A 144,179-nucleotide genomic window follows, 5' to 3' on the forward strand; every position below is an offset into this window, starting at 1 on the left:
GTGAACTGTGAGCCAGCCAATAAGAACAGCTGGAGAGTGGTACCATTTCCAATTGCTTCAGTCTCTTGGCTCTATTTGGAGAGGTTGGGCAGGGGCAAAGCCAGCTCCACAGTTCCTTTTACAAAATTTAACACACTAGGTGGCTACGCCTCCCATTGCTGAAAACATGGAAAATTCTCTGTTGCAATTTCCTAAACCTCTAAATATATATTTCCCCTAAGAACTAAATGTGACTATTTCAACAAAGCCAATCAGTTAACATAAAGAACAACATTTGGAGGGAGAAATGTTTGGAGTGGGAAAGGGGATTTCTTACAAAGTTGAATGACTTCTTAAAAAAAAAAATTCAGTGACTTCTTTATAAACTTCTTTGCCATCTTTTTGATAGTGTAAGAGTCTAATTAAAAATACCACTATAGGGGCGCCTGCGTGGCTCAGTGGGTTAAAACCTCTGCCTTCGGCTCGGGTCATGATCTCAGGGTCCTGGGATTGAGAACCACATCAGACTCTCTGCTAAGCAGGGAACCTGCTTTCCTCCTCTCTCTCTGCCTACTTGTGATCTCTGTCTCTGTCAAATAAATAAATAAAATCTTTTAAAAAAAATACCACTATAAGCTATTGAAGATAAAACTGCAAGAAGTGTTAACTGCTGGGTATTTTAAAAGTATTTCATTCATTCATTCATTCATTCAAGAGAGAAAAAGAGCACAACAGGGGGACTGTAGAAGGACAGGGAGAAGTAGTCTCCCCCCTGAGCTGGGAGTCTGATTCTGGGCTCAATCCCAGGACCCTGGGATCATGACCTGAGCTGAAGGCAGGCACTTGACTGACTGAGCCACCCAGGTGCCCTGAGAACCACTGTTCAGACCATCTTCAACACTTGGTTCTTTCTCCTTTGCTTCTAATCTCTAAAAATATCACCAAAACCCAGGGCTTCTCACAACAAATCTCTATGTCTTCCCACTACTATGACTACCTCCAGGCTGCTCTGTCCCACCCCTGAACTGTGGAGTAACATCTCAAGTAGAGGTAAGAAAAATAGAGAGCCTTAAAGAGAGAACTGCCTCCTGAACTCTACGATTTTCTCCTTCCTGCTGGAGGAAATAAAACAAGCCTATGGCACAGATTTGGCCGTATAATTCTGAGTCAGTGCCAGTCTCATTGGTCAGGAAGCCATTTAACTTCACTTTGCTTCAAGCTTTCCATCTATAAAAGCAAAGCATATGACTTGCTGCCTACTCATTAACCAGGACTGTGCTGGGAAGACTTATGAACAAAGGTTTAGAGAGCTCCTGCAAGGAGTGGAGAAATCTCATCACCATGTACATTCAAGGAAAAAATGGAAACAGCCCTTGTCTGTGAAAATGAAAGAAGTTGCCTCTAAATCTGATGACAGTTGTGTGCAATGAGGTCAAGCATAGGAAAGATCCAATGAATGCCAATGGAAGTTACCAGAAGCAATGGAGATGAGAAGGGTGAAGCAGGCACCAGGATCCAGCAGCTGACCAGCTCTCTGGGGAAGTTGGGCACGCTGTCAAGAACAGTCAGAAATCCAGAAGACTTTTCCCACATAATCCCTGCATTGGACACGTTCTATATCTTGATCAGTTTGTTAGTGACATAGGTTATGGGCAGGTTTCAATATTCATCAAACTGTACCAAATGTGCGGTGCATGTAAATTTGATCTTAATTTAAAATCAGTCTATCTAATCCCACTCAAACAAATGAGTTCCCTACTGTGCCATGAACAGCTATACTCCAATTACCTATTTTTATAATAGTCTCAGATTTATATTTAACAAGATTAATGTATGCAAATATGGATATTCATGTATATCGTAATCATCAACACAGATTAAAATTGGCTACCTGCCATTCTCTAGGAACTTATCTCTGCACATATATAATGCAGTGATAACCTTTCAAATGTCAAATGCCTTTGGAATTATAAAAAATAAAATTAAACTGTGAACAGCAGACTTTTAGTGTTAAATATGTTTTACAATGTTCTAATTCATTAAAAATTCATAAAGCATGTGTGGAAATGTAACAACTCTATCAGAATATTGGTTTGCCCAGATGATCCTATACTCTTAGTAAGCCTAGTAATAGAGTTTCCAATATATATTATTTAGACTTGAAGAAAAAACAGGCAACAGCAGTCATAACTGAATTCATGAATTGATTGTTGTTTGGTTTGCTGTTCTAAAAAAGAAGATCAATCTTTCCTAGGTCACACTTACTGAGAACAATCAGTGTTTGAAAGCTGGGTCCTTACTAAAGAAATATCACACTTTTATAAATCATAATACTTGTGAAATTTGAGTTTGTGTATTTGTTTTCTAATAGGAACTTCAAATAAAGAAATAGCTTACTCAAGAATAAGTAAGAAATAAAACCCAGTAACTTAATTTGCCACCATTTTAATATTCTTCTCAATACCAGCACAGGTTTGATCTTTAAAGGCAGTGAGGTACAGTCATCACACCATCTTCCTCCTCATCATTATAGTTTGGGTTATCTAAGACTCTGAGATTTGCAGGCAGAAAATGTATCCAGGAGTGCTCCAGGGAGGAGTAGCTGTGAGAGAGCCCAGGTAATGGGCGTGGAAGATGCTGAACTGAGCCACATGCAGTGGCAACAAAGACCTCAGCTGATCTCAGGAGGAACTCTGACGATGGAAGGAGACTCTTCTGATGACCCTTTTGGGGAAGAGGGGATCAGACTTTGTATTCCCACATCAACCTGTCATTGAATGTGGGCTGCCACAGAAAAGGGTCATGACCTTGAGCAAGAAAGCTTTCTTTGGCCGAGGGCGCCTTCGGCAGCCAGGAGAATGAATGCTGCAGACGTGAAGGGGAATCTGCTGTGGCACCACGGCATCCATTACAATCTTCATGATAGAAGTCTCCTAAATGCCTGGCCATGTGCTAGGTTCTTTATGCACACTCTCTAATTCCCACTAAAGTCCTTTTAGGGGGAGAAATTTTACCACTTTTTAGAGCTGGGGAAAGCGAGGCTTAGGAAAGCTGAGTAATGTGCTCCAAGATCAATCACCCAGCTACTGCTTAGCAGTACAGTGTTCAGACACAAGCTACATGTATCTAAAGCCCTTGCTCTTGATCAAAACTGTGGATGTAGAGTCAGGAGGCTGGGTTCCCCTCCCACCAACCAGTTGTGCAGTCTTCACTAAGACACAGCTCTGAATCTCTTCTTAATCTTCAGATGGTAGACATTTTCCTGAAGCATTCAGAGACACTCTCAGAAACTGAGGAGGAAGGGGCAGCTGAGCCAGAGATAGAGGAATAACTTTTTTATGGATCTGCTTTCCAGGGCTGGTGGTATCCAACCATCAATTTGGAGGTGTCTATAAGGGGGGGTGAACTTGAGTGCCATTAAGGCCAGTGTCAATATCAAAGGAGCTTTGGGGCAGTAGTGGTGTCTGTAGTCAGATGAGTAACTATGGGTGTAGCTCTGGGTTGTCCATCCACCTGGAAGCAAGACCCCAGGGACAGGGAATTCATCAAGATGGGGAAGATGTTAAGGGTCCCAGCTGACAGGTGCCCATAGGGAGGTCTCCAGTCTGGCTGGACTAATAAAACTTTATTCTAGTTTACAAGGCCAAGGTGATCTTTACCTGCAGATATACTTCTCTCACCGCATCTATTACTACTCCTACTTCCTGCTCTCCCCTCAACTATATTAAGGTACTTTCCTTTCTACAAAATATACTATGTGCTTTCTTATCTTCAGGTTTCTGCCTGGAAGACCATTCTCCCTGACTTCTTTTCTTTACCTGGCTAACTCCCACTGATCCCTCAGAACTCTTCCAGGAAGCCTTCCTTGACTTCCCAAGATGGGGTTAGGTGACCCTCCTATGGTAAGCCAGAGCACCATGTGTTAGGAAGATTGTATAATGACTGACACATAATAAGCACTCTAAAACTAGTGGCTGTTAATTACTATTATTCTTCCTTGATAGCGCCTATCCCTCTGAATTGGAGACTATGCATGCCTTGCCTGGGCCTAGGCCTTTTCTCTGTCTCTAGCATCTGCCATATTGCATAGAATACAATAAATGCTTGATAAACATTAGTTAAAACAGTAAAAACCTCATTCACACAACTGGGTAAATATGGACAGGACAGTATGCAAGAAGGAGCAGAGAAGGGGGTGGGGAAGGCTCTCTTGCAACCTCCCAGAGACTAACCCACAAAATCAATGCCAGTCTCTCCCTGGAGGTGGGCTTGAGCTTTTATATGTGTTGGCTGTTGTGCTCAAGATTGTGTAAGCATTTGGGAGAAATCAGGCCTCCTAGGTGAAGACCTTCAGAGCCTGAAAATGAGTGGGCAGACAGAGATGGTCATGTGGGCAGGACCACTGTTCACAATGGCATTTTCTCTCTCATTTTTTAAAAGAGATAGTGTAGCTTATGGAATAAACATGTGATTTGGGGTACCTGCTTTCAAATCCCTATTTATTATTATTATTATTATTATTATTCATAGAGTTATGGAATAACTTTAAGAGAAGAGCTTTTGGGACAAAGATTTGAATGCCAGCCGGATCTGAATCTTAGCTCCTTTACTTCCTTGCTATGTGACATTAGACATATATTGTACCCTCTCTGTGTCTTAGTATCCTCATCTGTAAGATGGACATAATTCTTCCTTCACAGATTATTATGAGGATGGAATTAATCATTGTAAAGTTCTTAGAACAAGGCTTGGCATATACTAAGTACTGTATAAGGGTTTACCTCATCATCCTAAGCCTCAACTTTCTCAGTGGAAAAATGGATATTATGTAGAACACTTAACACAGTGCCTGACATATGGCATGCTCTCTGTCATTATTATTACTATTACTATTACTATAAGTGGAAGATACTTTCTTAGGGTGAACTTCACTGAATAATAGAAACTTCTTTCCTGTGGATGTTTTTGGTCTCTACTGATGATTTTGGGAGAAAAGAAGCTATTTCTCTGTGGTTCTGAGCCAGTCACTTCCCTTGTGTCTTGCCTTTCTCACTAACCCTCTGAAAACCTCCTTCATGGGCCCAAACACTGCCATGCATACCTGTTTCTCTGCTACACAAGTAAAGGAGGAGTGTAGTGGTTTTCTTGGGCTGCCATAACAAAGTACCATAAACTCGATGGTTTAACACAACAGAAACTCATACTCTCACAGCTCTGGAGTCAGAAGCCTAAAATCAAAGCATCAGGAGGGCCATACTCCCTCTGAAGGCTGTATGGGAGAATCTTTCCTTGCCTCTTCCAGTTTCTTGTGGGTCCAAGCATTCCTGGGAGCCCAGTCTCTGTTTTTGTCTTCACATGACCTTCACATTTTGACTTCACATGACCTTCTTCCTATGTGTGTCCCTGTCCTAAATTTTCTTCTGCCTCTCTCTGTTAAGGACATCTGTCATCAGATTTAGGGCTCACCTTAAATCTTGAGATCCTTAATTATATCTGCAAAGACACATTTTTTCCAAATAGGTTTGCATTCACAGGTACCAGGGGTTAGTACATAGGTATACCATTTGGGGCCATCTATTCAACACAGTATGTGGGGTAGCAGGGCCCTAATTAGGTCTAAATAGAATCTAACCCTCTTTCTTTTTCCTGTACACTTGTTCCAGTCTCATCCACACCTCTTTAATGGAATGGTCACAGCCCAGGGGGAGAAGCAATATATCCCAACCAAACAATCTCCTCCTTCCTGGGCTCTACTCTGGCCCATGTCTGAACCTGTTTCCTGCCTTGGGATTCACTGTGAGGAGCACATGGACACTTGAGGCTTATGTGCCTATGAAGGCTCATTCTGCTTGGCCCACCCAGTTGCCTCGCAGACAGGCAGGAGAATCAGATGTCACTCTGGAACCTTGCATTGCCAGCTTGCCCCACCTGGCCCTTCACCAGGGTCATCTCAGTCACACATCAGGTTTCATAGATGAGGCCAAAACAGGAGACCCTGGTGAGCTGGAACGAGTAGAGGCAGTGGATCTGGGTCAGATCAGGATTCTATTTGCACTTGGATCAGGCAAATAGACTCAGAGAAAGAATCTGGGTCAAAAGCTTGGCAGACTGGCAGGAAACACAAGACCTGATATACAAATTAAAATGGAGACTAGCTTTTCATCCACACAGGCCAGTTCTTAGTCTCCAAAGTCCTATTGAGGTGAGTCTGTGACATGTGGTATATCCTATATTATAAGGATATACATATATATACATTTAGCATATATTCATTGAGCATTTGCCATATGCCAGGATCTAGGGATACAGAGAGAGAGAAGACAATCCTTGTGTCTTCAAGTTCATTAAAGAATATCAGGGGACACATAAAGAACCACTTTTAATAAAATGTGAGAACTCTATGTATACAATGTTATAAGAGGTCCAAGGAGAGAGTAACTCATTCTGCTTTGAGTTAGGGAATGGGCCATGATGGAAGCACAGATGAGGTAACATTTGAGTGGGATCTTAAAGAATTCTATGAAGAAATGTGGGAAGAGCAGAAGGTATACTGTCCATCTGATCAAGTGGGTGCCTCTTCTTCCCCTCCCTCTATTTGTTTATCTCATCCAAAAACTGGCTCTTGCATGAAAAGAACTACCTTCATGTGAGAACTTTTCTTCCCCCAGATTTTGTTTACTTATATATTTTATAGAGAGAGAGGTGGGGGAGGGGCAGAGGGAGACCAAGAGAGAATCTCAAGTAAACTCTGTGCTGAGCATGGAGTCAGACACGGGGCTCAATCCCACGATTCTGAAATCATGACCTGAGCTAAAATCAGAAGTTGGGACGCTTAATCTACTGGGCCACTGTCTATCTTTTTTTATTAGAAATCTAGAGACAGGTATGAAACCTGTCCTGTAGGTAGGCTATAGCCCAGGGAAACAACCAACCAGAAAGCCTCCATTGTGAGGAAGTGGTTTGGTTGGTACTGGCTGAAACAGTAGAGGCCCCTTAGCACTCCCACTGCTATCCAGACAGTTGTAAACTTCAGGACCTCAGCACGTTTGTTTGTTTGTTTGTTTGTTTTTAAAAACTTTATTTACTTACTTGAGAGAAGGAGAGAGAGAATGAGACCAGGGGTGGGAAGAGGCAAAAGGGGAAGCAGACCCCTCGCTGAGCAGGGAGCCCCCATGATTCAACCAACTGAGGCACACAGGCACCCCTGGACCTCAGTGTGTTTTAATGATGTATCACTATTGAGATGATTTTGTGACCTCTTCGGATATTTTTTCCTTCTTAAAAATGTTTTCCAGGGGTGCCTGGGTGGCTCAGTGGGTTAAAGCCTCTGCCTTCGGCTCAGGTCTTGATCCTGGGGTCCTGGGATCGAGCCCCGCATCAGGATCTCCGCTCAGCGGGGAGTCTACTTCCCCTCTCTCTGCCTGCCTTTCTGCCTACTTGTGATCTCTCTTTCTGTCAAATAAGTAAATAAAATCTTTTAAAAAATGTTTTACATTTATTTTATGTATACTGTTGTTGTCTCTAAAATCCCAAGAAGGCATTTATGATCTCAGTCTCTGGTAAAAGGTAAAAAGGTAAGAAGGCTCATTACTTGTTACTCCCTATTCCATATTTTTCCAGTATTTAATGAGTATCTCTGAACTTTTCTGGACATGCCTTGCAACCAACATCTTTGTAATTAGTAGTAATATTTTTAAATTAGTAAATGGGGCACCTTCATGGAGTATTAATTTTATCTAATTATTATTATGTCACGCTTAAGTAACCTAACTGGATAAGTAGGTTCAAATGTATTGCAATACTAAAACAAACATGGATATATTATTCAGCATCTTTTATATATATATATATATATATATATACACACATATAATATACATATAAATATCTATATCATTGAATAATATATATATTTTATATACGTATATATATCATATATATCAGCATTGTATATAAAATTCAAATAAATTCTAGAATCAAAACAATAGACTTCCAAAAACATGAAAGAAGCCAGACATAAAAGGCTACATATCACATGAATCCATTTATATGACAAAAATTCTGAAAAAGGCAAAATTATAGGGATAAAATTCGTATCAGTGGTTTCCAGGGGTTGGGAGAAAAGGAAAGAAATTAAAGAGGAGCACGAGGAAATTTGGGATGACGGAAATGTTCTATATCTTGATTGTGATGGTGGTTACATGATTACATATACTTGTAAAAATTTAACCAACTATACAATTTAAAAGGGTAATTTTATTTTATGTAAATTATATCTCAATAAACCTGACTTTAAAAAGAGCCAGGTTACTTTGGGCTCCCTTTCGAGGCTAATTCACTACTGCATCCATTCTTTCTTATCTGCTTTTAGAAATACCTGAAGAGTTTGAGAATTATACAATTAGTGTCTCTTCTCTAAAAGAGGGGGTCTGAGTGTGATTTGAGTGAGATGGACCACAAGATCTTGAACAATTTAAACTTGAGCAAGCATTTCAGGAGTAGGAGACAGACAGATAGATAGATAGTTGGGGGCCTTTAAATACATATAAAATACCAACATGCCAACACACAATAATTTAGAGATACATAATTATTTATCCAAGCTTTCCTAAACTTCTTTATTTGTGAAATATTCACTTGGCGCTAAATACCAGTAAGGCATTTGTATGTTTCTTTTGGTACAAAATACTACAGACTGGGTGGTTAAAACAACAGAAATTTATTTTCTCACAGTTCTAGAGGCTAAAAGTCCAAGATGGAGGTATCAGCAGAGTTGGTTTCCTTGAGGCCTCTCTCTCCTCTTGGCATGTAGATGGCTGTTTCCTTCTTGTGTCTTCTAATTGTCTTCCTTCTGTGTGTGTCTGTCTTCACCTCCTCTTTTATAAGGGCACCAGTCACGTTACATTGAGGCCCATCTAAATGACATCATTTTGACATTATTACCTCTTTAAAGACCCTCTACCCAAATCCAGTCACCTTCTTGGGGTTAGAACTTCAACATATGAATTTAGGAGATACAATTCAGCCCGTAGTAGCACATTTCCCCCTCTTTCCCCACTTCACCATGTGCTCTTCTACTATTCTAGCCATCCCTCCAGCCATGCTATTTCTCCCAAGATGTAATTTCCTCTCTTTTTTTGTGTGTGTGTGGTTACTGCCATGCTCTGGTCAAACATTTGCAAGATGGAAGGCAACTCAAACGCCAAAATACACTAAGGATGCCATGACACAGTCTGCAGGCCCAGACGGAAACGTGTATCATTTAGTATTTTCGTTTGTTTGGGTATAGTCCTACAAATCTTTCCTCAAAAGGGGATGTGGAGCTGCTTTGAACTCTCGAACTATGTCGGGAATGTATGGGACATGGCAAATAGGAGCTGAAGTACTTCCCACCGTGCACATAACCACGGAGTTGCTGCTGCCACACAGGCCAACGCTGAGAAATGGGTGAAGATCACATCAGCTGCAAGGAAACAACAGTCCTGGGTTTAACCCCAGCTTCTACACTAGCATGGATCGTTAATGGTCACACGAAGATCAGATCCGGAAGTAAATGATCTCTAAGCAGTGTAATCATTTCAAGCTGAAACTCTCTCTCTTCCCACTGAAAGGCAGGGAGACTTCCTGAATTTCTGGCAAAGGAGCATCTGTTGGCTTGGCTTCCTCTACCACAAGACCGTATTCCCATGCAGCTCTTGGAGAATTGGAAGCCAGTCTCTCCTTCGGTATTTGCTCGGTCTCACAGAGCAGCAAATGGAAATATAAATAACTGAGACTGTATGTATCAAAGCAGTCGATGCAATCTCTATACTTTTAAGTTCAACTTTTGAGCAAAATCCTGAGAATGCTTTAAAATTACTATTAGGTCTAAGAAGCAAGGAGACAGGTAAGGTTTCATGGGAGCTATGCATGGGGATCAGTGCATGATATAAATCAGGATGGTCAAAGCCAAGGGGACCCGGATAGGAAGGAGGGCAGAGACATTGTGATTGCAACACCAACGCCATAAGGAAGGGAACCGAGTAATAACCACGGTACTGGCTACCCTTTACTGAGCATGACCTATACTTGACTCTCTACATATCACAGGCACAATCCACGAGCAGCATAGCCATTTGCTTCTTATGACCCCTAGTTCTCAGATGAGGGCCAGGAAGCCGTGTAATATGTAGTACTCCACAGAGGTAGAACCCAGGTACCAAGGTTTCTTGTTTTATGCTTATGGTTCTCTGCTGTCTATGATAATGGCCATGTCCTGATTTGTAGTTTATTGTAGTGAACAAATGGAATAAACTTCAAGGAAACCAAACAGTTTATCCCTAAGTGTGGTTTTAATTCTGCTCAAGTGACTTTTTTCAATTGTCTGCAAAGTTCAAGGAAGCCATATCACATCAGATTGTGCTAAGAGGCTGATGCTTCAAACAAGGGAATGCTGTTGATTTCTGTGTTCCAAGGTTCTGATGTCCAGAGTGCACCAACTTCAGTAAAGAGTGTAGCCCCTTATTGAAAAGGGTGGGATTCACTGCCCAACCCCCGGCTCTGTTCAGTTCACAGCAGTTCAGAAGGTGTGGTCTCTCCAGGGTTGAGATTACTGTTTAATGGGAGACAGGAAAGACTGGGTTTCTGAACAAGAAGTGCACAGATACATTTGATCCCTATTTTCCCAGAGTGAGTAGGGGATTGCTATAATGGTTGGTACAAATTAGAAAGGTTGGTGGGGATAATTGGGAAGAGGTCAGGAAGGATATAAATTGTGGAAGGAAGTGAATAAAAGAATAGAAGGAGGACTGAGTGATAGCACTTGTGGCTCAGACACTTAACAGAGCATCTCAACATGGATGGGTAGAGTAACAAAGCTTTTGATCCCTGGGTTGGACTCTGAAACTTCAAGCTAGACCTGCCCTAACTCTGGTGCCTTGGCTTGTGAATTCCCACAGGCTGTGACTAAGGTCTTTTCTTGGGTGGGGAAGGGGTAGGGCAAAATACTAGATCAGAAGGAAAAAGAAAGATGACTGGCTACCATTATACCTGCAACTCTGAAGGAGTCCCTGCCTTCCACTCTGACTCATGCTGTTGCTATGATAGTGTCTTTAGTTCACCCAACCTAGAAACCCAAGAATCAACTTTGACACCACCAATTCCCTTAGGCATTATATCTGGTCTCCAACACCAAAGGGTTTTATCCCAGGTTATTGTTCGAACATTTCCCTGTTCCATCCCACTGCCAGTGTTTTGGGCCAGGCCCTCAATCCTCCCTCCCTTTGGATCTAGTGCCTCCAAACTGGTATTCCTGCCTCCAGTCTACCCATTATAGTCCATTCTTTGAAACTATGTGATCTTTCATAAGATCATATAAACCACCTATGTGATCTTTCTGAGAAAGAAACCAATCCTGTCAGTCTCCTACTTCCTGTTGCCCAGAGTAGTGGTTCTCAAGTAGATGCTACCCTGAACTCCTAAAAACTCCAGGAGCAAAGTTGCACATTTATTCTATGTGACAGTCAGTTAATGATGAACAAATATTCTGCATGCATCCTCATGTGTTCTACCATTTTCTGAGGTTAGGTTGGTTCATGTGAGTAGTTTTCTCCAATGGATTGTGAGCAAAAGTGATAGTATGACTTCCAGGTTGAGATGGGGTGCCTTCTCCATGCTCTGTCTTCCCCTGATCCAGGAACCTTGGAAGAAGTGTTCTCAGTGGCTTTGCTGCAACATGGAGGGGGTGCTTCCCAATCCAGAGTGGACCTCACTTGAGCAAGAATAAACCTTTATGTGTTAAACTACTGAGATTGTCGGGGGTGGAGGGGCTGTCTGATACAGCAGCTAAAGTTCTATATCTGAACAATATACCCCATGATATGGGTCACTGAATAGGAGAGCTCCTTTTCTCCTGAATGATGTTTTATCAACTTGGTTTGGTAACATGCTGTGTCTCATATTTATCCATGGTTCTGAATGGAAGTCATGGAAGTTGGATGACCTTTTTAAAAAGTGGGAAACAATTAGTTCCTTCTTAATAATTATGGTATTTGGGAAGATTAAAAAGAAATCTATGAAAACATGATTGATTGGGAAGACAGTATAAAAATGGAGTCCTTAAGAGTGAATATTGGGGACCGTGGCCCGCAGGATAAAGTCCAAAATTGAAGTTCATGTCAAAGCAGAGGAGACACAAAAACCTTCCTGGCTTTGTTAGTATTGGCTTCTTGTCACCCTGTGTTTCACTCAACTTGGACCTCAACTCCCACATCACCCATTGCCTTTTATCTGACCTTGCCCTTGTAAACACTAATCCTTCATTTTCAGCCTGTCCAACTCATCCTCACCCTTCAAGACCCAGCTTAAATGTTATCTTCTCCACTGAGTTCCCACATCCCTCAGCCATGACCTCAGTCATAGCACCTCTTTCCTAATATTGGAGTTTTCTCTATCAGGTCTGACTCTTCACTAAAATGTGGACTTCTAAACAGGTAGTGATGTCGTTATTCATTTTTTAATCTCTGTGTCCCTAGAACCCTAGAATAATGCCTGGCATACAGATGTTCACAAGATGCTTTGGGGTACCCTTCTAGGCACCCCAAATGGGTTAGCCTCACATGGCAATGGATAAACTATTTATGTTAAGTGACCCCCCTGCTTTTCCTCAAGCATGCCTAGCCTATTTTCCCCTCAGAACCTTCACATTTGCACCCACCTCTGCCTGGAATCTCTTTTTCCAGACCTCACAGAGCTCTCTCCCTCTCATCAGTCAGGATAGACACCTCTTTCTTAGAAAGAGGCTTTCCCTGGTTGCTTTCCCCCTCTCTCTCCTTACTCTGCTTTATTTCTTTTTTTTTTTTTTAGATTTATTTATTTATTTATTTGACAGACAGAGATCACAGTAGGCAGAAAGGCAGGCAGAGAGAGAGAGGGAAGCAGGCTCCCTGCTGAGCAGAAAGCCTGATGCGGGACTCGATCCCAGGACCCCGAGATCATGACAAGCTGAAGGCAGCGGCTCAACCCACTGAGCCACCCAGGCGCCCTGCTTTATGTCTTCATAGCACTCATCATCTGGCACATTATATTATATTATATTATATTATATTATATTATATTATATTTACTGTTTGTTTGCTGTTTGTCGTCCCCAGTAGACTATAAGCTCTATGAGGCCACGAACTTTGTCTTGTTTACTGTACAAGACTAGTTCCCGACACGCCATGGGTACTCAAAACTCTCTCTGAATAATAAATAATAAAATAACCATACTTTCAGAAATCAAATCTGAAACCCAGTCCTAACTTCTCAACTGTTCTCTTCCTGAAGCCGTAACACTTGAGAGTGGGAAAGGAATCTAGAAGGTTCGCTTTGACCCAATATTTCCATTCACCTGAAGTGGAAAGAGAGGTCTCAGCGTAGTGACTCATGGAGCAGAAACTAGATCCTTGTCTAACTTTTGGTTTTGACTTCTAGCACAGTGCCTTGCATGTGGTGAATATTCAGTTAATCAATGAGAGTTAAATTGAACTAAAAATAGGAAAATCTGAACAGAGTTTGCTATCTATATACACCTTTCTGCCTCAAAATAAATTGAGCTCAAAGGACATGGATCTCTAGAGAATGTTGCTTGAGAAGGCAGAATTGTAGCATTTGGGGATCCAGGCTCTCACCCAGAACACATGGACCTTGTTGGGTAGAATTAAACCAGTCAACCACAGAACTATCTGACCTTACAGACTGGAAATTCCCCAAATCTGCAGACATGGATGGCGTTTTGCTGGTCACCAAAAGTTATTAAGGGTCGATAGAGAAAAGAATCTCTCTTTGACCTAAACACAACCAGGTGGCTGCCAGAAACAAGAAATACAGTGTCAGTTCAGTTTGGTAGTAGTGATGGAGATGCCCAGAAACTAAAGCTCACTCTCTCTTCAACTACTGTGCATACTAGGGCACTGCCTGCAATTGTCAAGGACTTCACTCGTAAGATAAATCCTATAGTTAGGAATAATCAGCATCTCATCACCAAGCACATACTCAGGGACTATAAGATTTAAATTATATGTGCTAGTGATGCAAATTGCCAACCAAACAATGCCTTCCACAATGGACAAACAAACAACAAAACTGTAGTTTGGTAGAATCTAACAAAACTGTATTATTTCTTCCGTCTTTCCTTTAGAAAATCATCACCTTTTCTGTATGTTCTATGTACCTTTCAGCTTCTACCCTTAGTGAGAAATACAAAAAGCTTTTTGGCTAAACACCCACTATTAAACAAATTAGGAGATTTCATAGCCTGTCTTATGGGTCTCTAATATGCATCCAAACACAACTAATCCCCTCACCTATAGCCATTGCAGACAACCTCAGTGACCACAGTGTGCCAGCTCTGAGCCTGGAGGCCACCTCACAATCCCACACCAGCCAAAGAGCTTCTGCTAGTCAAATGGAGCTGGCATTTAAAATAAAATGATTCTGCCTATGTTCTCCTCTAGGATTTTGAAGGATTCCTGTCTCACATTTTGGTCTTTCATCCGCAGCAGCTTCTTGCTAGACATGTCTCCAAAGGCAAGGGAAACAAAACAAAAATGAACGGTTGGGACTTCATCAAGATAAATCTTTTGCACAGCAAGGGAAACAGTCAACGAAACCAAAAGACAACTGACAGAATGGGAAAAGATATTTGCAAATATCTTATCAGATAAAGGGTTAGTCTGTAAAGAACTTACAAACTCAACACCCAAAAAACAAATAATCCAGTCAAGAAATGGGCAGAAGACATGAACAGACATTTCTCCAAAGAAGACATAAAGATGGCCAACAGACACATGAAAAAAATCTTAAGGTCACTCAATATCAGGGACATCCAAATCAAAACCACAATGAGATACCACTTCACACCAGTCATAAAGGCTAAAGTTAACAAGTTAGGAAACAACAAATTATTGATGAGGATGTGGAAAAAGGGGAATCCTCTTACACTGTTGATGGGAATGCAAGTTGGTACAGCCACTCTGGAAAACAGTATGGAGTTTCATCAAGAAGTTAAAAATAGATCTACTCTGTGACCCAGCAATTACACTGCTATGTATTTACCCAAACGATACAAAAGTTGTGATCCAGAGGGGCCCGTATACCCCAGTGTTTATAGCAGAAATGTTCACGATAACCAAACTATGGAAAGTGACCAGATGTCCATCAACAGATCAATGGATAAAGAAAATGTGATATGTATATACAATGGAATATTATTCAGCCATCAAAAAGGATGAAATCTTATCATTTACAATGATGTGGATGGAACTGGAGGGTATTATCCTAAGCGAAATAAGTTAATCAGAGAAAGACAATTATCATATGGTTTCACCCATATGTAGAATTTAAGAAACAAAACAGAGGATCATAGGGGAAGGAAGGGAAAAGTAAAATAAGACAAAATCAGAGAGGGAGACAAACCACAGCAGACTCTTAACTATAGGAAACAATCTGAGGGTTGCTGGAGGGGGGGGTGGGTGGGGGAATGGGGTAACTGGATGATGGACATTAAGGAGGGCACATGATATAATGAGCACTGGGTGTTATATGCAATGGATGAATAACTGAACCTTACATCTGAAACTAATTGATACACGATAATTGGATTTAAATACGTTTTTAAAAAATGGAATGATCCACCACCCTAGCTTTTAGTTGTATAAAGCCAGGACCTAAATGCATAAACTATCCTAAATCTTGCATCTATCTCTGTGTCATGTATTTCTGAATGAAAGATAGTAAACTGTCTTGCAGGATTTGTGCCCTTCCTTCCTTCCTTCCTCTCTCTTTCTTTCTTTCTTTGTATTTTTCTCTCCTAAACACATAAGGAATTTTTTCTCAGTGAACTGAACATTAAACTATAAATTTTCAAGTCCCACATGATCTGCCGTCTCTCTCACTCTCTCTTTTTCCTGTTAAACAAAGCCATCTATGTGTGGCACGGTCCCCTTAACCTGTGTCCTCAGTCTACATGGTGGTGGAAGATGCAATGTTTTGGTGAGTCACTAGGTGGCATGTAATAGAGGCATTTGGAGAGCTATTCCAGAAAGTGCATTTTTAGAGCACTCCACAGTTCTCCATGTTGGCTGCCATTGTCTGGTGGGCGTGTTGGAGTTAATCCATTGCCATCTGTCTTTATTTTGCTAACTTACTCAGTCGGACGCCACACAATTGAGTTCTGCAAATGTCGGCTCTCCAGTACAGCAATTACCAAGTCTCTTTCTAAACAATATCACCGCACGGCATTCTTCCTGCCTTGCATAGAGCTTGAAGCATTTAGGCTCATTTTGAGTTGCTTTGCTTATAGGGCTCTTCATCTTCAAAGATTAAGAAAAATTGGTCTGAACTCAAAGCCACAACAAGGCATGGCTTCTCTCTCCAAACTGAGAACATGCCAATCGACATGTTCCTATTATACAAAAACCCCATGAGGCATAGCGGAGGACGTGGGTTGTGCTGATCCAGCCTTCACTGGCACCACCACCTCCTCCAGGATGCAGACACTCAGAATGCATTTTGTGGTTGTTGAGGATGTTGTTATTTTAATATTTGAGGGGCTGGTGGGAGGGGTAAGGAGTGAAGCATGTGGCGGTAAGAGGAGAAGCAGAAAGAAAAAAGGAAAGAGAAGGGGAGGGGAGAATGAGCTGATATTTGAATGACATCCTGCCATTGCTATTCCAAAAGACGGGTGAAGTAATAATTTCCACAGCCTAGAAATGGTATTTGTTCTTCCATTGCTTGCTTATTCATTTCTTCATATACAGAAGACCCACTGTCTGTGTGAGACACTATATGTGACACTGCAGATATGGGTGGGATCAGTCACCCAGAGTCATGCCCTCTTGGAGCTTACATCTTGTAGGCAGATAGAAAGTAATCAAACACAACAAGGGTGATGGCTGTTGTGAATGAGACACCTGGGGTGTTTCACAAGCCCAGAACGGGGGCCCTGATCTCATGTGGGGGTCAGAGGATAGTGAAGATAGTGAAGAGGAAGGGTGTTTAGAGGATCATCCTTTCTGTGCTCCCATATAATCGGTATTCTGCATTGCAATTAGCAGATGCTAGATTAGAACCAGTCTATTGGGTGACCAAGTAGCAAGTTTTATTGGGCATGGAAAGAGCAAGACCCAGCAGCATGGGAACCACAGTGACAACACAGCCCGGTCCCTGATGAAGAGGCAAGAATTTCTCTTACACAGCACAGATTCCCATCCTCACTACTCTGTTTGCCAGTTTCTTAGCTGTGGCTCCCCTACCTCCCCCAACCTATTTCTTCCTTAACTACTTGCTTTTGGCCTTATTTCTCCACCAAAATTATATGAAGACCCCCTTTCATCTTTTATCTTTAAGTCCATTTTGCTCCGAGTTTTAAAGTACTGATAAACCAAAAGCGAATTAAACATTAGCATAGGAGTTTACCCTACTTTTTTGGAGTAAGTTCTTTAGATTTGATTCACTAAGGTTTAGAAAATATGACGCAAAGAAGAAACATGAAAAAAGGAAACCTCCGATCTTGTTTTTTTGTCTATCCATTGTATTTCTGTGCTCTCCAGAGTAACTTCCATTTTATTCTGTTTTACTTTTGGCTATAAATAAAGCAAAAGGAGCCCATATTCTAATGTATTGGCATACAATTCAAGTAAAGGAAGACCTACGGATCTGTAGTTTTTAGGAACTATAAGCTCCTTTGTTATAGGTGTTGGTATACATGGACATTTTTGTAGTTTAATATGGTCTCATTACTTATCAGTGCCTTTGTAAATGACCCAGTCTCATAGGACTTTATCTTGACAACCCTATTTGTTTATCATTAAATATTTGAGGTCTGCGTCCTTTAAGGTCATCTCCTGGGAGAATTGTACCAATAGGTAATTTGAAGACCAATCCCAGCAACAATAACATGGGAAGGCTTTGTTTTACTTTATTTCAGTTACCAAGTTCCTCGGTGGGGGGTGGGGGACATTCTTCTGCATGGACGCGGTAACCATGAGAAGTTCATGCGGGCGGGATCTCCTGGAACAATGGCTTGTTCTGTGGGGTGGTTTTGGGTAGAGCAGTGTGCCATTTTGTTCCCCCCACTCTAGGATCTGCCTATACCATGAACCTGGGGAGGGAAGAAAGTGCAGAGGACAGTGGGGATGCCAGGGGAAGAAGAAACGTTTCTGGAGCTGAGTAGACACTGGAGAGATGGCCCCTAAGAGTGGCTGCAGCAGTTACCATGGCAACCACTGACAAGGATGCTGGAGGCCACTAGAAGCAGTTCTGAGAAATGTTCTTCCATTTTTGATCTCTGATTACATGTGACATAACTGACCAGACTCATTCTCAAGACTCTTCTTTCCTAGGCTTATAGGACACGAGCCCTCTTGCTTCTGCTCTTTACCCTGAGTGACCTTTGTCAGTCTCTTTTGCAAGCACTTGCTTTGCTCCCTCTTCACTCACTCATTAACCAGGGTCATAAAATCCTTGGTCTTAGAGCCCCTGCCTTCTTTCTCCTCTCTTTTCTTCTCTCTCTCTCTCTCCTTTCTTGGTTTGAGCTATGAGTTGTCCAGAGAAGATACAGCTGAGACTCAGCAAAGGCAGGGAGGAAGCTGGTGTTTGCTGATTTGTTGAGTGCTTACTGTGCACTTTGCCCATCCTTGTGCAGTGCACCTGTCGTGCTTCAGTTCAGCTCTACAATAGCACTGCAAGGAAGGTGTGTCACCATTCTTTGTCCTTTTGTACACTTGTACCTTTGGTCTGAAATTCTTTTTCTTCCTCCCTCCTCTCATCTTCCAAATTTCTATTCCTTTTCAAAAACCAGTTCTGTGATCATTTCCTTTATGGCATCTCTCTTAACTCCCCAGGCCCTGTTAATCTCCTCATGTGAGTTCCATGGCATTAATATCATCCTTCTAATAGATCATTTACCAGATTCTATTACTCAGCACAGTTTGCAAATTTCCCCATCCACCCAAATTGTCTTTAGGGTACTAGGGGACAAGATGGGATCTTCCCTGCCTTTGTGTTGGTATCCTAATATCACAGCACTTGCTAGCACATGGAGAGGTACGTAAAACCTCTGCATTTATTATATGCTCACAAGCCTTGGTTTGCTCTGTGTATTATCTCAAGCAATTCTCACAATAACTCTGTGAGCTAGGTCATCATCCCCATGTTGCAGATGAGGAGAGTGAAGTTGAGAGAAGTTAGAGAAATTGCCAAAAAGCACACAGGCAGAACTTGAACATGAACCAGTGGAGACTGAAACTTGAGTCTACACTGTGTTGCATGGTCACACTCTGGCTGGGGTGTGTGCCGCCATTGTCATCTGACAGTCAACAGAGAACAACACTTGGCAAGGGCCCTGGCACAACCCAAAGCTGAAGAAAACATACATGAATTCATGACAAAGGAGTCAATGAATGAATCCACATCTGTAAGTCTTTCATGCAGTCCAGCCTGGTTCCTGCTCATTCAACACCCCCTTAGGCTCCCTTCTTTTATTTCCATAAATGCTCCTTTAGTTCCTACTTCTCTCGTCCTGTGTTGACTTCTTATGACACCTTCTTGGTGAATCCCTCGGGAGCCTCCTTCCTGCTGTCCCTGCACCCAGCCATTCTAAACACACCTTCTGAAAATTAATTTTCAAACTCTGTTGTTGGGTTTACACTAAAGGATTTATTCTGGCTTCTGACTCACAATTAAGTAAAATCCAGGTACTCAAATCTAACCATCAAGGTGTCACCCTGCCTTATGAGAGTCGTTTCCCTACACATCTGAATCATTTTGAACCAAGCAATTTTTTTTTAAAGATTTTAATTATTTATTTAACAGACAGAGATCACAAGTAGGCAGAGAGGCAGGCGGGGGGTGGGGGAGGGGGGCAGAGAGTAGGCTCCCAGCGGGGCAGAGAGCCCGATGTGGGGCTCGATCCCAGGATCCTGGGATCATGACCTGAGTGGTCCCTTTAACCCACTGAGCCACCCAGGTGCCCCAAACCAAGCAATTTTGTTTACCGCCCCTGGCTCACAATTTGCCTATTTCACCTCCAGACCTTTGCCCGAACCATTTTTCTGTAGTTTGAACACCTATTATACATCAGGAACTGAGTTGGTTTCTGGGAATACAGAGATTAAAACTTCACTCTCTGAAGCTCAGAGATTAGTGGAGAGACATCCAAAAGAGCAAGTTACAAGGCACTGTAATTGTGGTAGGCAAGCCACAGGGAAGCCCGGGTTGCTATGGAAGCACATACGATGTCCTCTTCCCACATCTCCAGTAACCTCATCTCTCAGCACTCTCCTGGCTCTGTTCTGCTTTCCCAGGTCAGTCTCCAGGCCTGCCCCTTATTTACTCCCTCGGGCCCTTCTTCTCATGGATGCCATCAGATTGCTCTGCACTAACTTGTATGTTTTGATTCATTCATCACAAAAACATCTTTCTATGAACTTGACCTTTTCAATGGTGAACTGTCATAGGGGAGGAGAAGATAAAAGAAGGGAAACTTGAAGAAAGAGTGGTGTGCCTACTCGGGGAGAATGCATACAAGAAAAGAACAGTTAAGTGAAAGACATGAGTGGCTTCTGTTGGATTCTACCCTCATTATCCCCTACAGTGTGCCTGGAAGAGAAAGGGTCATGTGTAACTCAAACCTGACCTACTAAACTTGGTGGGGAATCCCTTAAAGAGTAGCTCACAGAAGACAGGGGACTGTTTCCATGCAGCTGGACTCACCATGAAACGTATATGACACATCCTCAAGGGTGCCTGAGTGACTCAGTTGATGGAGCATCTGAGTCTTGATTTTGGCTCAGGTCATGATCTTGGGGTCATGAAATCAAGCCCCACATTGGGTTCTGCACTCAGGGGGCAGTCTGCTGCAGATTCTCTCTCTCTCTCTCTCAAATAAATAAATTTATCTTTTAAAAAAAAAGACACATCCTCAGAACTCCAAGAAATACTAGGGGGCCAGGACTATGAAAAGAAAGACCAACATCCCATGGAGGATGCGGTTGAGCAAACTAAATTTGTCCTAAGGGTTGACAGTCTCATTTGTGTGCAAAGCTATTGAAGCCTGGGGAACACTCACACGTAGACCACTTGTGACTCTATAATGATCTACCAATTGACTGACGGGAAGCAGGCCCTATAAGAAATGATCCCAGGGAAAACAGAACAGGTAGCAAGACTCACCATGGCCTGGCTAGTCCCACAAACTTCCCCACCATCCTGCCAGAAGAACCCTGTCATTCTAGTACCTGCATCCCAGGCACTTGGTTGATATGAAAATGTATCAGCCACATCTGTGGTTTAGCCTTCTTGCCCTCAGGTCCAGCATGTTTCTCTCTGGCTCTAAGCCCCTTTTACTCTAGCCTTCCAACATTGCATTTTTCCATGACAGTCATCTGTCAGCAAGCTGGGGATATCTCTGCTTTCCTTACAGTCCTGAGGTATGGATCCTGGGCGCTGGGCTATGGAATGTTCTCCTTGCCTTGCGCAGTCATTTGAGGGGCTCAATGGGGGAGAATCTCCTGCTGGCTGAAACTTCCTTGCCATGACAGGTTTCATTTTATATCAGTAGATCATAGCCGGAGAGGGTGGTACAGAGAAGAGGAACGTGGAAAGAAGAGAAGATGCCACACATCACTAAATTCAGCATAGCTTTGGGGCAGAGATGCGGAGATTTGGTAAAGGTCCAGAAATCCAAATCCTGGGTTGTACTTACTAGGCTGGCCTGCGTATTGAGCTAAGCAAACAGATCTGTCTCCTTGACAACCAGAATACAAATATGTTTTACCTATATTATCTACCCTCTTTGCTGAAGTCAGTGCATAATTAGTGGAGAAAAAAACCGTAGGTGCCAGGCAAAAGAGCCCATGTCTCTTAAACAACATCTAGCTCCTAATCCTCTCTGGGCCAGGGGCTACCTCTTCTACTTCATTAACATCTCATTTGTCAAATTTATCAGCCGTGCCTTTTACTTGCTGGTGGAAAGCTAATACAGCTTTGCCTCTCCCTGTCAGTCAACACTGTTGAGGGACCTGATAAGAAAATTTGCTTAGAAGGTTTATCTGGAAAGTTCTGTTTATAGAGGCACACCTCGGTAGCCCTAGACACTAACTATAAAGAACCTCCTTCGTGTGGGAGGGATATGGCCACGTGGTCACCATCTTGAACTAGAAGGAGAGGGTTTTCCTCCTCTTGATGGAACCCATACTTGTGTTTGCTGTCTTGACGTATAAGACAAGCCACGTTAGTTACAAAGGGTTTGAAATGAACCGAACCCAGCGATTTGCCCAATAAGTAGGACCATCTCAAGGATGTGGGAGGCAGCAGCCTCTAAATACTTAGGGATCCCAAGGGCACAGTCTCCTGAGATAAGCAGCAACTAAAATAAAGAAGCCAGTCCTGGGAGGATGGAATCTCACCCTCAACTCTGGAATGCCCTTTCCCTGTGACTGTTCTCGCCACCAGAGACACAAGCCAGTGGAGAGGATGGTCAGTATGAGAGGACAACATCCTGACTTCCTCCTGACTGGACTCAAAGGGCCTACGAGGCTATGTTTACAGTGAGTCATTGTCATCTTGAGCTCACTGCACACTAACACACCTGGGCTTATCCCCACAGTTGGAGTCTCCCCAGGGTGGAGGAGCACAGGATGGAAGCCAAGTGGGGAGAGAGAAAGAATGAATGAGTGTAGAGGCCCTGGTTCTTCAAAACACAATTATAAAACAAACATCATGAGAAGAGTCAAGTGAGTTGCTTCCCCTCCCTTTTCTCCTACTGCCAGGTCTTTTCAAGGTAAGTTTGGAAACTATGTGGAAAATAGGAGGAGCTTGTAAACACATGTTGCACACAGGGTGTGTACACCCACCAACATGCATAGTTCTGTGTGGGTGTGCTGGTGCCTCTGGGTGTGTGTGTGGAAACCCACGTGGTGCTGCAAAACAGAACAAGCACCACGCATGGAAGCCTAACCACAAACCAATTGCCAAATCCAACTCTGATGGGAGAAGTATTATTTTCCAAGTCATCAAGTGCCCTGTTCCCATCCCAGCTGCCCCTCTGGGAATTACCTAGCGAGGCTGTGGGGGAAAGAGCAGGGTAAAGTCATGAGATAGAATGGAACAAAGGAGAATGTCTCCCAATTGTCTTAATCGACATCCTGATGGGGAGGTCACTTAGGGTGGATAAAAAACAGGACTAGGGGCACCTGGATGGCTCAGTTGGTTAAGCCTCTGCCTTCAGCTCAGGTCATCATCTCAGGGTCCTGGGATCAAGCCCTGCATGGGATTCCCTGCTCAGTGGGGAGCCTGCTTCTCCCTCTCCCTCTTCACTTACCCCCACTCATGCTCTCTCTCTCTCTTTCAAATAAGTAAATAAAATCTTTAAAAGGAAGAAAGAAAGGATGGAAGGAAGGGAAGAAGGAAGGGAGGGAGGGAGAGAGGGAGGGAGGGAAAGAGGGAGGGAAAGAGGGAGGGAGAAAAGGACTAATTAGGAATGAGTTGGGGCTAGATCTCAGGCAACCTTCTCTGACAGCGTCCTGCTGGCTTTTGCCGAGAAGCAGGAATGGGAGATGGAGGGGCTGGCTGTGTGGACTGCCTCCAACCGGCCAGGGGTCGCTTAGTAAGAGGTGTGGGTGGGTTCACTGACAGGGGTACATTCGGAACCAAGAGTTGACTTGTGGCAACTGATCACACGATGATAGCTGGCCTGACCAGAACGCTTGTGCAATTAGCAGGACCCTGTACTACTACTACTAATTTACACCACAAACATTTCATACCTACTTAATGAGGGAAGTTTTATTCCAAATCCAACCCTCGTAGTCACTAAGTGTATCTGCTTCCTATGTTTACTTCTGTGTGAAGCACTGTACTCGGCATTTGAACAAGGCTAACAGAAATGGCATGGTCTCTACTTTAAAGGTGTTTCTGTCCCGGTGGAGAGACAGACAGCATTGTGAAAGACTTCTGAAAGACTGACTTCAGCAGATTTGGTCATTCTGCAAACATCAGGGTTTTTGGGTAACTATTGGTAGGCTCTTGAGGTCAGAAGTCCGTGGGGAACTATAAATCCCCTCTCCTACAACCTCAAAAGTGTCAGACTGAACCCCACCAGACATAGAGACATGAATTGGCCAGGAAGCACAAGACAACCATTCCATTCATTAAGTAATTTGGGGAGGCCCCCAGCTGTCCAGTGAGCATGGTGCACGAAAGGCTGGCTTGAGGACAGACACAGGGCAATTCCGGGTTGGACAAGGCAGCAGGGTCCTCTGTGAAGGGAAGGACAAAATCCAAGGGGCTGGTGGCAGGCATAGATCTGCCACATTCTTACATCTTATGAAGGAGGGCAGAGCCTCCAGAACATACCTAAACCAGTCACCGGTCTTGACCTTCCTTATCCATTGTACTGAAGAGCTGATTTCACTGAAGATGTAGGGAGTGCTCGGTAGCCCCCTCTGAAGAAGCTGATTGACAGTCGGGCCCCTCCTGTGCTGGTTAACCATCTGGAATGCCGCTTCCTGATTCGGCACTCAGGCCTCCTGTTTCCCGGATTCCATCAAATGACCTTTATGCGTCCCAAACCAGCATTCATTGAGTCATTTTGGTCTAGTGTGTTTCCCAAATGGTATGTTGTCTTTTGCATATAAAATAACTGAGAGAACATCCCACAGTATAAAAAACATTGTAAGAACCTGAATGTAAGGCAAAACTCTCTACATCAAGGAGGTAATTTGGAGGGAAATATGTGTATTTGTGTATTTACTATTACATAAAATCACCTTGTTTGTGTATGGCACATAACAGGTAAACTCAATACATTTGAGTTTCCTTCCCTACATCACTATCTCATTTAATTTTCATTAAAAATTTTTTTGTTTTGTTTCATATTAAAAATCATTTTTATTTTATAAAAATTTATAAAAAATTTTTTTATAAAATGATTTTATGTCTTTAAAACAGAAGTTTAGGGGCACCTGGGTGGCTCAGCAGGTTAAGCCTCTGCCTTTGGCTCAGGTCATGATCTCAGGGTCCTGGGATCGAGCCCCACATCGGGCTCTCTGCTCAGCAGGGAGCCTGCTTCCCCCTCTCTCTATGCCTGCCTCTCTGCCTATTTGTGATCTCTCTCCAAATAAATAAATAATATCTTTACAAAATAAAAATTTAAAAAAAAATAAAACAGAAATTTAGGGGTTTCTGGGGGCTCAGTTGTTAAGTGGCTGCCTTCGGCTCAGGTCATGATCCCAGGGTCCTGGGATCAAAACCTGAATTGGGCTTCCTGCTCGGCAGGAAGCCTGCTTCTCCCTCTCCCCTTCCCCCTGCTTGTGTTCCCTCTCTCGCTGTGTCTCTCTCTGTCAAATAAATAAAAATCTTTGGGGGAAAAAAACAAAACAAAACAGAAGTTTAAAGAAACTTGACAAGTTCATGTGAATGCAGGTGGTCATTCTGGGTTCACACCAGAATGCCTCGCCTCTCCGGTGTCGACACAGCCTCTCTAACAGACATAACTGGGCCTTGCACAAATTGCATTTACAAAGCACTTTCACATACCCCATTTCATCAGATCCTCCACAAGCTCCTGTAACATGAAGATTACTATTTTCTTCATGTCCAAGGAGGGGACACAGCAAGAGGAATTAGAGCAATCTACTCAGGTTTTCTGAAATGATGAATGGGTCTTTCAGAATATAATCCCATGCGCTGCGATGTCCAAGCCTTGGCTCTGGGCACAATACCACGTGACATCTCTGCACGGAGCCCGAGGACAGCCAAAGGGCTGAGTGTGCACCGCACTCCAGAGAACCCCATTCACAAGCAAGGAGGATCCCGTTGGCTCTTTGGTGTGCCAGAGCTGCCCTTAAATCCCAGCTCAGCAGCATGGAGAGGCCACTTGCAATGAGAGTGAGAACCAACACTTAGTTTCTAAAGTACCTGTCTCATACGTTCTGATTTTGAGTACAGCCACTGCATTCAATGCTGCATTAAAAAACAGAACAGCAGGGGCGCCTGGGTGGCTCAGTGGGTTAAAGCCTCTGCCTTCGGCTCAGGTCATGATCCCAGAGTCCTGGGATCGAGCCCCACATCGGGCTCTCTGCTCTGCAGGGAGTCTGCTTCCTCCTCTCTCTCTCTCTCTCTCTGCCTGCCTCTCTGCCTACTTGTGATCTCTGTCTGTCAAATAAATAAATAAAATCTTTAAAAAAAAAACAGAACTGCAAGGTGGCTCTATTTTTCAGGCTGACTAGGCACAGCCTTGACTGTGTTCTTAGGTGCTGGAATCAATCTCCACATCCTGTAGAGGCCACTTTCCAAAATGACACTGCATTTTTCTTGCCTCACTTAATCTCCTTGAGGCTACCTTGATCTTCTAGTTATAATTTTCTCAGGACCCTTTTAAAATAGATTTGCTGTATTTTGATTATAACGATAGTATATGTCTTTTGAAAATAATTTAGGAAACACAAGTAATATACGTAAGAAAATAAGCATTAGCAAATTACTCATTTGCCAAGACATGCTAATACCTTGCTATACACAGGTAACATTCATCACATGGACAGGCGTGTCGGTGCCATTACTTAAGTATTAATGAAGATCTGCTATTTGGATCATTTCCAACATATATACATTTTAGTGAAAAATCCTTGAACATAAATCTTTGTATACTTGTCTAATTTTCTAGAAATGGAATTTCAGTTCGTGAGAATATACTTTTTAAAAGTTTTTAACAAGATTGATCAGTTACTCTCCAGAAAACTTGATTCAATTTGTACTCTCACCAACAAAACATAAGATACACCTTTTCCACACCTTTGTCAACAGTGAGAATTAACAGACTTTTATTCGTTAGCAAGTTGATAGGAGAAAGCAACAACTTGTCACATTTCTCTCACTACTTATGAAGGTAGACATCTTTTCATTGGTTTGTTGTCCAGTCTGGAGTGTGTTAAAAGTGAAACAGGGCACTAACCAAAAGGAAAGCAAATGAAATTCATGGTCATACTACTTCCTGGCCATTTGCATTTCTTAGTTTGAGGGTTACTCTTTGGCAGCTTTTAATTTTCTCTCTACTTATCTATTCTTAATGATTACAGAAAGACCATGTTACAATAATAATATTAAGCTGTTGTGACTTACGTTAAATATATTTCCCCCTAGGTTGTTTATTTTTACTTTTAACTTCAAAAGTAATATGAAAATATAGGTTTTTCTTTGTTTCAGGTTTATCGATTAAACTTTTTGAGGCAGTTTTTTGATTTACATGCAATTTTAAAAAATAATATAGGAAGGTCCGCTTTACATTTTACCCAGTTTCCTCAAATGCTAACATCTTGGAACACTGTAGTGCAGTATCACAAGGAGGATACTGACATGGGTGCAGTTAAGAGGCAGGATGTTGCCATTGTCGCAAGGATCCTTCATGTTGTCCTTTTATAGCCATGCCCACCTCCATCCCACCCACCTGTTGTCCTTTTATAGCCATGCCCACCTCCATCCCACCCACCTCTTAACCCCTGGCCATCGTTATTCTATTCTCCATCTCTATATTTTCTCATTTCAAGAATGTTATGTAAATGCAGTCATAAAGTCTATAACCTTTTGGGATTGGCTTTTCTCATTCAGCACAACTCTCTGGAGATCTCCTCCAGGTCATTGAGTGTACTGATATATTTTTTTTTTTCTTTTTATTGCTAAGTAGTATCCCAAGATATGGAGGCATCGCCCTTTGTTTCACCGTTCATGTAATACAGGACATCTGGGTTGCACCCAGTAGTTATAGTTTGGCTACTTAAAGTAAAGCTGCTATAAGCATTCGTGTACAGGGTTTTGTGTGCACAGTCTTCGTTTCTCTCGGATAAATGCCCGGGGGTATAATTGCTGCATTATATGGAACTTACATGTTTGACTTTTTCAAAAGATGTGAACTGCTTTCCAGAATGGCTGTACCATTTTGCATTATCACCAGCAATCTAAGAGTCATCCAGTTTCTTGGCATCCTCACCATCATTTGGTTTTGTCACGGTTTTTTATTTTAGTCATTCTGATAGATGTGTAGTAATATCTTATTGTGGTTACAATTTTCATTTCCCTTCTGGCTAATGATGTTGAGCATTTTTTTTTTTCTTAGAGTGAGCAGTAGTGGGAGTGGGGGACAGAGAGAGAAGGAGAGAGGGAATCTTAGGCAGGCTCCATGATGAGCACAAAGCCTGACTCATGTGGGGCTCGATCTCACAGCCCTGAGGTCATGACCTGAGCTGAAATCAAGAGTCAAACACTTAACTGACTGAGCTACCCAGGTGCCCCTAATGATGTTGAGCCTTTTTTCATGTGTTTATTGCTATTTGTATATTCTTGGTGAAATGTCTCTTCATGTCTTTAGTCCATTTTATAACTGGATTTTTTTTTTTTTTTTTTTTTTTACTATTCAGTTTTGAGTGATCCTTGTATATGCTAGGTACTAGTCCTTTGTCAGGTACGTGGTTTGTAAATATTTTCTCCCAATACATAGCTTGTTTTTTCTTTCTCTTAACAAGGTCTCTTAACAGAGCAAATTTTTTGAGGTTTCTGATTTATGAATTTTTGCTTTTATGTATGCACTATACTTTTGGTATCCAGTATAATACCTTTTTTCCCTATTTTCCAATTTTCTTCTAGTAGTTTTATAGTTGTACATTTTACAGTTAAATTCATGATCCATATTGAGTTAATTTTGTGAAGAATGTGAGATTTAGGCTGAGCTTCGTATATTTGCCTATGGATGTCTAATATCTCCAGAACGATCTCTTCCTTTTTCTTTTTTTTTTTTTCACTGTTTGTCAGAAACCAGTAGGGCATATTTGTGAGTCTATTTCTAGGTTCTCTGTTGTGTTCTATTGATCCATCTTGTCTTTCCCTCTACCAATATCACACAATCTTGATTACTGCAGCAATATAATAAATCTTGAAATCCAGTAGATTGATCCTTTTCATTGCATTCTTCTTTTTCAAAATTGTTTCAGCTATTTTAAATTCTTTGCCTTTCCATATAGATTGTAGGGTAATCTTGTCTATGTCTACAAATATCTTGCTGAGATTTTGATAGACGTGAGCTAAACCTTTTAATGAGTTAGGTAGTGGTCCCCCAAAAGATAGACCCATGTCCTGATCATTGGAATGAATCAATGTGACCTTATAAGGCAAAAGGGTCTTTGCAGATGTCATGAAGTCAAGGATCCTCAGATGAGGAGATCATTCTGAATTATCCAGGTGGGAACTAAATTCAATGACACGTGTCTTTATAAGAGATACACAGAGGAGACAGATAGAAAAGGAGGGTACATTGTAACTCTCTGTAATGGAGGCAGAGATGGGAGTAAAGTGGCCACAAGACACTGGAAGAGGCAAAGAACAGATTATCCCCTAAAGCCTCCAGAGGGAGGGAAAACTGCCTTGCCAGCACCTTTATTTCAGACTTCTGGCCTTCAGAAATGTGAGAGAATAACTTTTTATTGTGTTAAGGCACCCAGTTGTGGTCATTTGTTGTAGCAGCCACAGGAAATCAAAGGAAAACTGTATATCGAAATAGGAGACTCTGGGGGAGAAAAAGGATCTGGATCTGATTGAAACTTCTATTTTTAAGTGGCTTTTTCTGATACTGTTCTTGCAGGAAGTGGCAGGGTTGTAGGGAATGGAGAACCACCTTGCTATTGCCAGGGGGAGGTTCCCCATGAGGTCTCTGTTGAAACTTGTAGGAAGGGGTTCCTTGTTACTGCTAGATGAGAATGGGAGTTTCAGCTCCCGTGTAATCTCCATCAATCCTGCGAGATGACTGTGGGGAAATGCTTTTACAGGCCAGTAGGGATGAAAGGCCTGGCCCTCTACTTGGCCTTCTCTGCCTATCCCCCAGTGCAGGAATTGGGAGCACCTCAACACAGACTTACAAGTGTTAGAAATATTGGCTCTTCACATGGTCTTCACTGGCCTGGGTAGGAAGGAGACCATAATTCTTTCTATGGTGCTTTGTCCTCTGCCTTCCACTCCCCCTGCTTGTGCTCTCTCTCTCTCTCTCTCTCTGTCAAATAAATAAATAAACAAATAAATAAAATCTTTTATGAATGAATAAATAAATAAATACAACCCAATCTCAGAAGTTATATGTCATCACTTCTTTAGTATTATATTGATCACATTGACCAACTTTTGCACCGTGTGAGAGAGGAGAATGCAAAGGTGTTCATATTATGAGGCAAGGATCACTGGGGGCCATCTTGGAGACTGGCAGCCACGGTCAGAGACATAATTTATAAGTAAAACAATAAATCACTGTTTTAGTATTTGGACAGTGTTTGTTGCCTCAATATAACCCATCAAAACCTAAACTGATACACTTATATGTCTTTATTTATTAGGTTTTAGTAGGTGTTATTATGTTTTATTTTGTTGTGTTTATTTCATGCTCTGAAAGATGAAGAATGAATACCTCTTACGCTCTCTTTGGCTTTCTTACCCTCCTGCTCATTTCTTGAGTATGGTTAGGTTTTGTTTTGTTTTATAATGAAGTCTTTTTTTAAAATTTCTTTATTTATTTGAGAGAGAGCATAAGCAGGAAGAAGGGCAGAAGAAGAGAGAGAAGTGGACTCCCCTCTGAGCAGGGAACCCCTAGGCTTGATCCTAGGACCCCGAGATCATGACCTGAGCCAAAGGCAGATGCTTAACCAACTGAACCACCCAGGCACTCTGAGTATGGTCAGATTTATTATTATTTTTAAGTGTTTCTACTGGTTATGTGTGTAACTCTAAATTATGTGCTGGGATCTTGGTCCATCAGCTTTTAACAGCACTGGCTTACTCCTTACTATATAAGATTAAGAAATCAGTGCTTTAAAGTTCTTCTAACATCATCTCCCTCTAAACTTCTGTCAGTGTTGCCATTTATTTTTATATTTTTAATGTTCTCTTTGCCTCCTCATATCCTTTCTTTTCTCAAACCATGTTGTTATCCAAAGAATTCACCAAGGGGTGTTGCCACGGAGTAGAGGATCAATGAAAGGTCCACAGCTGTGTCCATCAGGAAACACAAAAAGAGTGGGTGCTGAGGGGAGCAGTGGATTGGATGCTCTAAGACTTGACTCTGAGGCAGAAGACTGACTGGAATCAAGAGGAACTCCTGACCTGTGGTCACATGGACTTTCTGCCAGATCCTTATCGAGGGCAGACAGCATTTTCCCCCTGGGTCCGAAGTCCCACGGCTCCAGTGCAAGGGCGTCAGTCCCAGTGCTTATGCTGGGAGAGCCCCTGACTCAGACAGGAGAGTTGAGGAGAGGGCAGCTGACAGAATTGGTTTTGACAACATGGCATCCTTCGTATCCCTCCACCTTGCCCTTGCTGTGTTTCCTGAATCAATCCGACCTCCTTGGGTGTAGTTAATCCCTTTTAACTACATGTCAGAATGGGGTATCCTGTCGAGTTCTGCCCTTGGTCCCTTACAAGTTGAGGTGCTGGGGTAGGGTCTCCAAATGCTGTGCTGGACACTCAGCTTGATTTCAGTCTCAGATGAACAGTAGATTAAAAAAAAATACATATATATATATATATATATATATATATATATATATATATATCCCAAACACTGCATAGGACACACTAAACAATTATTCATTGTTTATTTGAAATTCTAATTTAACTGAGAATTCTGCATTTTTACTTGCTCCATCTTGCAACTCTAGAAGGGTGGGCTGAGCTCCCCTTATCGGCAGGGACAGAAGCAGAGCCAAAAGCCCCACACAGAAGCCCAGATCAATCCAAGACCATCATGAAGAACCCAAACAGCCTGCCTATGTTAAGAAATAGGTCTTGTAGAGAGGCATCCACATGGAAGTTTCTCAGAGTTTCCTTAGGTAGCTTTACCTGCCAGCCCACAAATTACCTCCTCATGCCCAAAGAATTCCATACCTATTTCTCAGCATAGACTATAGAAGCAGTTTGCATTCAATGTATTTGTACTTGTTTATAGTTTTGTTCATGCTGTCTCTTTTTCTAACAGATCCAGATCCAGTATTTACTGGATGCCAGCTGTGTGACAGCACATTATAGTAGATGCTTGGCCATATCCCCTCTCCTTATCTGCACAACAACCCCATAAAGGATGCATCATTTATTATTGTTGTTGTCCCTGTTTTCCAAATGTGGAAACTGAGATTCAAAGGGTCCCTGAGGGCCAAGGAACTCACCAAAAAAGTGTTGCCTAAGGCCCCACTACTAAGAAGTGACACAGCTAAGATTTAAAGTCCTTCCTAGAGATGAATTGCTTCCTGAATGTCCTGGAGGCCTCTCTGCTTTTCCATCTCCCCCCAAGACACCTATCACTCACTGCTCCCACCAGTAGCCAGGTACCATGTCCTCAACCCCACTGGAACCCTTAAACTGCAGCAGCTCAGGAGGTTCTGGGTGGCTAGGTCAGTTAAGTGTCCAACTCTTGGTTTTGGCTCAGGTCATTATCTGAGGGTTGTGAGATCGAGCCCTGCATCAGGCTCTACACTCAGCGGGGAGTCTCCTTGAGGACTCTCTTCTTCTTTGTCTGTACTTCCCCCTGCTCACATTTTCTTTCTCTCTCTCATAAATAAGTTAATAAATCTTAAAAAAAAAAAAAAAAGCAGAAGCTCAGTAAAGGAGAGAGGAGGGACATTGCCTCCAACAGGATAGGGATGTAGACCTTCTGTGATTTACTGTGAGGACCATGGGGGATCAATTCATTAGTCCATAGAAACAAAGTTGCCAAAGGTGGATAAATCCTACACTTGTATGAAGAAGCAAATGGGCTGTGGTTTGCCGGCTGGAGAACTTATTCAACCTGTAGGATCTCATTTACATTGGCACATACTGATCTAAATTCAAGCCACTGCTTTAGAAATGAACTTGCGTAATGCCCACCTTGGAGTCTGTGCCTATCTTCCGCAGGTACCTGCATGTGTGTGACTGTGGGCATGCTGTCTTTGCTCCCTATGGTAATTTCAGTGAGGGCAGGGATCAATCACTTCTTTGGTGACTCATTTTTTCCCTGCAGCCCTAGAGCACGGCTCTGGCCAGAACTGAGCTCCGCCCATGCTTTTCAGTGACGGAGAACTCGTAGGAACGTCACATACTTCTGTCTGCAGCGTTTGTGCAACTCAAGAGATTTGAAGTGCCTTGCCGTCATTATTAACTGCTAGCTAACATCAACCATTATTTTTCTTAAGGGTGTAAATGCCTATCAGCTTTTAGTTTTCCATGTCGAGAAAGCACGGAGGCTTACTTTACATCCTCCCAGCTTTCTGAAAGAACCCAGAGGAGTGTGAAGAAAGGAAAGCCATTTAGGGGATATCAGCCCAGGGGTTACAAAATAGCTGGGTCAGGTCCAACTTCAAAACTTAATTTTTGCTGTGAAATACGGAAATACATAGGTATTGTACCCCTCGGACTGAGGCAATATTCAGGTTCTATCTGTCGGTTAGGAAAGAGGAACGTCTTAGTCTGAAATCCTACCCGTGAAAAGACTGAAGAGAAGTTCCTCCAAAACAAAATAAAATATGTATTGTTTAGGCAAGTATAATGGTCAAATGGCATTTCGAATCGAGTCCGCTCTGCTTAATGCTCTCATTTCCTACTGTGAAGGACGAAATCAGCTCTCCCATCCCACGGGTTCAGAAGAAAAGCTCCCCCTTGCAGGCTGAGATGCCATTTTCGGCTTTGGAAGGGAAACAAATCCTGTTATTGTCAAGGCTGTTATTGAGAACATCGTGCTCTCAGCCCTACTGGCTTGGCCATAGTCAAGAGACTCAGACAAAGCTGTTTGCCATGAATTTCATCACTCTGACTTGCCCAGCTGGGACCTCCCCCATTCCTACCTAATTCCACTCCGATTTCGAACGCCCCAGAATTTGTTCCAGGAACAAGTTAAAATTCTGGCTACTTTCAGACCTGCAAACAATGCAAATCTTTTCTTTCCTTTCCCATCCTTGTTTTAAGAAAAGAAAATCTGCTTGCCAGACGATCCTGGGTAGCCAGCTCCAGAGTATAAAGCCCCTGAAGAGAAGCAGTGCATGGAGGCGATCAGTTTGCAGGGCTGGAGGATGGACACAAAGCATAGGCCACGGAGCAGATATCGAATTGCCTTCCAGGGCACAGAGGCCCGAGGGCCCTGTGCTTGGCTCTGACACCTGTCACCATTGCTGAGAGGATCCAAGAGAGTTTTTCCACTCTCTTGGCATTGGAGAGGTAGGCATTGGAGTCCTACCTGTTAATCTCCTGCCTTAGGGCCTGTACGGAGGTCCATTATCCATATGCTGTCAACTTCTCCACCTCTGAGGCAGAATAGGAATGCAGTGGTTGTCCTAAGGAATTGGGAAAATACAAAGAATAATGTGTTCCCCCAAACAATGTTATTTAAGAGTCCACTGGATGGGGGAGAAAATGCCTGGCAACCCTTCATTACTTTTGTTTTGAGCATTTGTGTATTTCAGTTGGGAAGGGGGGAGGGAGAGCCTTTTTTTTTCTATTTTGGAGTTTGTTTTGTTACTGAATTTTCTTTGCAAAATACGGTTGGCTAGAACCTTCATTCTCAAAACCTCCAGAATAAAACACAAGAATCAGCATAGGGTAAGAGAGACTATTTAAAAAATACCTTTGGAGATAGAAATTATAAGTTTTGAATTCCTGCTCAGACTCCGAGTCTGTGATTTGAGGCAAGTGGGTTCAGATCTCTGAGCCTTTCTCTCGGCCCCACCTCTGAGAGATGAGTGTGCTGTAATAAAGCCTACTTAACAGCGCAGTCATGAGCACAAAATAAAACAGAATAGATCAAGTGCACAGCACAGAAACTGACATGTAGTGGACGCTTAAGGGCAGTGAGAGCCAACATTTACTGAGATTCTCCCTATCAGCTATGATCATCTGGGCCTTACCTAAAAGATCTCATTTAAACCTCACCACTACTGCACGAGGGAGATGCTAAAATCATCCCCATTATATAGAAGGGAGAGGTTTAGAAGGGCCCACTGGTCAAGTGGCCGAGGCAGGATTTGAGCCTCGCCCTGACTCTCACACGTCGTGTCCTGTGCAGAGGACAGCTGAGTCCCATGAGCCAGATCTGGCCCAGGAAGTGCCTGTGACTCGCCTTACAGTATTCATTAAAAAAAAAAAAAAAAAAAGTAACTTTGCTGTCAACACTTAAAAATGGAGAAGGATTTCACAGTTGTGAATCTTTAGCTTCTCTTTTAAAATCTGGAGCTCGGGCCACTATGCCTTCGTGTTCCCACATAACCGTGTGCAGTAGAAGCTGTATCGTGCCTGTTGCCCGTGGACAGCCCAGAGCTTGTGACAGTCCCCACCTCCCCTCACCCTCCCACATTCTGGTGCCCAGAAGTATGGCAAGTTTTGTCCTCTCTCCCACCTCCTTTTGCATCCGTCCCCCTCACTCAACTCAGGAAATGATTACGTACAGCCTGATGTCTTATGTGTTTCCTCTGTGGAGAGAAATGGCTAATCCTGCCAGATGCAGCTCCCAGTACAATGTCAATGACACACTCACGTTCCCCAGTTCCTCCGAGGCTCCCTGGGGCTTCCTCCACTGTGAGAAATTTGGAGGGACCCTGAAACCTCCCTGACTATAAGCACATATAATTGCTTATTTCTTAGCTTTGCCTTTTTCCTCCCTTCACACTCTTATGGAACCACCGGAACCCAGATTCTTATCACCTCTGCCTTCCTGGTTTCTTGCTGTAACCTCTTACTTCATCTGCTTGAGGTACTCCCGACCCATTCAACCCATATCACACAATAACTTCATATCCATCTTCAGCAAATCTTTCATGGTGAGAGTTGACTTCATGAACATGAGATCTGACAATTACACCAGACCCCACATGTAAAGTCTCTATACTGGTTTAATGCTCTACTATAGTGCCATCTTGAAACTGTTTATGATTTTTGAACCAGAGGCCCACATTTTTATTTTGTGTTGGGGCTTGCAATTATGTAGCCATCCCTATTCATGTTTCAGTTTGGGAAACTTCAATGACTCCTTACCTCAGAAGTATTTCCTTGTCTTTTCTGAGCATAGCACACAGAGAACATAACACAGGTGTGCTCTAGTGAGCTGCTCTGAAGCCCCAGACCCTGGCCAGCTATGATGGGGGGAACAGATGTCGTGGGAAACTGTGACCCCTTCCCAGCACACAGATATGCTCAGCATACCTGCTAGGGAAGTTCTGGGAGGAGTAGGTCCTATTAGTCTATCCTGTGTGGATCAGATTCACAAATCTAATGATTATTGGTTGCTTAATCTGTACCAGGTCTTGAAAAAGTGTTGGGAATACAATTATAAACAAACCCATGCCTTATGAAACTTATTGCAAATTATGAAGGCAGGCAGTCAAACAAAGAGGCCACTTGGAAGCACTGTGAAAAGAGGTATCATGGAAGTAAGGGAAAGATGCATTTGTTCCTAGAGCTGCTGTAACAGATAACCACAAACCTGGTGGCTTATAGCAACAGAAATATGTTCTTGCTTCACTCTGGACTATAGAAGATTGAAATCAAGGGGTCAGTGGGACCTTCCTCTGAAGGGTCTAGAGAAGAATCTTTCCTTGCCTCTTCTAGTTTGTGGTAGTTCAAGGCATTCCTTGGCTTTTGTGTCACTCAATCTTTGTCTCCTTCTTCACATGTCCTCCTCTGTTTTTCTGTTTCTTATAATGACACTCGTCATTGTATTTAGGGCCCACCTGGACAATCTAGGGTGATCTCATCTGAAGATCTTTAATTACATCTTCAAAGAGCCTTTTCCCAATTAAAGTAATAGTCCCAGGTCTGGGAGTTTGGATGTGAACATTGGCAGAGGCATCATTAAACCCACTTCAAAGGGTCTATCATAGGGCAGCTAACGCCACACTGAGTTGGGGGATGTCTCTTTGAAAAAAAAAATAACACTGAAGCTGAATAAGCCAGAAAAAGATGGGAAAGAACGGGGACAGTGGTGGTAAAAGGTATTGCTGGAAATAGTGTGTGCAAAGATCTCAATGTAAAGTTCCTGGAAGGTGCATGCTGGGTTCCTGGGATGAAATGAAGCTAAGTGTTTTTACAGAATAATGTACATGGGAGAAAGATTAAGAGAAGCACCTGGAGAAGTAAGAGAACCAAATCAAGATGAGCTTTGTAACCATAGAGAGGCCTGTGGACCAATGTAACGGGGAGACAGTGAAGGCTCTTAAAGAGTGGAAGGAGATTATCAGATTTCAAAAGATTGCTCTGGCTGAGAGAGGAGCTTGATTTGGAGGGAGCCAAGACTGGACTGTGGAGATGGTTAGGAAATGGTTACATAATTCCAGGTTAGGAAATGGTTACATAATTCAGTGAGTAATAAACTAGGATAGTACAGAAGGGAAGGGAGACGAGCCAATAAATTCAAGAAGATATTTAGGAGGCAAAATCAACAGGACTTGAAGGCCAGTGGGATTTCAGTGTGGAAGTTAAGAATGGGGCCCAGGCTTCTTTCTCTGGTTTAGAGAACGTTGCCACTGTTGAAGTAGGAACTGAGAAGGAGGTACAGTCTGGGTACACACCAGAGGGATGAGTTTGAAGTACCTGTGGAAGAGCCAACTAGAGATGGCTAGTGGGCATCTGAATTTAGAAGTCCAAAGCACAGGAGAGAATGCTAGCGCTAGAAATACAGATTTGGGATCTGTCAGCATATGGATCATCTGTTAAGTCAGGGAGTGAATGGTGACACTCAGGGGAATGAACATAGTGAAAAGAGAATAGAGCCCAGGACAGGACTCTCAAGAGCACCGGGAGTTACTCAGTGGATAGAGTATTATCCATCTGAGCCCAAATTAGAATGGGGAGGGGACATTTCCCATCTCCTCTGATCCTTCACCAAAACCAACCATCTAACGTCACCATCAAATGAACATTCTAAAAATCTTACTTCACTTAGATTATGAAGTTTCTCTGCATTAAGAAGTATCTTTTTTTTTAGCTCCAGATATTCTCCCCCTCCCCTGACCCCTTTCCAGCTAGTTAAATCCTGTGTAAGAGCACTGCCCAATGGAACTTTCTACAATGATGGAAACATTCTGTATCTGTATTTTATAAGATGGTAGCCCCTTGCTGAAGGTGGCTATTGAGCATTGGAATGTATCTAGTGCACATGAAAAACTGAAATATTTTATTTAATTTTGATCCACTTAAGTTTAATTACTCACATGTGATGACCATATTGGACAGAACAACCATAGGGAGCTCAAAATTCACTTTCTTCAGGAGCATTCCCTGGATGCCCCTCCCAAAGCCAGGCCTATCTCCCCAGCTATCTGCCATCTAGAATGTTATACTTTCATAGGGCTAATGAGGATTATAATTTTGAATACTTTTCTGTATTTACAAGTCAAATACCTGTTTCCCCTGATAAGATTAGCTCGGCGGGGGGGGGGGGGGGCAGGAACGATGTCTGTCTTATTTATTACTATATTTCTAGCCCTGCACTAGGGGTATGGTACTTATTATATAATCGATAAATATTTATTGAAAGAATGAATGAATGATAAAATGATTCACTGAAACATTATGGGATTATGTCCCAAATATATGTTTATTAAAGAGTTAGCTATAGATTGCAACCATATGGTAGATAATTCTGGGAGGCTAATAGCTCTAATCTATAGAAATTGGGGCTGTCCAGAGAGGGACAAACTTGACATGCTCAGTTTTGGATACATAAAGTTTGAGGGGCCAGATCGTGTGTTTTGTATTCCCTTGATCTCATTGTCCACTAAAATCCCAAAGGCTCTTGCAGCCCATGATGGTATGCTGCATGTCCTCTCTCATGCACTGTGCAGTTAGTAGAAAAACCATTCACACTTCTCATTAACATTTCTCCCTGAACATTACATCACTGCTCAGCCTCTAGAAGTCACTTGAAATCCCGAGTTTGTCACAGTGTCCTGGTCTCCCCTGCCAACTTTGCATTCTCTCAGTGTTTATTTAACATCTTCTCAAAGCTCCTAATCCAATTAATTTTTAAATGGTGACTATGTCCGGGACTGTGGCACACCACCAAATACCTCCCTCCGGATACAAAAATGCACAAGTCAGCACTCTTTGGCAATGGTCTTTCGGAAGTTAGGAAGCCCCCACCTGGGCTGGATTTCCACCCAAGTCAGAAGCTCTGGCCTCCCTGGAGGATGTGAGAGCTCCCTTGCAAATCACCTTCAGCTCTGACTCTCTCTCTGCTCTATGGCTTCCATCTTCTCCTAACAAATGAGTGGAATCTGAAAGATTGTGCAAGCCCAGCTGAGTCCAGTTCCTGCACCCTGGGACGGCAGAGGGCCAGGGCCCTTTAGCCAAGTTTTACTGCAAGTCCGTGAAGGGCGGTGTTGTAGAGGCCCTCCGTGCCAGAGCCAAGGTAAACAGGCTGAGTCCCGCTTGGCTGGGCGGAGTGGAGATACTGGGGAAGCCAAAAAGAAGGGAGCTTGAAAGGGATGGTTGGGAGGGAAACTTGGGCAGTTCTCAATTCTGTGCTACCCTCATGGTGGCTTCTAGAAGCCTTGAGAGGGACTGTAAGGGCTGTGCTATGGTAAAGATGCACGCTAGGAAGCGGATGGGATTGATTCTGAATGGGCAAAAGAGCATTTGCCCTTAGTTCCAAGCCAGGGTCAGCTCCCAGGCACAGAGAGAAGCTGCATTCCCAGCTGCAGCGCCATCCCCAGCCCACCTGCCCGCACCCGAGCCTTGGCCAGAGGACCACCCATGTCTGCTCCTGCTCTTAGTAGAAGTGTCATTCAGACATGAGCATTCCTTGTTTTCCCTGCATGTTACCTCCCTGTTACCTTTTAACTTTTCTTCATGGGACACCCGGGTGGCTCAGTCGGTGAAGGGGCCAACTCTTGACTTCCGCTTAGGTTGTGATCTCAGGGTCATAAGATCGAGCCCCTCATTGGACTCTGAACTTAGGATTCTCCCTCTCCCTCTCTCTCTGCACCTCCCCCTGCTTGCTCTCTCTCTCTCTCTCTCTCTCAAAAAGCAAACAAAAACTTAAAATGTCTTCATAATCCTAAAAGCTACTAATGGAAGTGAAATGAACAGCTTCATGTTGGAAAATCCATAGGGGGTCATTGACTGTGGGCTGGAGTCACAAACAGGAGCATGTGGGCATCCCTTGAGGGGCTTGGTAGCAGATCAGGTGATTTGCTGAAGGGAGCCGAGCAGAGGGCAAGGGCAGCTGGAATGCAGTCAGTGGGTTCAGACTGGCTGGAGCTGAGAGGCAAGGGAGCCATTGAAATCAGGCATGGAGCCCTACACAGGTCCAAAAGCGCCCGTGGCCTGTACCGTCCTGCCATTACACTTGTACACAGTTCGTGGAGTCATTCAGCCCAGTCGTTGGCCAAGGAGCCGCCCGTGCTGTACCTCACAGCCCACTGGTTAGGTTTACTCTGCCCAGAATCACCTCAAAGAAAAACATTGATTTTACAGCTATCAAGCCTTGGGCCACAGAGAGAGCTCAGCAATCCTGTTCTGAGGTCTCTGGGAAGGTTCTGTGGTGCCAAACTGCCAAACCATCCCAGCTGCTGAGTTTCAGTAAACGGCCCTCTCATCAGTCACCTACCACATGCCAGGTGCAGTCCCGTAAACTGTTTCACTTAATTCTGTCTCCAAAATCTCTTTCCCTCCTTTCATTTCCACAGGCAACTGCTCTCATTCAAACCTCCTGGTTTTTAACTTCTATAGAGGACTCTGACCTGATTTCCCCCATTTGCACAAAAGCCTGAGTGAACTTGCGAATGTATGAATCTGATCAAGTCATTCTGTTTCTGAAAGACTTCTTGTGTCCCCATGCCTTTGGGGTAAGGTCTGCTGTTTGGCTTAGCGTTTAAGGCCCTCTGTTGCTGCACCAGCCCGCCTCATGCCCAGGGCCTCCCTATCTATACTCACCCAGAGTGGGCACACTGCCTCACATCCCTTCATGCCTTTCCGTGGGAACTTCCCCTCCATGTGCCTGCCAGGCAGTCCTGATTCGTCCTTGTGATCTCCAGCATCTCCCTTTTCTCCCTGGTCTTTCCAGACAATGCCCACCACCGTGGCTCCACCACTCTACCACCACCCACGGGCGGTGGAGTGACTCTACAGCTTGTATCACTTTTCTCCTCTTGCACTCACCACACTCCCCTGCAATCATTTCTCTCCTTCATTTTCAGGGAAGGAGATATCTCCCTCAAGGGGGAGAGAAGTAGTTCTTGGAGGAGGGGGCTGGGAAAATCTTACTTTTTTTATTATAAAGCACAGATCTGAATACAATTCATAAATATATACACAGAGTACCTGTGGCATTAAAATTTCATGGAGAGCAGGGGAAGATAAGGAAAAAATATCAAAAAAGATTCCTTAGAGCCCAATAATGAAAAATAGGTTGAGAAAAACAGAATTGATTTGTTCATACGTATTATTCACTAACTGGACTGTGAACCTTTTGTGAGTCTCCAGAGCTGATAAAATGTTTTGAATAAAGTTGAATGTTGAAAGCATGTGTACTTAAATGAATTCTCCCAGTAATCCCGTGGGGTAGCATTACTGTCCCTTGAGGGAAGTTAAGGAAACAGGTGCTAAGTGCCCCTCCCCCACCTGCACTACCAAAGTTCCAGAGTTAGTAAGGGCTAAAGTAGAAACATTTTAAATTCAGGACTTCTAGAGTCGAAATCCAATGTTCTCTTATACTTTAGTATAATTCATATAATTTACAAAAAAAAAAACAAAAAACGAAACAGAACAATATGTTTCCCAATTTACCTTCAACATTCAAAAATGCTCTGGCTGGGATAACCTAACCCAGTCTGAGTGCCTAAGAACAAACTTGGAAAATCAAGCCTGTGGTCTTGCAGACTCAAGCAAAGATGCCCCAGCACTTGGCTGGGTTTGGGTGAAGATGGTGGCCTTCTACCCAACTCAGGAGAATTCAGAGTATAACCAGGTATAGCCAACACCTCCCACTTCGTTCATTACCTTGAGCCTTGCAGTTAATCCAATCAAATTAAATTTTTTTAAAAATCCATCCTTAGAACCATCCTACACTGTTGGTGGGAATGCAAGCTGGTGCAACCACTCTAGAAAACAGCATGGAGTTTCCTCAAAAAGTTGGAAATAGAGCTACTCTATGACCCAGCAATTGCACTACTGGGTATTTACCCTGAAGATACAAACGTAGTGATCCAAAGGGGCACGTGCACCTGAATGTTTATAGCAGCAATGTCCACAATAGCCAAACTATGGAAAGAACCTAGATGTCCATCAACAGATGAATGGATAAAGAAGATGTGGTATATATATACAATGGAATACTGTGCAGTCATCAAAAGAAATGAAATCTTGCCATTTGCGACAACATGGATGGAACTAGCGGGTATTATGCTTAGTGAAATAAGTCAATTGGAGAAAGACAACTATCATATGATCTCCCTGATATGAGGAAGTGGAGATGCAATGTGGGGGGTTTGGTGGGTATGAAAAGAATAAATGAAACAAGATGGGATCAGGAGGGAGACAAACCATAAGTGACTCTTAATCTCACAAAACAAACTGAGGGTTGCTGGGGAGGGGGGTAGGGAGAGGGTGGTTGGGTTATGGACATTGGGGAAGGTATGTGCTATGGTGAGTGCTGTGAAGTGTGTAAACTTGGAGATTCACAGACCTGTACCCCTGGGGCTAATAATACATTATATGTTTATAAAAAAAAATTAAAAAAATAAAAAAAAATCCATCCTTAATCCTCTCCTATGTATTGAATTGAGCAGCATAGGGCTACTTTGCCCTTAGGAGATGAGGGTGGTAGAATAAGAAAAGAATACCTACAGTTGTAATGCAGAGTCAACAAGCTGACAATCATGAGAGAGATTTAGGTGACTCTAAGCTAGGAAATGAGCTACAATGGGAAAAAATGAGGACAGGAATGTTATTAATAAAGATGCTTTCCTCGTTGAAAGCAAAGCAAAGCAACGTCTATAAAAATGGTTTATGAGTAAATTTGCTGAAGCAGAAGGAGGTGAGTAGCTCAAACCAGTATTTTATTCTTTCCAAGGTCAAGATGAGGTTTGAAATTGGATTTATGGGTCTGTTTGTTCAATCAGACTCTTCACTTTCCACTTCTGAGCTTATGAGCAGTGAGTAAAAATCCCCACTGAATGACAGTTCATCTGCCTAGGATGAAACCTTTTGCTTTTAAACATAAATACTTCATACCAAAAAAGTGCACTGATCATAAGTGTGCAGTTAATGAATTTGCAAAAAAAAAAAAAAACCCTAAACCCTTGTAACAACCACCCAGATGAAGAAATAGAACATTATTGCATCCAGAAAATGGTCCTGGTTATACCATAGATTAGTTTTGCCCTTTTTGAACTTTAAAGAAGTGGAATCATACCATATATACTCTGCATGTCTGATTTCTTTTGTTCAATAATGTTATCTGTGACATTCATCCAGATTGTTGCAAGTAGCGATAATGTGCTCATTTGCATTGCTGAAAGCATTTCATTGGGTGGATTTACCACATTTATTTACCTCCTCTATTCTTGATGAACATTTGGATTGTTTCCACTTTCTGGTCATTATGTACAGTGCTACTATGAGTATTTTTCCTACATGTCTTTTGATGGGTAGATGTGCCCATATATACTTAGGAATAGAGGTACTAGTTCATCTGGTGTACATGTGTGCAGATTTAGTAGATTTTGCCAAAGACATTTGAAAAGTGGTTGTATTGACTGTATAACAATAGTGTGCAAGAGTTCAAATATTCCAAATCCTCCCCAGTACTTGGTATTGAATGTCTTTTTCATTTTAGCCATTCCAGTATCTGTTTTTGAAGCTCATGATTTCAATTTGCATTTTTCCTGATGACTAATGGAGTTAGACATATGTTTGCTGGCCATTTGGATTTTCTCTTTTGTAAACTACCTTTTCAAGTCTACTGCACATTTTTCTGTTTAGATATCTATCTTTTTCTTATGAATTTGTAGGAGACCTTTATATATTTTGGATACAGGTCTTTTGTCTTGTATATAACTTGCTAATATTTTCTTCCGATGCATGACTTCATTTTTCACTCTTTTAATGGTATCTTTTGATTAATAGGAGTTTTTCTTTTCTTTTCTTTTTTAAGATTTATTTGTTTAGAGAAAGAGGGGAGGGGCAAAGTGAGAAAAGGAGAGAGTCTCAAGCAGACTTCACTGAGCACAGAGTTCAGTGTGGGGCTCAATCTCACGACCCTGAGATCATGACCTGAGCTGAAACCAAGAGTTGGATGCTTAACTGACTGTACCACCCAGGCACACTGAAATTTTTCTTTTTTAATGCCCTGTAACATCACTTTTATGTTTAGTACATCATAAAAATTATAAATGCTATTAATGAAATCTTTACCTTTCCCCTGCTCATGAAAATAATCATCTGATTACATTACTGAGTCTTCCAATCCATGAGCATGATCTATACCTTCCTTTTTTCAGGTCTTCTTCAATTTATCTCAGTAATGTTCTGTATGTTATAGTCTAAAAATTTTGCTCTCTTTTGTTAGGTTTACATTCAACTTTGAGCAAACTCCAAGTACCTGTCTTTCCAGTTCAAGAGACATAAAAATGTAGTCTAAAATATGTGTCCTGAATTCAGAATGTTTTGGTGCAACTGCAGAAAGATAAAAGATGGAATATTAATGAAGTCGTAATTGTGTGATGTAGGCAATGAAAAAAGAGAGAGGCAAGCAACCAAAATGGGTTGAAATTGTTGGCAGAGATGCCTGTCACAGGATGTAAGAAGGTGTGAAATGGGCTTGCGGCATTGAATGGCATTTGCAGAGTGGTATGGAAGGAAGCATTTCAAGAGGGAAACTGGAATGAGTTGAATTCTAGAGGTTAGAATGAACATAGCATGTTAAGGGGCTAATAGGACACTGGTTGATGAAAGTGTTTACTCTGATTGATGAGTAGTGGGAAATTGAGCTGAGAGGCCCTATGAACAACAGAAGGAAGATTTTCCAGTCCATTTCGATGATGGAACTTGGCATCCTGGCCCCTGGAAGGCAGCTCAGCAAGTATTTACCCTTGCTTGACACTAATTGGCAGCCAATTAAGAATTTCCTAATAGTAACTCCCACACTCTCACCCTTGAACCAGACTACCTATCCAAGAAGGCCTCCAATCTAGAAAAGAACTATTTCTTATAGAAATATATTTCTTATAGAATGTATAATCCAGAGCTACTTTCATAGTAACCCAGAGCTCATGGCCCAGCCAGAAAGCTTAGAGTCAGCATCTATCACCAAATGCTTTTGAGAGAGCTAGAGATGTAAAACCCAGTAGTGATTACTAGTCAATGCACACATTCTGTAGCAACAGCTGGACTTCCCAGAAGAAATGGGGCTAGAAGTCAGGATTCAAGTCTTAGATCACTGGTTGGGTTTTTGATGGCCCATTTCCTTCCTAACTTAGGCAAAGTTAAAACCAGCCGACTTAGGGCAGCTCCAGAACACATGGAGGCAGGTCCTCAGGCCTCCTGGGAGCTACTGGAATGAGTAAGGCATGGAGTAACCAATAATGAGTTCAAATGATAAGATTCCTAAATGGGACAGGAGTATGCATTTTGCCAAGATTTATTCTAATTTTGGAACCAAATTGGAAACTTCTGAACGTCATGTTCTATTTGGCTCTGACAAAACACAGCTCTGCATTGCTTTGTGTTTATTTTATCCTTCAAGATCAGAGCATAATTTATTTGTAGTTAGATTTTTGTGTTTAGCACAAACCTCCATTTAGATAGAAAAACAAGCTGATATATTTTTTTTTCTTATATGTCCTTGGGGTGGTGGGGGGGGAGATGTACAATGGAGAAAGATTCCACTAGAAAAATATGCATACCCAATATAGAAAATTTACGCAAACAGAAGCACCCAGAGGAGAAATATTTTATCAAGCCTAAAGTATAATGAGTCCTCAAACTTGGCACAAAACAGTAGAGATTAGATCCAGAAAATCTTCAGGAGTCTCCTACATTTAGGCAGGACTGCATCTTCTCTAGCACCGCCTCCTTGTTAAAATTTCTTACCATATTTAAACAAATATTTTGAGAAGAAATATTATAACTTCCCTTGGAACTATCTTCCCTAACACTTCAACACTATGTCCCAAACATGAGGATGTTTCCCTATCAGTACCTTCAGTGTCCTCTTTATCTCACTTTTCATTTAATCTCAAAAGAATTTTTTGGTATTTATTGGTACAAAACCAAATTCTCCTATAGCTAAAATGCACTAGGGCCTACAATAAAACAAGCGTTGAGAAGAGTTGGGGATGAGATTATATTTATCAGGACTCAGAAGCTCAATATAAAATAAGACTCCCTCCCCTCCCTCCTCCCCAAAAGGAGACTTATTGGCTCAGGTGGCAAGAGCCTTCTCACTGCCTCCAGTTAGAAAGGCCTCAGAGAAGGACTCTGATTGGCTGAACTGAATCATGTGCCCAAGTTTGGACTAATCACTGTGGCTGGACCTGGGTGGTACACCCAAGTGGCATGGACTCGTGGAAAGTGGATTTATTTCCAGGAGAAAGAGGGTTTATAGATGATCCCTTAGGGACATTTATAAACTGACAAATTTGAAAGAGGCAAAAAGAAATGTTTTCACAGTGTATCAGATCTAGTACCTTCGGATTTTGGAGAAAGCATTATTTCTTAAAGATAGATGAGGGTGTTAACAAAAGAGCACTGATGAACCCTGAGACCTGCTCTAGCATGTATAGCTCCTTTCACTGCAGACATCTAATGGGCATCAAGAAGGCCGTATAACATAATGGCTAAGCATATGAATATGCTTAGTCAGATACTAACTGACTCAAATTCAAACCCTTGCAGTGCCAATGGCTAGTTTTGGTATTTGGACAAATTACTCATCCTCTTGAATGAGGAAAGATAAAATTTACCTCTTGGGTTATTGTGAGGATTAAATGAAAAAATACACATAAAATCCTTAGTATAGTGTCCATCATTTAGAGATGAGATCACTAAATATTTAGTCCAGCTATTATTGTTTTCATCATAAGTGATATAATTACTAAGTATTTATTATTATTATTATATACACTATATCATAATATAATATTTAATTATAATTATTATTAAATATTATTATTAATTAGAGTACCCAGGAATTTCAAGGCTGGAGAGGTCCAGGATGGGTAATAGTGATAGTGTTCCATTCTATCATCTTTCTGGAATAAGAAACATCTCTCTATACATCCTCTCCATTTATATCCAACCCCATCCTTTGCCTTAAAGTTATGTAAAATGTCTTTCTTCTACCTTCCATAATTTCTCTTTTTATCCACTGAGGCATGAAACACTAATGGACCTGAGTAGGAAAAGCAGGGTGATGGTGCCCTTGATACTTGTTTTAATCTTTCCAAGAGAGACTTCACAGGTAATTGAAGTCCAGGAAATTACAGTCTTAGGAAGTGTCTGTGCCGTGAGCAACAAAAGATAACTCCTCAGAGAGATATCAAAACAGTTGACCAACTTCTGGAACCAGTTGGCAAAGTTATGTGTAACCGCACAAGATTGCATTGCAAAGGAGAAGCTGTGAGGTCCTCTAGGAAAAATTGGAGTCTTCAAGGCTGCACTTCTACCTTCTCATTAACTCTGTTATATCTTACTTTTCATAAAACTTTCCATTGAAAGTTCCAGAAAGGGAGATGTCTCAAGAGAAGTCCTTTACTTCAGCTGCAGCTGTCAGGGATCCCTGTTGCCTGTAGACTTAGAATTTTTTAATCAGGGAAAAGAGTGTGAGACAGGAAAATATGTTACCATATGAATCTGACTTCCATGCTCTACTGAATGTCCATGGTAGCAGTTACTCGGGATTCAGTCTTTTTTTTTTTTTTTAAAGAAAACGTTTCATAATGTTTTTTCCTTTCTAATTATGAAAGGCAGATAGAATAACACCTTATATTTATATAGAACTGGTCCTTGGAAAGTGCTATAAATAATGTAATTCTTTCTTTCTCCAGAATTCCTTGTGGAAGCAACATATTTTCCTCACACCACTTTTATAGATTATATAGTCTGTCAGAAGCATTATGGGGGCCAGAACCTGGGTTTTCTTTGGACTTAAAATGAGGCATTAGGTTTCCTTTCTATTAGAAAAACAACATTTCTACGCAAAAGAAAGGGGGGAGCTTTTATGCATAGTGCTCAAGGTAATTGCCATGGGAAAGAGCTCAGTTTAAACTTCTTGCTTTTCAACATAATCAAATCATCATTTTCCCATTTTCTTACAAACTTTGTATAATCATAACATTAATAGTATAGATAGTATACAGATATACTATTAATATTAGAGTCTTGTGTTCATAGTAATGTTGTCTTGTTCTGTGAAACTCATGTGTGTCCAAGGTCACAATATATTTCTTCCTGTGGGTTGCAGTGGCTTTTAATTTTTTTCTAATTGAAATGTAATTGACATAAAACATTTTATTGGTTTCAGGTGTACAATATAATGATTCAATATTCGTATATGTTGAGAAATGATGGCCATGGTAAGTCTAGTTAACATCGGTCAACTTACATAGTAATAAAATTATTTTTTCTTGTACTGAGAACATTTAAGATCTACTTACTGTGTCTTAATACAGTAAACATTTATTTATCACTCATGTGACAGTACAGTGTGGGTTCTCCTATTCAGCCCATGATGACTATCCTCCATGTAGTGATTCAGGGACACAGAGCTCTTCCCATTTTGTGGCTTCGCTATCCTCTAGCTTAACGATTCTCAGCCAGTTCTAAGTAGAGGTCAGGAATATGCAACGCACAGGACAGATCCTGCAACAAAGGATTTTCTGGCCCAAAATGTCAGTAGTGCCAAGGCTGAGAAATACTGCCCAAGGGACACATTATCTTCTGTATCCAGCCAGCTAAACAGGGACGTGGAGGAACGGATTAAGATACAACCCCTTTGTAAATGCCTTGACCTAGAAACACTAGTCACATGATTCCCACCTAAATACAAGAGGGACTAAGAATTAGTTCTGGTGGACAGCTGCTTCCAACAACAGCTCTTTTTTGGGGGAGCAAGAATTTTTAGTGAAAAACAAGCTAACTTGTCATAAGGGTCAATGGCAAGATTTGAATTGCATATTTGCCTGGCTACTCACAACACTGTTGAAACATCGCATGAGCTAATAAAGCCAGTAATATATAAATGCAACCCCGAATTTCTCCTTGGGCTCCAGATTTTCTGTCTAATGTCTTGTTTAATATATTATTAGGTGTTACAAACAACACAAAGAGAATTTTTGGTCTTCCCACCAAAATTTTACTTCTCTCTCATCTTTCCTATCTCAGTGAATGATGACACCATGCTCCTCCCCTCCGTCCTACATCTACTTCAGTTGTTCTACAAGTCTTTGGACCTCTATCCCCAAGATCAGTGTCAGCAGGTGCTACCATGGACCACCATTTCTAGCCAGAACAACCACAATAACCTTCTAACTGGCCTCTCTGTAACCTCTCTTTTCCCACCACAGCCTGTTCATTCATATAACCAAAGTGTTCTTTATAAACTATAAAGATTATTTCATACACCTGGTGCCTGATTACTCTTTTGAGTGCCTTGGAACATGCCCCAGTGAGGATCACAGGAGACCCGTTTACTTCACTCCATTGTTCTTCTGGGGTCTACATACCCCCTCTTTACCCTCACAGTTCCCTGAATTTGATACTGGCATTGGTTTGGTGGTTTCTAGATTCACCATGGTCCCTTCTTTGTACCCTTCTAGGAACACAGCATAGTATTGTAAAATGGAGGGTCAACTTGTCAACCTGGGGAAGCTAATTTGTCCAAATCTATGAACCTCACCATAGCCCTCAAAACTCATCAGCATCTGGCCTGTGTCCCGCTCATCTCCTCTCCTGCTGTTCTCCACCTATTCATTTCACTGCAGACCCTCTAAGAGCAGCTCTTGGCCTCAGAGCCTTCATGTGCCCTTTCTCTTGGGAGCACACATGCCTAGATGCTTGCATACCCCCTCCTTCTCATCATTCCAGCCCCAGGTGTTATCTCTTCAAAAGTGAAACTCTGCTGAAATTGCTGTTACCACCCCTCCCCACCTCTCCAAACCCATATCCCACCTGCCTGTTTCAGTGTCTCCAGAACACTTACCACACAGTCTGGAGCTGATTCAAAGCACTCATGTGCTTATATACTATTTGTCTATCCCTGGCCCCAGAATGGCAGCTCCATGAGGACAAGGGCTTTGCCAGTCTTGTCCATCACTGTATCCCTAGTCCTAGAACAGTACCTGGCATGAGGAGGGATTAGTACATACACATAGTCATTGAATCTGCGAGCCAACAGGAGAATAATGGAGCCCTAGAAGAGCAGAAAGTGGCGAGTATCAGGTCTTGCTCCAGCTCTGCCATGGAGCTCGCAGGTTCGCAAATTAGTCTCACGCTCCTCTCCTGTAAACCTGTTGTCTTACCCAGGAAATGGGCTAACCACAAAGGCATCCTAGAAACACAGACTGGAGTATCCTCAGACTTAGCCAAGAATTCTCTCCAGGGTTCGCACACTGGCTGCCACTGGTGGGTCACTTTAGAAACCTTTGTGTACTTTCCCATTAGTGACTTCTTCTTCTTCTTTTTTTTAAGATCTTCTTTATCTATTTGACAGACAGAGATCACAAGTAGGCAGAGAGGCAGGCAGAGAGAGAGGGCGAAGCAGGCTCTCCACTGAGCAGAAAGCCCAGATATGGGGCTCGATCCCAGGACCCCGAGATCATGACCTGGGCTGAAGGCAGAGGCCTAACCCACTGAGCCACCCAGGCACCCCCCATTAGTGACTTCTGACCTGCTGTCCTTCCAGGCCACACACGGAATTGCCAATACTGGGGGAGTGTTGGAGGCCATTCAAGGAAAATCATTATAATTATTATTGTCCTTCCCTCTCCACACTTGACCTAACCTTTTTTAACTTCTTGTCTGGCATGTCTGGGCTGCCCTCTCACCTTCTCTAATGGCCAAGACTGTGCTGTGCTTTTGAAAAATGTCATGGTCCCTAAAACAGATCCTCAGCCTGATGCATCCTTGGAAGGTCCCCTGGGCTGGCCACCTGGCTGCTTCCTGGGGCCCACGTCAGGCTGAGACACTGCTTGGGGTGCACACATAGGTAGCAGCAATCTCCCCCTCGATGTCCTCTTTCATCCCTCTGCACTGTCCTTTACAGACTGACTTCCCCATTCTTTCAACTGACAGCTATTTACTGAGCACTGAACTGGGCTTTAAAATGGATACAAGGAGAGGCGCATTTACTGTGAAGTTGATAAGTCTTAAGCTTGCGAGACCTATGGTCACATGGGTTTTGCAAAATTGGCAGTAGTGAAATATTTTAACTGAAATCAGTTCACACTATCCTTCTGCTCTGACTTCCCCTTCACTCCACTAACCCCTGTGTAGGGTTGCCACAGCATTTTTGGAATTCTGCTGACGTGAAGGTGAGTCGGAGATACATTTGGTTTGGATTTAATGGGATATATTTTTATGGTTCACAGTCACGGCTGCATATAATAGTTACGTTACTGCTATTCAGCTCCATGTAGGATTGCTTTTAAGAAATACTCCGGGAACCCATGACGCCAACCCACCCAGTGTCATGATAGGAAGACACACAGCCAGATGTCCTACGGCGACATAAATGCGTTATGCGGAATCTGGGAATACCTGGGAAATGGAGGATCACCCACGTTTGAGATTACGAAGGCAGAACCTGGTCTGTGGGAATTCCTCCAGTCATTAGACATCTAAAATCGCATACAGGGATTTCAATTCTCACAGACATTTAGTAAAAAAGGAAGTTCTGTCTGTATGCGGGGCACCAACTCTGACAGAAGTAGTACTATAAACAGAAAATATGTCCTTGTGTGAGTTGTTTATACATCCCAACTATTACATTAAAAATTTTTTAAAATGGTTTTGATCAACCATGTTAGAGGAAAGACTTCATTATCCTTCTATTGTTTTTTCTATAAAATTATTGTCGTATAAAGAGGGGATCATATAAAGAGTATGGAGTCAAAAAGGTGTGGGGAAAACAGTATTATTGAGGTATGTCAAGCAGTTATTTCATAGAAACAGTAGGCTGTTGGGGGTTGGAGGGTTGTGATGTTTGTAGTGTTTGTCAGTATTTAAAATTTGTAAATTTATTTCTATTTCTATCCTTAATCTGAATAATATTTGATTTTCTTAAATGCTCCCACAGTTGTTAAGCTAGCTGGGTCGTCTCCTGGATACAGGACCAAAGGAGGTGCTTCTTATTCTTAAGGAGCTTCCAATAGACCTAAAAATAATTCCCAGTAAATTGGACTCCTAACAATCATATTTTTGAGGGAAACAAAGGGGCTAAATTGTGGTATGTGTTACAGGTCAAATTTGGCTACTCTCCTCTTTCCCTTTGGCCTTTGCCATCAAGAGGAAAGCCAGGAAGCATGACAGGGCTAAGCTTTACTTTTGACTCAAGTGTCCTAAGAAGGGAGCTCCTTGTCTTCTAGGGTCAGTCACTCTGAGGGCTGAGGCCAGCAAGTTGGTCCCTGGCAGTCTCCAAATGCAGTCACGTCATAGTGTCAATGAATATTCTCTCTGGAAGCCTGCATCTTTTCTTCCTTCCGTGTTTAGACCACAATGATTATTCAACTGATTTCCAATCCTTCAGTGAATGTTTGACTTGGGGAGCCACTTACGGCAGAATTGGAACTACAAATTGGGTACGAGGCTGCCCAGCCCTACCCTTCAAGCCTACACAGAGCTATTTGCAAAAGATCCCTGCAATGAAGCCAGCTCACCAATCAACTGCCAACTGTGGTTACCATTTCATAAAAGAAAGCAAAGCACATCATGGCTTTCCTACAAAAATTAACCAGAAATGTAAAGGGATTAGAATCTGAACAGTATGTGAAGCAGCCAACAATTAATCATTTACTACAGGGTGGGTGACCTTTTCATTGAAGGTAACAGGTATAATTAAACAGCCTCTTGCTGAGTGGGTGTTGAAACTGAAATTCTCGAGGCCTGACTCATGGCTTTCTACCTGGTTCCTGGCTTCTTCCCTGGCTTCTTCAGACTTGGTTGGGAGGCAGGTTGCCTCCAATAACAAACTCTGGGAAATCCCAGCCTCGGGCCTGCCTCTGAAAACACTGCTGGCGTTTTCCTTTGTCATTTAAAGTTTGTTTGTGTGCTGGGCCAGGAGAAGCCAGCAAGCAGGTACTTGAACTGGGTGGAATGAAAGCCTAGGGATCCAATAGCGCCCTAGACCCATTGCCAAGGCCAAGGGAGGGACAGAGGTCTAATCACAGAAAGTGGCTGCAGCTGCACTCCAAAGCTGTCATTATTGTCTTGCTGGAACCCCTGAAACCTTGTTTATTTCCTGTTTCAAACTTCCAGAGATGTACCACGCAGGACAGTTAGGAAGGGCAGTAAAACCACAACCCAGGGAGGTGGGCTAGCCTTTTGTGTTTCATTTGGGTGGTGCCATATTCGAGATTAGAAAGTCCAAATCCAGCCTGGCCTGGCAACCTCCTTTTGATCCCTGCCTCCAGGACACCCTGCCCCCACATCTCCCCACTCCTGGCCTTCCCTCCCACCCCATGAAACCAGAAACTTAGAAATGATCAAACTGATGACGCTTAGTTCGGAGTCAATGTTTTTCTTAAGTCTGACATCCTCAGAATCTGATGGGGGAGGAGAAGGAAGTGAAACTGTATAGCCTAAATAATTTGTAGTTAAAGCTGAGATTTATGAGGGGAATTACTGCACAGAGCGTGGTTTTGCATGTCTTTGGACCTGGGAGCCAGATTCTCCCCTTTGACTGCCCAGATGTGTCTCTCGTGTCTCTGTGGCACGACCCTTCCAGGGTGAGGGAAAGCTACAAGTGTCCCACAGGCCGGGGGGCCTGGGTCCTGAGAGCCCAAGGAGAATAGCCACGCTGGTGTGTGCGGTAATTAGCAAGTGGCTCCTGAAGATGAAAAAGAAAGACTTTGTGGTGGCAGGGGAGGAAACAGAAGGAAGGAAAGAAGGAACCACAGACTGTGAGAAACACTCCCAGGGAGACAAGGCCTGGGGAATGCAGGATGCGACTTAGACCTTTGGATCTTGTCTGCCGCTGCCCCTTTGACCAAGAGGCAGGCATTCCAGTGGGAACATTTTCCGAGCCACAAGTTGGAGTCAGATTCTACTTAGGTCAGGCCCTGCTAAAATTCATTTTGAGTAGTTTGAAGACTAGAGCAGAAGAAAACTGAAATTCTAGCATCCTTACACACACACACACACACACTGCTTTATGAAGTTACAGGGCAAAGTGAATTAATATAACACACTTAAAACAGAACCTAACACACAGTAGATGCTCTAGAAACATTATTTGATTTGCTGCTTTAACTATGAACAACTATTATTACTATTACTGTGTTGTGACATTGCTTTCAAAGAACATGTAAGTAGGAAATCCCACCCATATTCTTGGTTTTCTCAGTAAGCACACACAAGCTGGCAAAGCAATGAGCTATAGGAGTTGGTGTACCCGGTGGAGGGTAGAGGGGCAGCTGTGGGAAGGGAGGTCAGTGGGAGGCACGCTGAACAGGGGACTAAGCCTAACAGACTGCTCACGTAAAGTGCCTAAGTCCCCACTGTAGGGGAAAGAGAGAGAGGTCAGGATCTGAACCTCACCTGTGAATCATCTAGCTGTGAAAATTACGGAGTACCTCTGGGCCACTGGTTCGTCTTTTACTAATGGATGGGATTAAACCACCATCCAGGGGAGGAGCAGAAGGTTAAGCCACTGCGTGGGGATCAGATGGCTTCTGCCTCTCGCAGTACTGAGAGGGTTATAGTACCTGAAGTTTGTAACAGAGCAAGAGTCATTAGGAAAGAAAGGCAAAATCCACACTGTGGAATGACAGCAAACCAATCTACTCAACACATACAATCGGTTACAATTCATATCCACACCAAATCAGAGGTAAATGATCCTTTGGGCTTTTCTGTCCTCTCTCTGTAAAGGATCTCAGGACTTTATCCAGGTGGGCCTAACCTAAAGGAACACCTGACCTGGTCCTGTCCTGACACCAGGTCAGGGATTAAATTTTTCCTTTTCCTGCCCAGATCCTTTTAGGACTTCCTCCTTGTGTATTCCTTGGCTAGTTGTGGTCTCTGGTCTGCCCCCAAGGGCCCCACCAGTATCCAGCCCATGTTGGTCTGCCTGGAGCCATCTCTTCCATCTAGGACGAGTTTCCAATTACAGCCAATTCTCACTGCTTTTAGTTCAAGATTTAAGAATCATCACCTTTATCATTATAACCATTGCAGGTCCCAAACTCATTTTTTCTCAGTAAAATGGGAATAATATCATAGAGTTGTTAAAAATGGCATTTTTTTATTCAGTTAGCACAATGTTTGCCACCTGTATGTAAAAATATTTTAATGTTATTTACAATCATCACCATCGTCATCTTCATAACTCAATCGTGCTACTCTTTAAATCAGCTCCCAGAGATGCCCTTCAAAATCACCTCTAACAGTTTCCCTTTACACCAGAAGTTGGTTTTATGAATCACCCTGATGTCTGGCAAGGATAAGACAACTTTCAAGTGGAGGGTTACAAAGAAAACAAAACGAAAACAAAAAACAAATTCCCCAATGATGCAAAACTCATTTACTTTACGACTACTTCCTCTGTTCCACTTGAAACCTACTCAAGCGTAGTCTCATTGTTGAATAATTTAAATGCCACTCAGGTAGGAGACTTTAGGGAGTTAACTTATCTCCCAGGGGCCAGCTAGCATATTTATCTTAAATTCGTGATGGAACTAACACAGTCTCATTGTAACATGTTACCATTCTAGTCCTCTTGAGAGCTATTTAAATGCCATGTTTAGGCAGCACGGAGAGGCCCAGATTCAGTTCAGGGGAGGAGGTGGATACTGGTAGAAATCAAGGGCCTTCTGTGGACTGGGTATCCTCAGAGCTAGTTTGTAGATAGGTTACTGCTGGGATCGTGACACCTGGGATTAAATCTCAGACCAGCACACAACAACGCAAAAAAAGGGACAAGCCATTCAGTTGTAATGTAACTGGCCTGGCATGAGGTGGCCTGGATGGCATCTTGCACCGGAGAGAGACCCTGTGCTCCCAGACGGGAGCACTCCTCCGTCTACGGGAAGAAGGGCATTAAGCCCAAGGAGGAGGATTTCCCGGATGTTGCACTGGTCTGCTCGACATCTCCCCTGAGATTAGGCAATTAGCTTTGTTTTGATTCTGCGATCACTGAGAAACCTTCTAATTCTTCCTTCAGTCACCCCAGACACCTTAATTCCCAAAAGGGATGCCCTGGATTATGGGAATGAATATTTCAGTTACTGGAATGGCAGCGGCCATCTTTGTGTAGGAATACATTTGTTTTGCAGCCTTAGACATCCATCGTCCATGAGTTTAGCCTGCTGCAGCCCCTCCAGAACTAGTCAGCTCCGGGCAGACTCGCAAAATAGAGATTCGGCATCAGAAAGCTAAGAATCGAACACTCAGTCAGTCAATGCTTCCTTAGGTTTTGTTGTGCCTCAGCGTCCTCCTCTGTAAAGCAGGGGAAAACAAGGGTGCCTGTTTTGTATGGTGGTTGTGAGGACTCGTGATTTAGTAGATGTAGATTATTTGTATGAATGTGTGTATATGAAATGATTTTACATGTGGAAGAACTCAGAATGGTGTCTGTTATTCATGGCGACCCCATGAGACACTCCCCACCCCGAATACCCTGTAAGAAGCAGCCACCTGATGTCACCCTGCCTTAGACTTTCTTACATGGCCCTCAGAGTACTTAACTCCTCCAGCTGCTGAAAACTAGAGACTTCAAATAAAAGCTACATACAACACGCCCTCATGGGCGTGTGACCTGTGCAGTCACCTGGGGCCTGCTCTTAGTTTAATGCTGGGCTCCTGCCATCTTGAAGTTCTTAGTAATTTTTCACAAAGGAGCCCCACATTTTTATTTTGCACCGGGCCCTCCAAATTATGTAGCTGATCCTATCTCCCTAGGACCAAGGTCTAGCCAAGCGGCCTTGGGAAGGCTATTCCCTTTCCAGATGGCAGTACTCTGGTTCTGTGGATGTTGTGGAGACAATGATGAGAGAAAGGGGATGAACCCAGCCACAGACCCAGGCTTGCCAGTGAGCAGAGTGAAGCCTTCTAGAATGTGTAGCCATGTGTCCTGGATGCTAGCAATAAATTCTTTCTCATGGGTCTCCATAGACTCAAAGAAAATCAAAGAAACTCTGGATGTGCTTCCCATCCCTCTCAGTTCCCCCAAATAACAAACATACTTGGTAATTCAGAGTGGAATGATTTGAATTACTCAGAGATAGCACAGAGAGTACCAGGAGGAGTAGTACCTGGTCACAGCTGAGAAACTGAGAGCACAGTCCTTTGGGCTGGAGCATCCCAGGGGAGACTGTTGCAGGGGAGGGGGGCAATAGGACCGCTTCAGACAAGCAGCCGAAGCCAGGCAACCTCCCAGGGGACATCCGTGTCAACCACAGGAGCGCTATCTGGCCTCCAGCAGTGTGCCCCCATGGGCTGGGACCCTGCACTGGCGTTCATGCAAGACATTGCCTACTCGGGTGGGATTCCCACTAAATTCAGGAATGGGAGTTAGAGGCAGAGGGGTTTGAAGCCACTGTTAGAAACTGTTCCCTCTTTGAGTTTCTAAGTCGAAGGGAGTGGCCCAAGGAGAAAGGATTCTACAAATTCTCAGTCTCACCATTCTGGTATGTATGTACTTTGTTCATTCGATAGTCTGACTTTGACACTGGAAGACGGGACTTGGTAGCCGTAAAATCACTTTTCCATGACCAGGTTCATTCCTACCATCTTCTCACTCTGCATCTGTGACCCTGAAGTGATGATGGAATTTACCAAGAGTCACCAGCAACACAGATGGATGGATGAGCTTTTTGAAATGCTGCCTCGGATCCCCTTTTAGAGAAATCCATCTAAATATCCCATTCCCAATAATTCCTTTCCTTTGAACACTTTGGTTCACTCTGTTCTGATTTTAGAATCTAGAAATGCAGCGCAAGATATTTCTAAGCTGGGAACTTGCCATCCTGTTGCAGGAGTGCAGCAGCAACCCCAGAGGGAAATTTTTCAAGGCTGCAGAGAAAACAAGGGCTGGAAAAATGTTTGTTTATTGCCAACTCTCCCCACAGCCACTTACATAAGAGCTCATGCTGAGACAGGCTGTCCTGCCCAGACCCCAGATCAAGAGTGACGCTCCTTGGGACCACGACAGAAACAATGTGGGAACCACACAGCCACGGCCCGAGACGCAGTCCAGGAAGGAAAACCAAGTGCTGTGTAGCGATTAGCCCTTTCACAATGGCGCGATGGTTTCCTGGGGTGTGTTCAAGCTTGCCTGTTGGGGCACGGTCTGCAGGAGGGGAAAGGCTCTGCGAGTGAGATATGGCTGAAGAATGGGTCCTCGCTTTCCCATTTGGGAGATAAAACAATGCACAAAACTGCGTGCGCTGGAGGGCAGAGTCAAAAGTTCAGCTATCTTCTGACCTCCCAGACCCATTCTGACTTCCAAGCTACATAAATAAACACTATATCCAAAGCTGGGAGCATTTCAAAAGCGTGGACAAAATTGTATAGATTTTGTTCAGCTGTTTACTGCACTATATGTATATTTTTTCTTCACAAAACAAACATGAAAAAGAATGAAGTCTGCCAGGAAAAAAAATGCAAAAGCCTTTTACGGCCTGCCTTCCCCTGTGCTGTTACTGAAAAGCAGATGTGAAGGGCAGGGACGTGGGCCTGTAATCAGTCTCGTGAGGCAGCCCTAAAGCAGTCTAAACTATTCTCGACAGCCTCCCTCTCTCCGAGACGCCATGGCCTCTTTGTGTAGACTGTTCCAGGCTTTCCGTGAATATCAAAAAAACATTTCCCATATGTTTTAACTTAACTTCTGGTTTAAACATGGGCCCATTCATCCTGTTCTTTCCTTAACAGCCTTCGTGAGTAATTGTCCGCTTACTTTGCTGCTTGCCGTTCATACCTGGGTGTACGTTTTTCCTACACCAGACACACCTAACTCAGCGTCTGTCGTCACGAGTAAGGCTGCTGCTTGTGGCATTGGAATGACGAGTGGAAATTAGCACAACCTCACACACGAAGGAGATATGCAGTCAGCATTTTGCTGATGGAGTCATCTCTCTCTTTCTCTCCTTACTTCTGCTACTTTTTCCGCTTCTCTCCCCTCCCCCCTTTTTCTTTTTTTTTCTTCTCTCTCTGCTGCCAAAACATTGTGCTTGCCAGCGAATCTGCTGAGTATTCTCTAAATCTCCGATTTACACCAAACAAGTAACACCATGTCCACAAAAAAGAAAAACACTCATTTTGAGACCCCAACTTTGGCCTGAAACTGTGTGAGTTTGGAGTCATAATTTATTTTAACCAAGCTGAGGTCCAAAAGGAGCAAAGGTAGCGGGACCCCATGCGACACCTGTGGATTCCATCCCACTGGACCTCACACAAAAGAATCTTTCTCACTTGCATGATTTCCTGTCCTTTCTTTCTCCTGACTCTTCCCCAAATCATCATGGACAGGCTGAACTCTGAAACTAATGGTTTCTGATTTGTAGTCCACTTTTCAGCATCTCTAGGAAAGAGCAAGGCTGAGAGAGGCCCTAAATTATTCAGGACTCATCGGCTACAAATGGAAGAAACACATCTTAAACCAACTTAAGCCTAAAAGGGAAATTTATTTGTTCATATAACCAAAACATTAAAAAAGAAAAAAAAGAGAGATGATTGGATTGAGGGATATCCTCAGGACTCTTATTCTCTCTCTTTTTTGCTCTTGCTTGATGCCATTTTCCCAGACTAGATCCTCTATGGAAGTGGCCATGGTCAAAGGTCACCTCCTCATAGACCATGACCTGAGCACATAGGAGTTTCCCCTGCTTCCCTCCCATGGGCTGGGAAAAAAAAATCCAAGATTAGATGTTGACTGGCCCATTCACCAAGGCTAAACACATAAGGTATGTGATCAGCTCTCCTAGGCATGTCTCCCACATGGCCAGGAAGACAGGCTACATCTGTTATCGAAAGCAGGGGGTGGAAATTTCTAGGTAGATTAAACAGCAGGTAAGATAGCATCTGAGGAAAAGAGAGCTCTGTGAAGCCTCCAGGTCTGAGGGCAGATGACTCTTCCCTATCCTTGCAGCCTCATATGTGAGAGTTAAATATGACATATGGTCTAGGGATTCTCGGACACTTTACATGAAGATATAACAACAGTCAACATCCTGCCATTCCAACAGTGAAAAGATGGGGACATTTTGTCTGATTTTCCTACCAACCCCAAGAAGTAATTAGAGATGAAATTTCAGATTCACAAAAAATTGTAGCCTCAGAGAACTGGAGAAGATCTAAGAGAATCTAGATGATTTCCCATCTCTGGCCAGAGCTTTACAAAGTAGGCTGATGATGGGTGGCAAAAGATCTTGTAGAGGGTCTTGCATTTGGTGGGAGGCTGGACAAAGAAACTCTTAAATGTCCTTTAGTCTGTGAGAGCTGTGAGTCTATGAAGCCATCCCAACTAGAAATTGGTTGATTTTTTCCTTAAATCCTTCAGGACATTTTCTCACACCCCCACTCTTACTGATTTGACTGATCAGCAAAGCTTATTGTAGGGAATTCCATCTTGATGTCTCATATAAATATCCACCCTGGAAAAGTAAACCCATAACCTTTAAGCCTGGGAATTTTCAGTTCCTTAGAAACTAGTAACTCTTGCCTTGGTCCTCATCCCATGTAGCCAACATTTATAAGCCTCCTTTTCTATAAATTTTGGCATTTTTAATTCCTTTTCTTTGTGTCTTGACTATATTAACCAGATCACAGCTGAGAAGAAATCCCTGAGGTTGAATACAGAGATCTAGAATATCTTCAAACTAGCTTTTTCTGGTTATAGAGAATTAGAGAAGTCAAGAAAGCAAGAAAAAGAGTTGATCTTTGTTCTCATTTTCCTATCCCCTTCCTGTGATAGGCAGAAAAATAACCCCCAAAGATATTCATGTCCTAATCCCTGGAAACAGTGAATATATTATGTTATGTGACAAAGAGAAGTTCTGGCTGCCTTTAAGCCTGCTTGAAGATAGGAAGATTACCCAGGGGAGCCCAGTGTAATTCCAAGGGTCCTTCGAAGTAGAAGAAGGAGGCAGGAGAGGAAGTGGGGTGAGGCAGTGTGACACATTGCTGGCTTGGAAGACAGGAGAAGGGAGCTATAAGCCAAGGAATTGAGGCAGCTTCTAGCAACTGTAAAGACAAGGAAGCAGATTCTTCTCTGGAAGCTCCAGACAGGAAGGAAGCCCTGCAAACATTTAGATTTTGGTCCCATTAGACCCCTGTTGGACTTCTGAACTGTAGAACAGCAAGATACTAAATTTGGGCTGTCTAAGCCACTAAATTTGGGCATGTTGTTACAGCCACAATAAGGAACTAACACATTTCCTATTTCTTTCACATGTGTCCTGAAGTGTTATGTTCTTTAGGATTCCAAGTGCCGGACTACAGCAAGGCAAGATAGTTCAGCAGAACATCTTTGTTCATATTCAAGGAGAGCAGGCTTGGCTATGACTTTACTTCTGACTTTGGGTAAATCAGTTTCTCTAGTCCTCAGTTTCCACATCTATAAAATAAGGTAGTTTTATTAAACAGCCTCAAGAGCCTCTCTCCCTTGAAGTTCAGAGATTCGATGTCCTTGACCTTTTCTTAATGGTGTCGAGTGTTCTGCAACCCCCTGCCCAACACTCCCCTCACCCTCCTTACCTCCCTCTCACCCTCATCACAGCTCACAGCAGAACATTTGATAAGAAGAGAAGGTCCATGGCTCTTTTGGGTCCTACCCCACAGTGGATGAATGCAGAAGTGGTCATAGTAGGCATAGCAGCTACCCAGTTTCCTACCTGTACTCGGGCAGAAAATATCTGGTGCCAATAACCACCGTGGGGGCTAATGTGCTAGATAATTCCTAAACCCAGCTGATGACAGAGGTCCACCTGAAGGAGGGAAAACTCTGTTAGCCTCCAAGGAGACGTGAGCTTTTGGTAAGGATGTTCAGTGCCTCAGTAGTGGAAAGAAGTAAGGCCTGGAGTGAGCTAGGCATGGTGAATAGACCAGGCTGATAGAAAAGAAGTTTTTGCAGTGGACCTAAAGTCAGAGTGACATATTAAAACCAGATGGTGGGGGACCTTGAGAAATTCTAGGACGAGGATGCGAAGACTGAGGGACCCCCTTAAGACTGCACTGCATTTTGTGCCCTGTCGTATCACAAAGCTCACTTAGTAGAGCCCCAGACATATAATAGATGCTGAACACAACAGGTGCTTAGTATCTGTTGAATGAATAAGTGAAGCATAAATATTTTTTTGAAGAGGACGTTGCCATAACCCGAGATGAATTTAAGGAAGGTAAGTGGGACCTCAGTGTGCAACATGGATCGGAGGGGTCAGGATGGACTGTCTGGATAGCAGTCAAGAGTCTGCCAAACTAAATGAGACGTAAGGGTCAAGCTGGGCCATTGGGCAGTGTGAACTGAAGGGAAGAGACCTGTGTGCCATTCAAACTTTCTCTAAACCAGTCCAGCTGGGAGGATGTCATTTTCATTCATGCAGATCTCCAAGGAAGGAGCCCCCCTCCACCAAACCTCATGAATAAGAACAATGCAATAGCCCAGACAGGCCATCACAAACCGAACAACTTCCTCAGGCAGCAACCTAAGCGTCTATATCCCGCATCTTATTTTTGGTGGAAATGACCACTAATCTCTGCAGAATTATTCTCCCTGTAATCGAAGCCGGCGCTTAGTTCACCCTTTCCTTCCCTTGACTCAGCCACTCTGATTCCCCTAACCACTTTCTAAGGCCCATTCACCGAGTCTTCTGGTTACTTGTGTTCTTCTCCTCTGACTCCTTTCCAATCTCCCTCTCCCTGAAGGCATTTACCTGAATCAGAAGACCAGTTTTGCTCCAGCCACATTCATCTCACAGGCCTGCTTTTTCTCTAAGCAGTTGGCAGGGAGCACAGCTCTGCTCCAGGAGGGGGACCTGGCCTCGTGGGAGCATTGCAGTTATGTCTCAAGCCCAGCCGGCCAAGGATGCAGACTTTCCTGGCCTAGGGGAGCCCCCCCCAGAAATCAACAAGAAGCCCACCTCCAGACAGCGTCTGGCCTCAGATCCCAGAGGAACTCACCGTCATCTTCCTCTTCATCATCCTCTTTAAGCTTTCCTATCTTTGTATCAGGCAAAGCCCATGCCGGCAAGGACAGAAGGGTAATTGATGGCCTTAAAGGGATATCAAAGTGCTATTGAGCAAAACCACAACTCAACAGCCTCGCAGGTGCTTCCTGCAACGGGGAGGGAAAAAAGTGTCTTTAGAAAGCCCTAAATAACTCTAGGCAGGGATGTCAACTTGACAAATGACTCTCAAGAAATAGCCCCGTTGTTCTCTGGTGTGTGATTCATCCCAGGCGGTGCTGGTGTGGGGGGCAAGGCCCAGCCGTGAGTCCCACAGTTGTCACTTGGGGCCGCTCTTCAGCTTGCTTCTCAGGGGAGCTAAGAAGGCACTGTATTGGGTCCCTGGGCCCAGGTCCTTCTGACCTTGTTCTCCAGCGGTTTTATTCCATGAATCCTGGATTTGTGCTGATTTGGAGCAAGCTGCTTTAAGTGGAGGGCAGGCACCACGGAGAGTCTCACTCTCTCTGAGCATTGCGAGGTTTCCCTCCCTTTGATGTTAGCTCCCAGTGCTTCTGGCAATCATAGCAACAAAGACAGGGGCCTCCTCAGGACAGAGACCCCCTTTCATCTCCATGTTCTCAGTTCCTCAAAGAATTGGCTTAAGTGCTTGTCAAATGGTGGACTGAACAAGTGAAAATATCCCAAGTCCAAGAGTCAGGATAGCTAGTTTCTGATCTTGATTCTGACAACAAGTAGCTGGGACTTTGGTCATGTGCTCAAGTTCTCTGTTCCTTCTTATCCTTGTATGTGAAATGAGATGGCAAGCTCTCAAATTCCCTCAAACTCAGACCAGGAGGTCAGAGAAGCCTGCAGGGGCTGGCTAGAGTTTATACTGGGCTTAGGGGAACAAAAAATTCTAATTCACCATTACAATTAACACCAGTTTTTCTGCATACCCAGCAGCAGTGGTAAACAAAAGCACATTGAAAACCCAGGAAAAAGGTGCATAATAATTTCAATTAGTAGGTAGGCCTGGAGGTCCTCTCCAGTGACACTAGATGTAGGTATTGTGAATAGCGAGTGGGCTAGCATGGAGCCACGGACCCACACCTGACATAAATACAGCCCTATCATTTGCCCCAAGTTTATTAGGTGCTCTTCACCGAGGTGTCCCAGCCACCAGACTATGATATGTGTATTCTTTGGCTTATAGTGTTTCTTCTGTGAAACAGCACAGCAAATACATTGCCCAAGGAGGCTATCCTACCAGCAGAGGCGATTTTGTATGTGAGTTACCAAGAGAAGGCTATACAAGATGGGATGTGTGGTTTGTAATGAATCATGGGTATGTTCTAAGGAGACTGGCCAATGTGTCCCAACAGGGGGCCCATTACTCAAAGTGATCATATGATTAATTTCCCCATGGTGGTGGATATGCTCTGGGTTTGAATGTCCTTGGTTTTCATCAATGGAAGCGTTGTTGGTGTCAACAGAAAGCAAGACAAATGTTTTTGAAATCAAGGTCTGGTGGGTGCCTGAGTATGTGCCCTCCTCTGAAGACGGTTGTAATCTTGAGACTGAAGAATTGAGTGAATTGTCTTTTTTATGGAAGGACATTTTAACAACTGTAATGAAGGGTCACAAAAGTTTTCCAAAGTTTTAACAACCCCAGTTTCCCCTCAGGGAATCATTGCAGGTTCTTTTCGACAGATCACTGATGCCCCGTGATCAACCGAGGTTCCTTATGCTGGAGAAGTCAGTTAGTGAGGATTCCAACTTGCCCTTTAACTTCCCGTGCCTTTGGGGAAAGCATCTAGTTACTTTCACACCTTGGCTTGTCTTGGCTTGGCTCGGCTTGGCTTGAGCAGGTGCTATGATCTGACTATGTACTCCACTCCCCCCGCAAATTCATATGTTGAAATCCTGACTTCCAAAGATGCTGGTATTAAAAGGTGGGGCCTTCGGGGCTGCTTTCGGGGCTGCTTAAGTCACGAAAGGGGAGCCTTCATGAATGGCATTAGTGTTCTTATGAAAGAAACCCAACACTCCTTAGCCCCTTCCACCAAGTGAGAATACAATGAGAAGTCTGTGACCCAGAAGAAGGCCTTCACTAGAACCTAACCATGCTGGCACCCTAATCTCAGACTCCAGACTCCAGAACTACGAGCAGTAAATGTTTGTTGTTTATAAGGCACCCAGTCTGTGGTATTTTTCATAGCAGCCTGAACAGACCAAAATAGTGGGTCTGACAGGAAGGGGTTTTATTTAAGCTGTGGATCTTTGCCAGAGTCTGGTATCCTCTGGAGGATGGACAGACCTTCCCACTGCAGAGTTAGACAAATAAAGGGAAAAAGAGATACTCTTGCTCCAAGACCTCAACACCTGCCCACATACAAACACAAAGACACACGCATGCACACGTGCGTGCCCATCACTTGTTAGCCTGTGAGCCCGCTTGAGTTCATTAACCTCCCTGAGCCTTGGTTTATTTGTTTATAAAATGAGGAAAAGAAAAGGACCAAATCATAGTTGTGTTTCAAGAATTAATGGGAAAAAGAGATACAGAAAGCACTTACTTAGCACAAAGCCTGGAATATTCTAAGTGCTCAATAGATGAGAGATGATTGTGATAATGACAACAATGAAATCCCCTCCTTCCTGACAGAGAACTTTCAGCTCCTTGGCACTCTACGGAAAGTCAGAGCTGACTCCACTTGGAGTTTCCGTGAGGTTCACCATGAGGCAGAGGTACAAGGTAAGTTATGGGCTTTTCTTATCTATTACTACAAATAAGAATTCCTGGAAGAGAGACCATCTGCAGTTGTCTGGGTTTGAGGGGATTTGCCTTCTCGCTTTATAAATGAGGATGCAAAGGCCCAGAGACCTGGAGAAAGTGGCCTGAGTTACTAAGACCAGAAATCAGCTATCATGACTCTTGGTCCTTGGATCTTTTCACTTACCCATTTGACATTTGATAAGTATTTAAACAAGCCAGTTCTTCGAGGAACTGGGAGAGGACTAGAGTCCCTGCCCTCAGAGGTCTTTGTTGCTAAGATAGCAAGAAACATTGGGAGCTAACATCACAGGGAGAGAGGCCTCTGGATGCTCAGAGAGCATGTCTCCCATGGTTCCCATCCTTGACTGAATGCAGCTCAAACCAACTCAGCACAAATCCAGAAATCCGTGTGCTGGGTGCATAGCACTGAGCCAAGACATCCGTGTTGAGGACTCTGCTTCGGGTCTTCAGTCCTTCTGAGTCCCCCTCTCTCTCTGGTTGAAACTTGAACAGTTTCGCTCCATCCAGTAGCCATAAAGACTTCATTTGCAAAGGACCAATAATTTCATAGTCTTAAAAAAGAGCCAGTGTTTACCAAACACCCTCTCACTCATGTCCATATGAGGTGAAACAAGAGAAAGGCTCCAATGTCTGTTATCTGAAACTCACAGCGTACAATCAATTTACTAAAACAAACACCCGCTGCAGAGACACAGCATCCACCACCACATGAGACGTGGGACTTTTCACATCCAGAGCCTCAGAAGGCATGAATGTCATGTTAAAGGTGGTATGTGCGGTTTGGGGGTCACCCCGGACTCAAACGTGAGCACTCGGAGCACAGGGATTTTCTTTGGGCTTGTTCACTGCTGCATCTCCAGAGTCTTGACTAGCACCCAGACATCATGGCCAATAAATGAATTAATAAATGAAGCAAGGATGAACAATGGAGTCAAAAAACCGTCTAGTGACTTTGGACAAATTACTTGCCTTCTCTGTCTGCACCCAGATTCCTCATCTGGAAAAGGATTATAATTGTCATGAGGATTATTGGTTTCATTGTATAAATCTCCTTAAAACAGTGTTGAACATGGGCGCCTAGGTGGTTCAGTCAGTTAAGCGTCTGCCTTCAGCCCAGGTCATGATCCCAGGGTCCTGAGATCGAGCCCTGCCTCAGGCTCCTTGCTTAGTGAAGAGTCTGTTGTCCTTCTCCCTCTGTCCCTCCCTGCATTTGTGCGCACACACTCACTCACTCTCTCTCTCAAATAAATAAATAAAAATCTTTAAAAAAACCAGTGCTGAATAATGTTAAATATTTTTGAGTATAGATCTTCCCATTGATTTTACTTTTTCTTTGTCCTCACAGGGGATTGGTACATAATCAGGAATTTAACAGATATATCTAAAATTTATTTTGGTCAAGTAACCATATTAGAAAAGTTCTGAAAGTTTTCTTGGCTGCTGTTATCTGTTTTTGTTTCGTTAGACTTCATTAGATTTCGTTAGATGTTCAGATGTTCAGATGTTGAAAAGGTCAGACGTTCATCAGTGCTTGGTTTTATTCCCATTATTTTATATAAAGTGTGACTTTTGCATACAGACTCTAGGTCTAGAGCCAAGTCACATTTCCATTCTTTTCTTGGGTTGACCCTCTTCCGACAAAACTGGGACAAGCAACCTGCTAGACATACTGACGGTTCCCTAGTAGTAAGCCCTTCATGGGAGGAAGGCCTTGAAGAGCTTTCCAGATGGTGAGTTGACCATGCCAATCTCCTCTGGCCACTCACTTAGATCCCTCCAAAAACTTCAGCTCAATTAATAACGAAGCGCATATGGTCTGACTTCCTTCAAAAAACAAAGAAAACAACTAGCAAAATGTGTGAATACCTACCAGCTAATGTATTATGAATAACTTGCAGACATGAATTCATCGAATCTTATGAAATAGGAGTAAAAGCAAGTGGCATCGTATTTATTAAAGTTTATTAAAGAGAAAAACAGAAAAAGTCCTTGAGAACCAGAAATGGAATCCAGCCCCCACCTCCTGGATCCACACTTAAATAACAGCACACCCACCCGAAGTTCTCTATAAAAAGCCAGTGCATTGAGTAAACAGTCGTTCCCATATCCAGCTGCTGAATGTTGATCTGGCCTAGAACATTGTATTAGTAATGGCAAATATTTGCACACAAAGAAATATAGCAGAAATAGTATGGATTTTGGACTCCAAAAGACTTGAACTTAAGTACCAACAGTGTGATCTTGAACAAAGTGCCTATCTGAACATCAGTGTGTCCTATACAAAATGGGGTCAAGGATGCACCCCGGCAGTGTTGCTATAGAAATGATGGATAATATCTGTAAGCTTCCAGAAGATTGCTTAGTGCATAACCCGTGCTTAATAAAGGATAATGATGACGATGATGACAACGATGATGACAACGATGATGTTGACGATGAGCTTCCCTATTCAGAAAACACACTTTCAGGTTAAGCAAACACTTTGCCTTTCCCCCAGAAATGTTAGTACTTATGAAAATGTGAGGCGCTAAGAATTTACAGCTTCTCGGAGCAGCTTTTGGGGAGGACCAATTCATCAGAACTACATTGGCTGTATTCATCTGACCATAACTTTCAATGGCCCAAGCCGACTCTTCCATCTAAAACAGTTTTCCTTTCCCATCAGCTTAAGACACACACAGACACACACACACACACTCAATTACCCCAGCAATTCATTTCTCATTTTGGTTTGGGATGGAGCCAGTTGGTAAAAGGGTTCAGAGTGTGTTTATTGCCTCTTTGTTCTCAAGAACTTTCTGGGGCCTCCTGGCAGCCCTTGGATCTTGCAGCAAGCAGCAAAGCCCTCCAGGGTTGCAAAACCCAGACAAATCCCAGGCTCTGACCATTGCCGAGGGCTGGCATAGAATGGCGGGAAGCTTCTCCCCCTCCCTCCCCAAACTCCTGCTCAGAACTCTGCGCAAACAGGGCAGAAGCCAAACATTTGGCCCCCTGGGGCTTGTTCTTACTGGTGTTGTTTTGGAGTCTGCCCAGCTGCGTCTTGCCAAGCCCCACATAGGAGCTTTCCCCTTGATACTGACTGTGAAAGACTCTGGAGTCTCTCTTGCTTGGTCTCAATAAGCAGTTATTTGGTGGAATGAGTGTCTGTGTGCGTGCATGTGTATGTATGTGTACATGTGTGTGTGTGTGCGTGTGTGTGTGTGAAGCCCATCATACCTGTCTTCATTAATGACATCATTGGTTGTAGATGCCACAGACACCCTGCTTCTGGGAGGCCCCATGGGTGCCTTTCCAAAGAAATTACCCAAATGGGACCAGTGCAAGCCCCCAGCCTGACCCCATGTAGAAGTCCTTTTCTAAGACTGGAGGGGAAAAAACTGTTCACCCCAGGCTGAGCCATCCCATTCTAGGGCCCTCCACCCCTGCCATCATTGGACTGCTTAAACACATGCTACGGTGGATGTGTTAAAAGATAATACAGCTCAGTAGTCAAGAGAACCACTGTTAACCTTCAGTCAACTAAGGTCCAAATCTGGCTTTGCCATTTTGGGGAGTTCCGTGACCTTGAGTCAAGTACATACTCTCTCTTTGCCCCAGTTTCCCCAAAGTAAAGTAAGCGTAAGGACAATAACACCTACTTTGTAGTGCCGCTGTCAAGATTAAATGAGATGGTGGGTGGAAAGGGCCTGACACATATTGATAGTAGAAAGTAGAATCAGAATGTGAATTGCTGGCAGGCTCAGTCCTCCTTAGTGTCTGGGCTTTGTTTCAGTGAGGTCCCAGCAACTCCCTCAAGAGGTTAAACATAATGAGCATGAATGAATATGGGTTTCTGTGGGAGTTGTTATGCCACTGGTACTTTTGCAGCCTTGAGAATGGTGGGATTGATCAAATAACTAATTTGAAAACATATTTTAGGTGTCAGGTGTGGTTAAGGTGTGAGTCTACAGAAATAAAAAGGCCCAGGTCACTGGCCTCAAGTTGTACCCACAGGATAGGGAGGGATGGAAGGACCTGTTCAGATATTGACAAGGGCCGGGGTGATGCGTAAGGGCAAGGGTGTTACAAAGTGGTGGAGGCATCAGTGGTTTCCTAGGAGGGGCAGCCACAGAGAAGGGTCTTGAAGAATGAATAGAGGCTTACTCAGAGGAGAAGATGAGCATGGGGATTCTGGACAGAGTGAATATGCAAGGGCACAAAAACAGCAAAGAAGATGCCATATTTGGAGAAGGGTCAGTAGTTCTCTGCAGTTGGAACGCAGCGGGAGGCAGGTATCTGACAAGATAGACTGTAGGTTAATATATTCTGCTGTAACGCTTTGGCTTAGGCCACTTGGTGAAATAAAACACTGATGGGATGTCAGCTGGCATGGCCCCCCTCAACCCTCACCGCAGAGGCAGGAAGACAGGAATGGGACCAAGAGTCAAGGCTTAACTTGATTTAAACGGTTCTTTCAGCTTTTTCTCTGCTGTGTAAACAAACATCTTCTCTAAGTGCAGTTTCTTCATCTGTAAAATGGAATCGGGGTGGGGTGACTCTTCTTCCGTTTAAAAGAACTTCATGCAAACGTCAGTTTCTCATGACCCACTGATGAAAATATTAGGGGCATTATTTGAATAGAGCGGCTGTTCAACATACCCTTCCAGAAGATCATACAAAGTGACTTTGCAGAAATCAACTTGACTCTTTGCACCTGGTAATAGACATCTTGAATGAATTTTCCCACTCTCCTCTTGGCCCTGTGTGATTTTTTCTATGTCACCCTCTGCTCCCACCTGCAAGATGATTAACTATCAAACCTAAACTATTGCTTCCACTTCTGATTCCTCTGAGAAGGGATCTCACATTACAGCTCAGAGGGAGGAAGCACTAGTCCAGCTGTAAGTACTTAACTTCCTCCAGCCAGCCATCCTTCCTTCCCATTCCACTAGGAAAAAAAAAGAAAAGAAAAGAGAAGAAAAAAGGCAGCTGAACTCTATCAGAGACTTAAGTGAAGAACCAATGGACCTATTAGGTCATCTGGCCCATCAATGAGAGTAGACTGACAGAGGAGGCTTCTTTTCCGTGCTGGTCCCGGAAAGACTTTTCTAGATTCTGTCAGCAGCAACATTCTCTCAGTGCCTAATCTGCTCTCTGCACCTTCCAAAACCACATTTTGACTTCCTGAAACCATGGCCAGCCCATGCTTCCTAAACACACTGCCTAAAAATCACCCGTCAGAACACCTTCAGGGCATTGTGGAATCCGGGTAATGACAATTCCACTCTTCACGTAAGGAGCCACAGCAAACACAAGGGTGTGTTTCATGCCCAAAAATGTTCCCCAATGGAAAAGAAAAATACATTCAGTGCCCTTATTTATGGCTGGAGATCCTGGAGCTCCTTTCTCCAAGGCAACCTCAGGAAGGCAGCCCATGTAGTCTGAAGAGTGGGAAGTGGAGGGACAGATAACCTAAGTTGCAAGCAAATACTTTAATAAATAAATAAATAAATTTATATTTTATATATGTGAATATACTTATAAATTTTGATTTTATGTATTATATAATATAGCTATAAACATAACTACAAATATATTATATATATTTATAAGTATATTTATACATATTTTATTTATCAGCAAATTCCCACTGACCCAATGGGAATTGACCAGTTTCATACTGTAACCTATTCCCTCTACCAAAAAAACAAAAAGAAAATATTTTCACACGAGAAAGTGAAAGATTCAAGAAGAACATGTTTTTTTAAACCCTTAGAGCTTGTTCTTCCTTCTTATTCCACACTTACGCAAAAACTCTTGGCTGTTTGAGTGGTTGCTTCCTGATTCATGGTTGTCCTTTCCTTTGACTCCACTAATTTATTAAATGCCCACTTTGCTCTGGGAACCCAGCATCATACAAACAATGGCATGGAGAGGTCTTTAAGAAAACAGACTCAGCCAGCCCAAAAGGGCAAAACACAATTAAAAGAATTCATTCTGACTAAGCGATTGGAGAAACAATGGTGCAATCAGTTTGTTTTCTTCCATTGACTTTTCCTTGTCTCTGATGTCAGCAGACCCAGCCCTAAACTCACTTCTTCGTAAAAGCACGTGCCCAGACCGGAGCCAGGGGAGTCGTGTGGAAAGAGAAGATGAGGCGGATGCCCTGGGTCAGTTGCACGAACCAGGAATAGCACCCACAGGCAGCAGTGGGGTCTTCAAGTGGAACAGAAGCTGCTGATGCAGAGCAGCGTGCCCATCGTGACAGTGAACCCATAAACCTCCTTCTTAAATGAAGACTTCCTGGACACCACCTTGGGAGTGCTAAGCAATGAACTCTCTGGGTCTTAGGAGGCTGAGCCATAGACTGGAGGCCATCCCCCTACTCCCTGAAGTGGGGTTGTGATCTCACTGTTGATCAACCCCCTATGCCATGTACCATCCCCTTCCCCTTTTCTACTTCCCACTACAGAGGCCACAGCTTAATGTTCTCTTTCTCTTGCAAATAGACCACAGCCAGATCATCCCACTTTGGCCACAGAAAGCAACTGGAAGATTCCTGGATGCTGCTTTCAGAATAAATTTTTCTGAGAAAAAGGAACAGTCTTGGCGAGTACAACGCTGCCATTCCCGCTTCGTGCTGCCGTGAATGTGCCACTCACGGGGACACAGCCACCTGACAACCGAGGTGGAATTCAAAGCTGGGGCTCAGCCACCATCAGAGCTGTTCTCCTCGCCACCATGTCCTACTGCCTCCTTTTAATCACTTCTTTGGTCCACAGAAGGAAACCAAAATGCCAGGCAGTGAGGGACAGAGAAAAATGCCCTGCGCGGGGCACCTGCAGAGAGATCTGAGCTCAAGCGCATGCTCTGTTCCGGCTGTGTGGCTTTAGGCTAGTCAGTTCACCTCTGTGAGTCTCTGTGATACTGTGATTTGTAATATGAAATACATTTGGGTTTTTGTCCCATTCCTAGTATACAGAGCACTGGAAAAATCTTGTAGTGATGGGAGACCTAAAGATATCTATTTTTATGTTAAGGAGATGACTTTAAGAAAGGTTCCAGATAATCTAAGGATGGGGGCTGGTTGCTAGGGAGCCAACCCCGTGATTAAAGGGTTAGAACTTTCAGTTCCCAGCCCCTGACCTCCAGGAGGGGAGACAGGCTAAAGATTGAGTGCAGTCACCAATGGCCAACAATTGATTAGCCAGTCATGCCTATGAATGAAGCTTCCATAAAAACTCAAAATTATGGGATTCAGAGAGCTTCTGGGTTGGTGAATGCGTGGAGGTGCAGGGAGAATGCCAGCCTGGAGAGGACAGGGGTGAAGCTTTACGCCCTTTCCCCATGCTCACCCTATGCACCTCTTCCGTCTGGCTGTTTCTGAATTACAACCTTTTATAATGAATCAGTAATCTCGTAAGTAAATGTTTTCCTGAGCTCTGCAAGCCACTCTAGCAAATTAATTGATGTTAGAAGGAAGTTACTGGAACCTCCAATTTATAGCTGTTGGTCAGAAGCACCGTTGACACAATCTAGACTTATGATTGGCAACTGAAGAACGGGGCAGTCTTGTAAGGCTGAGTCTTAAACTTACCTGTGGAATCTGATGCTATTTCCGGGGAGATAGTATTAGAATTGAATTGAATTGTAGGACACCCAGCTGGTTGGTGTGGGGAGGAAACCCATGCTGGAATTGGGTGCAGAATTAGGGTCTCATTTTTCTGATTTCTGAGAACAAACCTGGGAAACTTCTGATGTCTATTCCAGTGTTCAGTGTGGCTAAGATTCTAGAATATGGAAATACCCTCCACTTTTGCCCCCATTTCTCCTGATAAGCCACCATATTCTCAAAGTCCTGTTGAACCTACCTGCAATTCTGACCCTATGGAGGCAGCAAGATGATAACCCAAAACATTCATGGTTCCATTCGTGTTTTTGCTGGACACTAACTTACTGATGCATTGTGAATGTGAGTCCCAAGGGAGTTCTGGCGAGAACTCCAAGCACTAAGGGAAGGGCCTGAAGGCAGGTGGAATTTGTTTCCAAAGATGAGAAAGAAGTCAGAGTCCTTTCCCCACTACAAGTCAGCTGGCTGCTCTGAGCCTGGGTCTTCTTTGTAAAATCAGGACAGCACTAAAATCTCCCTTATCCTTGTTCCAGCCGTGGTTACTGTGAAATCATGCGACATAAGGCACTGGGAATTCACTTTCAAATGGATAAACCCGTCAAAAATAAATAAATAAATAAATAAATAAATAAATTTGTCATTATCTAGGGTTCAGCAATGATCAGATAGACCTAAGTAAGGAACTGATTCTATGCCTGGCATGTAAAAACTTCACCCATCTCATCACTGCAATACTGAGGCTCATTTCAAGGCAGGCGTACTCCTCAGGTCTATTGACTTTCTGGCCCATTATAGCAGGGGCTCATCCTTGACTCAAACCAACCACCAAATCCAAAGGCAACAAAACAACAACAAAGGGGCAGGGGAATGTGCAAAGGAATCTCTCTTTTCAGAGGACAGTCATTAAACACCTCCACATCACCATCCTACCGCCTTCCATCTGACTTCATGGACTGTGGTGGAATCCCATTAAAAAAAAAAAAATTCTCTGTCCTTATCAAACCACTTTTCCAGCATGGTTTGTGATTCACCTGTTTCTTTTAATAGAATGTATATTAATACAGGCACTGATGCTTGGCTCCATGGTTTCCTTACAGGGAAAAAAAAAAAAAAGTCACCATCCAAAAATCAAATTGAAATGACTTCAACTTAGGAGAGCCAGCAGAGCAGGGATTCAGTTTCTCATTCAGATCTTCTCTCTCCCTTGGTTCTCAGGGATCTCAGACCAAAATGTGCTTGAGCGTGGAGCTCCACGGGCACCTAAAGTTTTCATGCGACAGCCTACCTCCGTGGGTTGGCCTCGTTCAGTGAGACTGAGGAGGCTTTTCAGAAGCCAAAGGAAAGGTGGCTATTTTCCTCCAACAAACACTGCTCTGTATTATTTCCATTAGAAAAGCTGTGCCCAGGGAGAATATCAAAGTGATTTTGTGTTGCTGGCTTCCAATATATTTTTTTAGTTTTTTTGAAGATTTTATTTATTTATTTGAGGTAGAACAAGAGTGAGAGAGAGAGTGAGATAGACAGAGTATGAGTGGGTGGGGCAGGGGAACAGAGGAAAAGAGGGAGAAACAGGCTCCCTGCTGAGCAGGGAGCCCAATGCAGGGCTCGATTCCAGGACTCCCAGATCATGACCTGAGCCAAAGGCAGACGCTTAATTGACTGAGCCACTCAGGCGCCCTGATGGGTTCCAATATTGATCTTTTCACTCTCTCAATGGTTCCCATCCAAAAAATAATCTGACTGCTCAGAGTATGTTGTTTGGTGGAAGCCAGAGACTTCTAGTCCGGGCTCCTCTGAGGGCCATCTCCTTCCACAAGGAGGTCGGTGCTCTAAGTGCACAATGAGACTGGCTAAACTAACAATGGGGCAAGGAATCTGGCAGCTGGGTCCGGCCTGAGGTGTGGTGCTGACCATCACTCCCCCTCACAACCTCGTGTGACTCTGCTTCCCCGCCATGTGCCTCCTCAGACAGTACATAGTCTTGGAAGAGCCCACCATTCTCCATGGCCACACAGTGGTTATTCAAGCTGCCCACTGTCCTGTGTCCGCCACCTGGTAGGACGCTTCGGTCCTAGTGTGAACTCATTCTCAGAAGAGACCCGTAGCATGCGAGAGGAAATATACCCAGTGGTTAGTGCCCAGGTTCAAGACCAACTCTCTGGATTCAGTCTCTCTTCTGACTCTTACTCTCTCTGCAGTTATAGGCAAATTTGCTTTTCTCTCTCATTCCCTTCGCTATTCAAGGGCATAATGCTAGCACAGACTTCCCTGAGTTGCTGTGGGGGCCAAATGAGTTAATTGGCAGGAAGCACTAAGAACTATGCTGGGCAAAGACTCCTGGGTGGCTCAGTCAGTTAGGTGTCTGACTCAGTTTCAACTCAGGTCATGATCTCAGGTTCATGGGATCAAGTCCCACATTGGGCTCCACACTCAGCATGGAGTCTGCTTGAGATTCTCTCCCTCTGCCCCTTAACCTCCCTCCCCACCCACATAAGCAGTCTCTCTCTCTCAAATAAATAAATCTTTTAAAAAAAAAAAAAAGAAGAAGAAGAAGAACTATGCTGGGCATATAGTAAACACTTAGTAAGTGCTAGCCATTATTATTTTTTTTAATGTGGAGAAAAGAAAAAACTACCATTTATTGAGTATTGCTCCAGGCCAGGCCCAGTGCTAAGCCCTTTACGTTCATTATTTATTATTATTTAATGCTCACTCAATGATATACAAGTCACCATGGCCATTTTTACTGAATGAAGAGATTAGGCAACTTGCCCAAGGCTAGGATCCTGGGATAGGATCTGAACACAGGGATGTCTGATCTGAAATCCTATGTGGAGGCCTGTGTAGAAGAAGCAATATTATTTCAAGGAAAGTGTTGTTGGAAGAATTCTGGTGGTGACTAACAGCAAAGCAAATAGCAGAGGAGGGTATTCACGTGAGAGCGTCTGCTGGGGGAGTGCAGGACTCAGCTCAGTAACTGTAGTAAGACAAATATCCTTTTTCTCAAAGATACTAAAGGAAAGTGTGACAGATGCTGCAGGTTGACCAACCCAGCTGTCATCTCTAGGCCCATTCCCCCTTTCTCATAGAATCTCAATTTTAATGGAGTAACAATTCATCCCTTCCTGGGAAATGACTCATGGTCCTCTCGTTCCCCTCGCTAGCTGCTCACATTCCTGTCCTCCCTTACAGCTAGCCACCCAGGTCAGACCATGGGACATATAAGGAACATTTTCTTGAAGCCTTCAGAAAAAACTGGTTTCTTAAAAGCCAAAAATCTAGAGCCTAACAAAAAGAAGTTCTTTTGCCCTTGCCCCTTTCTTTAAGCTTGGGATGTGCATGTGATGTTTGGAACTGCAGCTGCCATCTTGAGATCACGAAGCATGAGAACGAAAAGACATTAACCCTGAGGATGGCAAAGAAGGATGGAAAAAGCATGGAAGGATCATCAAGTGACTGAACAAATTCTGAGACCACTTAGCTCCAGACTTCTTAAGTAAGTAATTAATGTAATTATGAGTTCATTCACTCAATACTTAGTCGAGTGTTCTCTTCCTGACTAACAGAAAGAAGTGAAGCTTAGCCTAGTCAGAACCAAACTCCTCCATCTGCATTCTCATGATCCATGGCTTATACTTCATCCTGCCCGATGTTTCCAAGGCTAGTTGTTTACACAACTTTCCCCTTCCCCTTTTTATAGCCCACTGTAACCCTCCAGCATCACCCCTGGCAAGCTATTTGAAGGAAGGAAGCTTGAATCAATTTTTAGCCACAGCCCCTACTCCCCAACCTCATCTGCCATAGTGACTTACTATACTCTTCCATCCTGAATCTCCCGTCCTTTGCAGACAGCCAGCACACACACACACACACACACACGTACACACATATGTGCACTCACATATACATACACAGAATAACATATGGTCATGGACCCGAAGCAGGAATCACGGGGCTACTGAACTCCTGTTCAAGGTCTCAACATGCTGGAAAGAAGAGGCAGGGATGAGCATAAGAAACTGAATTAAACAACAACAACAACAACAAAAACTAGGAAGCATGGGAAGAGAGAGAGAAAGAAAATAAACCAACACGGCAGCAGCTCAACGGCTTGACACCCGTGAGATTTACAGCACTAATATGCCAGGATGCCTGCTGTAATTAGTTTCTGTAAAAACCGTATCTCCTAGCTCAGATTCAATTAAATCATACAGTGTTTATTTGAGAGCTTTCTTGTTACATGATGGGAGGGCTGGCAGGGCCCCAAACTCAGCTAGCCCACCTGTCCCTTGCCTGGCACAATTTATGTGTCTGTCCCACTGTTTTCAGGTAGTTGCGCAGTGAGGAGATGAATGGGTGAGTGTGTGTCCCGACAGGGACACAGGGAGATGCCACGTGACAGCAGGCTGGCACCGACTGATGTCGTTTTCTTCAGAACTTGGAAAGGACACCCGCACTGGAAATAGTTAACCCGGCGTTCGATCCAGACTTTGGTTATCTTACCAGCCCTTTGTGTGGCGGAGGCAAAGCAGAGTGAATTATCCCCAAAGATCATCTAAGAACAAGCAAGAAGTTTGTTAGAGCTGATCCTGATGAGGTGGGAAAGAAAAGCATCTCATTCAGGAGATGCATCTGTCTGAGATTTCCTGGTCACCATACAGAAGTGCTTTTCACTGAACGTGCTTTCTATGCCAGCCTTCATTGCCTTAGAATGAATAAACAGCCCCTCGAAATGCCCTCAGTAGGAGACATGTGCATGTGGGGTGGGACGGGGAGGCGAGCAGAGCCCTGTGCAGAATGAGAAGACAGAGCTCACTGAACGACACCAGGCTTGGCTGTAAGGGCAGTTTCTTCCTCCTGAAACTGAAATCAATATTAAATTAAATCTGTGGGCTTCATTCCCCTGGGTAACTTCCCAGCCTTCTTTCGTGACCAGTCACAGTTCCTTTCACCCTCATCTACTCACTTGTATGGCGTGTGTGTGTGTGTGTGTGTGTGAGTGTGTGTGTCTGTTTGTTTCTACACCAGCCAAGTATATGTTCCCCTAGGAGAGAAACAGCATAATACATCAGCTGCTCCATGTTACTAAAGAGTTAGCAAGAAAATCATCTTGGAAAACTAAGATCTACAGGAAAGAAGAGTCAGAGATATTCTTTAATTCTGAGACTATCCATCTCCTGCTTTCCAGCCCTGTAACCCGGAGAAGGTCTGGTAAGAGGACACTGACCTTGGGCAGAATCTGTTCTGAAATGTTACTCTGAGTTTCTGAGGATGTTTCTATTTCCCTGTTGTTGTTCTGGTGAGTGATTATTTGCTGTTGTCTCGATCTTCTAATGCCCTCATTTACCTGTTCAAACTTTCTAGGAGACAGTGATTTCTTTGTTGAGGTTGTACTTGAGCACAGGACATAAAATAATAACTTTAAAAGCTTTCCAAGGCTTGAGACAATAGAATGAACCTCAATGCCATTTTCCCCAAGGATATTCTCTTTTCTTTTTAAATCATTATGATTCTTTTCTGCCAATGGGTGGTCCCCACTGTTCTGTGACTATCCTTAAACCCAGCTTTGCTTCTTCTCTGGCTTAACTTCTGCTCTTTACCCAGAAGCATGAAAGCATCTCAGTTCTAAAAAGGTTCATGGTCAAAGACAAACAACCCAGCAAAGAAATATAATATCAATTAAACTATAACAGAAGCATCATGTTTCTTTAAGTAAAAGCAATCTGCAGACTCTGAGGCTAAAAAAGCTAATATTACTGAGGCAGAGGCTGGACATTTTGAATAAATCCAGACAAGAACCTGCAATGCAGTTATTGTATTTTGTAGGTGAGGAAGCTGGAGTTTGGGAAGATGAAGTCATTTGCCCATTAATGCAATGACAAGCCAAGACTGAACTCTGAGCAGAACTCCCAAATCTGCCATCCTGCTTACATATCGGCAATAAAACATATTCCCGTCTACCCTCTCATGCCTTCTCTCCTCCAAGCCCTCATCCCCTCCTGTGGTGCTGAGAGCAGTGCGTGGGCCATCTGACCAGAAGCCACAGCTGATGATGAGGGCCCTGGGGGGAATGACATCAATCAATGTCCAGTGTAAACCTCAATGGTGCAGCTCATGTGCCTAGGCCGTAGGGCACCCAGCACGCTGAACATCCTTGGCGACTACTGAATACCGTCAAGAGGAAGGGGAGATCATCCACCCTAAAGAATAGACCAGCACTTACTATTTCATTTCAAAATGGTATCCTATTCCTTGTGGTTCTGTGCAACAGCTTTGCTAAGACCCCCTTAGGCTGTGATCCTAGAAAAGAGATCTTTGACCTCTATCCAACTAGAAAAGAGGAAGGGGATTATGACGAGAGTAAGGCTGCTGGCTTCATGACCTGGCATGGGAAGAAGCAGAGGACTCTAGTCAGCTTGGGAAACACGCATGTGCCGGTCAGACCTATAGCTTTTCACAAAATCAACTTCATAAGCTGGCCCCAGCCCTGACCAGTGGACAGACGGTGTACTCCAGCACACTCAGCCAGTGGGAGGAGTTCCTCCTGCCTCTCTCCTAACTGCCTTATTGTCCATTGCACCCCTGTGCTAATTAGGAGCACAGACCCCAAAGACAGACAACCTGGGTTCAGCTCCCCAGCTCTGCTGCTTACTGGCCATGTGACCTTGCATAGTCACGTAGTGTCTCTCACTCTTTCTACGGAATGCAGAATGGGAACAGGACCTTACCCTCGGTAGCTGTGCAGGTTAAATGAGACCATACATGTGAACTTCCTAGAACACCTCTGACTTGAGTCAAGGCTCTCTATATGACAGCTATTTCTAAAATAATTATTATATGACTCCTGATGACTTTTAGAAAAGGCACCTTCCAGAAATCCTCCCTGAAATCCACCCAGTTTTCAAAGGTAAGGAAGAGACTGAGGAGCCAGTGTCCTATGGCAGATGCTCCAAATGCGAAGCTGTGGGTGCCTGGGTGGCTCAGTCAGTTAAGTGTCTGCCTTCAGCTCAGGTCATGATCTCCAGATCCTGGGATGGAGTCCTGCATCGGGCTCCCTGCTCAGTGGGAAGTCTGCTTCTCCCTCTCCCTCTGCCTGCTGCTCCCTCTGCTTGTGCTTGCTCTGTCTCTCAAATAAATAAATTAATTAAAAAAAAAAAAAAACTCAAAGCCGTGTGGTAGAAGGCAAGGGGTCCTGAATTAGCCATCATCACCTGGAAGTAAGTCCCCCATCGTCCTGCATGAGTCACAGGACCTCTCACACATCACAAGATCTCCTTAGACCTCTTCATTTCCAACTGCTATGGATAGAATTGTGTCAAACCAAAATTTATATGCTGAATCCCCAGTGTGATAGCATCTGGAGATGGGGACTTTGGGACATAACTAGGGTTAGATGCAGTCATAAGAGTGGGGGCTCTCATGATAGGATCAGTGTCCTTTAAGAAGAGACACCAGAGAGCTCTCTGTCTCCCTCCTTTCTGTGTGAGGACACAGCCAGAAGGCAGTTGTCTACTAGCCAGGAAGACGACCATATCGGCACCTTGATCTTGGACTTCCAGCCTCCAGAGCTGTGAGCATATAACTGTCTGTTGTTTATGGCACACGGTTTGTGGCCTTTTGTTATGGCAGCCCAAGCCGACCAAGACACGACCGGCACCCGAAACCAGCCATCCTTACAGCTCCTTCCCCACGCACAAGCACAGAGAGGGGTTTGCGTGGAAAGGTGAGGCTCCTGCCTAAGATCCCGCTGCAGAAAGGATTTCAAGGCCTGTTGTTATTTAAGGACCACCGCAGTCCATGATTGCAAGGATCCCTCGTGTTCTCGCAGACCCTCTGCAGAATCCATGCAGCCGAATTCCTACTTCCACTGGCTGGGAACTCCTACTAGAAAGCAGTTCCAGGGGTGCCTGGGTGGCTTAGTCATTAAGCAGCTGCCTTCCACTCAGGTCATAATCCCAGGGTCCTGGGTTCAAGCTCCACCTTGGGCTCTCAGCTTGGTGGTGAGCCTCCTTCTCCCTCTCCCTCTTACCCCTCTTGTGTTGTCTCTCTCACTGTTTCTCTCTGTCAAATAGATGTTTTTTAAAAATAAATAAAAATTAAAGTAAGTAGTTCTGATGCACAGAATATACATAGTAGTGGCTCACATAACTTAAGTTCCCATAAAACTAATGTCTTCCTTTCTTATTTTGTCAGTTTGGTAGGAAATCTTACTGACATATAGTACATACTTTACCTCCTTTAAAAATATGCGTGTACTTGTGTGTACATATGCATACATATTCAGCTTTCCTTGATGACATATTGGTGTCATTCTGAACATGAGTAAAACAAGACCTTCAGTCACTTTTAGGTTATGCAATATTCTTCGTCTGCAGTACCATTTGGGGGTGCCACGTGACCCCCAACTCCCATCATATTCGACATTATCCTCTGCGTTGGATGTGACCCGTCGCCAGCACAGTTCTGAATGGCGATTACCTCACATAGTTTTCAGCGATGAGGTACTCACAGTGGCTTCATGTCACCTCCGTGGAATTAAATGCACCGTCCTTAGCGGGCAGCTGCTTCCCAATGGCTCTTAAATCTTTCCCCAGCCAGTCTTGCCCCCGGGGGTTCCCCTCCCTGCCACAACGCAGGGCGCTGGTCATTTGAGTGCCAGGCTGTGGACACCACTGCCGAGGGGACTGCTTTGAGGGGCCAAGGACGCATAGATCTCACAACAGACGCCACAGACAGTGAGTAAGAAGCTGTCCATCATTCACACTGTGAACAGCCAGTGCTGGAGATGCAGATGACCACTGCGGATTGTTATGGGCAACTCAGTGGCCAAATGCCGGAGCCAGATGCTGTGGGAGTGTCCTGATATTGGAGAAGTCAGAAACATTTCTGTTGAATGCACGCATTGACGGCCCTGATGAAGCGATTAAAAAAAAAAAAAATGCGTTCTGAGTACACAGAGAAATGGAGGGATGAACCGAGAACATTCCAGGAAGCCTGGCGACCTGTCGCCGCGGCTGCTGCTGGGCCGTGACTGGGTTCCCGACTGGGATCTTTCTGGGTCCCGTGCGCCCTCTTAACAAGGCCCTGCTCAGATGAATTGTCTAAATGGTCGTTTCCATGACAACGACTGATTCTCAGAGTGCCAGAAACAGGAGGCAACAACCATGCCGGAAACAGACCTGAAATTTGCTCCTGATGGAGCCAAAATGAGAGTGCTTGGGGCGGCGTGGAAAGCGAGAGGCGGGGGGCAATCCATCAGAGCAGCTCTGTCCCCCTGCCAGCGTTTTTCAGGGAAACCCTGTCACTGTATTCCCTCACACACCTCGCCGGAATGATCATGTTTCTCAGTCGGCTTTGGGAAATGGCTTACGTACACGGCGCCGACTTCATATTCCTCAGCCACCGTAAGCCTCGGGAAGGCTGTGCCGTCTCTCAATCAAGTTGAACCGTCATAAAATGTCCATTGTTTGACCACCTCTTTCTCAGCTTCTACCAAGAGATTATGTGTAGGGGATCTACCTCATTTCCTTTTCTTCTGGTTTTGATTCCATTCCTTCTATTGGGGAAAAGTCTTTGTTTCTTTTCAAATGACTTTCGGTCGGCACAGTGGTTCGCTTTGTGAGACTGTCTCGATTTCTCCCCGTCTCTCTCTAACGTGGCTCACTTTGTTGCCCCGGAGACAAGATAAAATTCACAGCTCTGTCCTTCTCTCTCTCTTTCTCTCTTTCTGTGGGCAAAACTGCACGAGATTTTTACGGCTTGAAACATTAGAGAAAAATGACCATTTCTTAATTCCAATATTTTGTCTTTCATCTGCGGTTTGTTCAGCTTAGCAGCTCAAGATCAGGTTAAAATTAAAGTCACATTAAATCGCTCTGCTTTGTTTTCCCAGTTCCAGGCACATCTTCGTAGTTGATCCTTCACCAGGACGGGATTCCACAACCGTTTACACACTTGGTACACAACCATTTACACACTCAGTACGCGTGTGAATCGTGTGCACAGAGTGTGCTCGATGAGCGAGAATATCTTTGCCCTTTAGGAACTCATCAAGCCCAAAGAGGGGATGGCAGGGAAAGCAATTCGAATACATAACACAGGAGTGTGTGGCGGGTTTTCCCGGGGGCAGAGAAGGGGAGGCCCTGAGTCAGGGCTAAGAGGAAAGGGGGAAAGAGAGGTAGAAGGGAGAGGGCGAAATGAGGGCAGTCCCCCAAGAGATGGACTCAATGCTGAGCAAAGACCTATAGGACAGTGGCACTTGGACCAGTTTGGAAGTCCCCAGAGAGGTGCCCAGCTAGTTCAGGGAATGTTTACTGAATAAGGAGCACAAGTGGAAGGTATTCGAGGAAAGAAGAAAATATGTAAAGGCGCCAAGGCAAAACAGAGCACGGGAGGTCTGAGTTCTCAGGCTGTAATGCTGAGAAACTGAGGAAGCGCTGCCTAGAAGGCACGGCTGGACCGCTCCCTCTAAGATGACAGAGAAGAGGCCCAGAATGTCAGACAGAGGGAACAGGCAGGGCCACGGCCTGGGCCAAGAATCGCCCTTGAAAAGCAATCTTTAAGCTTCCTACGTCTTGAGAGGGTGCTTGCGTTTGACACCAGTCCAAGTCCAGGGAGGGAACGTTGAAGGATGCCCCGAGAAGCTTCCGTAGTTCACTGGGCTGACAGATGGTGACGCCCTGGGGTTGCTGCTTCTGGACAGAGGGCCAAATTGCCCAGGGGGAGCGGGACAGAGATGATGTGGTGTGACAGCTGAGTCCAGCGCAGAGACCTCCCTCGCACACTGGCAGGCTTTCCCAGCTCAGGAGCTTTTGGTCAAGTTTCGATCTTCGAATGGCCACATCAATCAGAACCCAACACAAGGGGGAAAGCAGTTCCTCCGTGTCAGGTGATAGGGCACCATTCAGGGCAAGGTAGTAGAAGATGAAGCCACCTGAGGGCGGGGCCCACACAAGTTCCCATGTGTCCCAGGGTGCTTCCAACTACTGCCCACTATGTTTTCCCGGGGAATATTTGTTGCCCCTCCTCCACAGCCCATCTGCCATTAAAACTGGACCATGCTATTGAGACATATGGCCCCGAGAAAGGGAGCTACTAACTATTGGAAAAAACCCCATTGCTCATGCTGTGAATTCCAATTCTCACTCTAAAAGGCAGTAGACTTTGTAAAACTGTTAAGAGAAAGCATTTCATCAGGACTCTCAAAGCTTTGGTGGGGAGGGCGGGAAGAAGAGAAATCGAGATAGGACCGGAGCCTCCTTCTCTCCCCCAGGACCTCCCCTCCCCCTCCTTCCACTCCAGCCTTGTGGGCTTAGAATTGTGTCTGAAGGTGCCAGACAGGAACTGCCTACCATTCATCCTGGTACTACAATGAACTCCTATGGTGATGGGAAGGGCCTGGAAAATGACCCTGACAGTGGCCTCACAGTGCCTTGCATTCCCCTGCATGCTCCCGGAGAAAAGCAGCCACCAGGGACCCCCAGGTTCCCCGGGGAGAGCAGAATCATCTGGGGCACAGAGGAAGACCTGTCACAGAGAAGGCAGGTAATGGATAATACATGGAAAGCAAAATGAGTGGACAAATGGATGGCTGGATGGATAGATGGAGAGACAGACAGTTGGCTTTGCAGCAAGAAGTCAGAAACCCAAGTCCAAAGGAAAAGCTGGGTCAGAAATGGAAGGCCATAGCATGAGACTGAGGATGAAGGGCTGTCAGAGGACATCCACGGGATATCTTTCAATGATTTGCTCCTTGCCAAGACCTGTTGTTAGTGAGGCAGTACCCCCTGGGCAAAGACTGGAGAGAGGAGAAATGCGGCAGTCTTTGGCTTCTAGTCACTTGGCTGTTACTCTCTTAGGATAAAATTAAAAGCCACGAAGACTATAAGAGCAGTTATTTTTATATGACCCTTCTACCATATAACCATGGGTTGAAAGTACCGTGAGAAATGTCATCTTTAAATCCAGAAAGTAAGGTTACATGGAAAGTACTCAAACACAATATAAAATCCTTGTTTAACCAAAAAAAAAAAAAAAAAGCTATTGTTGCTATACCCTCTAAGCCCTCACCTATTACAACCTTTTGAGTATTGACCTATAAACAAATACTAAGCTCTGTTTACATACACACAGGAATTCCCCAAGGAGTAATAATGCTCCCGAAATCCCTACTCAAATTACATTTACATGGAATGGTCCAGATGAAACCATATACTCCATGTTTGGCTCCGACGCTCTGCCGGAATTCAGTGTTCTTGCCAGAAAGCAAATATACTGTTTTTGTAATTTCATCCCGAGATTCTTGTGCCACTTTTCATACTGCAATGTGAGACGAGCCACACAGACCGGATAGATTTGGTTTAGTTATAGACTGGCCCAGGAGGAATTTGCCCTCACCCACCTCACGACTGCCTCTGTTACTGAAAGTTCCTTGTTGTAGTAAAATCCAGATTACCCAAAATGTGCAAAGAAAAGAATTGTTTTGTATTTCCAAAGTGAACCAATCAAAGGTTACCCAGCAATCCCTTTTTGTTTCGGTGTTATGAAAATCTGTCCTAAAACACAGAAACACAAAAACAAAAATATTTTGCCTCCGAGTCACCATAAAGAATATGCACGTTTGACCTTTCCTTGATGATTTAGAGTCTTGCTTGGAATAGCTTCCTGGGAACCCATGACTACTGTCCAGTAACAACACCCCAGCCCATCCATTATAAGTCAGGAAGAGCTGGCAAGAGTATAGAGTTGCCAGGAGTGTGAACTCTGAAGCCAGATTGCTTGATTTACTCCTGGCTTTGTGCCTTAGTGGCTGTGTGATCTTGAGCATCTCTGGGCCTCAGTTTCTCTATCTGTAAAATAGGAGACTAATAACAGCACCCACCTCTCAAGGCTGTTATGGCACTGAAATAGTTGAATGTGTGTAATGTGCTTGCACCATACCAGGTCACCTTGTTGGCTGCTGCCACAACCTAGGGATTTCAGGGACTCCCAGTGGGAAGAGACATGAGAGGCCCTTCCTGGGCCTGGTTCAGGGGAAGCGTAGTCTCCTCCGCATCCCACTACCCTGAGTTCTGAAACTTGACTGTCAGTTCTTCTCTTGCTTCTCCCCCATGTATCCAAGCCCCAGTCGTCCTGAAGATGTAGATGCTAGAAATGGGAGGATATCAATTGACCTCAGAGAGGCTCCTGGAAATTGCATCTCTGAAATAAATACTGCTAACCAAGTGAGGGTAAGTTTGCTAACTTCAATTCAGCTTTCCAAGAAAGAGCACATTTATATATCTTTATTGACTCCAACTCTGCACAAGGATCCCAAAATTCAATCTTAGTACCTCTGGAGGCTTTCTGACCTACCAGAGTCATGCAAGTAGCCAACATGGTCTTTTGAAGTCCTAGTGCCTGGGATTTCTTAGCCCATGCCAGGAGCAGCAGAAGCCAATTATTACTGGGGCCAAGGTCCCCATTTTCTGGACGCAAGCACCCTGAGAACTCTCTACAACTATTTCTGCCCAAAGTCTCCCCGCTAACATGGGAGAGGAGGTGAGGATGCCGTGACTCAGCAGACCCGCCCATCTGCACCAGCTCCCCGGTCTGGGGATAGCTCCCCATCCCTCTCAGCTTTCACTTGCACACCCCAAAGAGCCTCATCTCTCTGCAGCCTCAGGAGTTCATAGTCAAGCGTCCCTAAATGACCTGTCTACTTTCTTAGAACGAGAGAACTGGGATAAAATTAGTGACGCACAACAGTGTCTTATTCAAGCGCATTCTTCTACCGCAGCACAAAGAAAGCCCAAATATTATCTTAATGCATTACCTTGACATACAAGCTCTGTGTGTTGTTTACTAATCGTTCTCATGAATACCAAATGCAGCAACATAATTCTGGTTTGAATGGAAGGTCCTGGTTCTTAAGGTCCTACCGAATCATACTTTGAAGTTCTTTATTTTCAGTGCACGACCAAGAACCCTAACTGCTTATATTATCCAGGAGGCAGAAGAAGCTCTCCTCGTTCATGAAAGAGTGACAAACATTACCGGCTTCTAACCTGAGGGCAGATAGATCAGAAATATATGTGTCTCTTTTTGCACCTGGCTACATCTCCCCAGAAGGTGGGATTTCGGCCGAAGCAGTTTCGGTGGTTCCTCCACGTCCTGTCCTCGTGGCCGACTGCCAAGAATCCCACCCATCAGTGCTATTGCCCAGCAAGGACGGGACCACAGCCGCCAGCTATGGGAGTTGAAAGGGCTCTTGCCCACCCCTGCACCACACTGAGTACACACACGTACATGCGTCCAGAACTAGGGGTGGGAAGACAGGGACAGGGAGGAGGCCAGCAGGGAACACCAGCTAGAGGCCTTGGCACGCTCACCTCGACTTATCCAACAATATCATGGCTCCGGTTCATAGACTTTGATCATCTCCACACTAGATGCATATGCATTCTGTGTTTCGATCCTCACAATGACCCAGGGAAACAAACCTGACAGCTTCCTTACCGAGCAAGCAAGCCTCCATGGCAGGCTGAGGGAGTTGCCTGCCCAAGATCACTCAGATTGACTGTGCGGGAACTACACAAAAATGTGGCTGTCCCAACTTGTAGGAGAGAAAGACGCTTCCTTTTTTTTTTTTTTTTTTTTTTTTTGAGAAAGTGTTTTCATATCTATTACATCATGACTCCTCTCCTCTAAATCCAGGAAAACAGGATTATCACTTCGCGGGTAATAAAATGTGAAATTGATGATTTGCCCAGGGTGACAGAAACAGCCAGGAAACAAAAGAAGGCTCTTCGGTCTTCAGATCCTTCGCTCCTTCCCCCACTTCCTAGCTGCCTTCCCATGAGCATTTTGCTCTATTCCTTTGTCAGTTGGCAGCCAGAAACATCATCCCCCAGAATCAGGATGAGTGCCTGGCGTCTGCACCAGACACCGTGCTCATTTGGAGAATGCAAGAACCAATGAGAGAGGATCCCTAACGGGGTTCCAGAACCAGCGGGGGAGACGGACCTGCGAACAGATAGTATGCTGTCAGCCATGAGTGCTTGAGTGCTGTTGTAGTGGTGAGCGCGGGGCGGGGGGAGGGGGTGGGGGCAGTGGAGTCGGGGGTGCTCTGCCTATTCGAGGTGGGGGAGATGCATTCTTCCGGCCCAGGAAGAGGGTGGAGGTGATCTGGAAGCTCCCCACAGCATTACCCAAACACAGGAATTAGCTTACATACAACCTAAAAGCTGGAAGGACAAACACTTAACCTCCAGCACTTTATTGAGACTCATGAAAATTACAGAGTAGAAGAGCGATCAGCTAGCCCACTGATCTTTTCTACTCCGAACACTTTAATTGAAATTGTCCTGAGTCATGCTTAATACCGCTGGATATTTCTTGGAGCCATAACAGGTACAAATCCTCAGCAGCCGAGTTGTTTATCTAAATTCATCCGGGAATGTGTTCCACGCTTGCCATTGTAGCCTCCGCAAAGAACATGAAAAGGCCAAATTTAGTAGCAGATGACAAGTGTCGGGTCCAGGCATTTCCGAGAAGCTTATGAAACCCTGTCCTGTTTACTGAAAGTCTAAATCTCCCTTCCCAAAACCTGTCCTTCTCACAAGGATGAAGGGAGTGCTCACACAGGGGCTGTTACTTCCTGCAGCTCTTGGATGAGGAAATCAGACCCACCTGCCTCTGGGGTGCCCGCAGGGGAGGCGGGGCAGCCCGGGGCCATGGGAGAGGCTGGCATCACCCGTGCCCTGAATGAGCCCTCCAAGCAATGATGAGAAGGAAGCCACAAGGGTGTAAGTGTTGTATGTTTACACAGCACCCTGGCCCTTGGTCTTCTTAAGCAGGTGGCTTTACAGGAAAAGACCAGAGACAGTGGCAGAAGAATGAGACAGCAGACCAGCCACTTCCTAAGGCCGGGCACCTTTACTTAATGGGACATTATATGCCTAGTGACAGCAGCCTAAGGACAAAGGCTGAATTCTTCCCAGCACAGGCAGCAAGAGTAGAAAGCTGCCTCCAGATTATTGCTGTGCAAACAAGCACAAGTGTTAATATTTTAAACAGTGGGGTCAGTGATCTTGGGACTCATCAATTAATAAAGTCTCTTTTTTTTCTTGTAGACACTCAAAAATCCTTTGCATTTGGATCTTTTTTAAAGTTGTGGCTTCATTCAGCCACATTATTTTGTAACATTTATGGAGCTCAGATGCAGGCCGCAACGTTTTCTCCGATACTCCCAAGTGGGGCTCGTTCCCTTCTCACCGTGTGGCTGGCGTCCCCAAGGCTACACCCAGGCAGGCCAGCCATCTCATTTCCATCTGGTCAACCCCCAGGAGCTATTTTGGGTTTGGCCTGCTTTTAATCCACTTTTCCTGCCAGTGCAGGCTCAGCCCCTCTACTCTCCTGGGACTCTTTCCTCTAAGGAAACCTTTGAAAAATAGTCTTCCCATAGGGCTGGCCTCCCCATCCTCTGCCCTCCCAGCTCCCCACTCCCTCCTCCACTCGGCTCCCAGCTCCCGCCTTTGGCTCCCTCCTGCAGTCTCTCCGTAGTGCACCCTGTACGTGTCTGACCTTGGCTCAGGTTTTATTTACTCTGTGCCTGGAGCACACACACATTTGTATAGCTGATTCCGGCCGATCCACCAGGCCTCTTCCGGTCTCCAAGGTGACTCAGGTGCTCCTCCCTCACACTCCTGTAGACTCCGCCCCAGCAGGGCTCTGACCCCAGCCTTGCACAGCTGGACCGTTTTTACCTGTCCGTCCTTGACCCCGCGTGCAAAATTACCAACTCCTTCTGGATAACCACTGTGCTTCGTTTACCCCCGCATGCTGCATGCCAGACACACGGTCCATGTCCCGTATGCCTTTGCTGAACTGAATTTAACAGAGCTAGGAAGTGTTGGCAGGACAAGATGAGAGACAGGAAGAAGACGGGACTGGAGGGAGAGAAAAGAAAAAGGAGCATTTGGTGCAAAGGGAGAAGGCCCCTCCGAACTCTGCCTCCACTCTCTTGCTTGACCTTGTATATGGACTAACGCCAAGCAGATGATGAATCAGACAGAAACAACAATACTTATCTCTCACCTCCACTGCCTCTAGAAAGGGTCCCCAAGTTCATTGTCTCCAGGGGCCAAGTTAGGTAAGACTGGTGTGAAGAAGTGGGCCAGATGTTAACCAGCAGGGGAATAGTGGAACCATAGAAGCACTATGGAGAGACCCTCACTGGCCCAGACACTACAAATCCCAACAGCGTGGGACAAGACGAGCCAGCCCGGGGACCCAGCGTGGGCTCAGATGACCAGAGCAAGAAGCTCTGCATTGCAAGGGACATGCCTGGAAACAGAACCTGTTTCCCTTATTTTTCTATATTTTATTGGTTTAAAATGCACTTGAAGGTGTTCTTCATAACACGATTCTATCTACTTGCAACTACCATTCAACATGCTGTTTCTATGGGGAAATGGAGTTCAAGTTCTAATTCTAAATGTGAAGGGTGTCCCAGCACTGCATCTTTGGTGACAACAGCATTCATTGTGCCAACCTCTGAGGGACAGAACTCCAATAGAGAGGGAATCACGAGCCCAGGAAGCTTGGGTTCTCTCCATAGCCCTGTATCTATCTCTATAGTTCCCTCATACGTGATGGGGCAGACATACCAGAATATCTACAGAAGACACATTATCCCCACCCCCTTGCCCACTGTGCATCATTCTATGCTCTCTTTCTCACCTTCACCTGGCTCTCTTCTTTTCATCCTTGGGGGTCTCTGCTTTCCTGGACCCTCCTCCAGCAAGGTTAACTGACTCCCCAGATGTGTCCAGAGCATTATGGACCTCCCCCAGCCGAGTGCTTGTCCACACTGGAGTGTAATTGTCATTTGTGGTTGGCATCTCCCCTACACTGGCCAAGGCAGGGCTTGTGTGTATCCCCAAACTTGGCCAGGGTCGCATACTCAGTGGTCAGCATCAAGGGAAGGAGCATATGAATCAAGGAAAGAGCAAATGAACAAAGTGGATAGAGCAAACTTTCCAGCTAAACCTCTGACCAGGTATTCTCAAACAGATCATATAACACACTGTCCTATCAAAGGACAGGAACAAATCTGGAGTCTGAAATTCCCCATACCTGCAAGGTTCAATGCTTATTCTGGCTTCACAATAACCTCCATGAGATAGGTATTCTCATTTGTCTTTTACAGAAAAAAAAAAAAAAAAGTAATTCAAAGATCAGAAATACCGAATAACTTGCCAAACATCACACAGCTAGTACCTGGCTGAGTCCCAAACTCCAGCCCAGATTTACTGACTATAAAAACCTGTGTTTTCCCAATACACAAGACGGGTCAGAGGTTGGGGAGATCATTAATATAGAGGATCATTATGCTGCTGCCACCACTCCAAGCCTTAATATTCTAAGTTGAATCTACTCTTAGGAGATGTCAACTCCCAGGTCAGGTTCTGGATCACAGCTATTTGGTCTTTCACTTCAGGTAGAAGCTTCACTTCACTGTCCTGGGGTTTCTGTGGACATTGAGCAACCGCTCCACCTGCCATCCCAGACCTGCCTCTCCCATTTCGTATTCTCATTTAGCACATTTTTAAAAACCATTAACGGACAGCCTCAAGCCACGTCCCCAAATATTCCTAATTAAAATGTTAGGGCAATATTTATCACCATATTTTGGTAAATATACAGATGAGTAAGAGAGAGGCAGGCAGAGAGAGAGAGAGAGAGAAACTGGAAGAACAAAGCAGTCATAAACAATGGGCTCTTAAAATAACACTCTTTGGTAGAGGTGTCATAATGACGCACATCACTAGAGAAGAGAACAAAATGGAGGAAGATCTCTGGCCAGTCTTTATACCTTATAAAATTACTGATTAAAACAATTCTTAAAGTCACGTAGTATTAAGTGGCAAGTAGTTTAACTACAATAGCATGAGTCAACTATTGCATATCCTGTTCTATTTTAGCATTGAATCCTAAGATGATTCAGGCTAACCGTGTTGTTTCCCGAACTGCTTTAAAATCAGATCTGCCTGCAGGAGAAGAGGTAGAATCACTGGCCTGCAACCCAAGGGGCAGCCAGTCGGCACAAATTCTAGCCCAGGGTCTATAAAACCCCAAGACAGCTGCATGGAAGGGACCCAGGGCTGTTCCCACTGGCTGTTGTGGTCTTTGAAAATGGGCCAGCAAGGCTGACAGAGAAAGAAAGCAGACCTTTTCAGAGCTCAGCAGCTCTGCATGGTGACGTAGGAAATGGACAAGGGCTGCCCTGTTGAATTTGCAAATGGGAATGTCACCACACTTATGAAAACAGTTCCGGGTACAGCCTATGCCACCTACCAGCTCATCAAGTTTGTTTAGGGTGAAAGGTAATGTTATGTCTACCCTCTATCAGGCAGAAGTCTCATAAAAAAGTAAATAGCATCAATGGCAAATCCAGTGGTGTTTTCAAGGGGAAAGTGGCAACACACATTTGACAGGGATTGTCTCTGCCAACCAGCATATGAAGACGAACTTAGGCCACAGCGCTCCGGATGAGCTACCATTGCTCAAAACAAGAGGTAGTCTTTTGTAACAGAAATATTTACAGCTGGAAAACCATAGTCCCAGAAAGAAAATGTCTTAAATGAAACTTTATGCCTTCGTAGCTTTGCACTTTCAGATCCTCAAATACTCCATCACTGTTTTCTTTATTCCTTTTTCTCTCTCATGAACTCACTGCCCTTCTGCAAGTTTTGGGAAATCGAATGGCTGCCCACTCTGCAGCTGCTAAAGAAAATATACCACGCTAACTGAAAGAAGCCAGATACAAGAGTTCGCACACTGTATGGTTCCATATATAGGAAATGTCCAGAGTAGGCAAATCCACAGGGCAGAAAGTAGATTACTGCTGTTTAGGGCTGAGGTGTGGTGGGGGGGTGGGAGGACTGGGGCATGATAGCTAAGGGTATGGGGTTTCTTAGTGAGATGGTGAAAATGTGCTAAATTAATTGTGGTGACGGTTATACAACTCTGTGAATATACTGAAAGAGTATATCTTTCAACTAGGTGAGGTATATGGTATGTGAATTATACAGCTGTTGAAAGAAAGAAAGAAAGAAAGAAAGAAAGAAAGAAAGAAAGAAAGAAAGAAAGAAAAAGGAGGGAAGGAGGGAAGGAAGAGGGAGGGAAGGAAGGAAGGAAGGAAGGAAACAAGGGAGGAAGGAAGGAAGACAGAGGGGAGGGAGGGAGGGAGAGAAGGGAGAGAGGAAGGAAGGAAGGAAGGGAGTGAGGGAAGAAGGAGAAAACACAGCAGCCCGAAGGCAGGAGAAGTGGTTTACGATCGCCTCAGCTCAGCCTGGATCTAAGTTCTCTGCTTCCTTCTAGTGTGAGTCGCCCCCACCTTCTCCCTCCCACTATACACACTTACACACATCATAACCTACACTCCAACCATCTCAAACAATTTATATTTCCACCCAAACTCCCTGCATTTCTATTCCTTTCAGTTTTTGCATAAGCTCCTCTCTACCTTGAATGCCTATCTACCCCGTTTCCCACCAAAGGAGCTCCCATTCATCCTTCAAGAGGGCTTCAAATGTCACGTCCTTCAGGATGTCTCTCCTGACCTCCCCTAGTAGTTAACAGGCTCCTCCTCATCACCCCTGGAGGACCACTCTACCCATGGCATCTGTATTACATGGTAGGGCATTTGCCTCAAGGCACTACAACTTTTTCAACGCACATGGCATCCCCAATGAGACCACAAGCTCGTGAAGGATAAATATGATATTTTATTCATCTTGGTATCAACAAAACTTGGAACCGGGGCTGTCACACAGAGGGCATCTAGTCAGTATTTACCAAATGACTCAACAGCATGGAAAGGTGATACCTCCATACACAGGTCCTAGAAAGATAACCAGAACTAGCTCCTAACTCCCACTGACAGTAGAAACATTAATGGTTTCTCAAAGAAAGTGTCTGGGTGCCCAAGTCCACCCCAAGTGGGAATCCCACCCACAGAGCTCCAGGGACCCTACTGATACTTGGGCTGGATCCACACCAGGAGGGAGAATGCAAGTGGAAGGCAGAACGTGTGGTTAGGGAGAGACAGAAAGAGCTATGAGCGCAAGATGAACCGCAAAGCAAGCCTTGCAAGCACAGTAACAAAGCAGTTTGCAGAATGTTTTCTAAGGAAACCAAACTCCATAGAGACTGCTTGATCAGAGCTATGTCTAAAATGAAATCTGAGCACTTGCTGATGTCAAGTCTAGAAGTTTCTGTACATAAAACAAGCACCCTGAGCAAAAGAAGCAGCCAAACTCACGCTGACAAGAAAGGACAAGAAGGGTGTGAAATAGAGAGGAGGTCAATGGAGCCTGAGAGAAGAGGCTAAGAAGTCAGAGAGCCACTTTCTCCATAAACAAAGCCAGAAGGCTATTAATTATATCTGTAGATTTTTTTTTTATGTACTTATGTGGATGGTAATGGGTAGACTTCCTTAATGTAAGTTCACTCATTCTCAAAGGTCATTATCTTGGCCTCATGGAGTCCTGAGATAAAGATGTCCCTCTAGGTCTGCTCAAATGGGAACAGGACTTGTCGACTCCTATGCAACACTAGGAGCTGTAGGAGCTTCTAAAGCAAAGACGGCATTCTAGACCCTACGTGTTAATTTGACCTTATTATAAATTAACCTCATTAAACTGCCATCTAAAAATAAACCAATAAAAATGTAGATATGAACTCTTCATGCTTGTAGCTCTAATACAATTTGAAGAGCAATACAAGTTTACAAATTAAATGGAAACAATACCTCAAAGGGCAATAAAATTCAAATTAACCACATTAAATTAATGGCACCAATAGCATTGCTTTATGGAGACTACTTCACAGCACAAATGCATGGCTGACATGGTTCCAATGCTGGCATCTTTGAGTGTGGCATGCCTGTGCCACCCTGTGCCATGGGATGACTCAGTTCTCCCACCACTTTCCTCAGTTTAACGCGACACTACACCTCCATTCACTCAAAGCTTCGAGATGGCATTTGCCCTACACTGGAGTATACGCAGTCATAGCTGGGGGCGTTCCAATCATACCAGAATGCCACTGGTAAGCTCATCATCCCTTTGCTCCAACTATTCCATTAAATGTATGATTGTAAATTATTTTTGTATTATAAAGGTTAGACTACTATAAATTATTTTTGCCTAGAGAACCTGTGGATTCCTCTTGAGAAACATTCTATTGGATGAACCACCCACCAGACTACATTCTCCTATTTGTCCAACTGGTCTGACCACTCTTTGTGCCCAGTGAAAGACAGGCCGCTCCGGTCACCAGAAATCTTGAAGAGACAGGAGTTCCCCCTAAGACAGGGTCAGTATTTAGAGTAAAACACGGAGATGAATACTTTCACAATGGGTTTTCCTCTGGAAGTTACCGATGGAAGGAAGAATTCCTACCGATGGAAGGACAAAGGGCAGAGGGGATGACCCACCTCCCTCCTCAACAGATCCTCCCCAGGGCAGCTTCTCTCCCAGCTGAGATCCCCTCCCTTGACCCCACACCCCACTAGCCACATGTGGCTGTGTCTCCCAGAAGTCTGAGCGACCAGCTAATGAAGCTCTGCTGATCCATTAGTTGTTTTACAACTGGCTTGTCCTGTCTTGTTTTTGTTTGTTCGTTGTTGTTGTTTAGCTGTGGTAAAATACATATCATATTTAATTGACCCTCTTAAATATTTTAAAGTATATAGTTAGGTGGTATTAAATATCTTTGGATTGTTGCGCAGTTACTTTCTAGAACTTTTCCATCTTGAAAAACAGACTTTATACTCATTAAACAATAACATCCAATTCACCTGTCCCCTTAAGTCATGGGCCCCCACCATTCTACTTTCTGTCTCTGTGGATTTGACCACTATAGGTACCTCATATAGTGGATTCAAACAATATTTGTCCTTCTGTGATGGGCTTATTTCACCTAACATAATATCCCCAAAGTTCATCCATGCTGTACGTAGACCTGAATTTCCTTCCTTTTTGTGTCTGAATAACCCATTATATGCATATCGTACATGTTGCTTATCAGTCCTTCCATCGATGGACTTTTAGCTTGCTTCCACCGTTTGGCCATTGTGAACAGTGCCACCATGAACATGGGTGTAACTTATTTTATTTTTGACTGAATTGGCTGATTATTTGGGTTCTATCATATTAACCTCTGAGTTTTCTAGATTTCTCAATCTCCTTTTAAACCTGAGAAGAGCTTGCCTCTGAGATTTGGTGCTTTTTTTTTTTCTTCAGTGTACGATTTCATGCACTTTCTGCCTCCAGGCATGGGCGCAAAGCTTCATGGGTGACAGGTTGCAACAGCTAGACTCCAGAACATCCCTCAGGAACCTGTAAATATGTGCGTAGACAATGATGCTTGAATCAGCTTCCCAGAGGAGGAGAACGAAGAGAGGTGTTGTTCTCAGCCATCAGCCACAGGATTTCCCCTCAGTGTGGTAGGATCCTGGTGTATCCTCAGAGGGACTCTGCCATGCAGCTCTGGGAAGCCTCCTCTCTCACCAGCCTTCCATTTCCAGGATTTCACAAATGCTTCAGTGGAAACTCCCTCTCTTGTAAGTGATGAAATCAACCCAAAGTGAGCTGAAATTGTAGGGGAAGGCTGTCATTCATCATGACGCCTTTCCTGTGAGTAACACGTGAGATGTGCCATGACTTGTGGAGGATCACTTAGAACGCCACCGTCTAACAGCTGCCCCCCCGACACGTGTGTAAACACACACACACACACACACAAACACACACACCCTACAGAAATTGGGCAGCTAATGTCTACAGCCTGCTGACCTGAAATCCATCCTCCCAAACCCAGAAACCATACAGAATACATACATTCTAACACAGATCTATTTTCTCCTGGTCTAAGAAAATAACTCCCACAGGGCATATTTGTTTCTGGTCTCACGAGAAGACATCTTCCCCCCGACCTATGAGAACCTGTGTTTTCACAAAAGGGGAGATCTCAGAGGTATCTTCCCTCTCTGCGCCCACACCTACACAAGGAGCCCCAGGCCATTCCCAATCACAAGCTAGTCTTCTCTCTGTGCACACCTGGTTCCAGGTGGAAGAAGAACTCCTAGGAGACGGAGGGGTAAAAAGTGGATTCTTAGATAGCACCCACCTGCTGAGAGGAGGAATCGAGGGGCAGAGGATTGAGCCCTGGGCTGAGAACCCTAACGGAAGTCTTGGATTCCAGGACACGCCACCTCCTCCTTTTGCCTATATTGTGAAGCTGATGTGAGGGCCACACATAATTTGCAACAATCTTTTGTAAAGGCTAATATGCTTTACAAATGGAAGGCACTTTCGCTTTATTAAGTAAATAAATAAATAAATAAATAAATAAATAAATAAAATTTAATACAGATAATTTCCTGCTTGGAAACATTTTGTTCACAATTTTAATGGCTGCAAGATAGGATTTGGTTTTAGGAATGAGCAAATGGCTATACAAACCACCAGCTACATTCCCCCAGGCCTGAATCGTGTCCAGGATCAAAGGGCTGCTTTGATCGCCTGGATCTGCCTCACCCTAGTGCCCCCAGAGGAGACCAGCTCTGCAAAACAGTAAATATTCCCTCCTCTTTGTTCCCCAGCAAGCTTCGTTTCCACCTTTTTTTTTTTTTCATCTACATGGCTTAGTTATTGTATAACTGGAGTTTTGTACCTCTTAATCCCCATTACCTATTTCACCCATCTCCTCACTTCCCTTCCTTCCAGTAACCACCAGTCTGTTCTCTATATTTATGAGTCTGTTTCTGCTATTTTATTTGTTTGTTCATTTTTTTTTGTCTTTTAGATTGCACATATAAATGAGATCATATGGTGTTTGTCTTTCTCTGTCAGACTTATTTTGCTTAGTATAATACCCTCTAGGTCCATCCATGTTGTATGCAAATGGCAAGAGCTTTTTTATGGCGGGTATGGTTTTACTGTATATATATACCACCTCTTCTTTATTCATTCATCTATTTGATGAACACTTGGGTTACTTCCACATCTTGGTTATTGTCAATGATGCTGCAATAAACAAGGGTGTATCTATCTTTTGCATTAGTGTTTTTGTTTTCTTTGGACAAATGCTCAGTATTAGAATTATTGGATCATATGATATTTCTATTTTTAATTTTTTGATGCATCACCATACTGTTTTCCACAGTGGTTACACCGATTTACATTCTCACCAACAGTACACAAGAGTCCCCTTTTCTCTACACCCTTGCCAACAGTTGGTATTTCTTGTCTTTTGATACTAGCCATTCTGATGGGTATAAGATAATATCTCACTGTGGTTTTGATTTACATTGTCCTGATGATTTGTGATGTGGAGCATCTTTTCATGTGTCTGTGGGATCTGTCTTCTTTGGCAGAAGGTCTGTTCAGGTCCTCTGCCTATTTTTAATTGGATTATCTATGGGTTTTTGGTGTTAAATTGTATACACTTTCTCTATATATTTGATATTAACCCCTTCTCTGATACATTATTTGCAAAATATCTTCTCCCATTCAGTAGGTTGCCACTTTGTTTGTATGGAGCCATAAAAGACTCTGAATAGCCACAATAACCTTGAAAAAGAACAAAGTTGGGGGTATCACAATCCCAGATTTCAGGACATCCTCCCAAGCTGTAGTAACCCAAATGGTACTGGCCCACAAACAGATACATAGATCAATGGAACAGGTTAGAAAGCCAAGAAATAAGCCCACACTAATATGGTATTAATGTACAATAAAGGAGGCAAGAATATACAATGGGGAAAAGAGAGTCTCTTTTTTAAATGGTGTTAGGAAAAACGGACAGCTACATGCAAAAGAATAAAACTGGACCAATTTCTTACACCATACACAAAAATTAACTCAAAATGAATTAAAGACCTAAATGTGAGACCCGAAACCATAAAACTTCTGAAAGACAACTTAAGTAGTAATCTTGGATATGGGCCTTAGCAACATATTTATGGATGTCTCCTTACGCAAGGGAAACAAAAGCAAAAATAAACTATTGAGACTGCACCAAAACAAAAAGCTTTTGCAAAATAAAGGAAACCATCAAAAACAATAGTTTCCACTTTTATCTCCTTCCATAGCCAGGAAGCAATGAAGGCTCACAGGGCTTGCTCAGGGCAAAGTCAGAAGGGAGCAGGGCCGAAAGATGACCAGACAGATGACCTAGACCTAGACAGATGACCTAGCCCACTCATTGGTGGGCGGAGAAGGAAGTGCTCTTTGCCTTATACAGATTTCTCAAAATGATCAATGGAAATATCAACGGAAATGATCAACGGAACAGGAAATATCACCATTGGAAGGAAATACAAGTGTGCCTTTCCTGTTTTATCTTGAACCTCTAATGATAAAAATTCTATTAAAAGTAAGTTTGCATAAGATCTCTGATTAGAATACATTCCCATCCCTTCTCTTTCACCCGCCATCACAACAGTCCCTACTTCTCTTAGAAAAGTGAAAATCTTAGTAATTTGTTCCAATTACTCATGATTCATTCCCCATCTGTCAAGCAGTAACTTTTCCTCCTCTCCAAACCATAAACCCCAACATTCACCTGACTATTGGAATTCTACCCCTCTAGATAATTAGGAAGAGTACCAACAATACAGAAACTTCCACCTTGAAGGACACCAGTCTCAAATATTTCTAGAACTGCAGGGGAGATGGGCTCACTTCAGGGCTGCTGCTGCTCTCAGGCTAGGCCGCTGCTGTCCTTCTAAGTTTCTTATAAGTCCCCGACAGCTGTTCCAAGCCGCCCTCCTTGTGTCTGCTTAGTGCCACTGACCCTGGTCACACCTGAGTGGCAATCACACAGAGGCCGCTTGGCCCTCAGTGTCCTTGAGCCAAGCTGAGAGGTGCCTGATCAGAACATACTCTCCTGCTTGGGCTGGGTTGCCAATCATATGGCTCTTCTGGTTCTGCCTCCAACCCTCTCTCAGGAGCTTAAAAACCAGTCTTATCCAAAGGTCGAAGCTGACTCTAACTATGAGGAAACAATCAGAAAAGATCCAAATGGAGGATTGGTAAAGCAACTGGTCTGGACCCTTCAAAAGCCTACATGTCATGGAAAACTACAGAAGATCAAGGGGTCTGTTCTCTAGACTAAAGGGGACCAACCACAGACGACAGCTTAAGATGATGGACGGCCTTGCATCACGTTCTGGAATTTGAAAAAAAAAAAAAATAAATATATATATATATATATTTTTTTTGAAAGACAGTGAAAGACCTTAATGGTGGAGGAAATTGAGGAAATTTGAATGGGAGCTGCGTATTAGATAACTGTCTTGTATAAATACATTACCAAATGTGAAGATAGTATTGCAGCGACGTTCTGCAGAATAGCACCTCTTTTCTTAGCATATAAATGATGAGAGATTTTGGGGGTGAAATCTCAGGATGCCTATAACCAGCTCTCAAGTGGTTCAGCAAAAATAAAACACCTGTGTATGCTGCACACACATAGAAAGAGAGAGAGAGGAAGCAAATGTTATAAAATATTAATGCTGAGGAAGCCAAGTAAAAGATATATGGTATTCTCTCCTTGAAATCTTTGGAAGATTTCAAATTTTTTTATACTAAAATATTGAGGCTCATAATACCAAGTAGAGGAGACAGACATTTTGCATTTCTCTACTACCCATATTTCTCTCCTCTCTCTCTGAGATGTTCAACACTAACCTTGGGGGAAAACAGAACAAAACAACTCACACGAAACAATTCATGGGGCAGATACGAGAGGTGGGGTTTTTGCTGGTCAATAATAGCCCACTTATCCTGCAGATAAACATACTCCGAATTCCAGTTTGAACATAACAAGACGCCACTGCCTTTGTAAATAATGGAATTCATTAATTGTATCCATTTAGGTTTATCTGTATTGGCTGACACAAGATGGGAAGTGAATGCTGGACAAATACCCAGAAGTCCAAAAAAGAACATGACCCCAAACACACGTCTTCTCTACAGTCTCCTAGCCATCTGTGCCTGCTGCGGGGCTCAATTTCTTTTTCACCAGGACCAACGACTTTTTTTTTTTTTTTAAGATTTTATTTACTTATTTGACATACAGAGATCACAGGTAGGTAGAGAGGCAGGCAGAGAGAGAGGAAGGGAAGCAGGCTCCCTGCTGAGCAGAGAGCCCGATGTGGGGCTCGATCCCAGGACCCTGGGATCACGACCCGAGCCGAAGGCAGAGGCTTTAACCCACTGAGCACCCAGGCGCCCCTCAACGACTTATTCTTAATGGCTCCAGGATGAGCCATTAACATTGAGTATTGAGTTCAATACTCAATGAACACAGCATTAAACATAGGTAAAAATTAAGTTTTCATGAGTCCACTTTGAAGGATTAACTCAAATTTCTCTTTCTCCATGAAGTTCTTGGTACTCTGCACTTCAAAAGCGCTTGTACGTGTACCTCTATTATATCCCAGCTGACTGTACAGCTATACAGTGTTCCTCTTCTTTCTATCTCCTGTGGTTCCCTCCATGAGTGATTCCAGCCACTGTCAGCTGCATTTCCCACCCACAGGCTAACCGGGCTTATGAGTCGCTTTGGCTATCTTAGGAGTTTCCGGTTATATGCCAAACTCCCTACTGAGCAAACCCTTTTTCAGGCCCTCCAAGTACTTCACAGCCAAGCCTTCCTCCACTTCCTCAAAATTCTGTTCTCCCTCTTATATTCCCAGTCTCAGCTCACCAAACCTCTGTGCACCGATTCAGCCCAGCCACAATCTAATTCTTGCTGCTTTTTCTCCTTTATCTTCTGTCCATTGGCCAATCCATCATGAAATCCAGTTGTTTCTTCATCTCCTAAATGGCCCTTAGACTCCTCTCCTTCTTCCTCCTCCACCCTCCTGCCCCTTTCTTAGCTCAGGCGCTCAGCTCTTACCTGGACTATTACACAAGACTTAGCCATGCCAGTCAGATTCATCTTCTATTCTGCAGTTAGATGACATTGAAGTGTGTCCCCCTCCACATAAAACCATTCCATGGCTTTCCAACATGACAGAACAGAGCTAAGCTCCTTGCTTGACCTACTGTCCTGCACAAACTAGCCTCTGTCCTTCTCATTTCCTCTTCTACCACTCCCTGCCTCACTCTTCATGCTCTCATCTTGCTAAAGCACTTGTACGCCCAACAAACATTCTGTGGTTTCAAGTTTCCTTGCTGTTGCTCCCACTCTTTCCTCAGCCTGGATCTTCTGTCCATCGTTTGTTGACACAGCTAGCTACCCTTTACTCACCTCTCAACATGCGGCTCAACCTCCATCACTTTTGAAGCCTTCCTGGAAGCTCCAGGTTAGGCTCAGTGCTCTCCTCCATATGCCTAACACATCCTCTGCCTACCTCTCCTTTGGCCATAGCCACATTATAAGTTATGTATAAGTCTGGTTCCCCAACAAAAACTGTAAGCTCTTGGGGTGCCTGGGTGGCTCAGTTGTTGGGCATCCACCTTTGGCTTGGGTCATGATCCCAGGGTCTTGGGATCAAGCCCCATGTCAGGGTCCCTGCTTGGTGGGAAGCCTGCTTTTCCCTCTCCCACTCCCCAGGCTTGTGTTCTCTCTCTCACTGTGTCTCTCTTTGTCAAATAAATAAAAGCAACAACAACAACAAAAACTGTAAGCTCTTAATGGGAGAAACTATGTCCTATTTTTATTTGCCTCCGAAGCAGGTAGCACAGCACTTGGAAAATAGTACATCATTGTTAAAAAGCACTAGTTACTGCCCTTGTGACTAGCATGGAACCATGTTGCACCAGGTGCCCAATGGATGTCTATAGAACTTGTTTCCCGGGATGGAAGGGAGGGAGGAACACAGTAGACTTTTCATCAGAATCCCACCTGAGGGGAGGGGTGTGGGGCTCCGTTGCTTTTCCTAAACACTTTCTCCAAGTATGGCATCTTTCCAACGATCGTGACATGATCGTTAAGCATGTGGTAAACAGCCATTAGAGGAAGCAGAGCAAAATACCTGGTCAAAACACCAAGGTCCTGGCTATGAGGTGTCATTGTCCTTGTTAAAGCAAGGACCCCTTTTCCTGTGCTCTGTGCCAAACCAGCCTTTTGACCCCAGCCTGTCACCTCTTCTTCTCTCAGTCCTCAGAGGTTAAAACCTGCCACACATCTATATTATTCGATTCTGCCATAGTGCCTGGAATCCCCATTTCATATTCCCTAAAACTCACTGCACAACACTACTACCCGTTTTGAAGTATCTTTGAAACCCTTTCTCATCATGCCTTTGTTAGAATGGTCATTCCCTTTTTTGTGTTTCATCATCTTAGAACCCCAAATCATTGCGCATTTGGTATATACCCACTGTTCACCTGTCTGTCTCCCCTGCTAAGACTATAAACTCCTTGAGGCCAAGATATATGTGCTTTTGAGTCACTAGGCCTAGCCCCGTGTCTGATGCTATACATGGTGCGTACAGCTGACTGACTGAACGTTCTCATATAAAGAAAGCACAGTCCTGAAAGAACAAGAATAATACACTTTGATGGTAGAAAAGGGAAAGTAATTGGGAGCCAAGTGGTTGGATCAAGTCTCCTGTTAGTTGATGTGATGTTGCCAGCAGCGAGATCAGGGCACTAGGGTCATTTGGGGGTGGAAGAGAGAATGGAGGAGAAAATTCCCAGTAAACTGAAAAATACTTTACCATGGTGGTACTTATGCCCCAGGCCCTTAACCTGCCAGTTCAGGAGTCTTCCTGGGAGTTCCAGAAAATTCCAGAATCTAGAGGAATTACATATGCAGTTATTGTATTTGTGTTTGGGCCTGTCAGTTTGGTCTCCCATTATAATGGAAATCTTACACCAACTAAGATCACAGTTTTTGTGTGATTTGAATTCTGGCAGACCCTACAGAATGCTTCCTTAGGTGCCCAGAGAATGTTTGATGACTTGTAGACCATGTTCTTTGATATTGAAATAGTCTGTAAACATGGGAATGACTTCAAATGAGTTTTGACAAGTCTTAGGAAAACAGTCTCAGTCAGATTGTATTCGTTTAGTTTTTCCTTTACGTTCCACCAGCTCTAAATGTCACAGCCTCTTTCTGGATATGGTTCTAGAAGTCAAGAGCACATTTACATGGGAAAGAGTACTAAGTGAATGAGGCTGAGCACCAGGCCAGCAAAAGCATCCCAGTGGTTCTTCCCAATGGGGGTCTTGTTTTCATGCTAGTATATTGTGCATTTTAAAGTCAACTCTCACACATACAACTATCACTTCCTATATCCTTAAATCAATTGGGATCAAACTAATACAACAGAACTGTAGTCTTCTCCTCTAAAACAAACACTCTAAATGAACCAAGGAAGCCACAGTAAGAGAGTCCAGACTCACCAGAGGAGCTCATATGCTCAACAATAAAAAGCAGAGGAAACTATAAGAGGTATAATGATGCAAAGATATTTTTATAACACACATAAAATGATAGCCAATGTCTCTTGAATATCTGTTAAGTGCCAGGCACTTTTTAGACATTATCTCACTCGACTACACAAAACCCTACAAGATGAACATTATTAATCCCATTTCACAAATAAGAAAATTGGACTCTCAAGGAAGCCAAATATTTTGGCCAAGATTTCTCAGTTGGAAAGTAAAGGAGCCAAGAAACAAACTCAAGTCTTACTGATTTCAGTTCGGTGCCCATTAGGCTGTACCAACCATTTCCCACACACATAGGAAATCAAGAAACCCACACAGAGTATCATCTCCACCGGGACACAGCAAGAAAACAGAAATTTTACTAGTATTTTGGCAGAGAGAATTTACTACAGAGAATTGTTTAGGGGCGCCTGGGTGGCTCAGTGGGTTAAAGCCTCTGCCTTCAGCTAAGGTCATGATCCCAGGGTTCTGGGATGGAGCCCCGAATTGAGCTCTCTGCTCAGCGGGGAGCCTGCTTCCTCCTCTCTCTCTGCCTGCCTCTCTGCCTACTTGTGATCTCCCTCTCTGTCAAGTAAATAAATAAAAATCTTAAAAAATAAATAAATAAACAGATATTGGGGGACTGAAAAGGCAAACCGGGAACCCTGAGGTCACAAAAGCTAGTAACTGCAGGAAGGAGACAACAAACATCTCCAGGGCTGTAGGAACACAGATAGGGCGCTGGGGGCAGCAGACCCTAGAAGCTTGGAGAGAGGCCTGGGTTGTAGGCCTGAGACTTCTGAGGAGGGGGCACTGCCTGGCTGGGGCTGGTTCCTTAAAGCACACAAGTACCATAGGGCTGCTTTGGGGAATTCTGACAGAGTCTGGAAACTGCAACTAACTAGAACCTGGCTGTTTCCAGAGTGAAAAGTCACTGATGGAGCCTGGGTGGCTCAGTTGGTTAAGGAACTGCCTTCAGCTCAGGTCATGATCCTGGAATCCTGGGATCAAGTCCTGCCTCCGGCTCCCTGTTCAACAAGGAGTCTACTTCTCCCTCTGACTCTCTCCTCTCTCATGCTCGCTCTCTCTCTCTCTCTCTCTCTCCATTAAAAAAAAAGAAAAGTCACTGATGGGAATGCTGACAGGAAAAGCAAGCAAACAGAAAGGGCAAGTAACATCTCCCCTCCTTGTGTCACTCTATCTCCCAGCCATGTCACTCATTGGCAAAGGAGACATGTCATTAACAAAGCCCCAGCCCCAGCCAATGGAACAGAGTATAGGAGGCAGGTCTGGAGCTTAGAGAATGGGCTGCTAACCAGCTCAAGTGGGTTGTGTGGCAGCACCAATGGAAGTGACTGGGGATAAGAGAGATGACAATCATCACTATAATAATGCTCGCTGCCATTATTGGGCATCTACTATGTGACAGTCACTCTGTTCCTTCCTTTCCACACATTGACTCCTTTGGTCCCTGCAACCAATGAAGGAGGTACCACCGTCTTATTACCAATTTCACTATGCAGAAACTAATATTTAGAGATGCTAAGGGCCTTGCAAAAGTTTAGGAAGCAGAGGGGCCACGATTCCAAACTAGGTCTATTTGGAAGCTAAAACCCTGCTCTAACCACCCATATTTGTTTGCTAAGGCTCCATAACAATTTCCACAAATGGGTGGCTTAAAACAAAATTCTCTCATAGTGGGAGGCCGGAAGTTCAAAGTTGAGGAGTTCACACTAGCTTCCAGTGGCCCCAGGTGCTCATGGGCTTGTGGGCCTCATAGCTCTGATTAATTTCTACCTCTGTCTTGACAAGGCTTTCTCTCCACTGTGTCCCTCTGTGTGTCTGTGTCTTCCCTTTTATCTCTTACAAGGACATTTGTCACTGGATTTGGAGCCTACCCAGGTAATCTAGGATAATCTCATCTAAAGATCTTTCATTTAATTCTATCTGTAAAGATGCTTTTTCCAAATAAGGTCACATTGGCAGGTTAGAATATAGACCTATCATTCTGGGGGCCACGATTCAACCACTACACCACCATACCATGTAAAATTACTCCTTTACTTTTGAAAATCATGTCTGCAAAAGCGTTGAAAGTGAAATCTGTATTCTTGTAGCATTTTCAGATTTTAAAACAATGTTTTGTGCTATATGTAGTACTTTTATTATTTAGTGTTCCTGTTCCTTTAAGTTTTTCTCTCTTCCTAAAGATAACTTCTGCAGTTCCCATCATCCAGAACAGCCACCCCGTATGTCTTCGCCTCATCAACTCTTGATCTCATTTCAAATCTCATCTGGAAGTTTCCTCCCTCCTCTCTTTTCCTTCCTTGACTGCTTTCTTTGACTTGACTTTTGTTCACACTGGCCTAGCCATCCCAGGATTCAGCGTACAGACCTGGTCAAAGAAATATTATTTTAGATAAGAGTAGTTCCTCAACCACAGGGTGGAACGTTCCTAAACTTCACCATTGGATCCAAAAGAAGCACCCTCCCTCTCCTTCCTCAGCCTCCACTCCACACCCCAGCCTTGGAAAGGGAAACTTCCCGTGCCAGTATCTCTCCTTGGTTGGAAGGACTGAGGGATCCATTTTGCAATTCACCTGGTTGAGGACATAGTTTAAAAATTTATGTACCTTGGAGATATGCTTCTTATGTGTGCGTGAAGGGCAAAGAGATTTCTCAAAGCAAGCAGATAGTAGGAAAGAAAGGTATATTATGACCTTTTGCTAAATAAAATATGAGCTGAGGCCCCTTATTGCATCAAAATTAATGAAATGTATTTCATATGCTTGGTTTAAAAGAATAAAAAGACAAGATGCCTTTCTGTCTCATGGAAATATGTCAGACCCACCTTTATTAAAGTCTGACATATTTGCTGGTGAATATTTCCAGCATACCGAGCCACTATATCTTTTAAGTTTAATTCTGAAGTTCATAAATTTTGCTCCCTAGAAGGAAAGAAGATGAATATTAGAAAGCAAAATCTTGAAACTCACCAAGAGTTTTTTCTTTAAGTGCCTCAATATCAAAATCATCACTATCTGTTTAAAATTCCATTTTCAAAAAGTATTTCCTGCCTCCACAGGCATGGATATCGATGTGACTGCACTGTTTCTTCCTCTTTCCCCACAACATTCTTGGAAATATTTCTTTTCCGGGTAGGATATGTTTTTGGCATTCACCAAGATAATTTCTTGCATTTCACTTATTTTCCTCAAGTTCTTCCTTTTCTGTGGGTTCATGTTTTACTTTTTTTCTTAAGGCAGTAGATGGAAAAAGCAAATGGATTACTTCAGACATGTCACCTCTCTCCTTTACCACCAGGAAAGGACCAAATTCTGCCTGTTCCCTTATTCTTCTTGGTATAATTGATGGAAAAGTCATTATGCATTTGATTCCTCTTCTCAAGTATTTGGGATAATAAGAGTAATCCTTACCAGGTTTGTCTGTCTCATGGTATTACCCTACAGCTGTGTCTATTTGGGGCTTTATGGGGGAAAGATACAAATATAAAAGACAGTCATGAAGAGGAGGCCTTCTTGGGAAACTCTTGCCCAACAGATGACCATGGCTCCAAATATTTTTCAGATTTACCACTCAAAGCTAGAACACCTCCCAAGCCCCATCAATATATTCACCTGAGATGTTAATTGATAGAGTAAGCCATGAAATGTATGGTTTGTTGAAAGTAGGGGCAGAACATTTCTCTAGTTCCATTTTCCAGAGAGCACGGACCACATGGACCTCTGGTTCCCTTACAAGGACCTCAGGTCCCATGGGAATTAGCAGTCGGCCAGTCTACAGCAAAATGAGAGCTCCCAACAATCAAGTTTGTATTTAGCCTTACTTCTTTCAGTGACTGGAGCTCTCAAAGATTTCATAGTCCTCATATAACTCCTCCATGAGGCAAAGGGGAAGGTGGAAATCAGTTCTTCTTTAGTGAACTGCCCAGTTTTCTGCTCACAGCCTGGCTACCCCTTCCATAGCAAGCATCTTGTCTATAGCTCCAGTCAAACCGACCTAAAGAACAAAGGTATGAATGGGTAGTTTGTGAATTCTGTGGCTTGTTGTAAGGTGAAAATGAGAAAGAGAGAGAGAGGGAAATATTCTCTCTTCCTCACTTAGGCCAAACTGTTAATTCTTATGGTTTGGCCACCTGAAATGCCTCCCTGTCTTCTCCACCTGGGGTATCTTACCATCATTCAAGGATGCTTGACAAATGTCTGTTGGCTGAATTAATGATAGTGAGATGGGCATGGCTTTAGTTTTTAAGGAACACCGCAGGCCTGTGAGAAAAGGCGGGAAGATGCTGGCATGTAACCGTTGGCAGGAAATCGGAACAGGATGTCATGGCCACAGGTTGTATTTAGGCTTTTGCTATGTTTGAGGGATTCCAGAGTTTCCTCTAGGCATCTCCAATCAGATACACAGAGGATAGAAGGCCATGTCAAGATGAACACAGAGGTTGGGGTGATGTGGCTACTGTGACAACGAGCGCCAGGAGCCACCAGAAGCTAAGAGAGAGTGTGGAACAAATTCTCCATCAGAGCCTTTGGGAAGAAGCAACCTGGCCCACACCTTAATTTCAGACTTTTAGCCTCCAGAACTGTGAGAGGATACATTTCTGTTGTTTTAAGCCACCAACACCGTGCTTATTTGTTATGACATCCCCAGCAAACAAATATAGACTCTTGCCTAGAGGGCGAGAAAGTGTCTGTTTAACGAGTACCAAGGGATGTGGATTTATTACGACTTCTAATGGATTTAATACAATTTCTTGAAAAAAATTTAATGATCACCAATTATGCGCCAGTCCCTGTTCTCTGCTTTTAGTCCAGTGGAAGCCATAAACTAATAATCATGCTAGTGAATGCCTAATTATAAAGGAGATGAGGGCTCTGGAGGAAAGGAGCAGGTTTTATGAGCGAACGCAACCGAGGAATCCAGGCTCAGCTGAGGAGCGCACGGAGCTCTGTGAGGACGTGACTGGGAACACACCGGACTCGGGCCTGGTAGGGCTGTGGCCCACTGCTTCCCAGTCGCTTTGAGTGGGCACTGAGTGCTTTTCTGGACAAGGTGAATGCACCTTTCCGTGCTTTAAATGACGTTTTGTGAGCTTCCATATACCTCAATGGCTTACTAAACATTCAAGCAAATTTTAGATGTTTATTAAACAACAACAACAACAAAGATTTTTTCTTTTTTTCTGCAAGGCTTCTTACAACTTTTCATATGGCAATTTACACTGCACAGCTCCCCTGAGTGACATGATAGGCCACATCCCCCAAATCTTTGGACTCAGAATCCTTTCATCACAGAGCAGCTCATGAGATTAGTGTTCCATGGAACCCATTTTGAGGAACACTGCCTCAGGGCAACTGTTGAGTTCCACAAATGATTGATTGCCACTTTCTTTCTCTCCTCTTTCTTCCAAAGTGCCTTTCAACAACCGCAGAAGATAGCTGAGCATCCCATCCCCCGGAGACCCTGTCCAGGACAGCTAGACCTCCAGGTTGGTCCTCACTGGAACACGAGGAGCTGTGGCCACAGCTGCAAATGAAGGACATCTTCTAGAAGTGGTAAATGTAAAAGGAAAAGCCTTTCTGACTGCTTGTTCCTCCACACACCCTTGACCATGAATTCTTGACGACTACACTTGTGAGTAGAGTGTCCACAAAGGTGTTAGTAGAAATATGGGTAACAAGTAGGATCCAGGGACTGGACATTCCCTTCTCATAAGACAAACCAGGCTCCAGGCAGGATGGTCTGCAACTGACACCTGTGTTCCGTGCAGTCTAAAATCTCCTAGCATTGTCCTGTTGTATCCTGGGAGATACAATTACAAGCACTGAAGTCAAAGAAGCAAAAAGCATTAAACAATTCCATAACCACAGCAGTAGATGCACACTATTATGTGTCCTGGATCCATTTCAGTTCCCCTGACAGCCTCTCACATGTCCTCATTTCCATGCACATGCCGTCAGTGACTCATCACTCTTTCACACTAACACGGCGCAGGACTTCCTTGTGCTACGGTCCCTCCATTTGCAACTGGGACAAACAGCAGCTTTATTGCTGTTGTGTGTTCAAGGCACCTGACCGTGAAGTGCTGTGGAACCCTCGTGGGTGTGTGTGTAGGTATTTAAATAGTGCTATGCACGAGCAGCCTAGTCTAATAACAATGGTAAACTACTAGGAGCATCGACCAATTAGGGGGTCCAGCCGAAGATGAGAGATCGTTGCAACTTCTTGCATTAAATTTGAGCAACACAGGCTTCCTCAGAGAGAATGTGTTGTTTGTTTAATGGTAGCTTGGCATTCACAGTAAAGATGGGGACTGTAGGTTTGAATCTTGGATGGGCAACTGATGGTTGCAAATAGCCAGGTGTCACTGGGCCACTCACTCGTCTGTAAAACAGAGATAAAGACACCTTCCTGGCAGGCTATTTGTCAAGAGTAAAGATGAACATGCAGAATCTTTGGAACATAACATTTTAATTATTTTAATTTTTTAAATTTAATTTAATTATTTTAATTATTTCAATTAATTTAAGGTAAATTTAAAGGTAAATAAGCCACATGTGACTACTGGCTACCATATTGGACAAGGCAGGTAGGGCTGTCATGCTAAGCCTGAGCTACACAGAGAAGGCTTCTGGGTCAGTCACCTTGTCTTTCCATGGGCACTGTCCCCCAGACCCATCCCTTCCCCATGCCAAGGCCCAGGCCCAAATGAACTCATTCAGGAATAATCATCAATTGTCCCCAGAACCTCCAAAGAGGGAACTGACCCTAGCGATGGTCAGAACCTACAGGCTACCCAAGGAGTTTGATAAAAACGGGGCCCAAAAGCCCACCCAATCATCACTAGCACCCTTCTTGGGGCCTTACTTTTCCCCATCAATCCAGGACCTCCAGGTCACAGCTTTGAAGTCAAAGGCAAATTCCTCACTATTCAGCCATTATCACAGCTGGAAATTAATTAGCTTACCAGCTGCCTCCCTGGGTGCTAACAGGAGCAGATCCCAGGAATGAGAGACAGGCTCTGAGAGAGAAAAAACAAGTGGCATTGCCTAGGACAGAAGCACAGATGAGAAGATTGGCACCTCGTCCAGGCTTATTTTCTTTGATCAATACCAACTGTTAGAAAAAATGTTGAAATTAACCAGACTTCCAATATTTAAACACAGTGAGATTTCAAATAAATACACGTTTTCCCACTCCTCCCGGAACCTTGGGCCCCCTTGTAATGCCCCGATTCACTAGCATCCGTCAGCCAGACCACGGGCAGCTGTCCTGCTAAAGTGGGCCAGAAGCTGTCCAGTCCTCTGCAGCCCCCACCGCTGGATCCCCACCTACCCCCTCGACTCTCCGGGCTGACCCAGCTGGGGTCTGCAGTCATTTGTGGTTGGGATCCCAAAGCAGGGCACAGGCCTGGGCAAGGTGCCTCTGTGAGGAGCTGGGAGAACACGACAGGACATCTTGGTATCTGGAGGCCCGGGGTGCTGTGGGGGAGAGGGTGGACAAAGGGCCCTCAGAGTGAGGGCAGGAGGGAACGAGGGAAGGGGGAAGGGAGCTGGAGCACACTTGATTGCAATGCCACCACCTCTACTCTCTGCCTCCCCCCTCACCTGCCATGATAGGTGCCAGACCCTTCTTAGTTTCTTTGGTTTCTTGGAATGGCTTGATCTCCAGCCCCCAAAGCTTTTTTCCTCTACTTTTTTATGGCACCTGGAACAATGCCAACCACACAGAAAGAACTCGAGAAACTTAAGTTGCTCCCAATAAAATGCACTCAATTCAGAATGCCTCCATCAGACCCCTGCTCCCTGCCGCCACCCCACAGTTGTTGCTCCCAACTGTCATTCTCCCCGCTGAGCACTTCTGTAGACTCGGTCCTGCTTAAGCTCACACTGAAGCTCTGCAGTCACTCCCCACCAAGCTGGGGTTCTTACCTCTGACCTCCACCTGCTGTGGCAGACCGACTCACAGACCAGCACAACACAGGGAGCCAGTCCCTCAGTGTGGTCTGGAAGTGGCACTGGAAATTCGTGTCCAAGCTGTGACCCACTCCATGATTCTTTTTTTTTTTTTTTGAAGGATTTATTCATTTATTTGACAGAGAGAAAGAAATCACAAGTAGGCAGAGAGGCAGGCGGAGGTCGGGGCGGTGGCGGTGGCGGGGGGCGGGGGGAAGCAAGCCCCCTGCTGAGCAGAGAGCCCGATGCGGGGCTCAATCCCGGGACCCTGAGATCATGACCTGAGCCGAAGGCAGAGGCTTTAACCCACTGAGCCACCCAGGCGCCCCCCACTCCATGATTCTAACGCTTTTCCTCGCCTTCCTTTTGTAGTTCACCTGTTCCTTGAGATTTTTCTCCAGATGGGAAGAGAGGAAGGAATCTGGGAAGGTCGCTGGACCTTAAGCTCTTTGGGAACAGGAACTATGCATCTCCTTTTGTGTGTCCCTTGCTTCAGCAGAGTCTCTGGCACAGGCTAGAGTTTCTCCAAGTAAAGCTCTGAGGGAGGAAAAGTGTGAGTAAAAGGAGGAAAACCCCGTAGACTGAAGAGAGGCTCAAGGATACAGGTTCAAACACTGCTATACCTTTCTCTACCTACGTTAGGTAATTCGCATAATCAGAGCTTCTACTTCCTGATCTGTGAAAAACAAACAATAATATATACTTTGTTGTTGATTGCTGCAATCCTTAGGTACTCGGAATGTCACCTGGCAGCAAAAAGCATATACGTTTTTGTTTTGTTTTGTTTTGTTTTTTTGTTTTTTTAAAGATTTTATTTATTTATTTGATAGAGATCATGAGTAGGCAGAGAGGCAGGCAGAGAGAGAGAGGAAGGGAAGCAGGCTCCCTGCTGAGCAGAGAGCCCGCCGATGCGGGGCTCGATTCCAGGACCCTGGGATCATGACCTGAGCCGAAGGCAGAGGCTTAACCCACTGAGCCACCCAGGCGCCCCAAGCATATACGTTTTTAAGAGAATTAGCTCAGTGATCCCAATCCTAGGACCTCATTTTAAGGAACTAATTCAGCAGAAACAACACTGTTCTATGCATCAAAAACTTCATTTGGAATCACAGTCAATAATGGAATATTTAATGTTATTTAGCTGTTCACAACAGGGGAGTAATTGCCCCTGTATGGCATTAAAGCATGAGAGAAATTTTTCACTAATAAAAATAGATATATATGAAGATGATCTCGATACACAGAATCGGTCAGCCTCAATGCTACTATTCTTTTAAAAACCAAATCTGTCCATATTGCTGTTCTACTTAAAATTATTCAATGGACAAAAATTCAGGAGGTTGCTTGCTGAGTTCATGTTTATGCAATATGAGAAACTGCCAAGCCGTTTCCCAAAGTGGATGCGCCTTCTGAGTTTCCCATCAGCAGGGTCTGAGAGTTCCAGTTTCTCTACCTCCTAGCCGTATTTATCATGTTCGGCCTCTTTAATTTTAGGAATGCCGATAGGTGTTCACTGGTATCTTATTGTGGTTTTAATTCACATTTCTTGATGACCAAAGATGCTAAACATCTTCTCATGTTTAGCTTCATAGTTATTTACCCAAGAGAAATAAAAACACGTGTTTACAGAAAGATGTATGTACATGAATGATCGTAACAACTTTGCAATAGTCCCAAACTGGAAACTTAGATATCCATCAATAGATAAATGAATACACAAATTGTGGTAGAGTCATACGGGGGACGACTACTCAGCAATAAAAAGGAATAACCTTCTGACCCACCCAGCAGCGTGGATGAACCACAGTGACATTACACTGAGTCAAAGAAGCCAGATGTGAAGGAAAACATACTATAAATGTGAAATTCTTACAGAGGCAGAATTAATCTATTGTGACTGCAAACAGATCCGTGGTTACCTGGTGCTGGGATTGGAGGGGGTTGTTGGCTGCAAAGAGGCACAAGGAAATTTGGGGAGTGACGAAAATGTTCTGTGTCTTAACTGGGGCAGTGGTTACACAAGTATGTCTGCCCAAACTCATCAAACCGCACACTTAAAATGGGTGCATTTTACTGTATTTAAAATACCTCAATAAAGATTTATTAAGAAAAGAAATATTCCATTGTTCCTCACTATGTCAGATTAAAGTAAAAAATGCTACTATTACACACAAGGTCCTTGATGATGAGTCTTGTCTTTCCCTCTGACTTTGCTTCCAGCTAGAATCCCAGGTGTCTTGCTCCAGTGCTGAACTACTGGCTGCTTCCCAGCTGCCATATTTTTTTTCATGTCTCTCTAGCTTTCTAAGTGCTGCCCTGACTTCCTCACCCCCTGCCTGCTTGTAAGTTGGCCCATTCCTACTCATCTTTCAACATCAACCCAAGCTTGCTTGAACTTCTCTCCAAGACAGTACATAGACCCTCTCTGATACCATCTCACAGCCTCCCCCACACACCTCTAGTCTCCTTATGGCACCATAGCTAATATTTTTTCTGTCTCCCTTACTGAGCTCCAAGTGTCTCAAAGCCGGGTTCTGTCTTATTACATTCTTAAGCCCTAGCACAGAGCTTGGCCCGTGTGGCTGGTGAATGTTGAATGATGAATGGGTGGATAAATGAATAAATGAGCAAGTGCCCCATCTGCCATCAGAAGGACCCCATAAGGATCAAATAAAATAACAGATGAATCTCTGCACTCTATTTTGGGGGCATTTGACTTGACCCCATCATCCAGTTGTGTGGCTAAGACCATACCCCCTGAGAACCTCCACCAGGGTATAACCAGTAAAGAGAACTTTGCCAGTTGCTATCTTGGGATCAGGGTGACAGATGTTGCCAGATGAGAGAAGCTCCCAAGGTCCTCCTAGCTTGACTCTAGGAACTTCTGGAGCTGACAGGTGGTGGCTGCATTCCCTCCATTGGGTAGCACCCCTCGAATACAGTTCTTCATTTCTATAACATTTTCCACTATTCTATACAATATTTGCTCACTGATATATGTAACCTAATTATACTGGCCCTGCTAAAGACATCTGTTTCAATTTAATGTACATGCTTTAATTCCAGAACATTCTGAGCAGACACAAGGCAGCATTGCCCTCCTTCAGAGAGACCCCCTTGGCTATTTCCTTGATGATGTAGCATTGGTGCAGCTTCTTCGCATGATTGGGATCCATTTTCTTTACCTTCACTGGAGCTCTAACAAAAAACACCTGGAATCCTGCCAAACCCTCCTCCCTCTCATCACCTTGCTGCTTCACCAACGTCCCCTCAGCACCCAGTTCCATTCTGTCAACACTACCTCCAGCTTAATGAAGACTGACAACCAACCTAGGTGTCGTTTTCTTGAATGAAGGGAACGGAGGCATTTTATACCCTGCCATCATTCCTTGACCTCCCACTTTTGTTTCACGGGTGCTTTCCTTTTGTTTTCCAGAATTCATCAGAGAGCCGTGTGGTCTCTCCTCTTGCACAACAGTCACTCATGGTCTTTTTTACCACCTGACCCTGAAGGTTAATCTGTCCAGGTAAAGGTCAGTGAAATCTCTCCACCAAGTCAGTGCTCAAAGGCAAGTAGGTGAACCTCTGAAAGGGAGAGTCCGGGAAGGCTGGTGAGAGGGGAGAAGAGTGTCAAATGCAGAGCTGGACCCCCCGATCCTTTTTTTCAAGTCACAAGGAAAGATTCCCTGGTTCATTTAGTTATTCATTCTTTCAACCTGGCTAGATGTCGCAGAAGTGGCCTCGTCTCTAATATGGGCCCAGAGCTCCGGCTCCATCAGGAATTCCAAAACTCCCCAATACAGCCCCAAGCTTGTCTGGAGAGGAATGTTCTGTGGACATTCGAATCCACCGAGAGCTTAAAGATGGTGCTTTTGGGAGCGGGCCAGGCGACAGAACGAACATTATCAACAATCTCTTCTCTGAAAAGATCTGAGCCATGGGAACAAACAACCTAAGTCTCTCATACCACAAGAGAAGGAAGGGGGGGGGGGTTGGAATGTTTGCTCGTATTTTCCTAAAAAATCCAGTGAACCGTGAACCTAAACTTTACACCTGAGGCAAAATGGGAATTGCTATTTTAACAAGGCACAGCTTAGAAAACAACCTGCACACGTTTTGTGTCTTGGGCCAGCCCCAGAGAGATTTCTGGCAGCGTTTTATGGGTGACTAATATTCAAGTTAAAGTCAACACGGGTTTTCCAAACACAGCATCTCTGGGGGCGAAGTGTGGACTTTTCAGCTGTCTGCCACAGCTCTGCTTTGCCCCATGGGATCTGAGAAGAAAGTTTTTTTGATGGAGGCATATGATGGAGCTTTGAAGCTGCTTGTGGGTGTGATAGTCTGATCTAGGCTCTCTCCTCTGGGTCTGTTGGTTCTCTGTAGTAGAGAAGGACTGGAGAGCGCATGTGCACCATGAGACCGGAAGTGCACTGGTTTATCCCGCAAACATCTGTGGATCTCCTCCCTCCCCGAGGGGCCACTGGGGAATACCAAGATGACTAAGCCACAGTTGCATTAGGGCAGATAGGAAAACAAATAATTAAAATAATGCAGCCAAGTGCTGAATAAGGTTTGTACCAAGGGCTATGGGAACACAAAGAGGGAAAAATTAATTCTGTCAGAGGGAGTCAAGGAAGGTTGTACAGAAGGTCACCTCTGAGCTGTTCCTTAACAGAGGAGTTGGAATGTTCAGGTGAGAAAGGAGAAGGCAGGCATTCCCCCCAGCAGAGGGGACAGAAGACATGAAGGCATGGAGACATGAAAGCCCCGTGACACGTGTGGTGTGTCTGAGGTCCAGGGCAGGTGGGGGTAAGGGCAAGGACATGGGGTTGATACACGGGTTGGGATCTGGTGTGTAGGCCCAGGTGCCGCACTAAAGGATCCAGACTGAATTCTTTGGGAGGCACAGAAGATTTTCAGCGTGAGTGTGATTTATCAGATTTGGAGCAAAGACATCTCAGGCAGCTGGTAAAGGGGCACATGGAGCAGGGAGGTCAGAGGCTTGTGCCGTAGGCCAGCTAAGAGGAAATAAAAGCTAAAATAAGTTCATTGTGGTAGAAATGGAGAGAGGAGCCAGTCATGTTGCCTTGGGAAAAATGAAGTCACGGCACTTGGTGGTAATGAGATTTGGAGGGTGAGGTGGGAAGGGCGTCAAGGGGAATTTGGAGGTTTCCAACTTGGCCAACCGAGTCCATGATTGGGAGGGGTGGTAACTGAGCTAGGAAACTGAACACAAGACCTGGAGAAATTAGTCCCTGCTCATCCAGATGTTTAGTGTATAATCATAAGATACGGACCATGCCAGGTAAAGGTGGTTGCTTTCACAGAGACGCAATTTTTAAATCAGTTGCTATAAAATCAACACTTTCCTTTTGTTGTGGGTGGTGTTAGACTCACGTTCTTCAGGGAGATGAGTGAATACAGTGTTGCTGTCAGGCCTCTCCCTGTCCTAGGCAGTGTTCCCCTGGGTGACAGGCAGTGAAGAACAGACCGGGCATTCTCTGTCTTCCTCACCACCGACATATTCGTTGAGTGCCTAGGGCATGGAGGTCACTGGGGAGAGTGCTGAGCAGAGGTCAGGCCCTGGCGGGACTGCGTGGGACACCTACGAGGAAATGGGGTGCCATTGGGTGTAGTATTTGCCCCGGGGCAGATGGTAAGGGCAGGGGTTGGGAGAGGCCCTGGGGGAGCAGCCATGGGACCTCAGAATGATCACTTCCTTCTCCCTCTGGTCGGAGCAGCTCCAGAAAATGGCGGCTGTGAGCCAGGAGGCTGATTGTCACTCAGCGTGATTAGCCACCCTGGCTGACCATGTGCCAGGCACAGCCTGGACAACAAGTACGGAGCAGTCCCTGTCACACAGGAGGCTTCAGTCTGACATGGGCAATGTAAATATCTATGCCCAATGAGCAGAACGCAGAAGGCTGAAAACAGAGATTAGGAGAGGCTAAGGAGAGGCCCATCAGTCAGAATCCTCCAGAAAAGACAGGCTTTCTGAAAGCTGCGAGATGCTTCCTGCATGAGGAGCAGGAAGGGCGGGTGTTCCAGGGGTGAAAAGGCCAGGCTGGTGCAGACCCGAGAGAGGGGCTGCCCACCTTCCCGTTGGAAGGTGATGCTGGAAGGATGTGGGGCAGGAAGGTCCCCGAGGGCCTGGAGCAGGAGGCAGAGTGGCTAATCCGCAGCCATTCAGGGTTTTTGAACAGAGGTTCTACTCTTGGGAATGATCATTTCAACAGTCGTGTGTGAACTGGGCGGGCTGGGGAGAAATGAGAGATGAGATCAGTTAGGAGACCGCGGGAATACGAAGTAGGAATCTCACTTTTACTAAGGCAAGTGCTGAGCTGAAACATTTTTACCTAATTGTATATGATCGGGATTATTGATCCCACTCTACGGTTTGGTGAAAGCGAAGCTCAAAGATTTAAGAACCAGGCCCTTGTAGGTGGCAAAGTCGATTCACAGCAGCGTTTTTGGACTTCTAAGCCTGTGTTCCCTCTGTCCTGTACTGGAGGCAGGTCCTGGCACGAATGGAAAGGACGGTGATTTTCAGCCCTGGCTGAAAATTAGAGTCACGTGGGGAGTTTTTCGAAATCATGGTGCCCAGGCTGCACCCCGGACCAATTAATCAGGTCCTCCAAGAGCGGACCCCAGACATCAGTATTTATGTGAAGCTCCCAGGTGATTCTGGCCCGCCCCTGACTTTGAGAACCACTGTTGCAACAGAGGTTGCAAAGGGAGTAATTGATCATGGTTGCTAGCAAGAGGAGAGAAAGAGGCAACGGTCAGATTTTTTACTTGGATAAAGTCTGAACGAGAGGCTAGTGGGGAAACAAGAAATTTATGTTTATAGTTCTTTACTTTTTACCCTTATAGCGTGCTGTCCAGTGGAAATGCCCAACCGATGCTTGCCTTCTGGGGTTTCCGAGGCGGGGCCAAATCAAACTCAACACATCAGCATGACAGTGTGTATGGCCGGCTCATCCCTGCCTGGGAGAGCCAACTGTAACCTTTCCCGACATTTTGCAAGCCAGTTATGAATGCGGCCACCATTAAAAATCAAATCATAAAACCTTATAATTAAATAATCTTAAAAACAAACGTAGAAGCTTCTCAAAACTCATCCCTTCCTAATGGCTTTACCACGCTTTACTTTTTTTTTTTTTTAATCTGTCTTCTTGGGGTTATTTACATTTATTTCATCCATGTGAAGAGAAAATCCTATAACAGTGTCTTAACGTGCATCTCTCCCCAGCTCCACATCGGTCATGGGGACAGCTTGAAATTGGCCATGAAGAGGAGTACTTACGTGGTGAAAATTGGCAAAAACTGTAAATGAGGACTGCCCCCCTCCCCGAAGAGCCAGTTGTTAAACATCTCCCAGCACATCACGACCTGAAACCATGTGATGGTCTCTGCAGAAAGGCCAATGTGTGAGCGCGCCCCAGGAGCCCCACGATGACGAAACAAAGAGAATAAGGTAGAAACTAAGACCCCACAGAGGAGGGGGAGAAATCAATGCCAGAAACACTTTCTAATGCTGACTGATATTTCCCCATACACAAGCTCTTTGCACTACTCAGGTCCTTTGGGATTGCTGCTATTCCAAATAAACCCATTTCATTTAGCTCCGTGAATAAGAAACTTCTAATCAGAGAAGATATATTTTATATGCACACATAAAAATACTCTGTTTATATAGCACTTTCCTTTTAAGGAGCTCAGAGCAATTACACATGTTCTCATTATTCCTAGGAACACCCTGGGGAAGTGGCTAGGTAGTGGAGGAAATCGGAAGGAATGGAAAAACTGTTAAATTAGAAATCAGGGCATTACCTAGCCTGAGTACTATAAGCAATCTTTCTTCTCCCACTGCAGGAAACCCTGACTTCAGATCTTGAAAGCATCCTGCTTAAGAAGATTCTAGAATAGGACTCGTATTACTGGCATTTTCCCAAGGGCATGGCTATGGAAACCTCCCCCTCTCTCCCTTCTCTCCTCCTCATTCTTCTGCTATTTTGGCCCTACCTCCTAACTTGGGCCAGACTGGAGTTTACAGTCCAAGCCTGCCGGCCCCGAATCCCAGGGAGTTCCCCAGGGCCAGCCGCAGGAAAAGCGATGAGCCCTGGATGGGAGCAGCAGCCACTGTATCAGGAGACCTTCCCGCATGACTCACTGTCTCTGTGATGCCTGTTCCTGGGCTCGGTGCCAGTGACACCACTGTCCCCCTCTGCACCAGCTGCTTTGTCCCACGGGGAATCCAAACGGCTCCCCTGTCTTTCCTCAGCACATCCCTGTGAGGCTCTGGATGATTCCAAATCAGTCCTTTGGAACACAAGTCCATGTAACTCTAGAGCCAGCATCTTCTCTGTCCACTCGGGATTGATCTGCCACAGAGCAGAGGTTACTGCTGATGAAAGCTGGAGGAAAGAATGAACCGACATGCATGGGTGCCCAACACAGAGACAAACCGAGAAAGGCGAAGAGAGAAAGGGAAATAGAGACAGAGAACGTAGAGGGGCAGAGACTTAGAGAGGAATTCCTAAACAGAGATATGATTATTCGTAGTTCTGTTTCGACTAAGAATTTCACTATTTGTTTGTAGCTGGTAGATCTTCCTGATGGGTAACCTTGGGCTCCCCCCAGGCCAGACCCACATGTGGCAGTGTCCCCTTCACAACTCCTCGGCAGACCATCCTGAAGGAGGAGCTATGGGCCAAGAGCACTGCCACTGGGAGCATTTGTCTTTGGCCAAATATCACTGGCTATTCAGATTGTAGAGACCCAGTCAAGTTGGAAGGAGACACCCCAGATTCCCAACAAAGACTTCGGAATGGCCACAAAAATGGCAGGAACTCTCCCACTGGTGCGCTCCCAGGATCTCCCTCGCACCAAGGTGTGAGGTGCTGAGGAGTTCCCCGAGATCCGAGGACCCTCAGCCCCAGCTGGAGTGGCCTTGGAAGCAGCCAGCGGTCCACACCAGCCACACCACACAAACAAGTCAGTGAAGTGGAAGCAGCACTAAGTCAGGAGACAGGGGACAGGCTTTCATCCGCCCAGCTCCTCAGGACTTCTGGGGAGCCCAGGCTGCTCATCGGTGAGATGCCAGGGTAAGAGTGGTCATTCATCGCACAGTCATGTTCTGAGCACCTCCTGGCTATCAAGCACTGCGCTGGGCTCTAGAATCAAAAAGCCAGACGGCCCACAGGGACCCTGGAGACACCAATGAGCCTGTAGCCCATGGACTCTGGAGGGCCCGTCTATCATATATTCTTTAAATAATTTCATAGTGGCAAAAGGGCTTCTCGAAATCTCCTGAACTGATGAATTCAGCTCCTCCAGGTAAGAGGAATCATGTTTTGTTTGTTTGTTTGTTTGTTTACATTCAAGTGCCCAACCTGAGCGACTTGACACTTGAGTGTGTGGTTATCTGAAATGTTAATCAGGCCTCCCCGCAGCCCCTAGAGACATAGGTGCTGCTCCATCTGCTGCCATCAGAAACATGCTGTAGGCTCCTGTCCCCTCGGAGCACCAGATGCACCACGTCAAAGAGGCACAGCCCAGCTGTCCAGAAGCTTCTAGAAACCCTGGACCTCACCCACATAAAGGACAAACAAACAAATGAGCAAACTTGGATAAAATGGTGCTGTCATACCCACAAAGGGAATGCAAACGAAGAACCCAGCCGGTGAAGAAGGAAGATGGGGGGTGGGGGGCAATGAGAAGGATGGATGAGTTTGCACAGGCCAGACAACGCGGCTGGGGGTGCAGGGTCACTCCTTCTGTCTCGCTGGTCCAGGGTTGCCAGAGTCTTTTGAATGGTGGACAAAAGAGGATAGAGAGAAATGCGGTGGGGACCCAGGAAAAAGGTCCCGCGGTGACACTGTGTCCCAAAGCCTTGGGGACATGGGTGCAAAGTCACAAATCCAGGACAAAACCTCTCCAGCACTTCACTCTGGCTCCTTCCACAATCCCCCCCTACACCCCCTGCCCCTCCCTCCCCCCCTAAACATCTTACACAAGAGCCTCCTATTGTGTTAATATCAGGGGGAAAGTGACTAAGGCTGGGGTATGACTAAGCAAAATAAAACTAGGAAGGGAGTCTCAAAAGCTCGCCCCCACCCCCAGGTTACTTGGCTCATTCCCTGATTCCGTCAGTTCACAGACTCCGACATAAAAGGCAGGAAGTTACATACGCTAAACAAAGGTCCTTAGATGTCAGGAAATTAACCTGGGAAATCGGAGCCAAGAGCGATTAAAGGCGCTGTACTCCGAGTTCAAAAACCACTATGGCGTTAGATCAAAAGCTGTTTGCTGGGCACCCCAGGCTCGGCTCTGCCCGACTGCACATCCCGGAAAACCTGGCCACAGGGCCCACACGCCTGTGTGCTGGGCATTTGCTTCTCAGATCTATGCCTTGTGACTCTTCTTGCCATAAGAGTTTGGACACCTGCCCTTGGAGCCTCAGCCCCAGAAGAGGCCCTGGCCCACCCTGCTTCTCCATGAGGGAAGATCACACTCCCCTCACCTCAAAGGGGGTCCAGCAAGTGATCCCCCCAGGAAACAAAGAAAGTCCTTAAAAGGGGGGGGATGGGAGGTAAACTGGGGAAACTGGCCCTCTCAGCTAAGAAAACAAAGGCCTCTTAGAGAGTGGAAAGGTCAGAGTAGAACAAACCGTGGAGTTGTAAGAATCATTATTTGTGTCCCTGGCAATAATAATATCCTTTTGAGTCTCAGCTTCCTAATCTTTGCCATTAAGGGGTTGGACTAGGTGTTATGATACCTTCTAGTTATCATACCCTGAAATTCTTTTTTTTTTTTTTTTTAATTTATTCATCTGAGAGACAGAGAATGAGAGAGAGCATGAGGTGGGGAGGGTCAAAAGGACCCAATATGGGACTCCATCCTGGGACTCCAGGATCATGAACTGAGCCAAAGGCAGTTGCTTAACTAACTGAGCCACCCAAGCACCCCATATCCTGAAATTCTTAAATAACTTTAGCATTTTACATCACAATGAAGTCGTCAAGGGATTTGCATACCATTCCATTTGTACCTCCAGCCCTGGGTATTAGCCTCATGTACAGAGAAGTAAACTGAGGCCCCAGAAGGCACAGCTGCTTGCCTGACGTCACCTAGCTGGCCGAGAGCAGAGCCCCTAATAGACCCTCATTCTAGTGGCTTCTGGTCCATTGCCCTAGAAGGGCCATGATGGAAAATGACACTGTCCCCCAAAAGACTGAAAGAACATTTGTAATCACAAGCTCAGCAAGAGTATGAAGGAAGTCCTTTTCTTATTTTTGTTTTTTATTGGAGTGTAGTTGACACACCATGTTAAATTTGTTCAGGGTGCACAACGGAGTGATTCAACAAGTACGTAAATTATGAAATGCTGGCCATGACAAGTGTGGTTACTCTCTGTCACCATACGATGTTGTTAATGTATTATTGACTCTATTCCCTATGGGGTGGGGGGTATTTACTGTGCCAGGCTCCTGGGACATGGAACACTCAGAACTGTCCCACCACATGGTGGCTTCATCATAGTGTAAAAACCTCCTTTTGAATCTACAGAGGTTAGGTTAGTTGGATTAGCTGGAGAGGAAGCAGTGAGAGAAGTGTAATTAACTGTTCCTTTAGGAAGCGGCCCTGTCCCCCCTCTGAATGTGGTGACTCTTTGGGTCACACCCACTGTCGTCCAGAGCTGGCTGGACCAGGGAGAGGAAGTCAGAGCTTCTTGCTCTGGACATGGACACCTAGAAGGCATGGACACCTAGAAGGGGTTCTTCAAGCATTTGTGAACCTGAAGCTATTCAATCACTGTAGTAATCCACTTTCTCCAAAGAAGCAGAAAAAATTGGATATATGTAGATCGAGAAAGAGATTTATTATAAGAAATTGGCTCATGCAGTTATGGACCCAGTAAGTCCCAAGATCTGCAGAGTGAGTAAGCAAGCTGGAGACCCAGAGGTGCTGATGGTTTAGTCCCAGGCCACAGACTGGCGGGCTCAAGACCCAGGAAGAGCTAATGTCCCAGTTTGAAGCCTGTCAGGAAGAAGGAATTCTGTTACTTAGGGGAGGGTCAGGGTTTTTTTGTTTGTTTGTTTGTTTGTTTGTTTTGGTCTATGCAGCCTTCAACTGATGCAATGAGGCCCACCCACATTGGAGGACACAATTTGCTATACAGAGTCTACCAATTTAAATCTTAATCTCCTCCAGAAACACCTTCACAGAAACACCCAGAATAATGTCTGACCAAATATCATGGTACTCCATGGCCCGGTCAAGTTGACACATAAACCTGACCATCATAATCATATAGAGAAGGGCCGGGTGGGCAGTGAGAAGCCAGGACCCAGGTGAGACCAAGAGAGGAAGCCCAGGGTTGTAGGAAAAGCTAGCTTAAGCTTCCTCTCTTTAAAGAGTGGAAAGTTGTCATTCTCCATGAGGGATAAGAGAAGGTACTGCCTGGAGGCCTTCCAGATCCCATGAGAGTCCCCTGTGTCCTTCTAGTCCCCCCTCCTCAACTGAACTGGTTTGAGTGGGTTTCTCTTTCTGACAACAAAACCACTTGTGATTAGAATGAGCACACTGTGGATGTCTTTGAATTTTACTAGGTCATCCCGTTCTCCCCAGCTTTAGACCAGCCATTAACCAAGTGAGAGACCATTCTGTGTGCCACATATTGCCGGGTTACACAAACTTGTACTCTTGGTTCGTGGTCAGTTTTGTAGTTTTGGTCGTGTACGAGCCCCCATATGCTGTTGAACATAGCATATGTTCAACATTTTATTTATTGAAATAAAATGTTTCCATGCAATTCGGGTTTGAACGAGGTTCTTTTGACCAATGATGCTGAGTACAAAGAGAGTTACTCAGCTCGAGAGAGATCTTATACAGCTGCTCAGTACCCAGTTAACAGTGCAGTGTCACTGTTCTCAACTCCCTTTTCTTCAAGAATTTTCTGAGGGAAATCATATATTAGAGGGTTTTCCTGAATTCAGTAATGTGTGGGGGCCCAGGCTGAGTCCCTTCCCAGTGCCATAGGTCATTGTCACGAACATCATTTTTTAGAAATCATTGTCAATTCTACTATTAACTCTTTGGAAGATGGGCCCCATGCCTGACACAACTTTGGGGCTCTTCTACTAGAATGCAGCACCTTGGACCTCATAAGTGCACAGTCCATTTTCAAGAGAACTCTCACTTGATTCTCACAGGATTGTGTTATTCTCAGTTTTATAAATCAGCCTCAGCTAAGTTATGCGGCAATAACAGACACCCCTCAAATCTCAGTGTTTACTGCAGCCGGGTTTCATGTCTCATTCACATTCTTCCTGCACTGGGGTCATGTGCAGCCCTTTCCTGCACCCTTCCTCCCGGCACCTAATGACAGAGAGAAACAGAGTGGCAGACCACACATTGTCTCCTCAGGTGTCTTGACGACAGTAGCACAGTTCCCTTTTGCCAGCCAAAGCAAATCTCATAGCCAAGCCTGGCGTCCACGGGGCAGGGATGGATGGCACTTCCATGGGCAGGCATGATGCCAAAAATCGCATGTGGGACCAGGAAGCATAATCCTTCCCCTGAAAGAGACAGCAAAATTATGAACACAGACGCCGCAGAACACACTGCTTTCCAGAGCAACGAATAAAAACTGAGATGAAGCAATTGCCTGATCAACCCTCTTATTAGTGGCCGACTGAGTATTGGAAGGAAATCTTAAGCCTCCAGATGGCATTTGCCTTCATTCCATCACAGCTGTGTTCCGGGTCCTTCTCTGGAGAGATGCATCGCCAGGGACCTGATCTGTATCTTGTGCCACTCTCCAGTGATGTTTGTATCCCGTCGTCCCACTGAAACATTTGGCCCTTTGGATATTTTGGATATTTGGATATCCATTTGGATTTATTTTTTGATACCCAATAAAACATTTGGATGTTTTATTCATAAGGATCCAGTGCCCAGGGGAATCCAAGGGAGCCAAGGCAGACAAAACCAGCAAGCCACCGTGGAGAATCAGCACTTGAATTCTCAATACATGGAGTCATTTAAAATTTTTCTTAGTTTAACCAGAGCAAAGATAGAAAGGAGGGGGTGGCACCTGAGAAGGACAAGATGTGGTCACCCTCTAGGGCACAAAAGAGAAGAAAGATGGAGCTGTCTGCTTGCAGTCACAGAGCCTGATGCTGGGGAAGAGCCGGGCACCAGTCATTCAGAAAGGGCCTGTTTGGCATTTCCAGACTTCATGATCCCCATCACCACTAGCAACATCCATCCCAAATGGGCACCCTGGTGGCTGGGCTTAGTGATCTCTCTGGCCAGCGAGTAGTCTTTCTCAAGGAAAAAAAAAGTCTGACACAGTTTCCCTCGTCTAGGAGACAAGTCAGAATTCATTGGCATTTTCTGGAATCGTTTCATTTCCTTTAAGTTGCCCAGGTGACATGTCTGGTCTTCTGATGGTACTGGTTACACCGAGCTCAGTGCTATAACACCAGCAACAGAACCTATACCGAGTACCAGTTCCCTTGTTCGGCCAGCATCTGTAGGAAGCTTGGGTTTGATTCCAATACACACGGTAGGTCATGAAGCTGACCTGCCCAGGACACATCAGGTGCACAGTGTTAAGGAACACCTACCATCCCTGGTGTTTTTCCAAAAAAACGTGCAGAGAAGGCTGCCCTTCTGTCAGACTAAAGCCTCCTTTCCAACCTGTGCCCCTCTCTGCCCTCAGTCCAAATACCCAGCAAGCTCAAGTGTGCAGGTGGCTGGGACAGGCTCCCGCACTGCCTTGGGACACCTCATGCCACCTCCCCCGGGTTCTTGTCTGGTGTGCTGCTAAGCGGGCTGCCCCAGAGGACTTGAAAGGACAAAGGTAAGAAGGCTCAGTGGGGCAGTCTCCACGGCAGCTTACAACTCTGCACAGCTGTTAAGCAAAGGGCAAGACTTCCTTTCGAGAAGGACGTCTCAAAATGCAATCCAGAAAGCAGGCTTGGAATTACGGCCTGGCTGCAGGCCACGCCTTGGCCGACATATGGTCTCACAGGCGTATCAGATACAACACTGCAAGAAGCAATTAATTCATAGCCCAACTTGCATCCGTGAACCTGGGCACAGGGTAACGCAGAAGGAAGCCCCCAAAAGCATCCTTTGAGACACCCAATGTTGCAATCCCAGGGTTACTATGACATCACTACTGTGCTGGGCATGCTGGTAACACACAGGCCGAAGGACATTAAAAAGATGAATGTTAATATAATGTTAATGTTAATGATTAATATTCTGTGTTCAAGGGGGCAAAAAAAGATAACAAAGGACTTTGCAGAGCTATGGCCTGATAATAAATCAAGAGCAGTTAGCAGCCAACACAGAAAGACGGATTAACAGCTGAAGGTCCCCACTCCCCACCCCTCGATCTCCCCACACTCAGCCTGCCTACGTTTATTGTGGCCACCGTGGACCAGTCAGTGTGCGCCATGCGCAGAGGGTAGAGCAGAAGGGGCCATGACACCTGTCCCCAGGAACCTGCCAGCCCAGTGAGAGAGGACCCACTCCCCCATGAGTGAAATGACACCCAGTAGGTGAAAAGTACCACAGAACTGGTACAAATGAAGCATTTGAGGATGTCCAAAGAAAGATGGCTCTCCCACAGTGGTGAGACCATGAGTCTATGGAGGAGAGGCATTTGAGCTAAATCTGAAAAGCAGTAAGGATGCAGCCTTATGGAGTTGGGGAGGAAGAAAATTCATCAGCTGCCGGCATGAACACAGGAGAGGTGCTGGGATCTCACTCAGAGCCCCTCCGCCTGTGGGTTCCCACTGCCTAGCTGCCGGGGCTTTGACTCCTCCTCCCAGCTGCTCCCAGCTGCTCCTTTCCCTGGAGGCTAGTCCCTGGCTAACCAGAGCACCTCATCAGAGAGATAACTACACCCTACCTCTGCGGGCAGCTGACAGCCAGTGAATGATGGAGACAGGATCCCAAAAGGCCAGGCCCCCTGCTTTAAGCAGAGATGTGGCAGGAGGTGGGGTGAGGGGATAGCTCTGCAATGTGTGAAGACACCACCCGGCCCCCAGTGACTCATACTAAAGCTAATCTCTTCGCTGGCTTCTCTTCCCACTCCTACCCTGCTTCCCTCACTCCCTGGTGTATTCTTCCTAAAAACACCTCTTCAATGAATCACATGGTACCCAATCCTTATCTCAGGCTCTGCTCTGGTTTTCCCTCCTGTGGCTACGCAGGTACACGAGCAGGGTCTTCCCAGGGTAGCCTGCCAGCTCCCCCACGAGCCACCTGCTGCACCCCCCACGCCCTGCTAACCACCTCCCCTCTGCCCACAACTGTCCCCTTGCTGCTTTCACACCTCAGACCTCACTTCTGTCCTGCCTCCCACTCTGGAAGTTGACTCTCCACGTAGCCATCGCTTTCGAGATCTAATGCAAGATTTACTTTCTTCCACCACCTGTATCTTTTCACGTGTATTTATTTGTAAGCACTTAAGACAGCTGCCAAGACATGTAGGTATTGTCCCGTGTTTGGGAAGGTTAGATCAGGACTTCATCATCCAAATAGATGTTGCCGCTCTCCCAGTATTCGTCTGAAGGGATTAATCACTTCCTCCAATTAGGCCCAGCCTAATTTAGGGACGCCACTCCCGGGTTTGCCTTCAGAATATCTATCAGACCCAAATAAACACAGTAGCCTACAGCAATTCTCTGTCCTTCGAATTTTTAGGGACTTGTTCAGAACCATGACCAGTGGTTGTGGGTTAGTGAGAGTATGCGTATATTTTGCAATTCCATGATTTACACATCCAGGGCTGTCCCTCGAAAAAGAAAATCCTTTCTCCCACAACACTGCCCTCCACCCAACCAGTCCCAGCAATGGCAAATATTTGCCCTGTGAAAGTGATTTTTCTTTCTTTTGTGAGACATTTGAATTCACACCTGATGAGTAAGGTAGGTATTGATTCCTTCATTCAGCAAATATTTATTAAGCATTTTCCACATGCAAGCACCGTGTGACAAGGCTGGCCAGTCAAACAGAGGATGGTTTTGACTCGAGTGAAGCTTAGAGTCTACTTGAGGAAAATTCAAGTAAATGGACAATATTTTGAAGGATGATGAGGAATTTACTAGACGCAGAAATCAGTGGGGGGATGAGGGAAGGAGCTAGTTATGGGAAAGGATAGAGAGAATTCTGGCTCCACAAGTTCCCTCCTGTGAAGGATGGATTGGAGAATGAGCACAGAGGTGAGAGGTACTTAAGTTGCTGAGCGGCCAACAAGGGCTTATCTTGAGAGAGATGGGGAGCTACTGAGGGTAAGGCTGTTATAAAAACCAACAATCAACAAAGCAAAACCATGTCACGTGACTCAAAATTCATGCAACAGTTGTAATGTGTGTGCTCAGTACTTCTTTCTGGGTGCTAGCCTGGTTAATCCCCTTAACTCTGCGAGAGACACATTCTTGAGCCTCCTCTGCAGATGAAGAAACCGAGACCAGGGAGGTTTGGTAACTTGTCCAAGGTCACACAGCTGCTAAGTGGCAGAATTGGGATTCAAACTCTGCCTCTCCACACCTCTCAAGTCCAAAGCCCAGAATGACCCCCTAAAAGAAATTCAGCAAAAAATATGAAGATACATCATTTCAAAGGAAACTTTGAATTCTGAATAAATGTACCATGTTCAACCTGGGTACAAATCAAAGCATGGGAAAGTTAGACAATAATCTCAAACTGCTTTATACCCATTTAACTAGCCAGAAACATTAATAATCATGCATGATGTCATCTAATTTGTGTAACTCAACTGTCATTAATATACTGATGGTCATATTGTAGATTTACATAAATCTTTTAGAAAGCAATATAATATTATATATCAAGTCATTAAAATGTCCATCTTGCAGGATGCCTGGGTGGTTCAGTTGGTTAAGTGTTTGCCTCTGGCTCAGGTCAAGATCTCAGGGTCTTGGGATGGAGCCCTACATTGGGATCCTGGCTCAGCAGGGAATCTGATTGTCTCTCTCTCTCCCTCTCCCTCTTCCTTTGAACTTCACCCCACTTGTGCTCTCTCTCTCTCTCTCAAATAAATAAATAAAGTCTTCTTTTAAAAATGTCCATCGTCCTTTACCACCTCAGGAATTGATTTTAAGAAAATATTTCAAAAGTAGACCCAAAGTTCATCATTGAAACTATCTTTACTAGTGCAAAATGGAAAATACCCTAAATGTGGAATAATAGGACAATAATTTGGTACACCATCATACAACACCTCAATAGAATATTCCATAGTCATTTAATACGATCTTTATGGCGATTACGTAACACCATGTGACTGTCACATAAAAAGGTAGAATACAGTACACTATTGACATTTATGAGGAATATGGCCTCATTTCGTTGCAAATTCCCGGATAAGTGAAAACCACTGTAGCATACAATTTCCTCCTTTAAAATGCAGAACCTAAAAGTGTTAAGTAACCCCTTAAGACCCTTCATGTATCCATGAGCTCAGAATTTGCTCGTAAAGCTATAAATATAAATTCTGCCAATAAAATAAACCCTAGATTGCATTATATCATATTATTAGTGTACTTAATACAAGTTTACTGAAATCTGCAAAGAAACAACATGTTTATCACTTCATGAGAATTCCTTGCAAGCCCCTATACTCAACACAGAAGCTGTATGGCACCTGGGTGGCTCAGTGGTTTAAGCCTCTGCCTTCGGCTCAGGTCAAGATCCCAGGATCCTGGGATCGAGCCCCGCATCAGGCTTTCTGCTCAGCAGGGAGCCTGCTTCCTCCTCTCTCTCTGCCTGCCTCTCTGCCTGCTTGTGATCTCTGTCTGTCAAATAAATAAATAAAATCTTAAAAAAAAAAAAAAGCTGTATGGAAAGGTGGCTGCCCACTGCTGTGGGCTGGGCTTGCTTGCTCAATGCAGAGTCCTGCCTTCTCAGGACAGTTTTGAAATGCAACTATTTCAAAATCAAATCCCTGCAAAGTGACCAATTATTGCAATCTTGGAAGTTCCAGGCAAACCATTGAAACTGAGAATGTCAAATTCAAGAATGTCAACAGTCTACTACCATCCATCATCACAAACGTGTTATGATTTACAACTATTTGAAAATGTAGACATAGAGTCAATGCTGCTTGGAAATGCAAAGACAGTTTCATTTGGGTGAAAGAATTCTAAATAAATATTCTCCTTTTAAAGCATTTATTAAGCATTATATTGTTGCTTTACTAAAGGTGAAATTCGCACAATGCTTTATTGCTATACAGCCAAATTCTTCTAGGCTGCACTCCATTGCCGTTAGCTCGTTGGTATTTTATAGTTTTTAATGGGTTACAATAAGGGGATCCAGACTGGAGAATTGGCAGGAACTGGCCACAGAACTAACCACATCATGCTTCCTATGGCATTGAACTAGAGATGTCAAAGGCACAAGTGTCTTTGTACCCATGAACACTGCTACAAAACCCCATACTTGGGCTTCAAAGCTGACTTTCCGTCAGTCAAATGAAGGAACATACCTATGGTTCCAGAACCCCCACTGATTGATTTGACAGGAGCTACGTGTTACATCCGGGGTTCTATCTACATGACCCCACGACAAAGGGAGGAAGAGAGGTAAACAGAAAGCAGGAGGGAATCATTCTGTATTCATTCTAACAAGCACTGGAAACCAGTTTTCTTTTTCTTGTTTTCACAGCTCTAGGGGTCATTCTGTCTGTCGCAGGCAAGTCACCAGAGACGGAAGGGGAGGGGCAGGTGAAGAAGGTGAGAGGCTCAGCCTACACATCAGTACCGGAAACAGCCAGAAGCCGGACCTGACGTTCCTCCAGGGGACTTGGTCAGACAGCAGCATCTAACTGCAAAAGCAGATGCTTTCTGCTTTTGCAGGAGGGGACAGAGAGGAGACAGCCACCAATGTTCAGGTGCATGAACTTTGCAATCTGTAAAAACTCATCGTTTTTTTCACCTTGTAGAAGTAAAAATTAATAATGCAAAGAAAGAAATTCTGGTGTCCAAGGATAAACTGAAAACAGCCTAAGAAAACACCAGTAACAAAGATTAGTTGGGATGGGGAACAGCAGATATCGCTTAGATCTTGAATATTGTGAATTTTCTGTGAAATCCGATATCCACTTTTCAAATAATGGAGCTTCATAACATCTTTAAACCTTGCATTTGTGCATTTTTCTTATCAACCAAATAAATCCAATAGAGAAATGGGGTGAAGGCTTAGGACAAGATGAGAGGAGACAATTTAGTTATGCAAGATGAATGAGTTCTAGAGATCTAACACACAGTATATAATGACAGTTAACACCATATCAGACGCTTGAATCTTCTAAGAGGATAAATCTCAAATTAAATAGTCTCTCCACACGCGCACACACACACACAAATGGTAAACATGTAGCAGTAACTGTCACCTATGCTAATTAATGCTTTGCAGTGCCCATTTCTCAAGGTATGTGTATATCAAAGAATCAAGTTGTAACTGTTAAATATATATAATTTTATATATCAATAACATCTCAATAAAGTTGATTTAAAAAAGAGAGAGAGGAGAAAAGAACATTTAAGACATTTTAGGAGTATTAGCACCTCATTCTTGACCAAACTCTCTACCACGGCTGGAGTGCAGGGCAGTGAAGAAAAAGAATGAGGCAGGCAAGGTTGCAGCTCAGAGAGCTCGGGCTTCTACAGTCAGTATGCCCCCCACCCTTCCCCACTAAGGAACTCAACCAGCAATGACCATCCCCATTGATCAGGCACAGCCAATCCTCATCCCGCTGACTCCACAGATCCAGCGTCTTACAAATGAAGACCTTGGAATGCAAACAGGTCAGGTAACCAACTGCAGTGGGCAGCGAGCACTGGGGTTGACTTCCTGGCAGCTGCAGCTCCACACCAGTGTAAAGCAGTCAGGCTCCCAGGATCCCCAGCCAGGAACCACTTCGGGAATGTTCCAAGGACATATTTCTGCTGGCGATCTCCTGGGGGAAACTTCTGTCTCTTGAGAGACCATCCCAGTCTAGAGTAACGCTCTCTTCGTTCTTGGGCAAGGATGTGATGCCTCTTCTCCCCAGCAAGCATCACTCTTGGGGTGAGGGAAAAGACAGCAAAGGTCCTGGGTGGCATCACTGAGCTGCCCCACCCCCGCCACCCCAGCCAGCCCCACCTCTGCACTTCATGGGAATGAGATGATAAATTTCCTGAGTGTCTACACCAGCATGAGTCACATTCGATTTCCTTTTTATCAAAACCATCCTGGCAGATGCAAAAACCCAGAATCTCAAATCAGGTCTGTCTGATGACCAAGCACCTACTCATTCCAAAAGTTTTCTAGTCCAAGATGCTGTTTCTGGTGGTGTCACGTCTCCAAGGATCTCCAGCCCAGTAACTGTAGTGCTAGAGTCAGACAGATTAAATCCAGCTCTGCCACTGATTATCTGTGCAATCAAAGGCATGTTACCACTCTTCCTTATGCCTTTTACCTCATCTGAAAAGTGGGAATAATGTTAGTGCTTGCCATAAAGGATGTTTAAAGACTAAAGGACATTTCCATACAGTAAGTACCCCATGCCCACTAGGTGTCACGAGAAAGGGAGCCTTGTGACTTTTGGCACCTAAGTTTTACAGAATTTTTATGTTTTGAATAAAGTGATTTTGTTTTCCCCTGATAGATGAAATCTGTGTCATAATTAAAATAATGTTTCCTTAATGTTTGTCCCTCTCTGAGTTTTCAGCTTTTCAATTAGTGACTGTCCTCATTCTTTTTCAGGAAAACAACATCATTAAAGAAAACATTTAAAATGTCACCCATAGTATCACACTACCTAATTAAACTATTTCTGCTCCTTGATATTACCTCTTGTGTGTAATATTTACATATCCACAATTTGTAGTGTTTGTTTGCTGTTATTTTTATGTAAGTCACAGCACATTTCTCTGTATTTGTATACATTCCTTGTAAGTATTCATTTTAATAGCTTTATGATATTGATATAGCCTATTTCACCCAACACTCTCCTAACATTGGTATTTTGTACACAAATTCCTTCCTTATTTTTTTTATCTTAAAGATAATGCGTCAGTAAACATTTTTGTTTATATATTCTTTGATTTCCGTGAACGATTTCCTTAAGTGAAATTCCAAGGGGTAGAGTTACTGTGTCTTGGGTATGTATTGTCTTTATGCCTCCTGCTGTATAATTCCTTCCAAAAGGATCGTTCCAGTTTGCAACTGTAAACTTTATCTTAACTAGTCAGGACTGAAATTGAGTTCCTCTAAGCAGTTACTTGGTTTGAAACATCACAGAAGTCTTTGTACTTTGGTGAAATCGGTATTTTGATTGCCTTGCCATGGTTTCAAGCTTTATAAGTCAAGTTCTGCTTTCTTGCTTTGATAGTTCCCCCTTGAACCAATCAGTCTCCCCACCCCCCACCTGCCATAGGCCATGAACTTTTAAAAGCCTGTCTGCTTTTATCTCCTTGTCTCCCTTCACGAATCTAATTGGATTGATACAGACCCCCAAGGATTCGTAAACGGCTCAAGGACACCATTTTAAATGGATAATCTAACCCAACTTCATACTTCCTGTGAAAGGCACAGTTCTAGTCTGGGAGTGAAGTGGTACAATCACTCCACCCCGATGGGGTAGCACTGATGTCCCCAGGTCCTTGGAAACCCACTGACACTTCATGAATGCCTGGGACATGAATTGGGAAGTAACTAAGAAAAATGCGCCCTACATAAAGTTTAATATGGACCTTTCCTCACTCCTCCACATAGCAAAAAATAACTACCCCCCTTTTCCTCTGGAGCATGGAAAGGGGTTTGGCTATGCCGGGATGAGTCTCTTGGAGGTGTGTATTTTTCTCTGGTTTGGAGTTTACCTAACTCATGGGCAGTCATAGACTGTCATAGACTCATGGACCTCTGTCATAGGCAAGGCAGGTAACACAGCCCCCAATGCTCTCAAAAGGACCTTGTCTAGCTTGCTGTGAGGTCTTTCCATCTTCTCATGTTTCTAATGGTGAACAACCCTAATCTAAATGCAGACTCTAAAACACAAGATGTTGTGACTAGGTTCTAGAGGAGTCATTCAGAGGATGCAAAGCAGGCTTATGTTCATTTTTTCCCCTCCAGATTATCACACACATGAAAACACATCATTTAAAATTTCCAGTAGAATTCCCAAAGTATGTCTAGAGGTCTACTGGAGTTCCAAATGCCAGGTTAAGGAACACTTCAAGTTCAAGGATCTAGACATTGTTTTTCTGTAAAATCAGTTTTTTCAGATAGTAAATAGTTTACATTTTGAAGCCCATATGGTCTTTGTAACAACTATTTAAATATACCAGTACAAAAGCAGCCATAAATGATTAGAAACAATAGGCACCACCATGTTCCAATGAGACTTTATTAGCAGAAAGAAGTCCTGGATTTGGCCCCAGGGCCAGAGTTTGTCAATTTTGATCTAGTATGTGATGGTAAAGTGGGAAGACCACCTACCCAGCCCCTCTGTACTCTTGTTATCTGCAATTTGTGTTTGCAAGCCCATTTCCACCCATGTCTATATTTGTACGTCATGGGATTTAGGATGCAGATATTGATTCATTCATTCAAACCATGTGAGTTTTTCTTGCTACCTACTGTATGCTGTCACACAACAGTGTTGTCCTTAATTTAGTCCTATTTCTGTCTATTAAATATAACCCAAGACTGCATTTTTTTGGTGATATAGGTAGGATTAGTAAAGAAAATTTAAAAGCTGAACAGTGGCAGACAGAATAAATCAATTTTCAAGAACTTCTGATGAATAATTAGATCCAGTCTCCTCTTTGAGATCTGAGCAGATGGACTGGAACAGCTTCTCTAGGGATCAATGAAGAATTGAAGAAAGCTATCGGACGTAGGAAAGCACGCTGAGCTCGAAACTAGTGACCAGTACTGCAAATATTTAACAATGTGACCTTCCCTGGGGCAAGCGGTTTCATTTCTCCGGGACTCACTTTCGCCTTTGATAAAACAAGGGATTGGGATTAGATCCACTGGATTAGATGAGTCCCAAATCTGCTCAAGCCTTGAACCCTTAAAATTTTGTGTCAACCAGTCAATGCTGAGAGGCTTCTATTATTCCAGAAAACAAGCAATTTAGAGAGATTTCTTCCCTAGTGGAGCTCAAAAACACGTCCTGGGAAGGCCCCTCATCTGACTGTCATCTAAAACTAGGACATTGCATTCATCTTTGGAACCTCAATGATCATGAAAATGGACATGGCTTAAAAAGTCTTCCACCCACTGTGGAAAGCAGGCATGCCCCTGCCAACTGCAACCCAAGGCAGAGAGTAGAAGTGGAGGCGCCCGTCGTAGGAGCGGGGAGAGGCGACATAGGCCCTGACCAGAAGCGGAAGCATTAGAACTGGGCCCCATGGGGTGAGCAGATTTTAGTAAACCGGAAAGGGGTCAAGTTAGGAAGCTTTGCCAACAGAGGGTAATTCAAACCCAGAAGGCAGAAATACAGTGGAAGAATGCAGGCACCGTCTTGAGCCAGGTTCAGAGTCCGGCCCCCTTGTTGAGTGAGCGCGTTCACTGGATCCCATTTCTATCGCTACTCATGTCCAGCAGTTTAGCGAGAGTAACTTTCATAGCAGACGGGCACAGAAGAATTTTTCACTACACACAAATTTTGTTTGTTTGTTTTTGTTTTTGTTTTGAGTACGGCTTTTTATACCTTTCGGTTGGCTGGTTCTTCATGATCATGGCTCCGTGGTTTCAAATAAAGTCAGGTTAAAGTGAGGGTATAGTGACTATGGTAAATACAATGACACCAACAGACACAAGGAAGCACACGGACAAGTGAAGTATCACAAATACAGGCGCGTGGGTCTACTAATAAGCTCAATACTGGCAATTTAGTTTCAGTAAAGCCTCATCCAACACACGAAATGAATGTTACTAACCTGAATGCTATTGATATGTTTGTCTTATTTGTATTTAATTAGATTTTTAATGGCTATTTCACAAATAAAAGCCTACAGAATGTATATCTGCTTTTGTATTTTTACATGTGTATGTATTTATATGATATTATTACATAATAATAATATTACATAATATTATTGTATATATATTATTTTGCATTTTTATATAACACCCTATAAAAAGAATTTGAGTCAAGCTTGGAGTCTCAATTTTTCTGGATATCACATTATATGAACATAAAGTTTATTTCTTCATATATCAAAAGGAGATGGTAATCATTTATTTTGCGGGGCTATTAAGAGGATGAAAAGAGGTCTGGAAAGTTTAAACTGCTCTGTAACATCAAGGAGATAAAACAGTATTTATTACAAAACAGACACGAGTGAAAAACTGAAACAGCTGTCCAGTATCCTCTTCTCGGCCTACATAATCACGGCTCTTGGCAAAAGGGTTTTTATGGGTAAAGAGCAATGGCTCACAGTTCAGATGTGTCCCCTGGGGAGTCCTATATATGCGGCAAAACACTACCTGCCTGCCTGCCTGCCTGCATCGTTATCCCTGTAAGTCTCTGATGCTCGTGAGTTAATTCAGGACTCCTTTTAGCCCTTTGAAACAAAACCCAGCCCAGGGTAAATGCAGAGCCCGCCTCATGGAAGCTGAAGCCTTGCAGAACTGTTTGCCACCAGCTGGTGACAGAATGCAGCTTGAAATCTAAGCTGGAAAGCCTTTTGACCAAGGCAGGTGGACAAGATTTTCTATAGAACGTTCTTTTGCATCAAGGAATCCAAAGAGGATGCATCTCCCAAAACCCTCCATTCCAGCAGGGCTCGGAGACGAGCGCATGCAGGGCTCACAAGCGGGCATGGGTCCTGCTCAGACCACGGAGGCCAGTGATGGGGCTGCAGGATTTCCGCGTGAAATTGCTCACTGATACCCATGCACTAGCATTTACTGAAGAGTGCTGGGTCACTGCCACCAGCGGCAATGAAATCTGGAGCGGTCAAGAATTAGCTAGTAATTTCGGGAGTTTGAAGTTTTATCTCCAACACCAACATGGCAACTCTTTTTTTTTTTTTCAAAGATTTTATTTATTTATTTGACAGACAGAGATCACAAGTAGGCAGAGAGGCAGGCGGGGTTGGGGGGGCGGGCACGGGGAGAAGCAAGCTCCTTGCTGAGCAGAGAGCCCGATGTGGGACTTGATCCCTGGACCCTGGGATCATGACCTGAGCCGAAGGCAGCGGCTTAACCCACTGAGCCACCCAGGTGCCCCAACATGGCAACGCTTTATTCAAGGTTAGTCAGTTCCCATCTCGTCGGTGTCTGGGGAATGACCGGTACCGAAGTTTTTGATTTCCAGTTGCCCTATTTCAATGACAGAGGCATTTTCCTAGCTGACCAAAGTTTTTAGAGCCTCCAAGAATCTTTTTGAACTTCACAATAAGGTGGAATTATGATTTTTAACTTGAGGCAGATACCTCTGAACTATTACGCTGGGCATTTTGTTGCAAGTCCAAGTCCCTGAGCAACGTCAGTCCTTAGAATTACCGTTTCCTTCGTTCTTCTCCCATGCCCATATTGCTCTAGCTAATACACTCTCCTCAACCAGTATGCTTTCCCAGTTCACCCTTGGGGAAAGTCTGAGCCTCTGGACCACCACAGCTTGTCAGAAGCTGTCTCTTCTCCACCTCTCACCAGGACCTCTCTCCCAGGTGGGTGGGAAGTGATTGGGTTTCCAAGCCCCTTCTTATGGCCTGCTTTCCCAGACCGCTCATGGCATCAACTCTTGAGGGTTGGTAGTAATACTGGATTCTTCAGAAGCAGATTTAGGAATGGGGTTTGGCACACAGGGTATTTATTTATTAGGGACCGAGAGCTGTGGAAGTGAGGGGGAAGGGGTAGGATTGGTCAGAGGGGAGAAGTCAAACCAGTAGATGCCCAATGAAACTTTGACCACAAGACAGGGAGCTCAAGAGTGCACACGACCCATCAGGGCTATCCCACATGGGGCTGAAACGCCGGGGTCCCTATATCTGCCACAACCAGTCCATGGCTAGGCTGCCATTGGATGAGAGGGATCAGCAAAGATGGAGGCCTGAAGATGCCGACAGCTGGGCAACCAGTCACTCCTATTAGGGAACAGAGAATCTCAGCACCTCTCTCTTCAGCTGCCCCTACCTGACTTCTCTTACCCACAGCCACCCCAGCTGTGGGCCCCCGTGGCTCACCTGGGTCATGCCCAAGACCCTCGTCCCGGAGAAGTATGAGTCCCACTGTGGAGATGCTCTCCTCTTGGGCCTCTACTCTTTTGAAAACTTTGCCGTCTCATCATCCCTTCCTAAAGTGAGATTTCAGTTTTTAAAATCTAGTTTGAAAAAAGTCAACCCTTAAAGCAGTGCCCTGCCCCCGAGCCCCTTCCAACTCCTGCAATGATCCTTGGGGGTGAGTCTCTGCATTCCCCTCTAATTGTTTATTCCCACGAAGGCCCAGCCCTTCCCACCATGGGCTCAAAGGAGGCAAAAGGAGACCCAGCAGGATATGAGAAGTACTATTTTCACTCTGGAGGACTGGAGAAACAAAAAAGCTACCTGCATAGAAACTCACAAGAAATCCTGTAGAATCTCTCTCATCATGAAAAATGTCTCACTCAGTTTAGCACTAAAATAATATTCCAACAGAACGGTTTATGGGAACAGTCCTTTATTGTCTTTGAAATGCCTTTCTAGAGCACTGTTATATCTCAAAATCCTCCCATCATCTCTTTGAGGGAGATGCCATTATTTTGCCAGCTTTTCAGTAAAAGAAACAGAAGTTCAGAGTGGCTCAGTCACTTTTTCACAGCCCGTGGGTGGAGGGAGTGTGAATACAGAGGCCTTACCATCTTCTGGGGAAGATAGGGCCCCATAGAGAAGTCTCCTTCCGTGCCCTCCTGCCACCATGGCCTTGCAGGGCCGGGGTCTCACCAGTGGCCTCACCAGGAAAGGAGATGGTATAGCACCTCTCTTGACCTCTGTCGGTGCCTCCAAGGGCCCCCCCAGCAAGTGCAAAATAATGTACTTGCTTTGGGAACCCCGCTTCATCCGGAAATGACCTCTGTGTCCCTCCTGTGTATTGACAGGACCTCTCCTGGGGTTTCACAGCCAGGATTTACAAGCCCCGTGTGACAGTCCCTGCACAGGTGAAGGCCTGTGGGAGCTGAGACGGAGAACTCTCTGGAACCCACTCGTCTCCCACAGCCTATTGCCAGGTAGCCGAGACAAAACTCTCAGGAGACAAAACTGTCCTCACCTCCTTCCCAGCAGCTCAGTAAGCCCTGACAGCAAATGTTCTGGCTCTTAGAGGCTCCCCACGGTTCTAGAGAAGTCCCGGCTGGGGTCCAACGTGCACCTGCTCCATAGAAAGCCTTGGAAGGTGACTGCCTTTTTCAGGAAGGCCTCTCCTACACCTCCCCAGGGCCTCCCTCAGGCCTGCACCTTGGTGCTTTCCTCACTGCTCTGATGAACTGCGAATTCCCCTGGGAGGAGGTCTATTTTACAATTTTATCAGCCGTTTTATTTTAAGATGACTACATTTCAGAATCTGTCCTGGGAATAGTTTGGACAGGAAAATGCCTTGTGTGTGGAATTGCACACTCCCCTCAGAAAGGGAAATGTGTCCTGACGAAAGGCCTAACCGAGAGGAATCAGAGGGTTGGAGTTTCCCACTCAGGGAGGACGGCCCTTCAGTCCTGTTGGCTGCGGGTTTGGGGTTCTCTCAGAGAAGACAGAGTGGCCAAGGGCTCATGCTTTGCAAGCAACAGAAAACTTGGGTGGCTTAGCTCAGTGGGAAGGAGTTTTTGGAAGTGTTGGGGAGATGACCGGAGGGTAATGGGTCTGAGAATCTGAGTGCACAGCCACCAACCCACCACAGGGACGATGGAATTAGGAGCTCACTCTGCAAAGTCATGTGAGGTCCCCAAGCTTCTGCAGGCCTCCCTCCGCGGCCACTGTCATCCCACCCAGGACATGGTGCAGGGGAGAAATCCCCCCAGAGCACTGGGCAGTGTCCTGGTGGCAAATGTTCCCCCAGAGAGGGGATGCTCTCTTCCTTACCTCTCTTTAAGAGGAGGAACTTCACTGAAGAAAAACTTTGCCCTTCTACTATACCAGATGGATTTTAATCTCCAGTGCAAACGGATTCCTGCAGAAGGCAGTAGAGATGGAACAAATTTAAACTCAGACAGAGCGGCTCAAATCCTGGCTCAGCCACTTACTGGCTCCATGACCTCGGCCAACTGATTTAACCAGTGAGGGCCTCAGTTTGCTCATCCATTAGATGGGGGTAACATTTTGTACTTCCCAAAGTAGTTAGGGAGAGTTAAAAAAACAAAAATATAAAACAGCTGGCCCAAAACATGAATTTGATAAATGTTCTTTCTTCTTTCCTCCCTCTCTATCTCCATTCTCTGCATGTCGTTGGCCCATTATGTGTCCAGCCTGGGGAAAGGTGAGGACCATTCTCCACAGTGACGAGTGTCTTGTTAGGTGGAGGAAGTGGAGTTGAGCCCACATCAGCCTTTCTGCAGAAGCCAAGGACTAGAATCTAGGACTTAGACCCCAGCGGCCCACAGGGGCGCTGACACACCACCTGGGGGCCTTCCCGAGCCAAGAACACGGAGAACACCCACCCCAGCAGCCCGACAGCAGAGAGAACTCCAGTCCAAGTTATATGGCTCTGTAGACCAGGTGAAACTCACCTTGTGAAACCACAAAAACAGACACCCAGGTGTCTCAATTGGTTAAGCACCTGCCTTTGGCTCAGGTCGTGATCTCAGGGTCCTAGGATCGAGTCCCACGTCAGGCTACCTGCTTAGCAAGAAGTCTGCTCCTTCCTCTCCCTCTCCCCACTTGTGCTTCTCTCTCTTTAATAAAGAAATCAAATTAAAAAGCAAAAAAAAAAAAAACAGAATCAAGGAAGGACAAGTGACTTTTCCCCAGCCCATTATTCCTAACTCGTTAAACCAAACAAAAGATCTACTTCTTAGTTTTTCAACCTGGAAAATGTATTCTCTTCCCACTGGAAAGAAAAAGGCACTGCCTAGAGAAAAAAGGCTCCCTTTCACATTTTCTTTACAGGATGAAAGTCTGAACGTGAGCACAAGCAAATAGAATGCTGGAGAAAACCCTCAAAGGGCTCCCCAGCAGACCACATCTGGGGAGAAAACCATATCCAAGACAATCTATGCCCCTCATGTTTGAGAGCGTGGTGGTCACACCCCAGCCCTGAAGTTAGATGAAATATTTCTATGTCTGCAGTTTTTCACGACAGTTCTGATCTCAAATATTCCACGCCGTTGCCCCACAAACAAATATTTGCCCAGGTAATAAATTTGAATTTAGAAAATGCGGCCGGGCAAACACAGGCCCGCTGTGCTTAGAGGTTCCCTCAGTCCCAGCTTTAATCTTTGGGCCTGAAAACCTGGTTGAGTCTCCTAGTGTGTCCTCCAGGTGCTAACAGGACGCCAGCCCCTCAAGTTGGAAGGTGCTGCTTTCTCCAGAGAGCTAGAGGCCCAGGCCTTCTTCAAGAACACACAGATGCTCATCTACGGGAATGTTAGTAGTTACTGGGCCCCCGAAAAAATTTCCAACAGAGTCAGCCTCTGGGAACATTTAGTAGCAGTTTTTCTCTTGGTTTTGCTGCTTTGTTTTGTTTTGTTTCCTTTTGTTAATTCTCACACCAAGCCTGTCAGGTCCTCTCCACTCTGAGGTTCCAGTGGTACCGGGCCGGCGGGCAGGCCTCTGGGCCCCCACCGCCTGGACCGGGATTAGCTATTCAGCTTCCAACAGCTGAATGGCTCCCCCTTCAAGAATCAGTTCTCTCATCTTAAGGCTATATTGGTGCCCATTGCTTTGAGAAAACTGTCCTGTAACAAAACTTCACACACAAGTACACAAATTAGCTTACCCGGGGCCTCCTGGTGGCTCAGTAGGTTAAGCATCTGCCTTCAGCTCAGGTCATGATCCCGGGGTCCTGGGATGGAGTCCCACATCGGGCGCTCTGCTCAGTGGGAAG

At 44.4% G+C, this 144,179-nt stretch overlaps 1 long non-coding RNA gene across 1 annotated transcript; it reads right to left on the reverse strand.

Annotated features, from left to right (window-relative positions):
* Positions 1-5,935: 5,935 nt before the first annotated feature.
* On the reverse strand, positions 5,936-63,704 carry LOC116877280. Its single transcript, XR_004384600.1, has 3 exons — positions 63,319-63,704; positions 8,711-8,894; positions 5,936-5,982 (listed from the first exon to the last, which is right to left on the reverse strand). It is a non-coding gene; the product is annotated as an uncharacterized LOC116877280 (long non-coding RNA).
* Between the last annotated feature and the right edge of the window lie 80,475 nt (positions 63,705-144,179).

This window comes from Lontra canadensis, unplaced genomic scaffold (genome assembly GCF_010015895.1).
Source record: "Lontra canadensis isolate GAN:19392208 unplaced genomic scaffold, GSC_riverotter_1.0 scaffold51, whole genome shotgun sequence".
Taxonomy (NCBI): Eukaryota; Metazoa; Chordata; class Mammalia; order Carnivora; family Mustelidae; genus Lontra; species Lontra canadensis.